General features: G+C 45.1%; 1 protein-coding gene across 2 annotated transcripts; it reads left to right on the forward strand.

Annotated features, from left to right (window-relative positions):
• The first annotated feature begins 18,227 nt into the window (after positions 1-18,227).
• Positions 18,228-81,252, forward strand: LOC141074358 (adhesion G-protein coupled receptor F1-like). Of its 2 annotated transcripts, XM_073562003.1 has the most exons (9): positions 18,228-18,338; positions 18,533-19,630; positions 43,088-43,131; positions 53,706-53,876; positions 55,654-57,006; positions 64,142-64,183; positions 66,146-66,199; positions 77,633-77,676; positions 80,576-81,252. In XM_073562003.1, the coding sequence occupies exons 1-8, from the start codon at positions 18,290-18,292 to the stop codon at positions 77,654-77,656; spliced, it is 2,835 nt and encodes a 944-aa protein (XP_073418104.1). In that variant the 5' UTR covers positions 18,228-18,289; the 3' UTR covers positions 77,657-77,676; positions 80,576-81,252. The 2 variants fall into 2 exon arrangements, with proteins under 2 accessions (XP_073418104.1, XP_073418103.1); XM_073562002.1 differs by lacking the exons at positions 77,633-77,676; positions 80,576-81,252 and having other exon boundaries at positions 66,146-66,633.
• The last annotated feature ends 30,901 nt before the right edge of the window (positions 81,253-112,153 follow it).

Here is a 112,153-nt window from a genome sequence, read left to right on the forward strand (position 1 = left end):
GTGATTAGATTATTGAATTAAATTTAATATGAAATTCACCTTCGATTTCGGATCACCCTTAATTCTGCATCATATTAATTTCATCACTTTATATATAGCAGTGGCTTATGTGATTAAGTTTACATGAGCGTATAAAAAAAATTGTTAATTTCATCCGGAAAAAGACGAGTTTCCGTCTGTATTTTCATCTGTATGGCCTCCATTTTTATACATTGTTAGTAACAGAGGTGCAGCACGGTGGCTCAGTGGTTAACGCTGCAGCCTTGCAGCGCTGGAGTCCTGGGTTCAAATCCCACCAAGGACAACATCTGCACGGAGTTTGTATGTTCTCCCCGTGTTTGCGTGGGTTCTCTGGTTTCCTCCCACATTCCAGACATACTGATAGGGAATGTAGATTGTGAGCCCCATTGGGGACAGTGATGATAATGTGAGCAAACTGTAAAGCGCTGCGGAATATGTTAGCGCTATATAAAGATTATTATGTATTAAAAATCGGATGATTCATATGGGATCCATTTTTTTTTATTTTTGCACACCCATAGACTTCAACAAGCGAGTCTGATCTGAAGAAACAGAAGAGACCGATGGGTGCTGTCATCTTTCTCACACAGACATTTTCTGGATAAGGTGTGAAACCGCTGCGGAAAACGCACAAACAATTGATGTGCTGTTCCATGCATGTTTCTAGTTAAAGAAATGTATTTATGTTTTTTCGCTTGTCTCTGCTGCCATCTACTGGCCAGACCATTTAGTTCCTCGGTCTTTCCTTGTTCAGCCTATGGGGAGGGGCTTCTCTTCAGCCTCTTCTCTTCCTGTTTGCTCAGTCATCGGCAGACATCTTACCTGAGAGAACTGTTCTCCCTCATGAGCTGAGGAAGCAAAGTCTTTTGACCCGCAAGTAGCGACTCCAGAGACAAGCTCCATGCAAGAGACTCAGTGTAATGTTTGGATCGTTATCTACGGAATAAACCAACATTGTTCTTCATCACAACGCGTGTATGCTTATCTGAGAAGCTGCTAAGGGTCATGTCTGCCTCGCTTATTGGATACACAAAGGTAGGAACTTCTCTCACTTACATGTCTGCATACCTTTAATCGCCATTAAGTGGGGACAGAACAGTCAAAAGACTAGCTTGCCGGCCCATACAAGTCAAAAGACTAGCTTGCCGGCCCATACAAGTCAGAAGACTACTTTTAAAGCTCATAAGCAGCTAGAAAACCTCCTTATAGCCCAGCACCCCAGCTACAGATCTCCATCTGCCCCGTCTCCCTATGTGTAATCTGCCCAGCAACAAGCCTCGCACACCAGTCTGCCTGCAGCAGTGCACGTCTGGACAAGCCTAGAAGTAGCTCCACCACCTGCCACATCTTGCAATAACTCTGCCCGTACTGTTAATGAGGACTGTCTATGCACCTGCTGTTTCCTTCTGGCCACATCGCTCCTAAAGGCCTGCAGTACGCCATACCTCATTACCGCGCATCAGCGATCCGCGAACCCCCAAGTTCGCCAAAGCCACTCTGGGAATCTCATCCGGGACCTCCCGCAGAGCCGCACAGCGATTTTCGGACCCCGATTCAAAAGTTGAATTTTTTAAAGAGACAGTACACCTTTATTCAAAATGGCCGAAAAAGACCTCGGACAGGTCCCTACTGATGAAACAGTGCAAATACAACCTGATACCGTCCACGATGAAGCCCAGGAGGCAGACCCCACATCTCAAGCAGACCAAGTCACCCGACCAAAACGTTCTGCCAAACCAACTATAAAGGTGCTTGAAAACTATCACAATATGAAAGATGAGCTATGTGATCACCTGGAAGAACAGTGGGAATGCGTCACCTCTTATATGTCAAGACTCGAATCCTCATCAGGCAACGCCGCAAGCTTGCAATCCGTCATGGAGCTGCTGAACACCGCCCGTGAAAGGTACAAGAGACTATCAGCAAAGTACATCGCTCTTCTAAAAGATTTTAATTCTGATGAAGCTCTTCCAGACCTCAGTGAGGCGCTAGAGACGGACAAGGAGAGAGACGCCAAGGTCCAACATGCCATAAACAAGGCTGAACACCGTATCTCTCACCTGCAAGAAACCAGGTCACACCGATCGACCTCATCTAAACGTTCCTCTCGGTCATCCAGGGCATCGTCCTCAAGAAGTTCAACCATGAGCGACAGGATACTAGAGGCCCGCATAAAGGCAGAGGAATCCAGAGTGAGACGTTCTTTCACTGAGAGAGAAGCTAAGGCAGAGGCAAAAAGGGCAGAAGCAGACATGGAAGCAAAAAGGGCAGAAGTGGAAGCAAAAAGGGCAGAAGTGGAAGCAAAAAGGGCAGAAGTGGAAGCCAAGAGAGCAGAAGCAGAAGCGGAGGCTCAGCTGAAGATTCTTCGGTCACAGATGGAAGAGGAGGTCGCACTAGCTAAAGTGAGACTACTTGAGCAGGCGTTGATCCAAGGTCCTGATGCAGCTAACTTGCCACCACTGGAATCAGACGATCCAGTCAATCGCACGAAAGACTATGTACTAAACCACCTACCTGTAGCAACCCCGGTCTACAGTACCGTCCAAGTCGACGACACCAAAACCTCCAACGTACTCCCAGAGATACCTTCTCAAACACAGTCACCACAAGATGGCAACCAAGTGTTTCCTGACCCACCTTTACAGCTCAAGCGGTATTCGTCAGATTCTTCAAGGGCTAAACCACAGCTCAACCCTGCAGCAACATCATTCTATCCGGGAACAGCTCATCCATTCACACCAGGCGGCCCATACGCCCCAGGGGCATCACGAGTCGTCGTGGCAACGAGTGGTGAGAAGTCGGATATGTCCGAGTTCGCCAGGTTCATGGTGAGCAGAGAGCTAATCAACACCAGTCTTACGAAGTTTGATGATCGTGCAGAGAGCTACAGGGCCTGGAAAGCAACCTTTAAGGCAGCCATCGCCAATCTCAACCTAACTGAAGAACAGGAACTTGACCTCCTGATAAAGTGGTTAGGTCCAAGCTCTTCAACCCGCGTCAGGAGCCTCAGAGCGGTCCACGTGGGACAAGCAGAAGCAGGTCTCGCTGCCGCATGGCAAAGGCTGGAACGCACCTTTGGCAGCGCAGAGGCAATAGAGAAAGCCCTATTCAAGAGACTGCAGGATTTCCAAAAGATCAACCTTAAAGACGTCCACAAGCTGCAAGACCTAAGTGACCTGCTAATGGAGCTGGAGCTCGCCAAAAGAGACCCTCGTCTGTCTGGGCTGTGCTATCTGGATTCAGCCCATGGAGTAAACCCGATCGTGGTGAAGCTGCCATACAGCCTGCAGGAAAGGTGGGCAATGTCAGTATCAAGATACAAAAGAGTGAACGACGTTACCTTCCCTCCATTCATCCACTTCTGCAGGTTCATCGATGAACAGGCCCAGATGAGGAATGACCCCAGCCTCGACTTCCTAGAGTCCAACGCTTCGACAGCCGCACCAACTCCTGCGCCAAGGTATGAAAACACCACATACAAACGCAGAGACACTAAGAGAGCTGTGAGCATTAGGAAGACCGAGCTACCGTCACCTGCAACGCCCACAGACGAACAGAACATCGTCTCAACACGAGATAAATCCTTTAATCGTGAATGTCCCATCCACAAGAAGCCACACTCGTTGACCAAGTGCAAAGGGTTTAGATCCAAAACCCTACAGGAGCGCAAGGAGATCCTCACAGAGCTCGGGGTTTGCTTCAAATGCTGCGCATCACTTGAGCACATGGCCAAGGACTGCAAATCCACAGTCAAGTGTGGGGAGTGCCACAGCGAAAAGCACGTTTCAGCCATGCACTCAACCCGAATAGCTAGAGACACACCGGCTGCAGTCACCACCGCTCCCGCTCCAAGTCATGGCGGGGAGCCACAGAATCAGACCGACACCGCCACAACTGTCTCCTGCTCATGCTCAGAAGTATGTGGAGAGGGCCGCATGGAGAAATGTTGCGCCCGAATATGCCTCATCAAGGTTTACCCCGAAGGACATCCAGAAAAGGCAATGAAGGTGTATGCCATCATAGACGACCAAAGCAACCGGTCCCTGGCAGGAGCCAAATTCTTTGAAGCCTTCGGAATTAGTGGACCATCAGAGCCCTACACCTTGAACACCTGCTCAGGCCGCATAGAGACTAGCGGCAGAAGAGCCCAGGGATTCATCGCTTCTCCTATCAACGGGAAGACTGAAATACCTCTGCCAACGCTAGTTGAATGTAACCAAATACCCAGCCATAGGAGTGAAATTCCTACCCCAGAAGCTGTACTTCATCAGCCGCACCTGAAGCACCTCGCAAGCGTCATCCCACCTATGGACAACAACGCGGAGATTCTACTCCTGCTCGGCAGAGACAACCTGAGGGTACACAAGGTGCGACAACAGTGCAACGGACCTGACTACGCACCATACGCCCAGAGACTGGACCTCGGATGGGTAGTCATAGGAAACGTGTGCGTTGATCGATCAGAAATCGACTCCTTCAGGACCTATGTCCATGGAGACGGACGCACAACCTGCCTAAGGCCATGTCCTCATCACTATGAAGTGAAAGAGAAGCCCCCAGACTCAATACAGCTGCCTGACATCGCTTCTTCTCTGCGTACCGACAACTTGGGAAGATCAGTCTTTCACATCACCAAGGACGACGATAAAGTAGCCTTGTCAGTGGAGGACAGAGAATTCATCGACATAATGGACCGTGAGTTCTCTAAGGACAAAACCGACCACTGGGTCTCTCCATTACCCTTCCGATCCACCAGGGTAAGACTGCCAAACAACCGAGACCAAGCTCAGAACAGATTCAACTCTCTTCAACGTTCAATGAACCACAAACCTGAAATGAGGGAGCACATTGTCGCCTTTATGGACAGAATATTTCGCAACAACCACGCGGAACCCGCTCCTCCCGTGAAGAAGAACGAAGAGTGCTGGTATCTGCCTTCATTTGGTGTCTACCACCCACGGAAACCGAACCAAATCAGGGTTGTCTTTGACTCCAGCGCCAAACATGGAGGCGTATCACTCAACGATGTCCTCCTCACAGGTCCCAACCTGACGAACAACTTAGTAGGAGTGTTGCTGAGGTTCAGGAAAGAACTCGTCGCCATCACTGCCGATATCGAACAGATGTTCCACTGTTTCCTAGTCAGGGAGGACCACCGGAACTTCCTCAGATTCCTGTGGTTCAAGGACAACGACACCAACAAAGAGAAAAAATGGGAAACTTGGAAACAGTCGTTGTGCGGATTGAACAATATTCACATCCCGAGATGCTACACCAAAATCTCCCTTGCCTCTAGCGGAAGGAAAGAACTCCACGTCTTTTCAGACGCCTCCACAGAAGCCATAGCGGCGGTTGCATACCTGAAGGTGATGGACGCCAGCGGGCAAAGCTACGTCGGATTGGTGTTCGGCAAGGCGAAGCTAGCCCCGAAGCCCGACCACACCATCCCCAGACTCGAACTCTGTGGAGCCGTCTTGGCAGTGGAAATTGCTGACTTCATACTACAAGAACTGTGTATCGAAATAGATGAGGTCCAATTCTACACCGACAGCAAGGTCGTTTTGGGTTACATCTACAATACATCGAGACGATTCTACGTGTATGTCAGTAACCGCATCGAAAGGATCAGGAGATCCTCCAAACCGGAACAATGGCGTTACGTACCATCGGAGCTGAATCCAGCAGATCTTGCAACCAGACCCATGTCTATATCTTCTTTCGTTAACTCTTCTTGGCTTACAGGTCCAGAGTTCCTGCTGAGACGGTCAGAAGAAGGTGTCCAGGAAGACTTCAGCATCCTAGATCCAGACAACGATCCAGATGTCCGAACTGAGGTCCATACCCTGACCACCAGTGCTGAGAAAACATCCTACCTCGGCTGCCAACGTTTTGAACGTTTCTCCAGCTGGTTAAGACTCGTCAGGACTGTTGCCAGGTTAGTGCACATCGCCAGATGTTATCGTGCAGACTTTAAAGACAAGGACTGTCATCGCTGGCATGTATGCCACAGACCTCTTTCTGCTGAGGACATCTCCCGTAGTGAGTCCCTCATTATACGCCACCTCCAACAGAGCGAATTCGCCACCGAATGGAAGCGCTTAAATAACAAACAGCAGATTCCATTAAGAAGCCCCCTCGCCAATTTAAACCCAGTAATGGACAGCTTCGGCTTACTGAGGGTTGGCGATCGTTTAAGCCAGGCTCGTTTCGGTGTCGCAGAGCAAAATCCTCTCCTCATTCCCAACAAACACCACGTTACAGTCTTACTGATCCGTCATCATCATGAAAGGGCTGAACACCAAGGCAGGCAAATTACAGAGGGCACTCTACGGTCTGCAGGCCTCTGGATTGTCGGGATGAAGAGACGTGTAGCACAAATACTTCACGATTGTGTGCACTGTCGCAAAGTGAGAGGAAAGCAACTGTGCCAACAAATGGCCGACCTACCTACAGATAGACTTTCCATGGAACCACCTTTCACCTATGTGGGCCTAGACGTTTTCGGACCATGGATGGTATCCACACGCAGAACTCGTAGCAGCCGTGCAGACAGTAAGCGGTGGGCTGTGCTATTCACCTGCTTGAGCATCCGAGCCGTTCACATCGAGGTGTTAGAGTCCATGGATACCTCCTGCCTGATTAACGCCTTGAGAAGATTCCTCGCCATCAGAGGACCAGTAAAGCAGCTGAGGTCCGACCGCGGCAGCAACTTCGTCGGTGCATGTAGAGAGCTGAACATCGACACCAAGCCAATCCAAGACCAGCTGGCAGACAAGGGTTGCACCTGGATCTTCAATTCTCCTCACAGTTCTCACATGGGAGGCTCCTGGGAGAGGATGATCGGAATCTCACGCAACATCCTGAACTCCATGCTAAAGGACGTCAACTCCTCGAGACTCACGCACGAGACTCTAGTGACTCTTTTAGCCGAAGTCTCAGCCATCATCAACTCGAGACCCCTTGTGCCGGTGTCAATGGATCCAGAGGTACCAACCATGTTGACTCCCAACATCCTTCTTACTCAGAAGATCGACAACGCGGTAATTCCCAGCGGAGATTTCACTCATGCCAACACCTACCAAAGACACTGGAAACGAGTCCAATATTTGGCCGACTACTTCTGGAACCGATGGAGGAAGGAATACCTTACCATTCTTCAAGGGAGAAGGAAGTGGCGACATCCCAAGCCGAATATCAAGGAAGGAGATCTGGTCCTCATGAAAGACCAGACCACTGAAAGGACTGACTGGCCTCTGGGACTTGTTACCAGGACACTGCCTAGCCAGGACGGCAACGTGCGGAAGGTGGAGCTGAGGGTCTTTAGGAAGGGTGAGACGAAGATCTTTGCGAGGCCAATCCATGAACTCGTCCTCTTACTGCCTATCGAGAGCGCCACTACGGGATGAGCGTTCTGCACCCGAAGTTTGGCCGTTTTTCTGATTTTTTGAACTTTAATTGTTGCATTTAACATGCCTTTTCTTTTAGGTTTATTATTATTATGGACAATAGTGGAATCCCCATAGTGAATTCCAGACGGGGAGTGTGCTGTTCCATGCATGTTTCTAGTTAAAGAAATGTATTTATGTTTTTTCGCTTGTCTCTGCTGCCATCTACTGGCCAGACCATTTAGTTCCTCGGTCTTTCCTTGTTCAGCCTATGGGGAGGGGCTTCTCTTCAGCCTCTTCTCTTCCTGTTTGCTCAGTCATCGGCAGACATCTTACCTGAGAGAACTGTTCTCCCTCATGAGCTGAGGAAGCAAAGTCTTTTGACCCGCAAGTAGCGACTCCAGAGACAAGCTCCATGCAAGAGATTCAATGTAATGTTTGGATCGTTATCTACGGAATAAACCAACATTGTTCTTCATCACAACGCGTGTATGCTTATCTGAGAAGCTGCTAAGGGTCATGTCTGCCTCGCTTATTGGATACACAAAGGTAGGAACTTCTCTCACTTACATGTCTGCATACCTTTAATCGCCATTAAGTGGGGACAGAACAATTGACATGCTGCGGATTGTAACCCGCAGCAAAACCGCGAGGAAAAATCCGCAGCATGTGCACAGCATTTTCCAGTTTACCATTGAAAACAATGGTACTGTACAACGCACCAAAATCTGCTGCGGACCCGCAGGTCCAGAACCGCTGCGCATCCGCAGCAGAATCCGCACCGTGTGCACACAGCCTAATGCTCTCGAGAAGCTCGGTGTCACAGGACCATAAGTATGAAAGTCGCATATGAGTGAAGTGTCCATGTGATGACTACTGGAACCTGCAGAGCTGAATCCTGACATTGCAGCTTCTGAATTCTCACAACTAATGCACTGCACACATTTAGAATTCTCCCATACTGGTGGCAAGAGTACACGGTCATGTCAGCACTAGTATGTGATTTATATACTTCTGGCCACATTCCGACTAGACGTGCCCGGCCTCGCTCCGTTCATTTTCATTGAGTGAGGCCACATATGTCTAGTCGGCATGTGACCGCATGTATGTAAATTACCGGCACGAGAGAATCCTGACAGCGTTCAGTGAGCACTGTGAGAATTCAGAAGTCTGCAGTCACATAGAATGACTGCAGACTCAGCACAAACATGGACAACCCCTGTAATGCTCCTACCATAAATAAAAACATGAGAATTAGTCAATATCTTAGATAACACTTCCAGGTACCGTATAGATGACGTCGTCTCTGGAGTCGTTCTCCTGCTTTTCTTCTTCTTGTCCAGACCCCATGATGAGTTTTCTCACCCACATCTTGTCTCTGCAGACTTCCATCTGCTCCGATCTTCTGCAGCAAATCTCCACACGACGCCCTTAAAGATAGAAGTGTCATTATAATGCTCCGAAATACAAATATCAGCAATACAGTGTATACTGTCTCCTCACACTATTCCCCTCCCTCCTCATACTGTCTCCTCTAACATCCCACCTGTTCACCATACTGTCTCCTCATATATTTACCCCCTCACTCTCTATACTGTCTGCTCACACATACCCCTGACTCCCCATACTGTGTCTGCTGTCTGCACACATCCCATCACCCTCACTCCCCATACTGTGTCCACATGCATTAACCCATTCGCTCCCCATACTGTCTGCACCCATCCCCCATACTGTTTCCTCATACATACTCTTCATTTTGTGTCCTCAAATCTCCCAACACATTAAATCCCCCCCATCTCCACTCCAAAAGCCCCCACACATTAAATAACCCCCTATCTCCACTCCAAAAGCCCCCACACATTAAATAATCCCCCCATCCCCACTCCATGTGCCCCCACACATTAAATAACCCCCATCCCCACTCAAATAACCCCCCACCCCCACTCAAAATCCCCACACACACATAAAGTGCCCCATCCATTAAATAACCCCCCATTTCCCACTCTAAATCCCCCCACCCATTAAATAACCCCCATCCCCACTCAAAATCATCCTCCCCACATAAAGTGCCCCATCCATTAAATAACCCCCCACATATTAAATAATCCCCAATCCCCACTCCAAGTTCCCCCCACACATTAAATAACCCCCATCCCCACTCAAAATCCCCCCCACACACATAAAGTGTCCCCCATCCATTAAATAACCCCCCATACATAAAGTGCCCCCCTTAATCTTTGGTGGTTCTTCAGCTCCACAGTGGAGCACTCTTACCACCAGTGTCCTGGGCGCCGGCGAGTGACATCAGCAGCGTGATCACATGATCTAATCACGCTGCTGACGTCGCTCTGACTCGGCGGCCAGAGTTTCAATTGTACTGGCGTCTGTATAGCCGCCAGTACAATTGCTCCCTGGGAGCCCGCGTGTGCAGCTTCTGTGTGCCGGCTGTCAGCTGTGACAGCTGAAGCAGAGAACCGCCGGTTCCCAGGACGGTGGGCAACAGAATGCAGCCGCTGTCGGGGTAGCTATTTAGGGAGGGCTAAATTAACCCTTCACGGTTGAGCCAGTGATGTCCAAATTATTCCAGTGTTGCTAGCAACTCAAATGACCACACGGAGACGGGGGTCTCTGTACGGGAGGATCGAGACAGATCACTAAGCCCCTTTATTTTAGTCACTTCTTTTATAACATTTTGCTTAATTATGCAAAGTTCTTAACTACCAATAAAATCATTTCACTTTGTAAGCCAATAATATTGCAAGAAAACCGGAAACTACATATATGTCCGTATCCAAATAGAAAGTAGTATAATGGCATATTCTTCAGAGTTTTTCACCCCGCCTCCCTTATCTTGCACCTGATGGGAACAGTCTGGTTTCATGACAGTTTGAACTTTTACCTAATTACAAAATTTATCTTACATCAACAAAAACGGAGAAACGAAACCTTCATAAAATGGACAAAACGAAACTTCAGCTCTGATTTTAGTATTAACCCTTCACATTCCCCCCTAGATAAATTTTGTTAACACATATGCAGCATCAGAGGTGCTATCCCAAGCTAACAGCTTGAGGGGTACTGGTCTTCACATGACTGATGCCGTGTTATCAGTCATGGCTGTCGCGGCGCACCCATCCCCCCTGTATACTGCAGTTCATGAATAACAATTTTTGATGATGGTGGTGGAGATCTTTTGTAGGTAGCCATGTGCTTGGCTTCAACATCTTCATCAGATAGCCTTTTGAGATCGGTGCAGAGAAGAGCAGGGGCAACGACACCTTTGGTATCATCATTAGCTGGCTTAGTGCAGACTTTCCTAATACATACAGGAATACACCAAAGAACAAGTTTTAGTATCACACATACAATAAGGATACAAGCAGCAATGTGTAACAAGCTTTGTAAGGTAAGATTCCAGCTATCCAGCCCCCAATTCCCTTAAACCAATTGGCTGGATTGAGAAAGGAGAAGGTGTCTGACCACCAACTGTCCTTATTACGATCATTATCTTTATCATATTGATCTCTGAGTCATTGAATATCTTCTAACTTTAACTTTTAACTTCTACCAATAATAATATGGAAAATGCGAAAAACCAAAACATTATGCCCCTTCATTTGCTATTGGCTTGTTGGGTGATGAGGAGAACTTGATAGGGACCGTCATACAAGGGTTCTAGTCCGTGCTTCCTGACATGCTTCTTCACGACTACCAAATCACCAGGCTTCAGGTTATGACAGGTATCGGTTTCTGCTGAATCTGGAAAAGAAGAGGAAACTAGAGCATAGGTGTTAGCAAGATTTTTACTAAGATGAATAACATATTGAACAACACGGTCAGTCTCTTCTGATAACTGCTGGGTCTGGAAATTTGCAACTGGGGGTCTAGTACCAAACAATATCTCATATGGGGACAGGCCATGCTTTCCAATAGGGGTAGTACGGATAGGGTATAGTACAATGGGTAGGAGCTCTGGCCATGGAGCCGTAGTCTCCTGCATCATTTTGGTCAATTGTCCCTTCAGTGTGGCATTCATCCTCAACTTTCCCACTGGATTGTGGGTGGTACGAAGTATGGAGGGCTAAAGTGGATCCAAGCATTGTCAGAACTTCTTGGTACACATGAGAAGAAAAGGCCGAACCTTGATCACTTTCAACAACTTCTGGAACCCCATATCTGCATATAACTTCCATCACCAGTTTCTTCGCTGTGGTTTTTGCAGTCATGTTGGTAACAGGGAATGCTTCCGGCCAACTGGAGAACCGGGGCCCAGTAGAATTTTTGCACCAGTGCGAGGGCCTGATTCTTTCTTTGATATATAGGTCCATGTGCCCATATGGCAATAGCAGGGTACATCCGCTTAGGGAGACACACGAGTCAGTCCTTTTTCCAGAGACCATTATCCATTCGTGTCCCATCAGTCTTCCATTGCTTCACCTCTTCCTTTGGAGACATGCTCTGCGTTGTCATTAAGTGGTCTCGCGGGGTCCGACAGAAAACTTCAGTCTGTTGTAGATCCTCAGGTTCTTGTAGGGTCAGTGCTTCTTGTAACTGTTTACGCTGAGATCGTGTGGTCACCATAGTTGGCGTGGCTGGTTCAACGGGTAAGAGAGCGGTGGCTTTTGCTTGCATATCCACAAATGTGTTGCCAACAGTCTGTGGACTGGTCCTAGGACCGTGCGCCTTAACTTTGACCTGAGTAGGTAATTTGATCGAGTCCATGAGGGTTTTAACAGCTTCAGCATTTTTCACTGGGGTTCCGGCAGTAGTAATAAACCCTCGATTGGCCCATAGAGCCCCAAAATCGTGAGCAATTCCAAATGCATACCGTGAGTCCGTGTATATATTAGCCCGTCTGTTCTTGGCCAAAGTACATGCAGTAGACAGAGCCTGGAGTTCTGCTTCTTGTGCTGACTGTGAGGGCGGGAGTGCAGCTGCGTGCACTACAGTGTCCTCTGTGGTAACAGCATATCCAGTGTGGAATCTACCAAACTCATCAGCATATCTTGAACCATCTGTGTATAACACCAGATCAGGATTTGGGAGTGGATTCTCACTGACATTTGGTGGAGTAGCTGTTTCTTCAGTCAGAAGTTGGGAACAATCATGTTGGAGGTAATCCTCATCACTGCCATCTTTCCTTATAGTTCATTATACCGTCTTTCAAGGCGTTGTAAAGGGGTTGCGTTATGCGGGATGCATCCGGTATCCACTGACGACAATAAGTGCCTAAGAAAATGCTGGAGTTCAGTTTCATCTTTTGGGAAAGGAAGGGAGCTGACAGCTATTATTCTTCTGCGAGGTGTCTGGCACCCTGAAGGAGACAGTGACCCAAGAATATCTCTTGACCAAGGCAGAACTGAAGTCTCGAGGCCGAAACCCGACAGTTCAGTGCTGCTAGATACTTAAGGAGGCTAACAGTGGCAGCAATGGCAAAAGACACCTGCTCATATTTTTTTGCAAACTGGTTGGGACTGTTTTGGGCCCCTTGTGACATAACTGTCCATATTAACTATCGTTCCTGCTAAGTGAATGCAAATAGAAACTGGCAGTCTGGGTGTAACGGAATGCTAAAGAAGGCGTTGGTAAGATCAATAACTGTAAGCCAAGCAGCATCCTGGGGTATTTGGGACAAAAGAGTATGTGGATTAGGCACCAGGTTTGAGAAACACTTTTACTGGTTCTACAGGCATTTTCCCTATATCATTTGGCCCTTTTGACCAGAGTTTAGATGGTATCTCTGAGAGGTATGGGGTGAGGCGTTGATCCTCAGGCAATATTGGGGGTGGATCTGGGCCTATCAGGGCCATCATAACCGTGGGAAGGGCATGCAAAATACAGATTTATCTTCTCTGTCTTCATCTACATAGGGATTATATAACGTAAGAACCATCTGACCATCATCTTGGAATTGTATTCTGGAGCGGTACTGTGATAATAAATCTGCCCCTAGTAAATTTACTGGACATGTGGGGGAGATTACAAACTGAATAGTAACCTCGGGGAAGGGTTTTATGGGGTTTATAAAAGTATATTAATTGGGTCTACCATCTACTCCGATTAAAACAAGCTCTTGATCTGAGAATTGAATAGGGATATCCGTAGGTACATCTGATGACTTCATTATAGAATTGGCCGCCCCAGTGTCTACCATGAACTTAACAAGGGTGTCCCCTACAGGGAACGTGACGGATGAGCATGCCCCAGGTTTGGTGGAGGACATTGTGATGGCAGACTCTGGTTGGCCACCCCTTCAGTATGGACAATTATCAGGATTTTGGGGCTGTCCGTAACCGGGGTATCCTCTAGGGTTCCCAGTATTTAGATTACGATTGGAAGAGAGAACTTGAGGGTAGCATCTATCAGTGGGAGTGTGACAGTCTCTCTGAAAGTGACCAAGTCGCCTGCAGCGCCAGCATTAGCAGGGAGGGGCTGAGGAGCAGGGTTCCCAGTAGCTGAAGTCTGAGGGGGGGCCAGAGTTTGCTGTGTGCTCCAGTGATACGGATAAGAGACTGGCTGTGTACTCGCAGCTGCGGTGGGGGCGAAGGGGGATATGGTGTGGGCTAAGATGGGAGGGGGTACTGAAGCAGCTGCAGCTGCTAGCTTGCTAGTTTGCTTTTTTTTTTTCTCTCTCTGCTGAACAGAGTGGGTTAAAGTCTTCTGAAAACTTTTTATTACTTTCAATGCATTGTCTGGAGTGGAATTCTCAACGTCAGGTCTAACTGAAATTATTGCCTCTTGCAATTCGGGTCAGAGGCCGGACATCAAAGCTGCCACAAAAAGATGTGTATGGGCTTCATTATACAGTGAGAATCCCAGATCTCTAAATACTACCATAAGACACCCATAGAACTTCTCGGCAGTCTCTCCTTTGGCCTGTGTGACATCTGTGAGAGAGAGAGCTTGGTCCCCTAATTTATCTTGTGCCCAAACCTTTAAAGCATTGCAAAAATCAACACCACTCTCATAGGTTTCCCCATCCAGATCCACATTATACAGTCATATGTAAAAGTTTGGGCACCCCTATTAATGTTAACCTTTTTTCTTTATAACAATTTTGGTTTTTGCAACAGCTATTTCAGTTTCATATATCTAATAACTGATGGACTCAGTTATATTTCTGGATTCAAATGAGGTTTATTGTACTAACAGAAAATGTGCAATCTGCATTTAAACAAAATTTGACCGGTGCAAAAGTATGGGCACCCTTATCATTTTCTTGATTTGAACACTCCTAACTACTTTTTACTGACTTCCTGAAGCACTAAATTGGTTTTGTAACCTCATTGAGCTTTGAACTTCATAGCCAGGTGTATCAAATCATGAGAAAAGGTATTTCAGGTGGCCACTTGCAAGTAGTTCTCCTATTTGATTCTCCTATGAAGAGTGGCATCATGGGCTCCTCAAATCAACTCTCAAATGATCTGAAAACAAAGATTATTCAACATAGCTTTTCAGGGGAAGGATACAAAAAGTTGTCTCAGAGATTTAACCTGTCAGTTTCCACTGTGAGGAACATAGTAAGGAAATGAAAGAACACAGGTACAGTTCTTGTTAAGCCCAGAAGTGGCAGGCCAAGAAAAATATCAGAAAGGCAGAGAAGAAGAATGGTGAGAACAGTCAAGGACAATCCACAGACCACCTCCAAAGACCTGCAGCATCATCTTGCTGCAGATGGTGTCACTGTGCATCGGTCAACAATACAGCGCATGCATAACGCCTTTTTGTATGACCAAACAACTCAATCTTTGTCTCATCAGTCCACAGGACCTTCTTCCAAAATGTAACTGGCTTGTCCACATGTGCTTTTGCAGACCTCAGGCGACTCTGTTTGTGGCGTGCTTGCAGAAACGGCTTCTTTCGCATCACTCTCCCATACAGCTTCTCCTTGTGCAAAGTGCGCTGTATTGTTGACCGATGCACAGTGACACCATCTGCAGCAAGAAGATGCTGCAGGTCTTTGGAGGTGGTCTGTGGATTGTCCTTGACTGTTCTCACCATTCTTCTTCTCTGCCTTTCTGATATGTTTCTTGGCCTGCCACTTCTGGGCTTAACAAGAACTGTATCTGTGTTCTTCCATTTCCTTACTATGTTCCTCACAGTGGAAACTGACAGGTTAAATCTCTGAGACAACTTTTTGTATCCTTCCCCTGAAAAGCTATGTTGAATAATCTTTGTTTTCAGATCATTTGAGAGTTGTTTTGAGGAGCCCATGATGCCACTCTTCACAGGAGAATCAAATAGGAGAACTACTTGCAAGTGGCCACTTTAAATACCTTTTCTCATGATTTGATACACCTGGCTATGAAGTTCAAAGCTCAATGAGGTTACAAAACCAATTTAGTGCTTCAGGAAGTCAGTAAAAAGTAGTTAGGAGTGTTCAAATCAAGAAAATGATAAGGGTGCCCATACTTTTGCACCGGTCAAATTTTGTTTAAATGCAGATTGCACATTTTCTGTTAGTACAATAAACCTCATTTGAATCCAGAAATATAACTGAGTCCATCAGTTATTAGATATATGAAACTGAAATAGCTGTTGCAAAAACCAAAATTGTTATAAAGAAAAAAGGTTAACATTAATAGGGGGCCCAAACTTTTACATATGACTGTACATTATGCCACCCTCAATAATTGGAAAATACCCCTCCCCAACTTTTACTCGAAGTATGTGTAATAGATCTCTTCGGGGAGTGGAATAAATCTCTCGATTTGCTGCCATTTGCCTGTAGAAAGCAATGGGGGAAGTCTCTGGATCGGGTAATTGATTGCAAACAGTGTCTATTTGGGATGGGGTGAAGGGAGTGTACTCATAACCACTAGCAATATTAGACATAGCGGGGACTGAGGCTAGCGGTGGATGATAATAGGTACCGTCAGCAAAGGTGGGGGCTGCTACTCCCGGTCTCCTTGTACAATTGTCATCTAGCAGGGAGACCTTTTCTTTCAAATCATCACTTTTAACTATTCGTCTGCCTAACACATTAGTATCAATCTTAGTGTCTTCTTTAATCACATTCTTAATTCTTTCCTGTACCACAACACTTTCAGTCTTTTTCACAGTGTTAGACAATTTTCCTTTTTCCACATAGCAATAAAAACAGAATTCACTTGCTGTTCAATTTCCACATAACCTTCATTATACAATTCATGTGCCAAGCCACGGAATTCCTCAGCGCCTTTTAGTAATCCATCATCAGTCAACCTCCCTTTATTTTATTTTTAACTCCTTCATCCCATAGCGTAGGCTGCAACCTCCCGCCCTTAGGAAATCCCAAAATCGAAAATATTTTTCCTGCATTCCTGACAGATTTCTTTCCTCGTCTTTGAATCATAAGACTAACAGTATCTGATCCTTCACACAATTCCAAACTTTTCTTTTTCTTCCACAGAAACATAATTCTCTCCATTAGAGCTAAATATCCTGACAAATTGTGCACAATACTGGAGCAGCCGTCTCCGTTTGTTCCACAGGGTCAATAATCCCCCTCTGGGATTGCCCAAAATTCACGGTACTCAGTGAAAGGAGGAGGGCGTCTCAGACTATCCCTCCGGACACCTCTGGTTATATATATCTATCTATATATACCTGAGTTACGTATCCTACCCATCTTCGATCACATCACCACGCCCAATACTAATAATGATCGGGAATTTCAGGATATTTTGACTATAAAGAGAGCCACAATCACTGGTCAATCCGGGGTGTCCGTCCCTTATGAGGTACGGTTCGAGCACTGGGCCCCCAACGGGACTACACCTCTATATGATTCCACCCATGAATCACCCCACCAGGGGACAAACCTCAGATCCTCTTTGCAGCAACAAGCACAGGAAAACCACACCAACGGCCAGTCTGAACAGTATAACTGCCAACTTACAGTGGTTGCCGTGGGAGGTGATCAGTCCCAATTTTCCAACACCCGTGTCCGCTTCGAGGGTCCTTTGTCTTGTTGTCCTCCGGGGGCAGAGGCGTCCCTATTCGGGGGCCCCACGTTGGGCGCCAAGCTGTCGGGGTAGCTATTTAGGGAGGGCTAAATTAACCCTTCACGGTTGAGCCAGTGATGTCCAAATTATTCCAGTGTTGCTAGAAACTCAAATGACCACATGGAGTCCCCTTTATTTTAGTGACTTCTTTTATAACATTTTGCTTAATTATGCAAAGTTCTCAACTACCAATAAAATCATTTCACTGTGTAAGCCAATAATATTGCAAGAAAACCAGAAACTACATATATGTCCATATCCAAATAGAAAGTAGTATAATGGCATATTCTTCAGAGTTTTACACCCCCGCCTCCCTTATCTTGCACCTGATGGGAACAGTCTGGTTTCATGACAGTTTGAACTTTTACCTAATTACAAAATGTATCTTACGTCAACAAAAACGGAGAAACGAAACCTTCAGAGAATGGACAAAATGAAACTTCTGCTCTGATTTTAGTATTAACCCTTCACACCGCCAGGGGGAGACAATGCGGACCACCGCATTAGGCGGCCCGACTGCACCCGAGGCAAATGCCCCGGCTGACCCCCCCGGATACGCCTCTGTCGTCCAGAGAGGTTCTCTGGCAATCTCCTGCCCCGAGGTTCTAGACTCCTGTTATCCCTAGCAGCCCCTGACCTGAGCCTGCTGCTTGTCGCTGCTCTTTGGCGTTTGGTGTTGGCATGCACAGACGACACTTGTCCACAAGAGCTCATGTTTTGTATTGTGCAATACATTCCTGAAAATTTTGCTATTTTAACTTTTTTTTTTACTATTTTCTAGGAATATTTGGAATTTCTAACTGCATCTCAACCAATACGACCATCCGCACCCTGGATATATGTGAATTACTCTATCCCGACACCGCGAGTCAATATGTGGCCAACAACTCCTGCGTCATGAGCAGCTCGACATCTGAATACACCACACTGTACTGCTATGGGCCGTGTAAGTTACTTGCTGATTTCACTCCGATGTGCACTATGTGAGGTTACTCCTCGCACAGCTCTGCTGCAGTAGGATTCCTGCAGGACACCATGAACCAGCAGGCTCAGGATGAACAGAGGAGTAGAATATTGTCAGTTCCTTCAACTGGTGCTTTGTTTTGTTGATAACATATCTCTCTCTTTTATTTTATGCAGTATTGCCACTATCGACAGCCACCGTCTCGACCACAAACCCAACAAGTAGCTCCATGGCACCGGCCACAACCGTAGTAACATCCGTTCCATCATCTACTACTTCATCCACCACATTTCCAACAAGCACTAATACTTCATCATCAACCACAAATCCAACAAGCACTACTAATTCATCATCAACAACAATAGCAACAGCTCCACTAACTACTACTTCATCAACGACCACAGCTCTAACAACCACTACTACATCATCATCAACCACTCCACTAACTATTACTTCATCATCAACTCCCACAGCTCTAACAAGCATTACTAGCTCATCAACAGCTCCGCTAACTACTTCATCATCAACCACCACAGCTCTAACAAGCAATACTAGTTCATCAACCACCACTCCACTAACTACTAATAGTTCATCATCAACTACAGCTCCAGCAACTACTTCATTATCCACCACAGATCCACCAAATACTACTCCATCATCACCAACCACAGCTCCACCAACTACAACTTCATCAACCATAGATCAAACAACTTCATCATCATCTGAAAATGTAAAGCCTTTGCCCTTAACCACATCTTCACCATCAACTATATCTTCAGTGCCCACATTGCTGTCTGCGACAACCATCCCCAGCACACTCCACAGCACCGTCACCAGCACCACTGATAGCACCAGCGCGCTCCACAGCACCGTCACCAGCAGCACCGTCCCCAGCACGCTCCACAACACCATCACCAGCAGCACCGTCCCCAGCACCATCACCAGCACCACTGAAAGCACCAGCACGCTCCACAGCACCGTCACCAGCACCACTGAAAGCACCAGCACGCTCCACAGCACCGTCACCAGCACCACTGAAAGCACCAGCACGCTCCACAGCACCGTCACCAGCAGCACTGAAAGCACCAGCACGCTCCACAGCACCGTCACCAGCAGCACTGTCCCCAGCACGCTCCACAGCACCGTCACCAGCACCACTGAAAGCACCAGCACGCTCCACAGCACCGTCACCAGCAGCACTGAAAGCACCAGCACGCTCCACAGCACCGTCACCAGCAGCACTGTCCCCAGCACGCTCCTCAGCACCATCACCAGTAAGAAAAGATTTATTCTATATATTTATTACATCTATGTTGCTACATTTGAAGAGAGAGAATTGTTTACATGGGAACTGTTGGTTTAATTTTTGCTTCCTAAATCAATCACACACTGAGAAATAAGAAACCTTATAAAGCTGATCTGATAAATCTGCTGCTTTCTCCTCCTGATCCTTCATTCTGAAATGTCTGAATTCTGTGTTCAGTGAAGAGCGGATGTGACGTCCCCGAGAGCCTCCTCTGCGCCCTCCGTCTTCACTGTGTACGGGGGCGGTACGGTACCTCTTCTTCTCCTGCTACTCATCCCCACAGGAGTGTCCTAATATACTGCGAATGTGTCGTGCATGTGAGTGAATGTTGTGACAGGACGGTCACTAGGTGGCAGCAGAAGAAAGGCACTAGAAGGGGAGCAGTGGTAGACCACAAGCAGCCATGGGTTAACTTGGAAGCAGGAGCAAGGAGATAAGTTAAGTCAGGGAGCAGAGCCTGGGCAGCCATGCCCAGGGCAGGACGTGAATAGAGTGCAGGGCCTGGGTGGCCATGCCCAGGGCAGGACGTGAATAGAGTGCAGGGCCTGGGTGGCAATGCCCAGGGCAGGACGTGAATAGAGTGCAGGGCCTGGGTGGCCATGCCCAGGGCAGGACGTGAATAGAGTGCAGGGCCTGGGTGGCCATGCCCAGGGCAGGACGTGAATAGACTGCAGGGCCTGGGTGGCCATGCCCAGGGCAGGACGTGAATAGAGTGCAGGGCCTGGGTGGCCATGCCCAGGGCAAGGAGTAAATAGAACCTGAGTTGCAGAGACAGGGCAAGAGTAGGAAGATTCCAGACCTCTGGGACCAGAGTCAGTGGTTGGGAGTATCTTCCTGAGGACGCCCCGTAGAGGCAAAGCAACACTACAGAACAGTGTGGACCAGTGATGGTGTAAGCGCGCTGAGACAAGAGGCCAGTACACATTAATTCAAGGGTCACGTGAGTACAAGTATCCGGCAGCCTGAGGCCAAGACAGGATCAAGACATTGCACAGACTGGTGCACAAGAAGAGAGTCAGCAGCTGAGGCCTGAATAGAGGCTGTGGAGAAGGCATAGAATTCATATCCGAGTAGCACAGCGTCCTAGGACAAGACTGGAGGTTCAGCAACCGGGACAGAGTGTGTGCTGAATGTGAAGGACTGCCTGCTGCTTATAACCTGTGCCTGAAGACATCTATTCTGCAAGTAAATGTTTTCGTTAGAAAAAGCATTGGACGTGTCATTGTCTCTTCGCCGCCCTGGGAAGGAGAAGTGAACATGGAATAGAGATAACCAACTGTACAGCAGTACCAGGACTTTATCTTTTCATGTACAAGGTGCCGGGGTGCTCACTGACTGTTGCTTAGTGAACTTGCCCACGACTACCACCCCGTGCCACCTTGTTACAACTGAATCCAGATTTTATCCCGGAATTGAGACTTTTCAGAATGAAGGATTAGGAGAAAACAGCAGATTTATGAGATTTCTTACGTTTCTTATTTCTCAGTGTGTGATTGATCCATGAATCAAAAATGATTCCTGATTAAGTCATCTTCTGTCTTGTGATATTTTCCCCACCAATGATCGGGCTCCTCCGGTGTATAGTGATGTCACACACACGTAACGTACAGTGGGGACATAAGTATTTGATATTCTGCTTATTTTGAAAGTTTTCTCACCTACAAAGAATGGAGAGATCTCTAATTTTTATCGTAGTTACACCTCACCTGTGAGAGACAGAATGTAAAAATAAAATCCAGAAAATCATATTGTATGATTTTTCCATAATTAATTTGCATTTTATTGCATGAAATAAGTATTTGCTCCCCGAGCAACCAGCAAGAACTTTGCTCTCACAGACCTTAGTTTTTCTTTAAGAAACCTCCTACTCTGTACTCATTACTGGTATTAAATTAATTGCACCTGTTTGATCTAATTACCTGTATAAAAGACACCTGTCCACACACTCAATCACACTCCAACCTCTCCATCATGGCCAAGACCAAAGAGCTGTCTAAGGACACCAGGGACAAAATTATAGACCTGCACAAGGCTGGGATGGGCTACAGGGCAATAAGCAGCAGCTTGGTGAGAAGGCAGCAACTGTTGGCACAATTATTAGAAGATGGAAGAAACACAGGATGGCTGTCAGCATTCTTCAGTCTGGTGCTCCATGACTCGTGGGGTAAGGATAATTCAGAGAAAGCTCAGGAATCAGCCCAAAACTACAAGGGAGAACCGGGTCAATGACCTGAAGAGAGCTGGGACCACAGTCTCAAACATTACCATTAGTAACACACTACGCTGTTGTAGAGGAGAAGACCGGGCTGTGGATGCTGACCAGGCACCGGATCCGAAACTGATAGGGCCGCACCTACTGTTGCAGGGGGAAGGAGATTGGAGAAGGAGCAGATCCTTAACCTGTGTAGAGGGAGCGTGGCAAGCCAGAGAGGTATAAAGGGTCTGCGCGGGAAAAGAGAGGGGCTTCATGCCAGAGAGAGGAGTCAGTGAGGACCAGCACCAGGCTGCATGGAAACATAGGCCACATAGTGGAGATCCCAGCCAGGTAAGGCGATGACTCCCAGACTTCAGCAGGCGTGCGAGGGAACGCATGCCGAGTGGAGGAGTGCGGTGGACTCCACTCTGCTGCCCTGCAGCACAACAGACTAGGGGCTCAGTGGGTAAAACCGGTGACCGCCCACTGCTGCCAGAAGTGAGACCGACTTGTTAGGCGGGGAAGCTGGAAGAATCCAGCCTCACATACCTCCCAACTTTTGAAGGAGGGAAAGAGGTACAAAGGCTGCAAATTTTAGGCTACGCCCCGACCACACCCATTTCGCGACTAGTCACAGCCATTTCCACGCCCAGTTGCACCCATTTAGCAATGCTGATCACACTGACTGCTATTAGGGGCATAGTGGCTGGCATTATGGGCACAGTGGCTGGTACTGTGGGCACACTGACTGGTACTAAGGAAAAGAAAGAAAGAAAACAGAGAGAGAGAAAAACAAAAATAGAGAGAGAAAGAAAGAAGAACGAGAGAGAGAAAGAAGAACGAGAGAGAGAAAGAACAGAGAGAGAGAAAGAAGAAAGAACAGAGTAAGAAAGAGGGGAAAGAAAGAAAGGGGAAAGAAAGAACAGAGAACGAAAGAAGGAACAGAGAGAAAGAAAGAGGGGAAAGAAAGAACAGAGAGAGAAAGAAGGGAAAGAAAGAAAGAACAGAGAAAATAAAGAGGGGGAAATAAAGAAAGAACAGAGAAAAAGAAAGAACAGAGAGAAAAAAGCGGGGACAGAAAAAAAGAACAGAGTGAGAAAGAAAGAACAGAGAGAGAAAGAAAGAGGGGAAATAAAAAAGAAATAACAGAGAGAGAACAGAGAAAGAAAGAGGGGAAAGAAAACAGAGAAAAAGAGGGGACAGAAAAAAAGAACATAGGGAGACTTAAAGAAAGAAAGAATAGTGAGAGAGAAAGAAAGAAATAAAGAGACAGAGAGAAAGAAAGAGGGGAAGAAAGAACAGAGAGAGAAAGAAAGAGAAAAAAAATGAAAGAAAGAACAGAGAGAAAGAAAGAGGGGAAAGAAAGAAAGAACAGAGAGAGAGAAAGAAAGGGGAAATAAAGAATAGAGAGGGACAGAGAAAACAGGGATAGAGAAAGAAGTAAAGAAAGAACATAAAGAAAGAGAGGAAAGAAAGAACAGAGAGATAAAGAAAGAACAGAGAAAGAGAAAGAAAAAAAAGAAAGATTACAGCTAGAAAGACAGAACAGAGAATGAGAAAGAAACAGAGAGAAAGAAAGAACAGAGAAAGAAATAAACAGAGAGAAAGATTCTATAAAGATACTATAGCAGCCCGGCTCCCATTTTAGTGCCCACCTGAGCCTCCCAGTGCAGGACATATTAAGATCCGCTCACATGGCCGGCATCCCTGATTCCAAGGCGATCCTGCTGTCCGCGCTGTCGGAGGAGGACACGGTGATGGATCTGAAGCATTCCTAGTTCCGTCACATCACTTCTGGTGGAACGTCATGTGCCAGTTTTAAAATGCTCCTCGGGGCCCCGCCGTGTACTCCTGTGTCAATGGGAAAAGCCCGCTTTGTATGCCTCGTACACACTTGGCTCTGCTCCGTACATCCTGTACACATATGGCTCCACTCCGTACACACGCGGCTCCGCTCCGTACACCAAGTACATACACGACTCCGCACCGTACACCTTGTACACACGCGGCTTCGGTCCGTACACCAAGTACACGCGTGGCTCCGCTCTGTACATCTCGTACATGCGCGGCTCCACTCCGTACACCTCGTACACGCGCGGCTCCACTTCGTACACACGCGCTGCTCTGCTCCGTACACCTCGTACACACACGGCTCCTCTCCGTACACCTCGTACACACACGGCTCCGCTCCGTACACCTCGTACACACACGGCTCTGCTACATCCACCCTGTAAAACCCTCCTGACCCCACACATAAACTTTACCTCATCCAGCACCATGACAACCAGCACAGCAGAGTGCAGACAGATATGGATCTTCAGAGGACTCTCCATTCTAAATAATCTTCTGACAGACAAGGAGGACCCTGATCATGTGACCCCTGACTCCTCCCCTCTCACAGGTCCTCTGTGCACAGAACACACACAGCCCAGCCACATCATTGCAGGCTGCGGTGCGTCTATCTGGGACGGCGAGCTTGGCGTCGGTGGATGGGGGGCGTGGTGTAGCGGCTCAGTGCGATGCAGGAAAAATAGCGTCCCAGGCGGGATGCGGGAGGGGGGTGTCAAAAACGGGACTGTCCCGCGGGAATCGGGACGCTTGGGAGCTATGGCCTCAGCCGGCAACCCACCAACCATCTGACACAGGAAAAGAACAGGACAATCAAGGTCATGCTAAGTGGAATCAATATATTGACTGCAGTTGTGAATTACTCTTTCCCTGTTTACCCCTCAGCATTTAACTGTTTAATCCCTGTTGCTCCCTTCAAGAAGGTTACTCTTGTACTTCTAAAATGAATAATTGTTAACCCTTGTTCCGTGCTTCTGTGTAACGGCATCCTAGTACCTGTGTTACATTTGGCGTACTCGGCAGGATGCAGTCCTTGGACACAGACGCTGCAGATCAGTCCACCATGAGTACCCCAGGGTCCAGCTTGCCATTGGGGATCATGCTCAGCAATCGCCCAAAATTCACGGGGAGTAATATGATGCTGTGGGACTGGACTGAGAGGGTTAAGAGTATGTTGCGGATGCACCCCATGACCCTTGCAATGCAGGCTGAGATAGCTTTAATGGCCCTGGATGATGAGGCCCGGTAGTCTGTTATGTTCCCCTCCCCCATGGGCAGGATACGCTGGATAAGGTGGTGCAGATCCTAGAAGAAATGCATGGTGATCCTACTGATGTGGGGGAGTTACGGATGCAATTATTTCACCGTGTTCAACGAGAGGGGGAGACGGTGACGCAGTATATCAATGCATTGCAGGAGGTGCATGCGCACATTGCTAAGAGGGATGATGTGGGGACCATGGGAGTGGGGCCCCTGATAGGATTTTGAGAGATCAGTTTGTGTCGAGTCTCAGGGACGCACCGCTTAAGCAGGCTTTGTGAGAATGCCTGCGCACTAGCCCACATATGACCTTCTTAGAAGTGGGGGCGGAGGCGCGTGTGAAAGAGCAGGAACAGGGTGGCAGCCCTAGCTTGGATGGTCCAGAGCAATGAGGTTCCTAGCCCACCCGCGGCAGAATCGGAGTGGGCCCAAGAGATCTGGAGGGAAATGCAAGAAATGCGGAGTGAATGGTCTAGCTTCAGAAGAGCCCTTGCTCCAGCCCAAGATCCGGCAAGAGCGGCCCCTCACCAAGAGAAAGGAGTGATGTAGGGTCATGTCCTTCCGTTGGGTGCCTCCAGGGAGCGAGATAACGTTGTGTAGAAGGGGACCTGACTAGCTATAGATGTGGACACTACGCCCGAGGATGTGCGAGCCGAGGTTGGACCTTGCCACGACAGCTGTTAAACTAGTGGGCTCCATGGCTGAGGGACGCAGCCCGGAGCCTAAAAGACAAAAGAAAGGTGGGGGAAGTCCCGAAGGCATAGTTTCTGCAAGCCCCACAGTCTGGGCTGAAGTAAATGGCCAAGCTGTTCACTGCTTGATTGACACCGGGTCACAGGTCACCAACATGCCGGAAGCGGACTTCAGACAACATTTCTCAGAAGTATCACGGCCAGAGTGGAGGCCGGTAATTAGATTGACAGCAGCCAACCAATTGCCCATTCCGGTTGCTTGGATGGTCTGGATGGAGATCAGAGTGTGCATGAAGGATGTAGGCCGTAAAGGGGACATTTTGGTCGCTTGGAATGTCGTCTGCGGCCTGTAATGACACTCGGAATGAATGTACTGAAAGAGATGGGACAGTTGCTGATCAATGAGCCACAAGAGCCATTTTTGAACAAGTAGAGCTCCCAATCCTCTCAACGGAAGGTGTTTCAGCAACTGATCCAAGCTGTCCACGCTCAGGAGACGTCGGGGGAAGGAAGAGTCTTGGAGAAGGTGATGGTTCCTGCGGCTGCGAAACTTACCCTACTGCCCGGCCAGATAGTGCTCACGTTACCAGTATGAGCTTGTACAACCCTTGAGGGGGTGGAAGTGCAAATAGAGCCGACATGGATGAAGTACCCACTGGACTGTTTGTAGCCCAGACATTAGCCACAGTCCATAATGGCAACATTGTAGTAAGGTGTGTCCACCTGGAGAAAGACAGTCTCACCCTATTACCTAAGAGTGAAGTGGCCCAAATCCTGAGAATGCCAGAAAAGTTAATGCAACCTGAGGCAGTACAACTGGCTGTCGTGCGAGGAGATCCCTGGACTTTAGCAGTTACGATGATGCCACATCCTCCACCTGGCAGTATGAAGGAGGCTCGTAGGATCTTAGAACAGATGTGGGCTGAATTGACGGGGCTATCATCTCAACAGGTGTAGTAAGTGGAAGATCTGCTAGAGCATTATCAATAGGTCTTTGCCCGCCATGAAGATGACTTCGATTGCACTCAGACCATCGCTCATGAAATCCCTGCGGGTTTTGCTGCGCCAGTTCAGGAAAGATACCAACAGAAACCTCCTCAGATATACAAAGAAGTGAAGGAGATGATAGCCCACATGTTGCAGAGTGGAGTGATACGAGAAAGTCAGAGTACGTGGGTAGCACCCACTGTTCTGGGTCGGAAAAAATACGGGACCTTACGTTTGTGTTGATTACAGATGGCTGAATGCCTGTACGGTGCGGGACTCCTATCCGTTGCCAAGAATTGAGGAGTCCCTATCTGCCTTGGCACAGGCGAAGTACTTTTCTTCCCTTGATCTGGCCAGCGGGTACTGGCAGGTGCCCATGGCTGAACATGACCGGCCAAAGATGGCGTTTGTATTGTCCATGGGACTATTCGATTTCAACCGTATGTGCTTTGGCCTGACTAAAGCTCCCGGGACTTTCCAGCGCTTGATGGAGAGATGCTAAGGCTGGTTTCACACTTGCGTTTTTTTTCGCGGTATTTTAGCGCTAAATAGCGCATGCGTTTTTTTTCCCTATACTTTGCATGGGATGCGCTTATGTGCGCATACACATGCGTTTGTACGCGTTTTACCGCGCATGCGTTTTTTTGCGGTATGCGCTCGGGCGCACAAAATGCAACCTGTTGCATTTTTTGGGCGTCCGACTTGCCTCAAAAAAACGCATGCGCGCGCAATGCGTTTTTTTACAGCAAGACACCCATTATAAGTCTATGGTGAGCATATGTGCGCATTGGCATGCTTATGTATGCGTTTTTTTGCACATGCGTTTTTTTTTTACCATTAGTTTAGACAATGGAATTTAGGGATTTGGGTTAGAGTTAGGGTTAGTTAAGGGGGTTTAGGGTTAGGGTTAGGGTCAGGGTTAGGGTTAGGATCAGGGTATGGTTTGGTTAAGGGTTAGGGTCAGGGTCAGGGTTAGGGTTAGGGTCAGGGTTAGGGTCAGGGTTAGGGTCAGGGTCAGGGTTAGGGTTAGGATCAGGGTATGGTTTGGTTAAGGGTTAGGGTTAGGGTCAGGGTTAGGGTCAGGGTTAGGGTTAGGGTCAGGGTTAGGGTCAGGGTCAGGGTTAGGGTTAGGATCAGGGTATGGTTTGGTTAAGGGTTAGGGTTAGGGTTAGGGTTAGGGTTAGGGTTAGGGTCAGGGTTAGGGTTAGGGTCAGGGTTAGTAAAGTCATGGTTTGGGTTAGTGTGAGGGGCCACCTAATGTTGGAAAAAAACGCAAACGCGGTAAAAACGCACTAAAAACGCATACAAACGCATAAAAACGCTGCGTTTTTTTCATGCATGCTCATAAAAATGCTTGAAAAAAACGCAGCATCTGTATGCGTTTGTATGCGTTTTTCAATGCGTTTTTTTGCGGGAAAAACGCGCTGCAAAAAAAAGCAAGTGTGAAACTAGCCTTAGGAGACTTGAATTTTGAGGCCACATTGATCTATCTCGATGATATCATCGTCTACGCAGCTACCTTTGAAGAACAGCTCGAATGACTGGAACAAGTGCCAAGTCGGTTACAGAGCCACAGCCTGAAAGTGAAGCCACAAAAATGTCATATCTTTCACAAACAGATTGAATATTTGGGGCTTGTCGTGTCCGGTGAAGGAGTGAGATCTGCACGTGAGAAGGTGGCAGCTGTGTAATAGTGGCCCACCCCAACAACGGTGAAAGACGATCAGGTCTTCCTGGGGCTTACTGGATACTATCGAAGATTTGTGAAAAACTTCACCCACCTAGTCAACTCATTACTGGAGCTGCTAAAAGGAGTGCCGGCCAGCTCAAAGAACTACACTATTCAGTAGGGAAGCCGTCAAGAAAAAGCCCTTAGAGCTTTGAAAATAGCCCTGATGGAGGCCCCAGTACTTGGCTATGCAAATTTCTCAAAGCCCTTCATTCTCCATACAGATGAAAGTTTACATGGTCTAGGGGCAGTACTATCCCAAATGCAGAGGGAAAAACAATGAGTGATAGCCTACTCAAGCCGGTCTCTTCACAACTCGGAATGGAACCCAGACAATGATATCTCTTTCAAGCTGGAACTGCTGGTGCTGGTTTGGGCAATGTCTGAGAAGTTTGCAGAGTACTTGTCCGGATCGGAGGTCCTGGTGATGACGGACAATAATCCCCTGGCCCACCTGGAAAATGCGAAGTTGTTGGCCCTAGAACAACGATGAGAACACTCATGCTGACGCTCTCTCCAGGGTAACTCACAAGTGACCTGAATGTGATCTAGATGAAAAGCTTGAGGACTAAGAGATCCCTGGCTTCCAGGACTTTGCCAAATCATTGGTGGCAATGCAGGGACAGATCAGAGAGGAGTCTGAAGACTGGGTGCTGGGGCGGCGCCAGGAGGACTGGGTTCAACTTCAGCAGACAGATAGGGAGATTGCCCAGCTGCGATAGTGGGTGGCACTGAAACAATTCCCCAGCCAGAGGGAGAGGAATGCCCTGTCTCCAGTAACCTTGCTTCTTGATCCTGAGGCAATGGGAAAGGCTCTATTTGGAGGATGGATTGTTATACCGGAAGGTACAGGTGCTACGAGAAGAGGGAGTCACCTGGCAAGTAGTGCTCCTGGAGAAGTTGATCAGAGTAGTGGCTATGGAGGCTCATGAGCGAGGGGTTCACTTCGGTCCAGAGAAAATGTTCCGGTGGTTACAGAAGCTGGTGTATCACCCACAATTGAGGACTGCAGTGGAGAATGCTTGCCAGCAATGTCGGAGCTGTGAGCTGGCCAGACCCCCAGAGCAGCAGGCTCCGATACAGACCATCGAGACTTATGCCTCCTTGGAGGTTCTGATGATCGATTACTTGACTGTAGGCACGGCACATCTTGGATATGAATGTGGCGCCCCCCAGGAGTATGGTCGCCACAGTGGCTTTGCCTTCCTCCAGGGGAGGGTAATGCCAGGCTTGGAGGCAATGATGGCATAGGTCCCAACCCTCCCGATTCCCGCGGGACAGACCCGATTTCTGGTCCTTATCCCACCGTCCCGGCCGGGAAGCTTTCTATCCCGCGATCGCATGACCGCAAAATACAGCAAAGGCCAGCCAGCACAGTGCGGGGATCGCCGCGTCACATCCACAGGGAGCACAGAGCTCACCTCCAGCCCAGCCCCAGGAAGCAAGAACCCGGAACTACAGCTACCGTATATCACCAAGGAGACGCGCCCCCGTCCTGCAGCAAGTGCCCAGAGAGCGACTGGTGCTGTGAGGACGCGGTCAGGCGCTCAGGTACACGGAACACGCTGAGTCTGGGGGGCACAGTGGAGTCTCGGGGACAGAGAGGAGTCCGGAGGGGACAGAGAGGTCTGGAGGGGACAGTGGAGTCTGAGGGAGATAGGAGTCCAGAGGGAGGGGACAGAAGGGACAGAGGACTAGAGGCGTCAGAGGAGTCCAGAGGGGACTGAGGAGTCTGAGGGAGAGAAAGGAGTCCAGAGAGGACTAGAGGGTACAGAGGAGTCTGGGGTGGACAGAAGGGACAGAGGCATCTGGGGTGGACAGAGGTGTACAGAGGGGACACACAAGTCTGGGGGAGAGAGAGAAGTCCAGAGGGGACAGAAGGGACAGAGGACTAGAGGGGTCAGATGAGTCTAGAGGGGACTGAGGAGTCTGAGGGAGAGAAAGGAGTCCAGAGAGGACTAGAGGGGACAGAGGAGTCTGGGGTAGACAGAAGGGACAGAGGCATCTGGGGTGGACAGAGGAGTACAGAGGGGACACAGGAGTCGGGTGGACAGAGGAGTACAGAGGGGACACAGAAGTCTGGGGTGGACAGAGGAGAACAGAGGAGTCTGGGGTAGACACAGGAGTTTGGGGTGGACAGAGGAGTACAGAGGGGACACAGGAGTCTGGGGTGGACAGAGGAGTATAGAGGGGACACAGAAGTCTGGGGTGGACAGAGGAGAACAGAGGAGTCTGGGGTAGACACAGGAGTTTGGGATGGACAGAGGAGTACAAAGGGGACAGAGGAGTCTGGGGTGGACAGAAGAGTACAGAGGGGACACAGGAGTAAATGGGTGTGGCTTAAAAATGGGTGTGGCTAGGGGCATGGCCTAAAATTTGCCACGGCGCGCCGCCGCCTTTGTCCCTCTTTACCTTCTTTAAAAGTTGGGAGGTATGATGATGGGTCTCTCTCGCAGTCAATCCATACATGCAACACAGTTCCACTCCAGGCCAGCAGGGGGAACTCTGAACCGGGATTAAGGGGAGGAATGCTCTCTGAGGGCCAAGAGGAAGGAGTGAGGAGTTAGTCTGCGGAGGGTGAAGTGTGCAGACGTGGAGTGAGAAGCTGGAGGTTGAGCTAGAAAAGGAGAGCTCTCTCGCAGTGAGAGTGCAAGAACTGGAGCCTGGTCTCCACAGCTGTACGGATACTAACGGTCCTACAGCAGATACCAGAGGAGTAGGAGGCTGTAAATGCCCTACTCCCGTCTAAGACTTGAGGCACAACAGCAGCTCGGATAGAGAGCCAGGACTCAGGAGAGGAGTCCCCGAGAGAGGCTACAGCTGTCTGCCGTGCAAGTAAGGTTCTTGGGAACACCTGACAGGAGGAACTTCAGAGTAACTCAGTACTTGGAGTACTTCATTCAAATAAGCGCTAGGAAGGAGACTGCACAGCCCATCTGCTGAGAGAGAATCCTGAGCTGCTTCCAGGCTAGCCTGCTCCGGTACCATCTGTAATCAGGACCCTGGACTGCAGTTATCAAGTAAAGGTACAGAAATTGCACCCCGCTGTGACTTGTCTGCTTCCTACCCTTACAGCACTGCTACATCCCGTGCCGACCACCTCTACACTGCCCTGGGACTATAGCTTCACCTGTGGGGAGCTTTTACATCCTTGCTGCACCCTACCATCAGTCCCACCGGATCTGTCTGCAGCGTCGGCTTAATACCTCCCTTTTCAAACACCACAGGTGGCGTCACGAACTATTCCATTTCATTAACTACATTCCCCCATTACTTGGGCGCCCAGGGCCACGGACCGGGTAACCGCTGCTGTGACACATTCCCATGACATCGGCCCGATACCGAGTACCCCACAGCCCTGGGATGGCGACCCATGAACATAGCCTGGTAATGACCGATCATTTCAGAAAGTTTGCTGTGGTGACCTCGACCAGAGACCAGACCACTGAGTCAGCTGCGCAGGTCATCTGTCGGGATTTCATCCGTGTGCACAGCTGCCCAAAGAGGATTCATTCTGACCAAGGCACCTGCTTCCAGGGGTGAGTGATAGAAGAATTACACCGTTTATACCGGATTGAGAAATCCAGAACTACTCCACACCACCGTAGCATGCTGTGGCTCTGCCTGTCCACAGGACCCGAGAGTGGAGAGGAGTCGCCGAAAACCACTGAGGTACCCACTTTGATGAAACCACTGAGGTACCCACTTTGATGAAACCACTGAGGTACCCACTTTGATGGTTCCAGTGAAACCACTGAGGTACCCACTTTGATGAAACCACTGAGGTACCCACTTTGATGGTTCCAGTGAAACCACTGAGGTACCCACTTTGATGGTTCCAGACTTTGACGGAGAGGAATGGGTGTCAGCCCTTCCCCCAGATCCCAATGCTTCACTGCCTGCCACTCCCAAGGAGAGCGCCGAGTTACCAATACTGGAAGCCGTGGAAGTTGTGAGCCCGCTGGACCAGAGTAGCTCCCCGCCTGCCATTAGTCAACCGGATTACGACGAGCAGAGCGAACCACAGCTGGAGTGCCTCCCATCCACTATCAGCAAGATCAATTCATCTGGCAGCGTATCATCCAAGAAGTTGAGAATTGTGAACGCCTGGTGAGAGAGCTCTCGCCCGTTAAATGGCGAGTTTAAGGAGAACAGGGGTGTAGAGGAGGAGACCGGGCTGTGGATTCTGACTGGGCACCGGGTCCAGAACTTCTAGGGCCGCATCTACTGTTGCAGGGGGAAAGAGACTGGAGACTGAGCAGACAGACCCTTAACCTACATAGAAGGGGCGTGGTGACCAGAGAGGGATAAAAGGGTTTCCGCGGGAAAAGAGAGGGGCTTCCCACCAGAGAGAGGAGTCAGTGAGGACCAGCGCCGGGCTGCAGGGAAAAATAGGCCGCGTAGTGGAGATCCCGGCCAGGTGCGGCAAGGACTCCCAGACTTCAGCGGGCGTTCGAGGGAACGCACGCTGAGTGGAGGAGTGTGGGGGACTCCACTCTGCTGCGCTGCAGCACCACGGACTAGAGAAGAGAAAAGCACTACTGAAGGATATGCACACAGCCAATCATATAGCAATAACAAAATGACTTTATTAGCATACAGTAAAACCATGTGGGTCCCATCTCTCCATCCCATAGATAACATGTAAACAACGCCATTGTAGATGGAGCATATAAATATGAATATCATAAACCATCCAAGTGTCTATCTAAATACTAGCGAGTAAACAGTTATCCGCTGAATCAGCACGCTCCCCAAAAGTCCGTACCACAGGGAACCGGGAGGTCAGGCTTTACTTGTTTTTTGTGCTTTTTCTTCTCTACTTTGTATAGGGTTTTACTACTGGATGTGGCACCTATTTAGAGCACTATTAGATTGTAGTGCGCCCTATCCCTCACTTTGTTATTCCAGCATGAGAATGACCTGAAACACACAGAGTGGCTCCCTAAGAAGCATTTCAGGGTCTTTGAGTGGCCGAGCCATTCTGCAGCCCCGAATCCTGAAGGATCTGGAGAAGATCTGTATGGAGGAGGGGGCCAATATCCCTGCTGCAGTGTGTGCAAACCTGGTCAAGAACTACAGGAAACGTCCGACCTCTGTAACTGCAAACAAAGGTTTCTGGACCAAATATTAAGTTCTCTTTTTCTATTGTATCGCATACTCATTTCATGCAGAAAATGCAAATTAATTATGTAACAATTCTACAATGTGATTTTCTGGTTTTCATTTTTACATTCTGTCTCTCACTGGTGAAGTGTACCTATGCTAAAAATTACAGACCTCTCTATTCTTTGTAGGCGGGAAAACTTTCAAAAATCGGCAGAGTATCAAATACTTATTTTCCTCCCTGTACAGTGTCACCACAGCACGGAGATCAGAGACCGTGCGGCACTCTGACAGTCATCTTCTTCCCTGAACTTCAGAAGCGGCAACTGGACACGGAGAAATAATAAATCAGGATCAGGAGGTGCAAAGTGAGAAAGGACGAGGAGAGGGCGGAGAGGCAGGGAAATTAGGGAGATGTGCGATATCATTCCGGGCTAAATGTGTGTAAGGGACTGTGTATAATGTAGACATCTACAATGGGTGCACACGAAAATCAGCCGTTCTATCTTAATTTTCTTACTAACCTTCTTTATTTGGGTTATTATTTTTTTCCAATTTACTGTATGATTTTTATGCATACAAAGCTAGTATATACAGAGCCTTGAAAATGTCTTCATACCCCGAGAACGTTACACCCACAAACATAAAATGTATTTTATTGTGATTTTCTGTGATACAAACACAAAGTAACAAGTATTTGTGATGCGTAAAGGAAATGATATGGGGTTTTCTAATCATTCTAAAGATATAAATCTGAAAATTGTGACTAACATTAGTATTCAGCCCCCGTTATCTGATCCCCCTATATAAAATCCTGAGTGACTAATCGCCCCCAGAAGTCACATAATTCGTACATTGTGTCCTCCTGGGTGTGAGCTCTCCTCAGTATAACTACAGCTGTTCTGTGAAGGCCTCAGAGGTTTGTGTGAGAACATCAGGGATCAAACAGCATCAAGAAAACCTAAGAGCCCACCAGACAGGTCAGGGATAAAGTTGTGGAGAAGAGGAAAGCAGGGTTAGGTTATAAATAATTGCCCAAGCTCTGAACATCTCACGGAGCAATGTGCAATCCATCATCCAAAATGGAAGGAGTATGGCACAACTGTAAACCTACTGAGACATGGCCATCCTCCAACCCGACATCCCAAGCAAGGAGAGCACTGATTAGAGAAGCAGCCAAAAGGCACAGGGTCACTATGGAGAGGCTTCAGAGATCCACAGCTCTGATTGGAGAATCTATCCACAGAACAACTATTAGTCATATCCTCTGCAAATCTGGCCTTTATGGAAGAGCGGTAAGAGGAAGACATTTTTGAAAGCCATAAAAAGTCCCGTTTGCAGTTAGCAAAAATCCATTTAGGAGACACAGCGAGCATGTGGAGGAAGGAGCTGTTCTGGTCAGAGAGTCAAAGGAGAATATTTGTGTAAATGCAAAACGCTATGTGTGGTGGAAAACTAACACTGCATATCACCCTGAAAACACCATCCCCACCATCACATATGGTGGTAGCAGCATCATTCTGTGGGGAGGCTTTTCTTCAGCAGGGGCGGGGAAGCTGGACAGAGAGGTGATGGGAAGATGGATGGAGCCAAATACAGGGAAATCCTGGAGGAAAACCTGTTAGAGGCAGCAAAAGACTTGAAACTGGGGTGTAGGTTCACATCCCAGCAGGACAACGACCCTCAACATCCTGCCAGCACTACAATGGAGGGTTTAGATGAAAGCATATTCACCTGTGTGAACGGCGAAGCACCATCCAGACACAAATCCCAGAGAATTTGTGACCAGACGTGAAATTTCCTGATCAGACGTTTCCATCCAATCTCACTGAGCGAGAGCGAGTGTGCAAAAAAGAAGGGGCAAAATGTCACCTTTAGATGTGCAAAGCTGGAGAGACAGACCCCAAAACACTGTAGTAGAGAAAGGTGGTCCTACATAGTACTGACTCAGGGGTTGAAAAAAAAAAGCCTTGCAGAATTATGAGATTTATATCTTTAACATAATTATAAATCCACTTATCATTTTCTTTACATGTCACAAATACTTGTTACTTTGCGTTGGTGTCACATAAAATCCCAATAAAATTGTCACACTGTGATGGTATGAATGCAAGGGAAGAGTGACCCTGTACTGTTCCCAATACAGGGAGGTCCGAGTCTATTCCTAACCCCCGGGTTACTCCTGAAGGTGGAAATGTCAGGTTCTCGTACATTGCTACCACACTCCCCCCCCAGAGAGAAAAGGGGTAGGAGTAAAATGGGTAACAAAGGCTGGACAGATGGGAAAACCAAGGCACAGTCAAACGACAGGCACACAGGATAAAATACAAAAGGAAAATGGGTGCACAGTAAAGAGACAAAAAAGCAACACGAAGAAACATCATAAAGGGGAAGGAAGAAGTATTCACTACAAACCTCATGCAACATGACGACGAAAGCGACACTCCAGAACACCTCCAATGCAGCGAAGGACAAAATGAAGATTCTACTGCTGGCAAGGAGGGAAGCCAGGCACAGGTTTATATAATGAAAGAGTGTGGATCCTCTAAGCAGCACAGCCAATGTGTCATGATCCAGGACGGGGTTTCGCTTTGATCCGTCCTGATCAGACTGGGGATTAATTGTTTCTGCCTCTCTCTGGCAGAGGGCGGCTATTTAATGCTCACTGGACCTAGGTCCGGTGTCAGTTAGACTCCTGCCCTCGGCTGAGTTAGTTGACCTCTTGTGTATGTGTGCCTTGTGCCTGATATCTTGCTTGCTTGTTTGGTTGTGATCCGGTTCTGTCCCTGTTACGAGTTCTGCCTGTCCCTCTTGTACTGCGCTACCTCTCGTGTATGACTCTCGGCTTGTGACCCGACTTCTCTCTGCTCGTCCCCTTGGTACCACGTCGCCCTCTTGTGTATGACCTTTGGCTTTGTCTGACTACCCATCTGTTCGTCCCTCCTGTGCCTCGTTCGCCCGTACGGTGTGTGACCTCCGTTTTGCCTGACTCTGAGTTGTTGTATGGTGTCCTGTCATATCTGAAAGCAGGACACTAAGCCCCGCCCCCTTGCAGTCACCTGACCATAGGTCCTGTGCCAGCTTGCTAATTTCAGTGTCCGCAGGTTCTGTGCCGCTTTACTTTCCGGCGCTGACTGGACCCTGACACCGATAGTTTTAAGCACGCATTGTCACCTCTGCTGCCCTGCTCCACAGGTATCTTTTAGCACTGCTTCTGTACTCAGGATATGCGCACTGGCTCAGTGAGCGAGTGTAGTGTGGTGTCTCTGACATTATAACTGACCCATACCATTTTTTTTTTCTCTGCTCCCATTCACCTGTGTGTGTGATGGATCCTGTGCACACTCTTTCTGAGCAGGTGAGGCACCTGATGCAGATGTCTCAGAAACTCCTTGGAGAACAAGGAGTCCTGGCTCAGTCTCAGCAGCTGATCGCTGACACTGTGCAGGGGGTATTCTCATCGGGGGCTCGGGATGTTACATTAGTTTCCCCTGAGTCTCCGGTTAAGTTACCAGATACCTTTTCTGGAGATAAAAGGGAATTCAGCGTTTTCAAGGAGGGCTGTAAGCTTTTTTTTTTTCATTGAGACCACACTCTTCTGGGGATGAAGGTCAGAGAGTGGGGGTCATTATGTCTCTGTTAAGGGGAAACCCCCCAGCTTGGGCTTTCTCCCTTCCGACCACGGCCCCTGAGCGTATGAACGTGGATGCATTTTTTGAAGTCCTGGGGCATATTTATGAGGAGCCTGATCGAGTGCGTATGGCTGATGACATGGTGATGAGTGTGTGCCAGGGGAAGCACTCAGCCGAGTGGTTTTTCTCAGAGTTCAGACGCTGGGCTGCTGAGGTCTGCTGGAATGACGCCGCCCTCCGGGGTTTGTTCCGTAGAGACCTGTCTGAACATCTGAAAGATGCCTTGGCTCTCCACCCTCCGCCTGATTCCCTGGAAGAGGCTATGACACAGGCCGTCCGAATGGATTGCAGGCTACGGGCGAGGGGAGTGGTGCAAATTGAGAGACTGTTATTCTCCCAAGGAAGGGGAGCCAGTCCTACATTGGAAGTCACGGAGATGGGAACCATCGACCTCAAAGAAAATGAAAGGAGACAACGGCGCATGGGAAAATTCTGTTTTCACTGTGGCGATTCTGGACATTGGAAAAAGGATTGCCCCTCCGGTCCACTGACCAACAAGCGACTGAGCCCGTGTGATTGTCATGGAGGTCACCCAGGCTCTCATGTACCCTTTTCTGCCTTCTCTAAAATGTTGTTACAAGTGGAACTTTGTTGTGGGAGTGTCTCTACATCCACTTCTGCCTTCGTGGATTGCGGTTCATCATTGAACTTTATTGACTCGGACTTGGTGGTCAGGTGTAAGTTAGGGACAGTTAGGTTGGAGACTCCTATTCACATAGTTTCCATTGACAAAACACCACTGGTTAAGAATTAAATATGTTTCGCACTGAAGAGTTTCTCCTTAAAGTGAGTTCCTTACACCAGGAACACATTTCATGTTTTGTTATAGACAACTTGCCTGCGGGACTGGTGTTAGGGTTCCCCTGGTTACAATTGCATAATCCTGTAATTAATTGGGAATATCGGGAGATTGTTAAATGGGGTCCCTATTGTTCTGAAAAATGTCTTGTTACGACGTCTGTGTCGTCCGTGGGTCTGGAAGGTATTCCGGAGTGCCTGAAAGACTATACGGACGTTTTCTCTGAAAAAGAGGCTGAGGTTTTACCACCACACCGCCCATTTGATTGTGCCATTGACCTGGTTCCAGGTGCTAAATTGCCCAAAGCCCGCTTGTATAACCTTTCGGGTCCAGAACGGGCCGCGATGAAAGAATATATTTCCGAGAGTCTCCGTAAGGGACACATTCGTCCTTCTGTTTCTCCCATAGCGGCGGGGTTCTATTTTGTAAAGAAAAAAGACGGTGGTTTACGCCCATGTCTCGATTTTCGTGAGTTAAATAAGATAACTGTGAGGAATACGTATCCCCTTCCACTTATTCCTGATTTATACAATCAGTTGTCCGGAGCTAAGTGGTTTTCAAAGTTAGATCTACCGGGAGCGTATAACCTTATCCGAGTCTGGAAAGGAGATGAGTGGAAAACCGCTTTTCTCACTACTGAAGGGTTGTTTGAAAACTTGGTCATGCCTTTCAGTCTGACCAATGCTCCAGCGGTTTTCCAAAATTTCATTAATCATGTGTTCTCTGATTTCATTGCACGTTTTATGGTGGTATATTTGGATGACATATTGATCTACTCTCCTGATAAACAGGCTCACATTGGTCATGTTCGGGCAATTCTCCAAAGGCTCCGGGAGAACTGTCTCTTTGCTAAATTAGAAAAATGCTTATTTTTTGTCCAGGAACTGTCTTTTCTGGGGTTCATTGTTTCTGCTGAGGGGTATCGCATGGATCCTAAGAAGATGCAGGCCATTGTCGAGTGGGTTCAGCCTTGTGATTTGAAGGCTCTGAAGCGTTTCCTAGGATTTGCCAATTACTACTGTAAATTTATAAGGGGGTTCTCACAGGTGGTTAAACCCCTCACAGACATGACTCAAAAGGGGGCCGATATCAAGAATTGGTCAACCGCAGCGGTAGCGGCGTTTCAGTTTTAAAAAAAATGTTTCATGTCTGCCTCGGTTCTTATTCAACCGGACCCGTCGGAACCATTTATTGTTGAGGTAGACGCCTCAGAGGTGGGGGCGGTATTGTCCCAGGGACCCGCCACTTTGACCAATTTGAGACCTTGCGCCTTTTTCTCAAAGAAGTTCTCCCCTGCGGAGAGAAACTATGATGTGGGGAATCGAGAACTTCTGGCCGTAAAGTTGGCCTTTGAAGAATGGAGGCATTTTTTGGAGGGGGCTGTCCATCCTATAACAGTAATTACGGATCACAAAAACCTAGCTTACATTGAGTCAGCTAAAAGGTTGACTCCCAGACAGGCTAGATGGTCACTTTTTTTTCCCGGATCAATTTCTCGATCACTTTTCGGCCAGGATCTAAAAATGTCAGAGCGGATGCCTTGTCACGCAGTCTAGATCCGGTGTCCTCCCCGGAACCTCCATCCTCCATTCTTCAGCCTGGGGTGGTGGTGGCAGATATTTATAATATGTTGGAACGGGAGATTTGGGAGGCTCAGTCTCTGGCACCTCCGACTAAGCCGGTGGATAAGCTTTTCGTGCCAGCTCAGTTTCGCCTCAAGGTCCTCCGGGAGTTCCATGACTCAGTTCTGGGTGGACATCCAGGGATCTCAGCTACCTGGAAGGCCATTGTTAGAGTATTCTGGTGGTCTGTTTTAGCCTCTGATGTTGGGGAATATGTGTCTGCTTGTGATGTTTGTGCCCGTGCAAAAACCCCCCATAACCGGCTGTCCGGGGAATTGGTACCACTGCCAATTCCTGAGAGACCATGGACTCATTTGTCCATGGATTTCATCACCAACCTTCCCCCCTCCAAGGGTAATACCATCGTTTGGGTCGTGGTGGACCGGTTTAGTAAGCAGGCACATTTTGTACCTTTGGCAGCTCTACCTAATGCGGAAACGTTGTCCAGATTGTTCATTGAGCATGTGGTGCAGTTGCATGGGGTACCCTTGAATGTGGTGTCTGATAGAGGAGTGCAATTTGTTTCCAGATTTTGGAGGGCTTTTTGCAAGAGGTTGGGTATTGGTCTGTCTTTTTCATCTGCTTATCATCCTGATACTAATGGGCAGACCAAGCGGACCAATCAGTCTCTGGAGCAAATTCTGCGTTGCTTGACCTCAGCCCGACAGGATGATTGGTGTTCTGTGTTACCGTTGGCCGAGTTTGCATTTAACAACCGCATTAACCAGTCTACGGGTACATCTCCCTTTTTCTGTAATTATGGGTTTCATCCTCATTTTGGAGAATTTTCCCATTTGAATTCTGGGTGTCCTGGGGTGGATGAGACGATCCAGCGGTTGGGGGAGGTATGGCGGGAGGTCCAGAGTAACATTATGAAGGCCCAGGACAAATTTAAGTTTTTTGCGGACAAAAAACGATCTGCGAGACCGGTGTTTCAGATTGGGGATACGGTATGGTTGTCCACCAAGAATATAAGGCTCAAGGTCCCCTCTGCGAAGCTTGGACCCAAGTTTATAGGTCCCTATGTAATTACCGAAGCAGTTAACCCGGTGGCTTTTTGATGGCGGGTCCCGCCATCTCTGCGGATCCCAAATGTTTTCCATAAGGCCGCTTTGAAAACTGTGAGGTCCGGTGGGGAGGGATCATCAGCTTCCCCACCACCGGTTTTGGTAGACGGGCAGTCGGAGTACGAGGTGAAACGAATCGTCGACTCTAGGTTGGTCCGTCGTGCCCTTCAATATCTGGTACATTGGAAAGGCTACGGTCCTGAAGAACGGTCGTGGGTTCCTGCTCGATCGGTCCATGCGGATCGGTTGGTCCGGGCCTTTCACGCCAAGTACCCTGAGAGACCTGGGGGTCCGGTGGCCCCCCATTAAGAGGAGGGTACTGTCATGATCCAGGACGGGGTTTCGCTTTGGCCCGTCCTGATCAGACTGGGGGTTAATTGTTCCACCTCTCTCTGGCAGAGGGCGGCTAGTTAATGCTCACTGGACCTAGGTCCGGTGTCAGTTATAGAATCATAGAATCATAGAATCGTAGAGTTGGAAGGTACCTCCTGGGCCATCTGGTCCAACCCCCTGCTCAAAGCAGGATTCGCTAAATCATCCCAGTCAGATGTCTGTCCAGCCTCTGTTTGAAGACTTCCATTGATGGAGAACTCACCACTTCTCGTGGCAGCTTGTTCCACTCATTGATCACTCTAACTGTCAAAAAGTTTTTTCTAATATCTAATCTGTGTCTCCTCCCATTCAGTTTCATCCCATTGCTTCTAGTCTTTCCTTGTGCAAATGAGAATAATACTCCTGCCCTCGGCTGAGTTAGTTGATCTTGTGCGTATGTGTGCCTTGTGCCTGATATCTTGCTTGCTTGTTTGGTTTTGATCCGGTTCTGTCCCTGTTACGAGTTCTGTCTGCCCCTCTTGTACTGTGCTACCTCTCGTGTATGACTCTCGGCTTGTGACCCGACTTCTCTCTGCTCGTCCCCTTGGTACCACGTCGCCCTCTTGTGTATGACCATTGGCTTTGTCTGACCACCCGTCTGTTTGTCCCTCCTGTACCTCCGTTGCCCGTACTATGTGTGACCTCCGTTTTGCCTGACTCTGAGTTGTTGTATGGTGTCCTGTCATATCTGAAAGCAGGACGCTAAGCCCCACCCCCTTGCAGTCATCTGACCATAGGTCCTGTGCCAGCTTGCTAACTTCAGTGTCTGCAGGTCCTGTGCATCTTTACTTTCCGGCGCTGACTGGACCCTGACACTAATAGTTTGAAGCACGCATTGTCACCTCTGTTTCCCTGCTCCACAGGTATCTTTTAGCACTGTTTCCGTACTCAGGACACGCGCACTGGCTCTGTGAGCGAGTGTAGTGCGGTGTCTCTGACACAATGGACCACAAGGAAATCTAAACCCTTTGCATGCCTCAAGAAACCAGTCAACTCATGAATGACCATGGGGATATAAAGAAGACCTGTGTTCAGCTAAACGATGCAATTTTCTGATCTCAGATGTACCACAGGTCCCAGGAGCATGTGGCACATTCATGACAAAAATACATTTGTTTGTGTGTGTGATGTGAAAAATGTGGAAAAGTTCACGGGGTTTGAAGACTTTTTCAAGGCACTGTATATATCTTACTGCAGACTGGTGAACAATCAATGCTGGATGTCAAATAAATAAAGTCTCAATCGCACCATCCAATGGCCAACATCCACTATAGTGCATGTTTGGGGAACTACTTGATTTAATATAATGGATTAAAAACACATGAGACATGCACAAAAATGAACAGGTCAGTAAGAAACTGTTCACACCACCCAAAGACTAAGACACAGAAGAAACACACAGTATGACAAACGTGCATGAATACTCTGTTTTTAAGATATATGTAACAGTAAGCAGCAAGTGCTACTAAAAGATGATAATAAAAACAGGGTATTTAGTTGATACGTTTTTTGCAAAAAATGTATACAAAGCCACTCCACCACGTCACGGTAACCCTTCTCGGAGCAAAAGATGATAATAAAAACAGGGTATTTAGTTGATACATTTAGTTGATTAATTTCTTGCTTATGCAAGCTTTGGGAGATCCCCACCTCTCTCTTGAGGGACATGCACAAGAGCCATTTTGCCCTGCGTGCCCATACCGTGAAGCGCCTTTCTGAATCCTGCTCATGTAGGTATTGCTCACATAATCAGGTTTAAATACATAAGATAGAACGGCTCCAAGAAGGGTTACCGTGACGTGGTGGAGTGGCTTCGTATAATTTTTTAGCAAAAAATGTATCAACTAGATACCCTGTTTCTATTATCATCTTTTACTAGCACTTGCTGCTTACTGTTACATATACGGTATCTTACAACAGAGTATTCATGCACGATTGTCATACTGTGCGTTTTTTCTGTGTCTCACTCTTAATTTAATATAATATAGTTTAGTTCTCCACAATGTTTATTGAATATTAATTTCAAGTTCTCTCTGTCTCTGATTCCAAAACGCAAGTGAACATCTTCAATCTGCAGCTGTGGGCAGAGCAAGCGTCTAAGGTAAGAAACAATACAGAATTCCTGTTATATAACATGTGGACACAAGATATTCTGAACATGATGTAAAAGCAGGCACATATAATCATCCATAAGAAGCGGTATTATAGTAGTTATATTCTTGTACATAGGGAGCAGGATTGTAGTAGTTATATTCTTGTACATAGGGAACAGTATTATAGTAGTTATATTCTTGTACATAGGAGCAGTATTATAGTCGTTATATTCTTGTACATAGGGGCAGTATTATAGTAGCTTTATTCTTGTACATAGTGGGCAGTATTATAGTAGTTATTTTCTCGTACATAGGAGCAGTATTATAGTAGTTAGATTCTTGTACATAGGGGCAGTATTATAGTAGTTATATTCTTATACATAGGGAGCAGTATTATAGTAGTTATATTCTTGTACATAGGGGCAGTATTATAGTAGTTATAATCTTGTACATAGGGAGCAGCATTATAGTAGTTATATTCTTGTACATAGGGAGCAGTATTATAGTAGTTATATTCTTGTACATAGGGAGCAGTATTATAGTAGTTATATTCTTGTATATAGGAACAGTATTATAGTAGTTATATTCTTGTACATAGGGGCAGTATTATAGTAGTTTTATTCTTGTACATAGGCGCAGTATTAGAGTAGTTATTTTCTTGTACATAGGGGCAGTATTATAGTAGTTATATTCTTGTACATAGGGGCAGTATTATAGTAGTTATATTCTTGTAAATAGGGAGCAGTATTATAGTAGTTACATTTTTGTACATAGGAGCAGTATTATAGTAGATATATTCTTGTACATGGGGCAGTATTATAGTAGTTATATTCTTGTACATAGGGAGCAGTATTATAGTAGTTATATTCTTGTACATAGGGGCAGTATTATAGTAGTTTTATTCTTGTACATAGGCGCAGTATTAGAGTAGTTATTTTCTTGTACATAGGAGCAGAGTTATAGTAGTTATATTCTTGTACATAGGGGCAGTATTATAGTAGTTATATCCTTGTAAATAGGGAGCAGTATTATAGTAGTTACATTTTTGTACATAGGAGCAGTATTATAGTAGATATATTCTTGTACATGGGGCAGTATTATAGTAGTTATATTCTTGTACATAGGGAGCAGTATTATAGTAGTTATATTCTTGTACATAGGGAGCAGTACTATAGTAGTTATATTCTTGTACATAGGAGCAGTATTATAGTAGTTATATTCTTGTACATGGGGCAGTATTATAGTAGTTATATTCTTGTACATAGGGAGCAGTATTATAGTAGTTATATTCTTGTACATAGGAGCAGTATTATAGTAGTTATATTCTTGTACATAGGAGCAGTATTATAGTAGTTATATTTTTGTACACAGGAGCAGTATTATAGTAGTTCTATTTTTGTACATAAGAGCAGTATTATAGTAGTGATATTCTTCTACTTTGGAGCAGTATTATAGTAGTTATATTTTTGTACATACAGGCAGTATTATAGTAGTTATATCCTTGTACATAGGGAGCAGTATAATAGTAGTTACATTTTTGTACATAGGAGCAGTATTATAGTAGATATATTCTTGTACATGGGGCAGTATTATAGTAGTTATATTCTTGTACATAGGGAGCAGTATTATAGTAGTTATATTCTTGTACATAGGGAGCAGTACTATAGTAGTTATATTCTTGTACATAGGAGCAGTATTATAGTAGTTATATTCTTGTACATAGGAGCAGTATTATAGTAGTTATATTTTTGTACACAGGAGCAGTATTATAGTAGTTATATTTTTGTACATAGGAGCAGTATTATAGTAGTTATATTTTTGTACATAAGAGCAGTATTATAGTAGTGATATTCTTCTACTTTGGAGCAGTATTATAGTAGTTATATTCTTGTACATACAGGCAGTATTATAGTAGTTATATTCTTGTATATAGGAGCAGTATTATAGTATTTATATTCTTGTACATAGGAGCAGTGTTATAGTAGTTATATTCTTGTACATAGGAGCAGTATTATAGTAGTTATATTCTTGTACATAGGGGCAGTATTATAGTAGTTATATTCTTGTACATAGGGGCAGTATTATAGTAATTATATCCTTGTACATAGGAGCAGCATTATAGTAGTTATATTCTTGCACATAGGAGCAGTATTATAGTAGTTATATTCTTGTACATACAGGCAGTATTGTAGTTATATTCTTGTATATAGGGACAGTATTATAGTAGTTATATTCTTGTACATAGTGGGCAGTATTTTAGTAGTTATATTCTTGTACATAGGGGGCAGTATTATAGTAGTTATATTCTTGTACATAGGAGCAGTATTATAGTAGTTATATTCTTGTACATAGGGGCAGTATTATAGTAGTTATATTCTTGTACATAGGGGCAGTATTATAGTAGTTATATTCTTGTACATAGGAGCAGTATTATAGTAGTTATATTCTTGTACATAGGGAGCAGTATTATAGTAGTTATATTCTTGTACAATGGGAGCAGTATTATAGTAGTTATATTCTTGCACATGGGGCAGTATTATAGTAGTTATATTCTTGTACATAGGGGCAGTATTATAGTAGTTATATTCTTGTACAACGGGAGCAGTATTATAGTAGTTATATTCTTGTACATGGGGGCAGTATTATAGTAGTTATATTCTTGTACATAGGGGCAGTATTATAGTAATATTCTTGTACATAGGGGCAGTATTATAGTAGTTATATTCTTGTACATAGGAGCAGTATTATAGTAGATATATTCTTGTACATAGGGGCAGTATTATAGCAGTTATATTCTTGTACATAGGGAGCAGTATTATAGTAGTTATATTCTTGTATATAGGGGCAGTATTATAGTATTATATTCTTGTACATAGTTGCAGTATTATAGTAGTTATATTCTTGTACATAGGGGCAGTATTATAGTAGTTATATTCTTGTACATAGGAGCAGTATTATAGTAGCTATATTCTTGTACATAGGAGCAGTATTATAGTAGTTATATTCTTGTACATAGGAGCAGTATTATAGTAGTTATATTCTTGTATATAGGGGCAGTATTATAGTAGTTATATTCTTGTACATAGGAGCAGTATTATAGTAGTTATATTCTTGTACATAGGGAGCAGTACTATAGTAGTTATATTCGTGTACATAGGAGCAGTATTATAGTAGTTATATTCTTGTACATAGGAGCAGTATTATAGTAGTTATATTCTTGTATATAGGGGCAGTATTATAGTAGTTATATTCTTGTACATAGGGAGCAGTATTATAGTAGTTATATTCTTGTACATAGGGAGCAGTACTATAGTAGTTATATTCTTGTACATAGGAGCAGTATTATAGTAGTTATATTCTTGTACATAGGAGCAGTATTATAGTAGTTATATTTTTGTACACAGGAGCAGTATTATAGTAGTTATATTTTTGTACATAGGAGCAGTATTATAGTAGTTATATTTTTGTACATAAGAGCAGTATTATAGTAGTGATATTCTTCTACTTTGGAGCAGTATTATAGTAGTTATATTCTTGTACATACAGGCAGTATTATAGTAGTTATATTCTTGTACATAGGAGCAGTATTATAGTAGCTATATTCTTGTACATAGGAGCAGTATTATAGTAGTTATATTCTTGTACATAGGAGCAGTATTATAGTAGTTATATTCTTGTATATAGGGGCAGTATTATAGTAGTTATATTCTTGTACATAGGAGCAGTATTATAGTAGTTATATTCTTGTACATAGGGAGCAGTACTATAGTAGTTATATTCTTGTACATAGGAGCAGTATTATAGTAGTTTTATTCTTGTACATAGGCGCAGTATTAGAGTAGTTATTTTCTTGTACATAGGAGCAGAGTTATAGTAGTTATATTCTTGTACATAGGGGCAGTATTATAGTAGTTATATCCTTGTAAATAGGGAGCAGTATTATAGTAGTTACATTTTTGTACATAGGAGCAGTATTATAGTAGATATATTCTTGTACATGGGGCAGTATTATAGTAGTTATATTCTTGTACATAGGGAGCAGTATTATAGTAGTTATATTCTTGTACATAGGGAGCAGTACTATAGTAGTTATATTCTTGTACATAGGAGCAGTATTATAGTAGTTATATTCTTGTACATGGGGCAGTATTATAGTAGTTATATTCTTGTACATAGGGAGCAGTATTATAGTAGTTATATTCTTGTACATAGGAGCAGTATTATAGTAGTTATATTCTTGTACATAGGAGCAGTATTATAGTAGTTATATTTTTGTACACAGGAGCAGTATTATAGTAGTTCTATTTTTGTACATAAGAGCAGTATTATAGTAGTGATATTCTTCTACTTTGGAGCAGTATTATAGTAGTTATATTTTTGTACATACAGGCAGTATTATAGTAGTTATATCCTTGTACATAGGGAGCAGTATAATAGTAGTTACATTTTTGTACATAGGAGCAGTATTATAGTAGATATATTCTTGTACATGGGGCAGTATTATAGTAGTTATATTCTTGTACATAGGGAGCAGTATTATAGTAGTTATATTCTTGTACATAGGGAGCAGTACTATAGTAGTTATATTCTTGTACATAGGAGCAGTATTATAGTAGTTATATTCTTGTACATAGGAGCAGTATTATAGTAGTTATATTTTTGTACACAGGAGCAGTATTATAGTAGTTATATTTTTGTACATAGGAGCAGTATTATAGTAGTTATATTTTTGTACATAAGAGCAGTATTATAGTAGTGATATTCTTCTACTTTGGAGCAGTATTATAGTAGTTATATTCTTGTACATACAGGCAGTATTATAGTAGTTATATTCTTGTATATAGGAGCAGTATTATAGTATTTATATTCTTGTACATAGGAGCAGTGTTATAGTAGTTATATTCTTGTACATAGGAGCAGTATTATAGTAGTTATATTCTTGTACATAGGGGCAGTATTATAGTAGTTATATTCTTGTACATAGGGGCAGTATTATAGTAATTATATCCTTGTACATAGGAGCAGCATTATAGTAGTTATATTCTTGCACATAGGAGCAGTATTATAGTAGTTATATTCTTGTACATACAGGCAGTATTGTAGTTATATTCTTGTATATAGGGACAGTATTATAGTAGTTATATTCTTGTACATAGTGGGCAGTATTTTAGTAGTTATATTCTTGTACATAGGGGGCAGTATTATAGTAGTTATATTCTTGTACATAGGAGCAGTATTATAGTAGTTATATTCTTGTACATAGGGGCAGTATTATAGTAGTTATATTCTTGTACATAGGGGCAGTATTATAGTAGTTATATTCTTGTACATAGGATCAGTATTATAGTAGTTATATTCTTGTACATAGGGAGCAGTATTATAGTAGTTATATTCTTGTACAATGGGAGCAGTATTATAGTAGTTATATTCTTGCACATGGGGCAGTATTATAGTAGTTATATTCTTGTACATAGGGGCAGTATTATAGTAGTTATATTCTTGTACAACGGGAGCAGTATTATAGTAGTTATATTCTTGTACATGGGGGCAGTATTATAGTAGTTATATTCTTGTACATAGGGGCAGTATTATAGTAATATTCTTGTACATAGGGGCAGTATTATAGTAGTTATATTCTTGTACATAGGAGCAGTATTATAGTAGATATATTCTTGTACATAGGGGCAGTATTATAGCAGTTATATTCTTGTACATAGGGAGCAGTATTATAGTAGTTATATTCTTGTATATAGGGGCAGTATTATAGTATTATATTCTTGTACATAGTTGCAGTATTATAGTAGTTATATTCTTGTACATAGGGGCAGTATTATAGTAGTTATATTCTTGTACATAGGAGCAGTATTATAGTAGCTATATTCTTGTACATAGGAGCAGTATTATAGTAGTTATATTCTTGTACATAGGAGCAGTATTATAGTAGTTATATTCTTGTATATAGGGGCAGTATTATAGTAGTTATATTCTTGTACATAGGAGCAGTATTATAGTAGTTATATTCTTGTACATAGGGAGCAGTATTATAGTAGTTATATTCTTGTACATAGGGAGCAGTACTATAGTAGTTATATTCTTGTACATAGGAGCAGTATTATAGTAGTTATATTCTTGTACATAGGAGCAGTATTATAGTAGTTATATTTTTGTATATAGGGGCAGTATTATAGTAGTTATATTCTTGTACATAGGGAGCAGTATTATAGTAGTTATATTCTTGTACATAGGGAGCAGTACTATAGTAGTTATATTCTTGTACATAGGAGCAGTATTATAGTAGTTATATTCTTGTACATAGGAGCAGTATTATAGTAGTTATATTCTTGTATATAGGGGCAGTATTATAGTAGTTATATTCTTGTACATAGGGAGCAGTATTATAGTAGTTATATTCTTGTACATAGGGAGCAGTACTATAGTAGTTATATTCTTGTACATAGGAGCAGTATTATAGTAGTTATATTCTTGTACATAGGAGCAGTATTATAGTAGTTATATTTTTGTACACAGGAGCAGTATTATAGTAGTTATATTTTTGTACATAGGAGCAGTATTATAGTAGTTATATTTTTGTACATAAGAGCAGTATTATAGTAGTGATATTCTTCTACTTTGGAGCAGTATTATAGTAGTTATATTCTTGTACATACAGGCAGTATTATAGTAGTTATATTCTTGTACATAGGAGCAGTATTATAGTAGCTATATTCTTGTACATAGGAGCAGTATTATAGTAGTTATATTCTTGTACATAGGAGCAGTATTATAGTAGTTATATTCTTGTATATAGGGGCAGTATTATAGTAGTTATATTCTTGTACATAGGAGCAGTATTATAGTAGTTATATTCTTGTACATAGGGAGCAGTACTATAGTAGTTATATTCTTGTACATAGGAGCAGTATTATAGTAGTTATATTCTTGTACATAGGAGCAGTATTATAGTAGTTATATTCTTGTATATAGGGGCAGTATTATAGTAGTTATATTCTTGTACATAGGGAGCAGTATTATAGTAGTTATATTCTTGTACATAGGGAGCAGTACTATAGTAGTTATATTCTTGTACATAGGAGCAGTATTATAGTAGTTATATTCTTGTACATAGGAGCAGTATTATAGTAGTTATATTTTTGTACACAGGAGCAGTATTATAGTAGTTATATTTTTGTACATAGGAGCAGTATTATAGTAGTTATATTTTTGTACATAAGAGCAGTATTATAGTAGTGATATTCTTCTACTTTGGAGCAGTATTATAGTAGTTATATTCTTGTACATACAGGCAGTATTATAGTAGTTATATTCTTGTATATAGGAGCAGTATTATAGTATTTATATTCTTGTACATAGGAGCAGTGTTATAGTAGTTATATTCTTGTACATAGGAGCAGTATTATAGTAGTTATATTCTTGTACAAAGGGGCAGTATTATAGTAGTTATATTCTTGTACATAGGGGCAGTATTATAGTAATTATATCCTTGTACATAGGAGCAGCATTATAGTAGTTATATTCTTGCACATAGGAGCAGTATTATAGTAGTTATATTCTTGTACATACAGGCAGTATTGTAGTTATATTCTTGTATATAGGGACAGTATTATAGTAGTTATATTCTTGTACATAGTGGGCAGTATTTTAGTAGTTATATTCTTGTACATAGGGGGCAGTATTATAGTAGTTATATTCTTGTACATAGGAGCAGTATTATAGTAGTTATATTCTTGTACATAGGGGCAGTATTATAGTAGTTATATTCTTGTACATAGGAGCAGTATTATAGTAGTTATATTCTTGTACATAGGGAGCAGTATTATAGTAGTTATATTCTTGTACAATGGGAGCAGTATTATAGTAGTTATATTCTTGCACATGGGGCAGTATTATAGTAGTTATATTCTTGTACATAGGGGCAGTATTATAGTAGTTATATTCTTGTACAACGGGAGCAGTATTATAGTAGTTATATTCTTGTACATGGGGGCAGTATTATAGTAGTTATATTCTTGTACATAGGGGCAGTATTATAGTAATATTCTTGTACATAGGGGCAGTATTATAGTAGTTATATTCTTGTACATAGGAGCAGTATTATAGTAGCTATATTCTTGTACATAGGAGCAGTATTATAGTAGTTATATTCTTGTACATAGGAGCAGTATTATAGTAGTTATATTCTTGTACATAGGGGCAGTATTATAGTAGTTATATTCTTGTACATAGGAGCAGTATTATAGTAGTTATATTCTTGTATATAGGGGCAGTATTATAGTAGTTATATTCTTGTACATAGGACCAGTATTATAGTAGTTATATTCTTGCACATAGGAGCAGTATTATAGTAGTTATATTCTTGTACTTAGGAGCAGTACTATAGTAGTTATACTCTTGTATATAGGAGCAGTAGTTATAGTAGTTATGGTCTTGTACATAGGGGGCAGTATTATAGTAGTTATATTCTTGTACATAGTGGGCAGTATTTTAGTAGTTATATTTTTGTACATAGGGGCAGTATTATAGTAGTTATATTCTTGCACATAGGGGCAGTATTATAGTAGATATATTCTTGTACATAGAGGCAGTATTATAGTAGTTATATTCTTGTACTACATAGGGGCAGTATTATAGTAGTTTCATTTTTGTACATAGGAGCAGTATTATAGTAGATATATTCTTGTACATAGGGGCAGTATTATAGTAGTCATATTCTTGTACATAGGGAGCAGTATTATAGTAGTTATATTCTTGCACATAGGGGCAGTATTATAGTAGTTATATTCTTGTACATAGGGGCAGTATTATAGTAGTTATATTCTTGTACATAGAGGGCAGTATTATAGTAGTTATATTTTTGTACATAGGGGCAGTATTATAGTAGTTATATTCTTGTATATAGGGGGCAGTATTATAGTAGTTATATTCTTGTACATAGGAGCAGTATTATAGTAGTTATATTCTTGCACATAGGGGCAGTATTATAGTAGTTATATTCTTGTACATAGGAGCAGTATTATAGTAGTTATATTCTTGCATTCAGGGGCAGTATTATAGTAGTTATATTCTTGTACATAGGGGCAGTATTATAGTAGTTATATTCTTGTACATAGGGGGCAGTATTATAGTAGTTATATTCTTGTATATAGGGGGCAGTATTATAGTAGTTATATTCTTGTACATAGGAGCAGTATTATAGTAGTTATATTCTTGTACATAGGGGCAGTATTATAGTAGTTATATTCTTGTACATAGGGGCAGTATTATAGTAGTTATATTCTTGTACATAGGAGCAGTATTATAATAGTTATATTCTTGTACATAGGGGCAGTATTATAGTAGTTATATTCTTGTACATAGGGGCAGTATTATAGTAGTTATATTCTTGTACATAGGGGGCAGTATTATAGTAGTTATATTCTTGGACATAGGAGCAGTATTATAGTAGTTATATTCTTGTACATAGGAGCAGTATTATAGTAGTTATATTCTTGTATATAGGAGCAGTATTATAGTAGTTATATTCTTGTACATAGGGGCAGTATTATAGTAGTTATATTCTTGTACATAGGAGCAGTATTATAGTAGTTATATTCTTGTATATAGGGTGCAGTATTATAGTAGTTATATTCTTTTATATAGGGGCAGTATTATAGTAGTTATAGTCCTGTACATAGGGGCAGTATTATAGTAGTTATATTCTTGTACATAGGAGCAGTATTATAGTAGTTATATTCTTGTACATAGGGGCAGTATTATAGTAGTTATATTCTTGTACATAGGGAGCAGTATTATAGTAGTTATATTCTTGTATATAGGGGGCAGTATTATAGTAGTTATATTTTTGTATATAGGGGCAGTATTATAGTAGTTGTATTCTTGTACATAGGAGCAGTATTATAGTAGTTATATTCTTGTACATAGGGGCAGTATTATAGTAGTTATATTCTTGAACATAGGGAGCAGTATTATAGTAGTTATATTCTTGTACATAGGGGGCAGTATTATAGTAGTTATATTCTTGTACATAGGGGGCAGTGTTATAGATACATTCTTTTATATAGGGGGCAGTATTATAGTAGTTATATTCTTGTACATAGGGGAAGTATTATAGTAGATATATTCTTGTATATAGGGCAGTATTATAGTAGGTATATTCTTGTACATAGGGGAAGTATTATAGTAGTTATGTTCTTGTACATAGGAGCAGTATTATAGTAGTTATATTCTTGTATATAGGGGGCAGTATTATAGTAGTTATATTCTTGTATATAGGGGCAGTATTATAGTAGTTATATTCTTGTATATAGGGGGCAGTATTATAGTAGTTATATTCTTGTGCATAGGGGCAGTATTATAGTAGTTGTATTCTTGTACATAGGAGCAGTATTATAGTAGTTATATTCTTGTACATAGGGGGCAGTATTATAGTAGTTATATTCTTGTACATAGGGGGCAGTGTTATAGTAGATACATTATTTTATATAGGGACAGTATTATAGTAGTTGTGTTTTTGTACATACTGTAGGCGGCAGTATTTTAGCAGTTCTCTTTTTCTTCCATGTAGAATCAGCTGGAAGCTGCAGGACTTGGAGTATTACAGTCCCTCTGGATTTATGTCACCACTAGCACTGCTGGATTTTCGGGGAGTGAGCTGCCTCTGGTTCTGTATATATTGGGGAACATCACCAGTAATGTAATGCAGGCTAATCTCCAGCTCAGTGTAGATACAGTAAATGTGAGTATGATGCTTCTCCGCTATGATGTGTGATAGACAACATACACTGTGTGCAGAATTATTAGGCAAATGAGTGTTTTCATCACATCATCCTTTTTCTACATGTTGTCCTACTCCAAGCTGTATAGGCTTGAAAGCCAACTGCCAATTATGTAAATCAGGTGATTTGCATCTCTGTAATGAGGAGGGGTGTGGTCTAATGACATCAACACCCTATATAAGGTGTGCTTAATTATTAGGTAACTTCCTTTCCTTTGGCAAAATGGGTCAGAAGAGAGATTTGACGGACTCCGAAAAGTCATAAATTGTGCGATGTCTTGCAGAGGGATGCAGCAGTCTTGAAATTGCCAAACTTTTGGAGCGTGATCACCGAACAATCAAGCGTTTCATGGCAAATATCCAACAGGGTCGCAAGAAGTGTGCTGATAAAAAAGGCGCAAAATAACTGCCCATGAATTGAGGAAAATCAAGCGTGAAGCTGCCAAGATGCCATTTGCCACCAGTTTTGCCATATTTCAGAGCTACAACGTTACTGGAGTATCAAAAAGCACAAGGTGTGCCATACCCAGGGACATGGCCAAGGTAAGGAAGACTGAAAAACGACCACCTCTGAACAAGAAACATAAGATAAAACGTCAAGACTGGGCCAAGAAATATCTTAAGACTGATTTTTCTAAGGTTTTATGGACTGATGAAATGAGAGTGACTCTTGATGGGCCAGATGGATGGGCCCGAGGCTGGATCAGTAAAGGCCAGAGAGCTCCACTCCGACTCAGACGCCAGCAAGGTGGAGGTGGGGTACTGGTATGGGCTGGTATCATCAAAGATGAACTTGTGGGACCTTTTCGGGTTGAGGATGGAGTAAAGCTCAACTCCCAGACCTACTGGCAGTTTCTGGAAGACACCTTCTTCAAGCAGTGGTCCAGGAAGAAGTTGGTATCGTTCAAGAAAAACATGATTTTCATGCAGGACAATACTCCATCACATGCATCCAAATACTCCACAGCGTGGCTGGCCAGTAAAGGTCTAAAAGAAGGAAAAAGAATGACATGGCCCCCTTGTTCACCTGATCTGAACCCCATAGAGAACCTGTGGTCCCTCATAAAATGTGAGATCTACAGGGAGGGAAAACAGTACACCTCTCGGAACAGTGTCTGGGAGGCTGTGGTGGCTGCGGCACATTGCAATGTTTATCATAAACAGTTCAAGCAACTGACAGAATCTATGGATGGAAGGAAGGTGAGTGTCATCGTAATGAAAGGTGGCTATATTGGTCACTGATTTGTTTTTTTGGTTTTGAATGTCAGAAATGTTTATTTCTAAATTTTGTGTTGTTCTATTGGTTTACCTGGTGAAAATAAACAAGTGAGATGGGTATATATTTGGTTTTTATTAAGTTGCCTAATAATTCTGCACAGTAATAGTTACCTGCACAAACAGATATCCTCCTAAGATAGCCAAATCTAAAAAAACCCACTCCAACTTCCAAAAATATTAAGCTTTGATATTTATGAGTCTTTTGGGTTGACTGAGAACATAGTTGTTGTTCAATAATAAAAAGAATCCTCTCAAATACAACTTGCCTAATATTTCTGCACACGGTGTATGTTTTCAGTACTTAGCGGCACAGTGCAGTATGGTTGCACTGTTTTATGGGCATGGTTCTTATCTCCTGCTTATGGTGCCACGTTATGGGCCACTACAATCTATTCATCATCATGCTGATTGTATCTTCCAGACTGAAGCTGACATATGTTTTGTATTTTTTCTCTGGTAGAAAGTTCTCCGCATTGACGACCAGCTGATGAGTGACATGTCCTTGTATCCTTTGCTGAGCTTGGAGGAACGCCTTGGTCCTCGTCTTCTTTGGTGTCTTGAGATGCTTCTCCCGGTCATATCCTTCACCTCTGAGCCTTTAAGCTTCTTTTACAAGCACTTAGACCTCCAGTACGCCTCCACGTCTTGTGATTCTCTGGATGATAACAGCATAGTGCACCTTGATGCCACCACCACCTCCATCTCCTTACCTGGAGACTACTTCTTCGACTGTGGAGTGAGCTTAGCCTCCATGACCCTCAGATCTGACAACAGAACATTCCCCAGTCAGTACGTCAATGGTGGGACAGCGAGTCTCTTGTATTACTTGGCCAGTGACATAAGGACAAACGTTGTGATGCTGAATAATTGGAATTATCACGTGGTTAATGTGAATATGAGCTTCACGTGTAGGCCCAGAACCTGTGATCAGACCGCTGTTTGTGTGTTCTGGGATTTCACTCTGGAAATGTGGTCATCGAAGGGTTGTGTAACCCAAGTCACCGATGGCATCACCCAATGTATCTCTGATCATCTGACTTCTTTTGCCGTCTTGATGATGGAGTCTCAATCTGACGATAGCTACAATGACGCCATATTGAGCAGCATCACACACGTCGGACTTTGTCTCTCCTGTCTGTCTCTTCTTCTTTGCATCACAATACAAATCATCCTCCTGAGAAAATCCAAGAACTCGGCGGTGTACAGACATGTGTCCATCCTTCACATTTCCAGTTTTCTCCTGATTTTCAATATCTCCTTTTTAGCATCTGACCTCATAAAACCGGACATCCAAGAGCAGCTCTGTATAGCCTTCACCTTCAGCTCCCACTTCTCCCTGTTGGGTTTCTTCTGCTGGACCTTGGTGCAGGGTATATTCTTGGTGTGTCGATTAGTTTTTGTATTTCACCATGTTACAAAGACAGAATTCCTGGTCCTCTCCATCGTTCTGGGATATGTCTGCCCTTTGGTCATCTCCTTGGGAACCTTCCTGGTGTATTTCCCGCATCATTACACGATGAATGAGACCTGCTGGCTAGATAAAAGCTCTGGAGCTTCCATGGCCTTCAGTGTCCCGACCGTAATCATTATTGTTGTAAATTTCCTCATTCTCATCCTCGTGATTCATAAACTTCTCCGACCATCAATCTCTGAAGGAAATAAGGAAGAAGAAGAGGTGGTGAAGAAGTTGGCAAAAGCTGTGATCTTCTGTACACCCCAATTTGGATTGACCTGGGCAATTGGGATTCCCATGTTTGCTGGCCAAAAAGACCTATATTTACAGTACCTGTTTGTGCTGCTCAACCCTCTCCAGGTAACATGTCTACATCCTTGCCATGTAATATGTCTAGATCTTCTCCTAGTAACATGTCAAGACCCTGTCCAGATAAAGTGTATAGATCCTCGCCATGTAACATGTCTAGATCCTCTCCAGGTAACATATCAAGATCTCCTCCATGCAGCATGCTAAGATCCTCTCCAGGTAACATGTATAGATCCTTTCCAGGTAACATGTGTACATTGTCTCCTAGTAACATGTCAAGATCCTCTCCAGATAATGTTTCTAGATCTTCTCCATGTAATGTACTTAGACCCTCTCCAGGTAACATGTCTAGATCATCTTCTAGTTATGTGTCTAGATCATTTCCAAGTCAGATGTATAGATCCTATCGAGGTAACAGGTAGTTCCTCTCCAAGTCACATGCTTCGATTGTGTGCATATAACATGTCTACGTCATCTTCTAGTAACATATCAATATTCTGTCCAGATAATGTTTCTAGCTCAGCTCCAGGTAACATGACTAAATCTTCTTCTAATAACAAGTAAAGATCCCCTCGAGGTAACATGTCTGGATCCTCTCCTAGTAACCTACTTAGACTATTTCCAGATAATGTTTCTAAATCCTCTTCAGGTAACCAGTCTAGATCCTCTACAGATAATGTTTCCTCTCCAGGTACTGTAGTGTGTCTAGAGCCTCTCCAGATTATTTGTCTAGCTCTTATCCTGGGAGCATCTATACAGTAGATCCTCTCCAGGTAGCCTGTCTAGATCCTCTCCAGATAATAATCTAGATCCTAACCAGGTAACGTCTCTAGGTCTTCTACAGGTAACATGTAGAAGCTCTAGATCCTTTCCAGGTAACATGTGTAGATCCTCTCCAGGTAACTACTCTAGATTCTCTCCTGATAACCAGTCTAGATCATCTTCAGGTAACCAGTCTAGATCCTCTACAGATAATGTTTCCTCTCCAGTTACAGTAGCGTTTCTACATCCTCTCCAGATAACGTGTCTAGATATTCTCCCACTAAAATGTATACAGTAGATCCTCTCTAAGTAACCTTCCAGATCCTTACCAGATAATGATACTGTAGCATGTCGAGATCCTCTCCAGGTAACGTATTCAGTAGATCCTTTTCAGGTAACATGTATAGATCCTTTGCAGGTTTCCTCTCCAAGTACTGCAGTGTCTAGGTCCTCTGCAGGTAATGTGTCTAAAATTAGTCCTTTATTGCAGTCATTTCTACCATCATGAAGGGCCGGCGTTAGGGGCAGGCAGACCAGGCAGCTGCTTAGGGCCCCTGCTCCTCCAGGGGACCCCAGCTGCGCCAGTGGCATGCCGTTAATAGCGGCACACCACTCGTCCATTATGGTTCCCAGTACCGCCCCCCATCGCTGATTCCACTTATCAGCATCATAGACGCCAATACAGTTGAAAGCAGTGATGGAGGAGAGTCATGTGACACTCCCTCTCCCATCACTCGCCCTCTGCTTGTGAATCAGCAGTTGCGCGATGACGTCACTTCATTGCGTGACATGCTGCGCCAGCAGTGGAGCCGTTGAGACCGGTGCAGAGCATGCAGCAGCATGAGGAACAAGGAGGAGAGGTGAGTATTGTGTTTGTATGTGTTAGAGTGTGGAGGCTGCAATATTGTGTGTGTGTGTGTGTGTGTGTGTGTGCGCGCACTATACTGTGTGTTGGGGGAGCTGCTCTATAGTATACAATGTATTGGGGGGAGCTGCACTGTACTGTGTGTTGGGGGGAGCTGCTCTATAGTATACAATGTATTGGGGGGAGCTGTACTGTACTGTGTGTTGGGGGGAGCTGCTCTATAGTATACTATGTATTGGGGGAGCTGCACTGTACTGTGTGTTGGGGGGAGCTGCTCTATAGTATACTATGTATTGGGGAGCTGCACTGTACTGTGTGTTGGGGGAGCTCCTCTATAGTATACTATGTATTGGGGGAGCTGCACTGTACTGTGTGTTGGGGGGAGCTGCACTGTACTATGTATTGGGGGAGCTGCACTGTACTGTGTGTTGGGTGGAGCTGCACTGTACTTTGTGTGAGGGAGATGCACTGTACTGTGTGGGGGGGGAGCTGCACTGTACTGTGTGTGTGGAGGGGAGCTACACTGTACTGTGTGTGGAGGGGACTGCATTATACTGGATGTGGAGAGAAGCTGCATTATAATGTTTGTGGTTGGGGTCTGCATTATACTGGGTATGGGGGGGCTGCACTATACTGTGTGTGTTGGGGGAGCAGCACTGTACTGTGTGTGTGTGTTGGGGGAGCTGCACTATACTGTGTGTGGAGGGGGGCTGCACTGTACTGTGTGTTGGGGGGAGCTGCTCTATAGTATACTATGTGTTGGGGGGCTGCACTGTACTGTGTGTGTGTTGGGGGAGCTGCACTGTACTGTGTGTGTGTTGGGGGAACTGCACTGTACTGTGTGTGTGTGTTGGGGGAGCTGCACTATACTGTGTGTGGGGGGGCTGCACTGCACTGTGTGTGGAGGTGAGCTGTATTATTATTATTATTATTATTTATTTATTGTTATAGCGCCATTTATTCCATGGCGCTTTACATGTGAGGGGGGTATACATAAAAACAAGTACAATAATCTTAAACAATACAAGTCATAACTGGTACAGGAGGAGAGAGGACCCTGCCCGCGAGGGCTCACAATCTTCAAGGGATGGGTGATAATACAGTAGGCGAGGGTAGAGCTGGTCGTGCAGCGGTTTGGTCGATCGGTGGTTACTGCAGGTTATAGGCTTGTCGGAAGAGGTGGGTCTTCAGGCTCTTTTTGAAGGTTTCGATGGTAGGTGAGAGTCTGATATGTTGTGGTAGAGAGTTCCAGAGTAGGGGTGATGCGCGAGAGAAATCTTGTATGCGATTGTGGGAAGAGGAGATAAGAGGGGAGTAGAGAAGGAGATCTTGTGAGGATCGGAGGTTGCGTGCAGGAAAGTACCGGGAGACGAGGTCACAGATGTATGGAGGAGACAAGTTGTGGATGGCTTTGTATGTCATGGTTAGGGTTTTGTAATGGAGTCTCTGGGCAATTGGGAGCCAGTGAAGGGATTGACAGAGGGGAGAAGCTGGGGAATAGCGGGGGGACAGGTGGATTAGTCGGGCAGCAGAGTTTAGAATAGATTGGAGGGGTGCGAGAGTGTTTGAGGGGAGGCCGCAGAGCATGAGGTTGCAGTAGTCAAGGCGAGAGATGATGAGGGCATGGACTAGGGTTTTTGCAGATTCTTGGGTGAGGAATGAACGGATGCGTGAAATATTTTTGAGTTGAAGTCGGCAGGAAGTGGAAAGGGTTTGAATATGTGGTTTGAAGGAGAGATCAGCATCAAGGATTACTCCGAGGCAGCGAGCTTGTGGGACTGGGGAGAGTGGGCAGTCATTTCCTGTAATTGATAGGTTCGTAGGGGGGGTCACGTGAGATGGGGGAAAGATGATGAATTCTGTTTTGTCCATGTTGAGTTTCAGATATCTAGTGGAGAAGAAGGATGAAATAGTGGACAGACATTGAGGGATTCTGGTTAGTAGGGAGGTGATATCTGGTCCAGAGATGTAGATCTGTGTGTCATCAGCATAAAGATGATACTGAAAGCCATGAGATTCTATGAGCTGTCCCAGGCCAAAGGTGTAAATAGAGAACAGCAGGGGCCCTAGGACTGAACCTTGTGGGACTCCGACAGATAGGGGGTGAGGTGAGGAGGTGGTGTGTGAGTGGGAGACGCTGAATGTCCGGTCTGTTAGGTATGATGAGATCCAGGAGAGGGCCAAGTCTGTGATGCCGAGGGATGAGAGGGTCTGTAATAATAGGGAATGGTCCACTGTGTCAAAGGCAGCCGACAGGTCCAGGAGGAGGAGGACAGAGTAGTGTCGCTTGCTCTTGGCAGTTAAGAGGTCATTGGTGACCTTAGTAAGGGCAGTTTCAGTGGAGTGGTGTGACCGGAAGCCAGATTGTAAGCGGTCGAAGAGGGAGCAAGAAGAGAGATGGGAGGACAGTTCAAGGTAGACGTGTTGTTCCAGTAGCTTGGAGGCGTATGGGAGAAGTGATATAGGGCGATAGCTAGATACAGAGGATGGGTCAAGAGAGGGCTTTTTGAGGATAGGTGTGATGGAGGCATGTTTAAAGCTTGAGGGGAAAACACCAGTTGTTAGTGATAGGTTGAAGAGATGGGTTAGGGTTGGGATGAAGACTGTGGTGAGGTTTGGGATGAAGTGGGATGGGATCGGGTCGAGTGCACAGGTGGTGAGATGTGATCTTGAGAGTAGAGTGGAGAGTCGATCTTCTGTAATGGTGGAGAAGTTGGTTTTGAAGGTGGAGGGCTGGGAAGTCGGGAGGAAGGGCTCTGGGGGTTGTTGACCAAAACTGTCCCTGATGTTATCAATTTTCTGCTTGAAAAATGAGGCAAAGTCTTCAGCTGAGATGAGTGGGGAGGGAGGAGGTGCTGGGGGGCGGAGGAGAGAATTGAAGGTGTTGAATAACTGTTTAGGGTTGTGAGACAGGGAGGATATGAGAGATGAGAAGTAGGTTTGTTTAGCTGTGGCGAGTGTGGTCTTGAAAGTAGTGAGGGACTGTTTGAATGCGATGAAATGCTCGTTGGAGTGGGATCTTTTCCATCTGCGCTCAGCAGCCCTGGAAGCTCGCCTCAGCTCTTTGGTCAGGCTGGTGTGCCAGGGCTGTCTGTTGATTTTGCGAGTTTTGGTATGTGTAAGTGGGGCAGCGGATTCCAAAGCTACAGCTATTGTGGTGTTATATAGAGCGGCAGCGTCATCCGCATTGTGTAAGGAACTTATATCTGTAAGAGGGAGGAGGGATTCGGAGAATGAGTGTAGGTCAAGGTGTTTAAGATTCCTGCGAGGGTGTGAAAGTTTGTGGGGTGGGGATTGTAGACATGGAGTGAAGAGGGAAGAGAATGTGAGCAGGTTGTGGTCAGAGAGAGGAAGAGGTGAGTTAGAGAGGTTAGATAGGGAGCAGAGGCGGGTGAAGATGAGGTCCAGTGTGTGGCCATCTTTGTGGGTGGCTGTAGAAGACCATTGAGTGAGGCCGAAGGAGGAAGTGAGAGATAGAAGTTTAGTGGCAGCTGAGAGGGAAGTGTCAATGGGGATGTTGAAGTCGCCCATGATGATAGTAGGGATGTCCGCGGAAAGGAAATGAAGTAACCAGGTGGTGAAGTGGTCAAAGAAGGTGGTGGCTGGCCCTGGGGGGCGGTAGATGACAGCCAGTTGGAGGTTGGAGGGGGAGTAGATGCGCACAGAGTGCACCTCAAAGGAAGGGAGGGTAACAGAGGGTGGCAGTGGGATTGGGGTGAAGGAGCAGGTATCTGACAGGAGAAAACCAACTCCTCCACCATGTTTGCTGCTGGGGCGGGGGGTGTGAGAAAGGTGGAAGCCGCCATACGAAAGTGCAGCAGGAGAGGCTGTGTCAGAAGGGGTGAGCCAGGTTTCGGTGATGGCGAGGAAGGAGAGTTTGGTAGTAACAAAAAGATCATGGATGTAGGAAAGCTTGTTGCAGACAGAGCGAGCGTTCCACAGAGCTCCTGTTAGTGGGACTGGGGAAGCGGGGGCTGGGTGAATGGGTATAAGGTTGGAGAGGTTACGGAAGGTTGTGATAGAGCGTGGATGGGAGGTAGAAATGACTGTGGGAATGTGGTGAGGAGGACCAGGATTTGGAGAGATATCACCAGCAGTGAGAAGGAGCAGAGAAAGTGTTAGCAGGTGGGAGCAGGAGAGGGCATGAGGGGGCTGTCTGTGTTTGGAGACAGAGGATTGTATGTTAAGGAACAGTTTTGAGGCGGAGGTGAGGTGGATGGGGAGGATTGAAGAAGAGATGAAGAGTTCCTTACTAGGAGTAGGGATTAGGGGAATTAGCAGAAAGTGAAGGATTATTGGGGTGAAAGTGAAAACAAACAGAAACATTGTTTACAGTGACTGTGTCCAGTTACCTTCAGTTCCCTTCTGGTTCAATTCTGGTTTTAATTCTTAAATTAATCTTCACACTTCTAGAACACACTTATAGCAATCACAATGCAGACTGAAGTCTATGCAGACTTGTACTCTGCAATATATGTACAACTAAGTGCAGTCAGGTGTGAAGCAGAGAGGAGTGGTCTCTGCTCATCTTGGCCAGACAATTAAGAGTGGACCAGATGTATATGATCAAGCCAGAGTAAACAAGGTCATAAATAACACTGGGGTAAGCTGGGGTTAGCTGAAAGGCATACCATGTGAATGCTAGGTGCAGAGGCAAGTCTATGTGCAAAGCTGGGTGACGCACTGTGTGTCCTTCATAGACAGACAGCAGGAGAGCTGGGTGGATGGACATACCATGTGAATGCTAGGTGCAGAGGCAAGTCTATGTGCAAAGCTGGGTGACGCACTGTGTGTCCTTCATAGACAGACAGCAGGAGAGCAGGAGAGCTGGGTGGATGGACATACCATGTGAATGCTAGGTGCAGAGGCAAGTCTATGTGCAAAGCTGGGTGACGCACTGTGTGTCCTTCATAGACAGACAGCAGGAGAGCAGGAGAGCTGGGTGGATGGACATACCATGTGAATGCTAGGTGCAGAGGCAAGTCTATGTGCAAAGCTGGGTGACGCACAGTATTATAGTGTGTGTGTGTGGCTGCAGTATACTCTATCAAGGACCATGGGGCGTGCATTATACTGTATGTACATTATGGGACCTGCACTATACTGTATCGAGGACATTCTGTACCAATCATTCTTCCTCAGCTGGTGTAAAGAAACTCGGGAACAAGCGTTGAACAACTTGAATGCCGTCGATCACGCTCATTTAACAGCCTGAACTCTGCACCTGTAAATACAACCGAAATGTTTGTGTGATGTGGAATATGGGAGCATTTGGGGCCCCACTTTAAACTTTTCCCAGGGCTCCACTTTCTCTAAAACCGGCCCTACCATCATGATGGGGTAAATTAGCAGCTGGATTATTCTTATCTGAAGACCATATTAGAAGTGACATAGTGTAAAATAGAAGACCACCCTTGTAATGGGGTGGGGGTCTCCCGCTGCATTAGTAGAGCTGTACAAGTATTTGTACTTAGTACTGATAAAGAATAATATCTAAGCCTAGGTTATAGCAGCCATACTCTGCACATTTCCTGACCATATCGTGATTTCATCCCTCAGGGCTTCTTCATTCTGCTGTTTGCATGTCTCCTGGATAAAAAGGTGAGAAAAGAAACCTCAGTAATCTGCAAACAATCGTAATCACCTCACACTGGATACAAATTATTTCTAATATTGATAAAAGTAAACATTGTTAATGGGCAGTGATGTATTCAGCACAGGGTCCCTGGTGGGCAGTGATGTATTCAGCACAGGGTCCCTGGTGGCCAGTGGTACATCCTGCAAATGATTCCTGGTGGCCAGTGGTACATCCTGCACATCATCCCTGGTGGCCATTGGTACATCCTGGATATGATCCCTGGTGGCTACATCCTGCACATGATCCCTGGTGGCCAGTGGTACATCCTGCACATGATACATGGTGGCCAGTGATGTACTCAGCACATGGTCCCGGGTGGCCAGTGATGCATTCAGCTTATGGTCCCTGGTGGGCAGTGATGTATTCAGCACATGGTCCCTGGTGGGCAGTGATGTATTCAGCACATGCTCCCTGGTGGCCAGTAATGTATTCAGCACATGGTCCCTGGTGGGCAGTGATGTATTCAGCACATGGTTCCTGGTGGGCAGTGATGTATTCAGCACATGGTCCCTGGTGGGCAGTGGTACGTTCAAAACATGATCTGTTGTGAGTTCATTTTCTGGTCTACCAGTTGTGAGTTCTTCTTCCGGGCTCCCTCTGGTGGTAACAGGAGGTAGTGAGGCTGATTTAATCAGTAGAGATCTGCCACCTGATAATGAGGATGACGATTGGACCTCAGGAATCTCAGATTGGATTTAAGACAGCCGACGCCCTACTCTGGTGCTGGTGATTCCTTCTGCTTGTCAGGTCTTGGTTCTCAGCTCTGTTCCAGTCAGCTCAAGCTAAGTTTCTCTGCTAATGTTCACACTTGATTTTGTTGTTCTATTCAGTTTTTTGTGTGGTCAGCCAGCCCCGGCTGGGGCTGTGCTGAATTTCCACACTTATTTATCTGTATTTGCCAATTTGCTTTTTGTCCCTTATTAGATTGGCCTCTTTTTGCTCTGTCTCAGAATATTTCAGAGTGCTGATATAGTGGGAGAAGTCTAGTGACTTCAGGGTTAATTTTGTTATCAGAAGTGTTGGACATTATTTTGTAGGGTTTGGGGCAGATTGCAGACAGTGTCTTTCCTTTCCTATCCTTTCTAGTTAGTTTGGGCCCCATCGTTTGCTCAGCCTATTTTCCTGCCTGTGTTTGTATTTTCATCTTGTTTCACCGTCAATACATGTGTGGGGGCTGTCTATTCCTTTGGGGTCTGCTCTGGGGCAGTTAGTTTCCCCTTTTCTTGCTTTAGGCTTATTTAGTCCTCCGGCTGTGACGAGGCGTCTAGGTTCATCGTAGGTACGCTCCACGACTGGTGCTAGTTGTGTGGTTAGGATCAGGGATCTGCAATCTGCATAGTTACCAATCTCTCTGGTTTTTCTGGGCTTAGCATGTTTAGGTTTTTCCACCTCGGTGACCCATTCATAACAATGATCCCTGATACACACTCTTACATCCATCACATGATCCTTGGTGGGCAGTGTTACATTCTACACATGATCCCTTTTTGGCAGTGGTACATCCTGCATGTGATCCCTGGTGGGCAGTGGTACATCCTGCACATGATCCCTAGCGTGCCGTGGTAGATCCTGCATATGATCCCTGGTGGGCAGTGGTATATCCTTCACATGATTCCTGGTGGACAGTTGTACATCCCTTACATAATCCATGGTGGACGGTGATGAATTTGTCCCTTGTTATAATTTATCACTTAGTGATTAGCAGATCATTCACTACATAGATCCCTGGTGTTCCTGAGGTGGACAGGGAGATATTACACTGGACACAGGTGCAAAGCAAAAGAGGCGTATACTAATCCTGACTGTAGGGGGTGAATTGTTTTGCACTCAGTATTGTCTGTGTGGGCTCAGAATAAGGTCTCCTTACCAGATGTCCAGGGCTTAGGACATGTTTGTGACTGGATCTCCTGTGCTTTGTGTTGCAGGTGATGGATCTTCTGAAGAAGCATTTCCTGAGGAGTCCGGTCACTGGCAGCTCAGTAAGAAATAATGAGAGAAAAGATATCCAAACTATGGAACTAAATCTGTGCATCCTGGGAGAGCTGCAGATCCCAGAAGAGGAGAGCTGCAGATACCGGGAGAACTGTAGATACCATACCGGGATGGGAGAGCTGTAGATACCTGGAGGGGAGAGCTGTAGATACTGGGAGAGGAGAGATGCAGATACCAGGAGAGGTGCAGGTACTGGGAGACGAGAGCTTCAGGTACCGGGAGGGGAGAGCTGCAGATACCGGGAGAGGAGCGCTGCAGATACCGGGAGAGGAGCGCTGCAGGTACCGGGAGAGGAGAGCTTCAGATACCGGGAGAGGAGAGCTGCAGATACCGGGAGAGGAGAGCTACAGATACCGGGAGAGGAGAGCTGCAGATACCGGGAGAGGAGAGCTGCAGATACCGGGAGAGGAGAGCTGCAGATACCGGGAGAGGAGAGCTACAGATACCGGGAGAGGAGAGCTGCAGATACCGGGAGAGGAGAGCTTCAGATACCGGGAGAGGAGAGCTTCAGATACCGGGAGAGGAGAGCGTCAGATACCGGGAGAGGAGAGCGTCAGATACCGGGAGAGAAGAGCTTCAGATACCGGGAGAGGAGAGCTGCAGATACCGGGAGAGGAGAGCGTCAGATACCGGGAGAGGAGAGCTTCAGATACCGGGAGAGGAGAGCTTCAGATACCGGGAGAGGAGAGCGTCAGATACCGGGAGAGGAGAGCGTCAGATACCGGGAGAGGAGAGCTTCAGATACCGGGAGAGGAGAGCTTCAGATACCGGGAGAGGAGAGCTTCAGATACCGGGAGAGGAGAGCTTCAGATACCGGGAGAGGAGAGCTGCAGATACCGGGAGAGGAGAGCGTCAGATACCGGGAGAGGAGAGCTTCAGATACCGGGAGAGGAGAGCTTCAGATACCGGGAGAGGAGAGCGTCAGATACCGGGAGAGGAGAGCGTCAGATACCGGGAGAGGAGAGCTTCAGATACCGAGAGAGGAGAGCTGCAGATACCGGGAGAGGAGAGCGTCAGATACCGGGAGAGGAGAGCTTCAGATACCGGGAGAGGAGAGCTTCAGATACCGGGAGAGGAGAGCTTCAGATACCGGGAGAGGAGAGCGTCAGATACCGGGAGAGGAGAGCGTCAGATACCGGGAGAGGAGAGCGTCAGATACCGGGAGAGGAGAGCGTCAGATACCGGAAGAGGAGAGCTGCAGATATCGGAAGAGGAGAGCTGCAGATACCGGGAGAGGAGAGCTGCAGATACCGCGAGAGGAGAGCTACAGATACCGGGAGAGGAGAGCTGCAGATACCGGGAGAGCAGAGCTGCAGATACCGGGAGAGGAGAGCTTCAGATACCGGAAGAGGAGAGCTGCAGATACCGGGAGAGGAGAGCTTCAGATACCGGGAGAGGAGAGCGTCAGATACCGGGAGAGAAGAGCTTCAGATACCGGGAGAGGAGAGCTTCAGATACCGGGAGAGGAGAGCTTCAGATACCGGGAGAGGAGAGCGTCAGATACCGGGAGAGGAGAGCGTCAGATACTGGGAGAGGAGAGCGTCAGATACCGGGAGAGGAGAGCTTCAGATACCGGGAGAGGAGAGCGTCAGATACCGGGAGAGGAGAGCGTCAGATACCGGGAGAGGAGAGCGTCAGATACCGGGAGAGGAGAGCTTCAGATACCGGGAGAGGAGAGCTTCAGATACCGGGAGAGGAGAGCTGCAGATACCGGGAGAGGAGAGCTGCAGATACCGGGAGAGGAGAGCGTCAGATACCGGGAGAGGAGAGCGTCAGATACCGGGAGAGAAGAGCTTCAGATACCGGGAGAGGAGAGCGTCAGATACCGGGAGAGGAGAGCTGCAGATACCGGGAGAGGAGAGCTGCAGATACCGGGAGAGGAGAGCTGCAGATACCGGGAGAGGAGAGCGTCAGATACCGGGAGAGGAGAGCGTCAGATACCGGGAGAGGAGAGCAGCAGGTGCTGGGAGAGTTGCAGAGTTGGAAGTGGCACAATGCGGCAATCATGGGTCCAGCTCTAACATTTCCCAAAAACACAAACCTTAGATAACACAAGAGTGGTACATTTAATGAGGAGTGTTCAGGGGGCTGAGATGCATGCTGCTGTTGGTAGGCTGCAGGCTGCTTACAGTCAGTGTAGTGCCTCATGAGTGGGACAATCTGGGACTGGTTCTGCTCCCTCTAGGCAAGGTGATCCACACAGCAGAGGATAGACCTCACTCTAGAAAATTAGCCCTAATTACCCAGGGTAGTTACTGGGTTTGTGGCAACAACCCTGGTGGACTAGAGATGATGAGGAGTTAGTATACCTGGGAGTCTGATGATTCAGAGGTTAATTTTAGTATCCCTGGTGGGAAGTGGTTTTTCCTCTTTCACCGATCTTCTTCCCAGAGGCACAGTTTTGTTGTAAAGAAACAAACTGAGCTTTATTCATTGTCCCCAGGTCCAGCAATGTGTCTCTGTCATCCCCCATCTCCGTTGGTTATGTGCAGTGGTGGTATCTCATGAACAGCACACATCAGTGTGTATATCATATAGGTGAAAGAGGAAAATCCCCTTAATATCAGGATCCTTGGGGGTAAAGAGCAAAAAAGGGGTTAATGACAGGATCCCTTATGCTCTAGGACAGACTTAATGCCTGTATCTCTTCAAGTCTAGAACTAAAAGCGGCTAGTGTCTTTATACCTGATGGCCTAGGACAGTGAGGTTCTATGTAATTATTTCTAGTATTCTAGGGCAAAAAGGGTTCATGCCATTATCCCTGGAGTCTAGGTTAGTGAGAAGTTGATATCCTTAGCCCTCGGGATCTGAAGCAGAAACATGTTCAAGTCAGTATCCCTGGTGGTCTAGAGAAGTGAGGAGTACAAAGTATTCCTGTCGATCAAGGGCAATAAAGGGCTCATATCATTATCAATCGTGGTCTAGAGGATGCAATTCATTGTTCCTGGCAATCTAGGGCAGCAAAGGACTCATATCATTATTGCCGGTGGTATAGAGGATTGACAGGTTCAAAAAATGAAGGCAGTACTCCAGTTAAAGGTGAAAAAAGGTGCTATTTAATAATACAAAATGTTGATGTTTCGGCTCAAAATGTGAGCATTTCTAATGGATATGTGTACACAGTGATGGCCGAAAGAGTTGGCACCCTTGAAATTGTATCAGAAAATGAAGCATTTCTCCCAGAAAATATGTACAAGGCCAGCTGTACTGATGTAGGATCTATAAAACTCCTGCACATGGCCGGCTGTAATGATGTAGGATCTATAAAAGTCCTGCACATTGCTGGCTGTACTGATGTAGAATCTATAAAAGTCCTGCACATTGCCGGCTGTACTGATGTAGGATCTACAAAACTCCTGCACATGGCCGGCTGTACTGATGTAGGATCAACAAAACTCCTGCACATGGCCGGCTGTACTGATGTAGGATCTATAAAAGTCCTGCACATTGCCGACTGTACTGATGTAGGATCTATAAAACTCCTGCACATGGCCGGCTGTACTGATGTAGGATCTATAAAACTCCTGCACATGGCAGGCTGTACTGATGTAGGATCTATAAAACTCCTGCACATTGCCGGCTGTACTGATGTAGGATCTATAAAACTCCTGCACATGGCCGGCTGTACTGATGTAGGATCTATAAAACTCCTGCACATTGCCGGCTGTACTGATGTAGGATCTATAAAACTCCTGCACATGGCCGGCTGTACTGATGTAGGATCTATAAAACTCCTGCACATGGCCGGCTGTACTGATGTAGGATCTATAAGAGTCCTGCAAATGGCCAGCTGTACAGATGTAGGATCTATAAAAGTCCTGCACATTGTCGGCTGTACTGATGTAGGATCTATAAAACTACTGCACATTGCCGGCTGTACTGATGTAGGATCTATAAAACTTCTCACATTGTCGGCTGTACTGATGTAGGATCTATAAAACTCCTGCACATTGCCGGCTGTACTGATGTAGGATCTATAAAACTTCTCACATTGCCGGCTGTACTGATGTAGGATCTATAAAACTCCTGCACATGGCCGGCTGTACTGATGTAGGATCTATAAAACTCCTGCACATTGCCGGCTGTACTGATGTAGGATCTATAAACCTCCTGCACATGGCCGGCTGTACTGACGTAGGATCTATAAGAGTCCTGCACATTGCCAGCTGTACTGATGTAGGATCTATAAAACTCCTGCACATTGCCGGCTGTACAGATGTAGGATCTATAAAACTCCTGCACATGGCCGGCTGTACTGATGTAGGATCTATAAAACTCCTGCACATGGCCAGCTGTACTGATGAAGGATCTATAAAACTCCTGCACATGGCTGGCTGTACTGATGTAGAATCTATAAAACTCCTGCACATGGCTGGCTGTACTGATGTAGGATCTGTACAAGTCCTGCACATGGCCAGCTGTACTGATGTAGGATTTATAAAACTCCTGCACATTGCCGGCTGTACTGATGTAGGATCTATAAAACTCCTGCACATGGCTGGCTGTACTGATGTAGGATCTATAAAACTCCAGCACATTGCCGGCTGTACTGATGTAGGATCTATAAAACTCCTGCACATGGCCGGCTGTACTGATGAAGGATCTATAAAACTCATGCACATTGCCGGCTGTACTGATGTAGAACCTATAAAACTCCTGCACATGGCTGGCTGTACTGATGTAGGATCTATAAAACTCCTGCACATGGCTGGCTGTACTGATGTAGGATCTATAAAACTCCTGCACATTGCCAGCTGTACTGATGTAGGATCTATAAAACTCCTGCACATGGCTGGCTGTACTGATGTAGGATCTGTACAAGTCCTGCACATTGCCGGCTGTACTGATGTAGGATCTATAAAACTCCTGCACATGGCCAGCTGTACTGATGTAGGATCTATAAAACTCCTGCACATGGCTGGCTGTACTGATGTACAACCCCTGGCAAAAATTATGGAATCACCATGTTAGTCAGTAATGTTTACTTTTTTAAACCAAGTATAGGGGAAAAATTATGGAATCACTCAATTCTGAGGAAAAAATTATGGAATCTTCCTGTAAATTTTCATTCCCAAAACTAACACCTGCATCAAATTAGATCTGCTCGTTAGTCTGTATCTACAAAGGAGTGAGCACATATTGGAGAGCTGTTGCACCAAGTGGACTGACACTATACCAGGAAAGATCTTTGAACAAATTATTAAACAACATGTATGTCAATACCTGGATAAGAATGAAGTGATTAAACAGAGTCAGCATGGGTTTGTAACTAATAAGTCATGTCAGACTAACTTAATTTCCTTCTATGACGGTATCACTGATTGGGTGGATCAAGGAAATGCTGTAGATATAGTATATCTTGACTTCAGCAAAGCATTTGACAAAGTCTCTCATACAATCCTTATTGAAAAAATGACTAAGTATGGAATGGACAAGGCAACTGTTAGGTGGATTCATAACTGGCTTAGTGATCGGACCCAAAGAGTGGTCGTAAATGGCTGCACATCCAGTTGGAAGAATGTCTCAAGTGGTGTACCACAGGGCTCTGTCCTGGGCCCGGTATTGTTCAACATCTTTATCAACGATTTAGATGAAGGAATTGAGGGTAAACTGATTAAATTTGCTGATGACACAAAGCTAGGAGGGATAGCTAATACTAGAGAAGAGAGAGAGAGGATTCAAAAAGATTTAAATAAACTGGAGAAGTGGGCAGCAACTAACAGAATGGTTTTTAACAGGGAGAAATGCAAAGTACTACATCTGGGCAATAAAAATGGAAAAAGCATATATAGAATGGGAGGAATAGGGCTAAGTGACAGCACATGTGAAAAAGACTTGGGTATACTAATAGATCACAGACTGAATATGAGTCAACAGTGTGATGCAGCAGCAAAAAAGGCAAATGCAATTCTAGGATGTATTAACAGAAGCATACAGTCTAGATCACGTGAAGTCATTATTTCCCTCTACTCCTCTTTGGTCAGACCTCATCTGGAATATTGTGTCCAGTTTTGGGCACCACATTTTAAAAAAGACATCAACAAACTGGAGCAAGTTCAGAAAAGAGCGACCAGATTGGTGACCGGTCTGCAAACCCTGTCTTATGAGGAAAGGTTGCAGGATTTGGGAATGTTTAGTTTGCAAAAGAGAAGACTGAGAGGAGACTTAATAGCTGTCTACAAATATCTAAAGGGCTGTCACATTGTAGAAGGATCAACTTTATTCTCATTTGCACAAGGAAAGACTAGAAGCAATGGGATGAAACTGAATGGGAGGAGACACAGATTAGATATTAGAAAAAACTTTTTGACAGTTAGAGTGATCAATGAGTGGAACAGGCTGCCACGAGAAGTGGTGAGTTCTCCTTCAATGGAAGTCTTCAAACAGAGGCTGGACAGACATCTGACTGGGATGATTTAGTGAATCCTGCTTTGAGCAGGGGGTTGGACCAGATGGCCCAGGAGGTCCCTTCCAACTCTACGATTCTATGATTCTATGATTCTATGATTCTATGACATGAATCATGGCTCCAACATGAGAGCTATCAATTGAGACAAAGGAGAGGATTATCAAACTCTTAAAAGAGGGTTAATCATCACGCAATGCTGCAAAAGATGTTGGTTGTTCACAGTCAGCTGTGTCTAAAATCTGAACCAAATACAAACAACATGGGAAGGTTGTTAAAGGCAAACATACTGGTAGACCAAGGAAGACATCAAAACGTCAAGACCGGAAACTTAAAGCAACATGTCTCCAAAGCAGGAAATGCACAACAAAACAAATGAGGAACAAATGGGAGGAAACTGGAGTCAACATCTGTGACCGAACTGAAAGAAACCGCCTAAAGGAAATGGGATTTACATACAGAAAAGCTAAACGAAAGCCATCATTAACACCTAAACAAAAAAAAACAAGGTTACAATGGGCTAAGGAAAAGCAATCGTGGACTGTGGATGACTGGATGAAAGTCATATTCAGTGATGAATCGCGAATCTGCATTGGGCAAGGTGATGATGCTGGAACTTTTGTTTGGTGCCGTTCCAATGAGATTTATAAAGATGACTGCCTGAAGGGAACATGCAAATTTCCACAGTCATTGCTATGGGGCTGCATGTCAGGTAAAGGCACTGGGGAGATGGCTGTCATTACATCTTCAATAAATGTACAAGTTTAAGTTGATATTTTGGACACTTTTCTTATCCCATCAATTGAAAGGATGTTTGGGGATGATGAAATCATTTTTCAAGATGATAATGCATCCTGCCATAGAGCAAAAACTGTGAAAACATTCCTTGAAAAAAGACACGAGGTCAATGTCATGGCCTGCAAATAGTCTGGATCTCAATCCAATTGAAAATCGTTGGTGGAAGTTGAAGAAAATGGTCCATGACAAGGCTCCAACCTGCAAAGCGGATCTGGCAACAGCAATCAGAGAAAGGTGGAGCCAGACTGATGAAGAGTCCTGTGTGACACTCATTAAGTCCATGCCTCAGAAACTGCAAGCTGTTAGAAAAGTCAGAGGTGGAGCAACAAAATACTAGTGATGTGTTGGAGGGATTTTTGTTGGTTTTTCATGATTCCATAATTTTTTTCCCTCAGAATTGAGTGATTCCATAATTTTTCCCCTATGCCTGGTTATAAAAAATAACCATTACTGACTACCACATTATTTGTTCTTGATTTCTTTTAGTGTTTCTTAAAGCCAGAAAGTTGCCCTTTGAATTGACTTTAGTTTTGTGCCATGTCTGTGATCGGCTTTTTTTCTACAAAATTAAACAACTGAATGAACATCCTCCAAGGCCGGTGATTCCATAATTTTTGCCAGGGGTTGTAGGATTTGTACAACTCCTGCACATGTTCTGCTGTAATGATGAAAGATCTGTACAACTCCTGCACATGGCCGGCTGTTCAGCTGTAGAGTATACAGTCATGGCCGGTGTGACGAACGGACGGCCTGTGCCACCAATATGTCACAATCCCACCACTGACACCGGTATGTCAGCGGACAGAGGGACGCGACGCACTGCCGGCACACGGCTTTCACAGGCACAGTGGGGCTTATCTTAGTTATCCCACTGCTGCCACGATGTGACCAAAAATACACAGCAAGCTAATCTCGCTCTAGCAATTTAACGCAGGGGGTTATTTTGGATGCCCCACCACTGCTAACAACCTTCCAAGAACTGCGGGGATTTATGTATATCCCACTTTCTCCGTTCCACTTTGGAACTCGCAGCTCTCCGGTGCCCCCCTTACCCTCAGGTCAGTCAGGGAACTGCACCTAGGATAATTAGTCGCCGGATGGGCTGCTTGTTGTGCACGGGCAATTAGACTACTGCAGTAAGGGAATTATCAATGCTGTGGCCGCAGCACCTCATTCAGCAATATAAGACCCTTCCGGACTACCAACTAGCCTAACCAACCGCAAACACCACGCTGCCACCAGCTCCTGGTTTCTTCACTTAAGTTATAGACTTAATGGAGGGGTTCGAAGCCAACCCGAACAGTAGTGTAATCATCTAAAAAGGCGCATAGTTCATTTCTTAGAGCACGAAGGCAGACTGATAGATTTTATTATTTATTCCCAAAATGTGGACAGTGATTACACAGATAAAAATTGTTATAAATTGAGACATTAAATATGTACAGTACAAGTATAAAACAACAAAGGAAAAAAAAGGCAGAGTAACACTTACATGTGCGTAGTTGGTATTAGGCAGACCATGTGGCTGAGGGATGGGCCGCAACCAGACATCCCAAGACATCGGCAGATCTTTCTAGCAGGGCATCTGCTGCTCAAACTCGCCTGAATTTTGGGAGGGAATGCCTTATCTCTTTGGGTCTGTGACATCACGAAATGGGCGGTCTGGTGACGTCCAACCCCCCCCCTACTCTCTGCAATTTATCTAAAAACTTATAATAACAATGTCTTAGCGACAGAAGCTCGAATAAACTCACAAAGGGTATCATTGTTTGTGGTTTATCGAACCTAACAAGACAACATCAGACATGCCATACTTAAGACACTCCATTTGGGAGCAATCCATATCTCAGCTTCTGGAGGTCTGAAAACTTTGCAAGAGCCACCGTAGCAAAGCCGGGTCCACTCAGATCACAGAAATGTAATTATTATATCTCTGGCACGAGGGAGGGGCACACTAGGGTTTCTTTTAATATTTCCTATACCTGTAGCCAGCTTCTTGGCCAAGACAGAGAAATGCTTTCACTCAGCTTAATTAACCTTCCTTTCTACCACAGGAAATAGACGGTGTCCTGTTACGAAATGCAAGCACAGAGCTGCTAAGGAGGGGGAAGGAGGATGCTGCAAGCTCGTGACAGGCTACAATGTCCTCAGTAGGGTGAAATGGGAGATTTATAGCATGTTACAGAAAACATCATACTTTACAGACATTTTACATTACAGCCGGAAGTTTTGACACCCTTGAACTTGATCCAGAAAAAGAAGTATTTCTCCCAGAACATTATTGCTATTGTGCAATTACTTAAAGTTATTCGGCCCATTTTTAGGGTTTTGTGCGACATTTTGCTCAAATAGCATTTTTTCTTCTGTTTTCTTGTGCTGTTCCAATACACACAAAGGAAATAAACCTGTGTATAACAAAACATGTGGAATTGTGATAATTATCTGGGAGAAATACATCATTTTCTGGAACAATATCAAGGGTGCCAACACTTTCGGCCATGACTGTATATACAGTGGGGCAAAAAAGTATTTAGTCAGTCAGCAATAGTGCAAGTTCCACCACTTAAAAAGATGAGAGGCGTCTGTAATTTACATCATAGGTAGACCTCAACTATGGGAGACAAACTGAGAAAAAAAAATCCAGAAAATCACATTGTCTGTTTTTTTTTCCTTTTATTTGCATATTATGGTGGAAAATAAGTATTTGGTCAGAAACAAGCAATCAAGATTTCTGGCTCTCACAGACCTGTAACTTCTTCTTTAAGAGTCTCCTCTTTCCTCCACTCATTACCTGTAGTAATGGCACCTGTTTAAACTTGTTATCAGTATAAAAAGACACCTGTGCACACCCTCAAACAGTCTGACTCCAAACTCCACTATGGTGAAGACCAAAGAGCTGTCAAAGGACACCAGAAACAAAATTGTAGCCCTGCACCAGGCTGGGAAGACTGAATCTGCAATAGCCAACCAGCTTGGAGTGAAGAAATCAACTGTGGGAGCAATAATTAGAAAATGGAAGACATACAAGACCACTGATAATCTCCCTCGATCTGGTGCTCCACGCAAAATCCCACCCCGTGGGGTCAGAATGATCACAAGAACGGTGAGCAAAAATCCCAGAACCACGTGGGGGGACCTAGTGAATGAACTGCAGAGAGCTGGGACCAATGTAACAAGGCCTACCATAGGTAACACACTACGCCACCATGGACTCAGATCCTGCAGTGCCAGACGTGTCCCACTGCTTAAGCCTGTACATGTCCGGGCCCGTCTGAAGTTTGCTAGAGAGCATTTGGATGATCCAGAGGAGTTTTGGGAGAATGTCCTATGGTCTGATGAAACCAAACTGGAACTGTTTGGTAGAAACACAACTTGTCGTGTTTGGAGGAAAAAGAATACTGAGTTGCATCCATCAGACACCATACCTGCTGTAAAGCATGGTGGTGGAAACATCATGCTTTGGGGCTGTTTCTCTGCAAAGGGGCCAGGACGACTGATCCGGGTACATGAAAGAATAAATGGGGCCATGTATCGTGAGATTTTGAGTGCAAACCTCCTTCCATCAGCAAGGGCATTGATGATGAAACGTGGCTGGGTCTTTCAACATGACAATGATCCAAAGCACACCGCCAGGGCAACGAAGGAGTGGCTTCGTAAGAAGCATTTCAAGGTCCTGGAGTGGCCTAGCCAGTCTCCAGATCTCAACCCTACAGAAAACCTTTGGAGGGAGTTGAAAGTCCGTGTTGCCAAGCGAAAAGCCAAAAACATCACTGCTCTAGAGGAGATCTGCATGGAGGAATGGGCCAACATACCAACAACAGTGTGTGGCAACCTTGTGAAGACTTACAGAAAACGTTTGACCTCTGTCATTGCCAACAAAGGATATATCACAAAGTATTGAGATGAAATTTTGTTTCTGACCAAATACTTATTTTCCACCATAATATGCAAATAAAATGAAAAAAAAACAGACAATGTGATTTTCTGGATTTTTTTTTCTCAGTTTGTCTCCCATAGTTGAGGTCTACCTATGATGTAAATTACAGACGCCTCTCATCTTTTTAAGTGGTGGAACTTGCACTATTGCTGACTGACTAAATACTTTTTTGCCCCACTGTAACATAACTTCATAGGTCTGTGGTCTATGCCCCTTGTTATCTATAAGCGCGTATTTTGTGTCACTCGCTGTATACAGCATCTGTTCATTATCTTGTAGATGACAACAACGAGCAGCGTCTGATTCTTGTGCCCTCATAAGTGGTAAGTAAAGAGACGTCACACACTACTGTGTTATTGTTTGGCATCGGGCTCCTGCAGCAGCTCAGCAGGGATCCAGAGCCTCACATTCTGCGGTCTCCCATTATCCATGGACCGCAGAGGAGCTTGCTCAGCGTCCCAGACGCTCTGCCCAGACCTGCTCTGTGGGTCTGGCTGTTGCTGCCACCTTTGGGTCAGCAATAGCAATGCAGGCTGTTCTGCAGCAAATCGCTGCAGAGGCTAAGTCCCTCCGTCGCTCTACTGGGCATGCTCACGAGACGATCTCCCATTGGAGATCGGGAGTCACATGCCCAGGTCCTTCTCGTGATCTGATTGGTCCATCTCAGGGATCTGGAAGCTTCCGGAAGGTCCTGGCTATTAAAGGTTCGTATGGCCGCTCGGCCATGCGCTAGTATAGCCTCTAGTTGCTACTGTGCGAATGATGATGGATGTATGAACCTGCGAATGACTCCCCTCCCTTTGATATTACGAGTGTGTACAGGGACTTAGGCTTAGAGTCAGTGCCAGTCTGTGGCGCGCTACAGGTCACACTAGCATCCTCCACAGTGCTAGCGTCCGACAGTACTCCTGCAGTCTGCAGTTCCCCTTGGCGTCCGCAGTTGCGACGCCGCATGCACGGTAGGTCTAGACGGACGCTGACCCTCTGCCTAGGGCCCAGCTCCTGTGACCAGATACCGTACGTGCACTTCTCTGAGACCCGTGAGTCCAACAGGCTCAGCATTTATGTTTATACCTTAGGCATCTCTGTGAAGCTAACAGAGTACGCCCAGCGCACACCGGTTGACGTCCAACCTGCGTGCAATAATACCGCCATATTTAGTGTGCGCCATTATCTAGCAGCAGTGTTAACACCTTCTGCACGGTGGACCCCGGGCGGCGAACGCACTTTCCGTTATTTAATATTTAGTGCGTTCCGCCGTCCTTAACAATTATATTTACTGCACGCTTATGGGATTGAAAAATAAAAACATTTTTAGATATATTTTTATATGAATATACAGTGGGTACGGAAAGTATTCAGACCCCTTTAAATTTTTCACTCTTTGCTTCATTGCAGCCATTTGGTAAATTCTATAAAGTTCATTTTTCCTCATTAATGTACACTCTGCACCGCATCTTGACTGAAAAAAAAAAATCTAGAAATTTTTGCAAATTTATTAAGAAAGAAAAACTGAAATCTCACATGGTCATAAGTATTCAGACCCTTTGCTCAGTATTGAGTAGAAGTACCCTTTGAGCTAGTACAACCATGAGTCTTCTTGGGAATGATGCCACAAGTTTTTCATCCCTCGATTTGGGGATCCTCGGCCATTCTTCCTTGCAGATCCTCTCCAGTTCCGTCAGGTTGGATGGTGAATGTTGGTGGACAGCCATTTTCAGGTCTCTCCAGAGATGCTCAGTTGGGTTTAGGTCAGGGCTCTGGCTGGGTCAGTCAGGAATGGTCACAGAGTTGTTCTGAAGCCACTCCTTTGTTATTTTAGGTGTGTGCTTAGGGTCATTGTCTTGTTGGAAGGTGAACCTTTGGCCAAGTCTGAGGTCCTGAGCATTCTGGAAGAGGTTTTCATTCAGGATATCTCTGTACTTGGCCGCATTCATGTTTCCTTCAGTTACAACCAGTCATCCTAGTCCCTGCAGCTGAAAAACACCCCCATAGCATAATGCTGCCTCCACCATGTTTCACTGTAGGGATTGTATTGGGCAGGTGATGAGCAGTGCCTGGTTTTCTCCACACATACCACTTAGAATTAGCACCAAAAAGTTCTTCGTCTCATCAGACCAGAAAATCTTATTCCTCATAGTCTGGGAGTCCTTCATGTGGTTTTTAGCAAACTCTATGCGGGTTTTCATTTGTCTGGCACTGAGGAGAGGCTTCTGTCAGGCCACTCTGCCATAAAGGCCCGACTGGTGGAGGGCTGCAGTGATAGGTGACTTTGTGGAACTTTCTCCCATCTCCCTACTGCATCTGTGGAGCTCAGCCACAGTGATCTTGGGGTTCTTCTTTACCTCTCTCACCAAGGCTCTTCTCCCACGATTGCTCAGTCTGGCTGGACGGCCAGGTCTAGGAAAGACTTCTGGTGGTACCAAACTTCTTCCATGTAAGGGATTGTGGAGGCCACTGTGCTCTTAGGAACCTTGAGTACTGCAGAAATTCTTCTGTAACCTTGGCCAGATCTGTGCCTTGCCACCATTCTGTCTCTGAGCTCCTTGGCCAGTTCCTTTGGCCTCATGATTCTCATTTGGTGTGACATGCACTGTGAGCTGTGAGGTCTTATATAGACAGGTGTGCGCCTCTACAAATCAAGTCCTATCAGTTTAATGACACACAGCTGGACTCCAATGAAGGAGTAGAACCATCTCAAGGAGGATCACAAGGAAATGGACAGCATGGGACTTACATATGAGTGTCCGAGCAAAGGGGCTGAAGACTTATGACCATGAGATATTTCAGTTTTTCTTTAATAAATTGCAAAACTTTCTACATTTGTTTTTTTCAGTCAAGATGGGGTGCAGAGTGCACATTAATAAGAAAAATAAATGAACTTTTTTGAATTCACCAAATGGCTGCAATGAAATAAAGTGGTGACTTCTGAAAACAGCGCCCACCTGCCCACAGGTTGTCTGCAGTATTGCAGCTCAGACTTGCTCACTTTACAGGAGAGGTATGAGGCTGGGATGAGCTCCTCAAGGAACACCAACAAGCCGCTCTCTCTTGAAATTGATGTCTAGATACAGATTTGTAAAACCCCTGGAACTCCATACAATCATGTCACAATGTAACACCACAATCTCTGTTCTTAAAGCTGTAATCCAGTGTCCTCAAGGAAAAAGGTGGAAGATCTCACAATATAAGAGACTTATACTGGTTTTTCCCTTCCTGCAGGGTCGCATTGCTTGGTCAGAAGATATGATCCCTGGTTGTCTGGAGGACGTCACCAACATCTCAGATTCTTCACTGAAATAATAACTTGAAGATGGGAAATTAATACGTTACATACAGACATTAGGACGATTTTTCCAGACTATGGCGCACCTTTATCTCACAACATCAATGTCTTAGGCTAAGTGCACACATAGATTTTCGTCCTAAGGATTTTTCCGCGCAGATTTTACGAAATCCGCAGGTCTAATGACCTGCAATTTTCCTACGGATTTCTTTTTTATTGCGGTTTTTGTGCTGTTTTCCCCCTGCGGATTTGGAGAATGGAGCAGGTGGAAAACCGCACAAAAGAAGTGACATGCTGCTTTTTTTGGACCGCACAAAAACCGCGCGGAAAAAACCGCAGTGTGTGCACAGCGGGTTTTTTTTTCCATTGATTTACATTGTACTGTAAATCACAGTGCGGATCTGCAGCGTTTCTGCGCGGAAAAATCCGCTGCGGATCCGCAGGAAATCTGCATCGTGTGCACATAGCCTTATTGGTTGGCATTCCACAAACGAAACTCCAAAATTACTTTTATTTTTTTCTTTCATTTTTATTAAATAACATTTTTTAATGATTTCCACCTATTTAATTTGATGTGAAATATCAGAAAAATAAAGAAAATCAGTTGTATGAATCTGACTTTACAGGCTTACAATCTTTTAATTTGGGTATTTAAAGATTACATTATATGGATAGATAGCATTTACAGGAAACAAAGTAGCACTACAACACCAATCCTGTCCTGCAAGAAAATATCCTAGTAATATAATACCGCTCCTACGTACATGAATATAATTACTATAATACTGCCCCTATGTACAACAATATAACTACTATAATACTGCCCCTATATACAAGAATATAACTACTATAATACTGCCCCTATGTACAAGAATATAACTACTATAATACTGCACCTATGTACAAGAATATAACTACTATAATACTGTCCCTATGTACAAGAATATAACTACTATAATACTGTCCCTATGTACAAGAATATAACTACTATAATACTGCTCCTATGTACAAGAATATAACTACTATAATACTGCTCCTATGTACAAGAATATAACTACTATAATACTGTCCCTATGTACAAGAATATAACTACTATAATACTGCCCCTATGTACAAGAATATAGTGTAACTACTATAATACTGCCCCCTATGTACAAGAATATAACTACTATAATACTGCCCCTATGTACAAGAATATAACTACTATAATACTGCCCCTATGTACAAGAATATAACTACTATAATACTGCCCCTATGTACAAGAATATAACTACTATAATACTGCCCCCTATATACAAGAATATAACTACTATAATACTGCTCCTATGTACAAGAATATAACTACTATAATACTGCCCCTATGTACAAGAATATAACTACTATAATACTGCCCCTATGTACAAGAATATAACTACTATAATACTGCCCCTATGTACAAGAATATAACTACTATAATACTGCCCCTATGTACAAGAATATAACTACTATAATACTGCCCCCTATATACAAGAATATAACTACTATAATACTGCTCCTATGTACAAGAATATAACTACTATAATACTGCACCTATGTACAAGAATATAACTACTATAATACTGTCCCTATGTACAAGAATATAACTACTATAATACTGCCCCTATGTACAAGAATATAGTGTAACTACTATAATACTGCCCCCTATGTACAAGAATATAACTACTATAATACTGCCCCTATGTACAAGAATATAACTACTATAATACTGCCCCTATGTACAAGAATATAACTACTATAATACTGCCCCTATGTACAAGAATATAACTACTATAATACTGCCCCCTATATACAAGAATATAACTACTATAATACTGCCCCTATGTACAAGAATATAACTACTATAATACTGCCCCCTATATACAAGAATATAACTACTATAATACTGCCCCTATGTACAAGAATATAACTACTATAATACTGCCTCCTATGTACAAGAATATAACTACTATAATACTGCCCCCTATGTACAAGAATATAACTACTATAATACTGCCCCCCTATGTACAAGAATATATCTACTATAATACTGCTCCTATGTACAAGAATATAACTACTATAATACTGCTCCTATGTACAAGAATATAACTACTATAATACTGCTCCTATGTACAAGAATATAACTACTATAATACTGCCCCTATGTACAAGAATATAACTATTATAATACTGCACCTATGTACAAGAATATAACTACAATAATACTGCACCTATGTACAAGAACATAACTACTATAATACTGCCCCTCTGTACAAGAATATAACTACTATAATACTGCTCCTATGTACAAGAATATAACTACTATAATACTGCCCCTATGTACAAGAATATAACTATTATAATACTGCACCTATGTACAAGAATATAACTACAATAATACTGCACCTATGTACAAGAACATAACTACTATAATACTGCCCCTCTGTACAAGAATATAACTACTATAATACTGCCCCTATGTACAAGAATATAACTACTATAATACTGCCCCTATGTACAAGAATATAACTACTATAATACTGCTCCTATGTACAAAAATATAACTACTATAATACTGCTCCTATGTACAAGAATATAACTACTATAATACTGCCCCTATGTACAAGAATATAACTGCTATAATACTGCCCCCTATGTACAAGAATATAACTACTATAATACTGCTCCTATGTACAGGAATATAACTACTGTAATACTGCTCCTATGTACAAGATTATAACTACTATAATACTGCTCCTATATACAAGAATATAACTACTATAATACTGCCCCTATGTATAAGAATATAACCACTATAATACTGCCTCCTATGTACAAGAATATAACTACTATAATACTGCCCCTATGTACAAGAATATAACTACTATAATACTGCTCCTATGTACAAGAATATAACTACTATAATACTGCTCCTATGTACAAGAATATAACTACTATAATACTGCTCCTATGTACAAGAATATAACTACTATAATACAGCCCCTATGTACAAGAATATAACTACTATAATACTGCTCCTATGTACAAGAATATAACTACTATAATACTGCCCCCTATGTACACGAATATAACTACTATAATACTGCCCCTATGTATAAGAATATAACTACTATAATACTGCCCCTATGTATAAGAATATAACTACTATAATACTGCCTCCTATGTGCAAGAATATAACTACTATAATACTGCCCCTATGCACAAGAATATAACTACTATAATACTGCTCCTATGTACAAGAATATAACTATTATAATACTGCCCCTATGTACAAGAATATAACTACTATAATACTGCCCCTATGTATAAGAATATAACTACTATAATTCTGCCTCCTATGTACAAGAATATAACTACTATAATACAGCCCCTATGTACAAGAATATAACTACTATAATACTGCCTCCTATGTACAAGAATATAACTACTATCATACTGCCCCTATGTATAAGAATATAACTACTATAATACTGCTCCTATGTACAAGAATATAACTACTATAATACTGCCCCCTATGCACAAGAATATAACTTCTATAATACTGCCCCTTATGTACAAGAATATAACTACTATAATACTGCCTCCTATGTACAAGAATATAACTACTATAATACTGCCCCTATGTATAAGAATATAACTACTATAATACTGCTCCTATGTACACGAATATAACTACTATAATACTGCTCCTATATACAAGAATATAACTACTATAATACTGCTCCTATGTACAAGAATATAACTACTATAATACTACTCCTATGTACAAGAATATAACTACTATAATACTGCTCCTTTGTACAAGAATATAACTACTATAATACTGCTCCTATGTACAAGAATATAACTACTATAATACTGCTCCTATGTACAGGAATATAACTACTATAATACTGCTCCTATGTACAAGATTATAACTACTATAATACTGCTCCTATATACAAGAATATAACTACTATAATACTGCCCCCTATGTACACGAATATAACTACTATAATACTGCCCCTATGTATAAGAATATAACTACTATAATACTGCCCCTATGTATAAGAAGATAACTACTATAATACTGCTCCTATGTACAAGAATATAACTACTATAATACTGCTCCTATGTACAAGAATATAACTACTATAATACTGCTCCTATGTACAAGAATATAACTACTATAATACAGCCCCTATGTACAAGAATATAACTACTATAATACTGCTCCTATGTACAAGAATATAACTACTATAATACTGCTCCTATGTACAAGAATATAACTACTATAATACTGCCCCCTATGTACACGAATATAACTACTATAATACTGCCCCCTATGTACACGAATATAACTACTATAATACTGCCCCTATGTATAAGAATATAACTACTATAATACTGCCCCTATGTATAAGAATATAACTACTATAATACTGCCTCCTATGTACAAGAATATAACTACTATAATACTGCCCCTATGTACAAGAATATAACTACTATAATACTGCTCCTATGTACCATAATATAACTATTATAATACTGCCCCTATGTACAAGAATATAACTACTATAATACTGCCCCTATGTATAAGAATATAACTACTATAATACTGCCTCCTATGTATAAGAATATAACTACTATAATACTGCCTCCTATGTACAAGAATATAACTACTATAATACAGCCCCTATGTATAAGAATATAACTACTATAATACTGCCTCCTATGTATAAGAATATAACTACTATAATACTGCCTCCTATGTACAAGAATATAACTACTATAATACTGCTCCTATGTACAAGAATATAACTACTATAATACTGCCCCTATGTACAAGAATATAACTACTATAATACAGCCCCTATGTACAAGAATATAACTACTATAATACTGCTCCTATGTACAAGAATATAACTACTATAATACTGCCTCCTATGTACAAGAATATAACTACTATCATACTGCCCCTATGTATAAGAATATAACTACTATAATACTGCTCCTATGTACAAGAATATAACTACTATAATACTGCCCCCTATGTACAAGAATATAACTACTATAATACTGCCTCCTATGTACAAGAATATAACTACTATAATACTGCCCCTATGTATAAGAATATAACTACTATAATATTACTCCTATGTACACGAATATAACTACTATAATACTGCTCCTATATACAAGAATATAACTACTATAATACTGCTCCTATGTACAAGAATATAACTACTATAATACTACTCCTATGTACAAGAATATAACTACTATAATACTGCTCCTATGTACAAGAATATAACTACTATAATACTGCTCCTATGTACAAGAATATAACTACTATAATACTGCTCCTATGTACAGGAATATAACTACTATAATACTGCTCCTATGTACAAGATTATAACTACTATAATACTGCTCCTATATACAAGAATATAACTACTATAATACTGCTCCTATGTACAAGAATATAACTACTATAATACTGCCCCTATGTACAAGAATATAACTACTATAATACTGTGCCTATGTACAGGAATATAACTACTATAATACTGCTCCTATGTACAAGAATATAACTACTATAATACTGCTCCTATGTACAAGAATATAACTACTATAATACTGCCCCCTATGTACAGGAATATAACTACTATAATACTGCTCCTATGTACAAGAATATAACTACTATAATACTGCTCCTATGTACAGGAATATAACTACTATAATACTGCTCCCTATGTACAAGAATATAACTACTATAATACTGCTCCTATATACAAGAATATAACTACTATAATACTGCACCTATGTACACGAATATAATGTCATGTCGGACACTGTTCGCACCAGGGTGTCCGGCAGGCAGCGGTAATACCCCATCCTACCACATGGTTCTCAGCGGCGCTGGTTGGTCTTCTGATCCGGCTTGGATTGGGTTAACCAGGTTGTCATTCTGGCTGGGGTCTTAGCCACGCCCTCTGTTTTTAAATTGCCCTGTGTGACTATGGGAGTCGCTGACTATAGCTCTTGCCTTGTGCTAAGCGTTACCGGTCTGGAGTGGTGGTCTAAGGAGCATACGGTTGCTGGTGTAGTATATTCCGTTGTTGCCATTTTGCCTCCCTGTGTTGTATTTTTTGGTTGCCCTTGCACATTACTGTATTCCCCTGTGTGTACGCGGTGTGGTGCATTTCCGTTACCCCTGTCCATACGTATTTGTGGGGTCTTGTGTCTGGTCCCCTCACTGGGTGGAGGGTGGTGGGTTCAGCTTAGGGCTGGACAGGAGACAAGGACAGGGTGGAGGCCCAGGCAGGCACACCTTCAGTGTAAACCCTGGGTAGAGGGACAGACAGGGTTTTCCCTAGTCTGAGGGACATCGCAGGGGCCCCGGGGTTTCAGCCTAAAGTTACCTAGGCTTCCCATGACATTATAGTCGGCCCAAAAAAAAAAAAAAAAGTAATTATTTTCCATGGATCCTATAGTCTCCATAACCAAGCAGCTGGAGGCTCTGTCCATACAGGTCACTGAACTGAGGGGGGCGCTCCAGCAACAAGGCCTGTCAGCTCCTGCTGTGCAAACTGAGGCAGCAGTCAGGGCAGCTGAACCTAAGTTACCTCTCCCTGAACGATTTTCTGGTGATCGCTGTAAGTTCATTGTATTTTGTGAATCCTGCAAATTGTATTTTCATATGCGTCCATATGAGGCTCAGCGTGTGGGCTTGGTAGTTTCCTTGCTGGGTGGTGACCCACAAGCATGGGCCTTTTCACTACCTTCTGATTCACCTGCATTTGAGTCCGTAGACTTTTTTTTTTCTGCTCTGGGTTTAATCTATGACGATCCTGACAGACTGGCGTTAGCAGAGTCTAAAATCCGCTCTCTACTCCAGGGTGAGCGACTGGCGGAGGATTATTGTACGGAATTCCGTCGCTGGGCGGTGGACACGCAATGGAATGACCCTGCACTAAGGAGTCAATTTTTGCATGGGGTTTCTGAAAGGGTTAAACAAGCTCTGCTAATGTATGAGACTCCCGCCTCTCTGGAGGATGCTATGGTGCTTGTAGTACGCATTGATCGCCACTTTCGTCAGAGGTCGCAGGAGACATTGCCTGTGGGGGGGGCAGTCTCTGGTGAGGTCGCCTCAGGTGAATCCGTGGAACCTATGCAGATCGCTGGTATATCACATACACATAATGACAAGCATAAAGGTCCCTTGCCCAGAAAGCAAGGGGTCTGTTTTTTTGTGGCATAAAAGGACATTTTATTAATGCTTGCCCCCTGGTACCTAAGAAAGACGCGCCGGCGGAAAACTGCTAGGCTCAGAGGGTTTGGAGGTGTCTAGTCTGAGCCTTTGCATATCCTCCGTGGTGGTCTCCCAGTGTATGCTCCCTGCCAAGGTAGTAGTCGGGGACCAAGAGCTGTCGATTACTGTATTTGTAGATAGTGGTTCAGCCGCTAATCTCATTGATGAAAAGTTTGCGCGTACAGCGGGATTTAAGGTGGAGACGCTGCCTAATCCTATCCGGGTGGTTACCATCAATGCCTCCCCTCTCTCACAAGGGGAGATTAAAGAGTTTGTGGCTGATGTAAAACTCCACATTGGGGTCCTACACTCTGAGCGGGTAAGACTATGTGCACACGTTGCGGATTCCGCTGCGTTTTTTTCCGCGCGGAAACGCAGGTAAAGTGACCTGCGGTTTGGTCTGTGGTTTTGCCCTGCGGTTTCACACCTCTACTATGTTAAAGGTGTGAAACTGCAGCGGAATCCGCAGAAACAATTGACATGCTGCGGAAAAAAAACCGCAGCAAAACCGCGCGGAAAAATCCGCACCGTCAGCACAGCGTTTTTGAAACCCCATAGGGTTTCATTGTACTGTACTTGGTCTGCGGAATTGCTGCGTTTCCGCAACGGCAAAAACGCTGCGGAAACGCAGCAGAATCCGCAACGTGTGCACATAGCCTAACATGTAAGGTGCTCAGTAATTTACCTGCTCAGATAGTTCTGGGGTTTCCATGGTTGTCTATGCACAATCCGGTGATTGATTGGAAAACCCAGGACATAATCCAGTGGAGCAGATACTGCCAGGAGAGTTGTCTGGCCACGTCTATCTCCGCGGTGACTCCCAGCATCCCGGAGCCACTGCTGGACTTTGCTGATGTATTTTCTGAAAGAGGTTGGTCAGAGCTGCCACTGCACCGACCCTATGACTGTGCTATTAGGTTAAAACCGGGGGCCAAGTTACCGAAAGCCTGGATGTTTAATATCTCAGGTCCTGAGAGGCAAGCTCTCAAAGAATACATTGCAGAAAGTCTAAGCAAAGGGCACATCAGGCCTTCATCATCTCCATTGGCGGCGGGGTTCTTCTTTGTCAAGAAGAAAGATGGCGGATTACGTCCATGTCTGGATTTCAGGGAACTCAACCAGATCACGGTTCGTGACCCATACCCGATGCCACTGATACCCGATTTGTTCAACCAGGTGTCTGGTGCCAAATGGTTTTCCAAGCTTGACCTCAGGGGGGCGTACAATCTCATAAGAGTAGGGGATGAATGGAAGACGGCATTTAATACCCCTGAGGGTCATTTTGAGAATTTGGTGATGCCATTTGGGTTGACGAGCGCGCCAGCAGTATTTCAACATTTCATAAATGATGTCTTTTCTCATCTCTTGGGGAAATTTGTTATTATATACCTTGATGACATTCTTATTTACTCACGCGACCGTGATGCCCACATAGAGCATGTTAGGCAGGTGTTGCAGTTGCTCAGGGAGAACAAGCTCTATGCCAAGCTTGAGAAATGTGTATTTGTCGTCCAAGAATTACCTTTTTTGGGTTATGTAATTTCCGCCTCAGGGTTTAAAATGGACACCGCTAAGGTGCAAGCGGTGCTGCAGTGGGATCGGCCTGATAATCTCAAGGCGTTTCAGCGGTTCCTGGGCTTCTCCAACTATTATAGGAAATTTATTAAGAATTTTTCGATAATTGCTAAACCGCTCACCGACATGACTAAAAAAGGTACCAACTTTTCTGACTGGTCTGAGGCTGCTGTGCGCGCGTTTGAATTCCTCAAAAACAGTTTTGCTTCAGCTCCCATCCTGGTTCAGCCTGATGTCTCCCTACCATTTACCGTGGAGGTGGATGCATCTGAGGTTGGAGTGGGGGCGGTACTGTCTCAGGGTCCATCCTTGGGCGAATTGCATCCGTGTGCCTACTTCTCCAAGAAACTGTCGCCGGCCGAGCGTAATTACGATATTGGTAACAGGGAATTGTTGGCCATCAAGTTGGCATTTGAGGAATGGCGACACTTCTTGGAGGGGGCTGTCCATCAGATTACTGTTATAACAGACCATAAGAATCTGCTTTATTTAGAGTCTGCTAAACGCCTGTCCCCCAGACAGGCTCGCTGGGCGTTATTCTTCACCCGGTTCAATTTATTTGTGACATACCGACCAGGTTCTAAGAATACTAAGGCGGACGCCTTGTCCAGATGTTTTCCAGGTGGAGAGCCACGTGAGGATCCGGTGCCTATCCTCCAAAAGGGAGTTGTGGTCTCGGCTCTCACGACAGAGGTTGAGGCAGAGATTGCTGATGCTCAGGAGGAGGTACCGCCGGATCTGCCTCCTAATAAATCATTTGTGCCACTACACCTATGCTTAAAAGTGTTAGGGGAACATCACGATACTGTCCTGGCGGGTCACCCAGGAGTTAAGGGCACTCTGGAACTTGTATCACGTCGTTTTTGGTGGCCCAAAATCCGGCAGGACGTGGCCTCATATGTGTCAGCCTGTACCACGTGCGCACGGGCCAAGACACCACGCTCCCGTCCTGCTGGCACATTGCATCCTCTCGGTGTGCCCAGTAAGCCATGGACTGAGATTTCCATGGATTTCATTACGGATTTGCCCTCCTCGGCTGGGAACACGGTCATTCTGGTAATAGTTGATCGGTTCTCTAAAATGTCGCATTTCATTGCTTTGCCATCTTTGCCCAATGCGAAGACCCTTGCTCAGGTATTTATTCGTGAGGTGGTCAGACTTCATGGTGTCCCGTCTGACATTGTATCTGATAGAGGTACACAATTTGTGGCAAAATTTTGGAAAGCTTTTTGTTCACGCCTAGGGATTAAATTGTCTCATTCATCGGCTTTCCATCCTCAGTCGAATGGGCAGACTGAGCGTATGAACCAAAACCTGGAACAATACTTACGCTGTTTTGTGTCTGACAATCAGAAAGAGTGGTCAGCGTTTCTTCCTCTGGCTGAATTCGCGATAAACAATCATTATCAGGAATCGTCTGGGGAATCTCCTTTCTTTTGTGTTTATGGTCAACATCCCCAATTCTGTACCTTGCACCAAGGGAGCTCTGCGGGTTTCCCTGAGGAGGACCAGTTGGGAGCACAATTGTCATCCGTTTGGAGGAGAGTAAAGCAGCGCTTGCTGAATGTAGGTTCTAGGTATAAACGTGTGGCTGACGGTAGACGTGTGCCTGGTCCAGACCTGTGTGTGGGTGATTGGGTGTGGTTGTCTACAAGGAACATCAAACTCAAAATACCATCTCTTAAGTTGGGGCCCAGGTTCATTGGTCCATTTAGGATCTCCGCAATTATCAACCCTGTGGCATTTCGTTTAGAGTTACCTGCCGTATACAAGATACATAATGTGTTTCACAGGGCGTTACTTAAGAAAGTCGTGGGTGCTGTTGATGTTTCTCCCGTGCCACCACCTCCCGTCTTGGTGGATGGCACGTTGGAGTTTGAGGTGTCCAAGGTGGTTGACTCTCGGGTAGTGCGTCACACTCTACAGTACCTAGTCCACTGGCGTGGCTATGGTCCTGAGGAGAGGACTTGGGTGCCGGCCTTGGACATACATGCGGACCGACTGATTACAGTGTTTCATCGCCGCCATCCAGACAAGCCGGGTCCTCGACATTGTGAGGTTCCTGGGGTCCCTCGTAGAAGGCGGGGTACTGTCATGTCGGACACTGTTCGCACCAGGGTGTCCGGCAGGCAGCGGTAATACCCCATCCTACCACATGGTTCTCAGCGGCGCTGGTTGGTCTTCTGATCCAGCTTGGATTGGGTTAACCAGGCTGTCATTCTGGCTGAGGGCTTAGCCATGCCCTCTATCTTTAAATTGCCCTTTGTGACTATGGGAGTCGCTGACTATAGCTCTTGCCTTGTGCTAAGCGTTACCGGTCTGGAGTGGTGGTCTAAGGAGCATACGGTTGCTGGTGTAGTATATTCCATTGTTGTCATTTTGCCCCCCTGTGTTGTATTATTTGGTTGCCCTTGCACATTACTGTATTCCCCTGTGTGTACGCGCTGTGGTGCATTTCCGTTACCCCTGTCCTTACTTATTTGTGGGGTCTGGTGCTTGGTCTCCTCACTGGGTGAAGGGTGGTGGGTTCAGCTTAGGGCTGGACAGGAGACAAGGACAGGGTGGAGGCCCAGGCAGGCACACCTTCAGTGTAAACCCTGGGATGAGGGACAGACAGGGTTTCCCCTAGTCTGAGGGACATCGCAGGGGCCCCGGGGTTTCAGCCTAAAGTTACCTAGGCTTCCCATGACATATAACTACTATAATACATCCCCTATGTACAAAAATATAACTACTATAATACTGCCCCTATGTACAAGAATATAACTACTATAATACTGCCCCCTATGTACAAGAATATAACTACTATAATACTGCCCCTATGTACAAGAATATAACTACTATAATACTGCTCCCTATGTACAAGAATATAACTACTATAATACTGCCCCTATGTACAAGAATGTAACTACTATAATACTGCCCCCCTATGTACAAGAATGTAACTACTATAATACTGCCCCTATGTACAAGAATATAACTACTATAATACTGCCCCTATGTACAAGAATATAGCTACTATAATACTGCCCCCTATATACAAGAATATAACTACTATAATACTGCCCCCTATATACAAGAATATAACTACTATAATACTGCTCCTATATACAAGAATATAACTACTATAATACTGCTCCTATGTACAAGAATATAACTACTATAATACTGCCCCCTATGTACAAGAATATAACTATTATAATACTGCCCTATGTATAAGAATATAACTATTATAATACTGCCTGTATGTACAAGAATATAACTATTATAATACTGCCTTCTATGTACAAGAATATAACTATTATAATACTGCTCCTATGTACAAGACTATAACTACTATAATACTGCCCCTATGTACAAGAATATAACTATTATAATACTGCTACTATGTACAAGAATATAACTACTATAACACTGCCCCTATGTACAAGAATATAACTATTATAATACTGCCCCTATGTACAAGAATATAACTATTATAATACTGCCCCTATGTACAAGAATATAACTACTATAATACTGCTCCCTATGTACAAGAATATAACTACTATAATACTGCCCCTATGTACAAGAATGTAACTACTATAATACTGCCCCCCTATGTACAAGAATGTAACTACTATAATACTGCCCCTATGTACAAGAATATAACTACTATAATACTGCTCCCTATGTACAAGAATATAACTACTATAATACTGCCCCTATGTACAAGAATATAACTACTATAATACTGCCCCCTATGTACAAGAATATAACTACTATAATACTGCCCCTATGTACAAGAATATAACTACTATAATACTGCTCCCTATGTACAAGAATATAACTACTATAATACTGCCCCTATGTACAAGAATGTAACTACTATAATACTGCCCCCCTATGTACAAGAATGTAACTACTATAATACTGCCCCTATGTACAAGAATATAACTACTATAATACTGCCCCTATGTACAAGAATATAGCTACTATAATACTGCCCCCTATATACAAGAATATAACTACTATAATACTGCCCCCTATATACAAGAATATAACTACTATAATACTGCTCCTATATACAAGAATATAACTACTATAATACTGCTCCTATGTACAAGAATATAACTACTATAATACTGCCCCCTATGTACAAGAATATAACTATTATAATACTGCCCTATGTATAAGAATATAACTATTATAATACTGCCTGTATGTACAAGAATATAACTATTATAATACTGCCTTCTATGTACAAGAATATAACTATTATAATACTGCTCCTATGTACAAGACTATAACTACTATAATACTGCCCCTATGTACAAGAATATAACTATTATAATACTGCTACTATGTACAAGAATATAACTACTATAACACTGCCCCTATGTACAAGAATATAACTATTATAATACTGCCCCTATGTACAAGAATATAACTATTATAATACTGCCTTCTATGTACAAGAATATAACTACTATAATACTGCCCCTATGTACAAGAATATAACTATTATAATACTGCCCCTATGTACAAGAATATAACTATTATAATACTGCCTTCTATGTACAAGAATATAACTACTATAATACTGCCCCTATGTACAAGAATATAACTATTATAATACTGCCCCTATGTACAAGAATATAACTATTATAATACTGCCTTCTATGTACAAGAATATAACTATTATAATACTGCTCCTATGTACAAGAATATAACTACTATAATACTGCCCCTATGTACAAGAATATAACTATTATAATACTGCCCCTATGTACAAGAATATAACTATTATAATACTGCCTTCTATGTACAAGAATATAACTACTATAATACTTCCCCTATGTACAAGAATATAACTACTATAATACTGCCCCTATGTACAAGAATATAACTACTATAATACTGCCCCTATGTACAAGAATATAGCTACTATAATACTGCCTCCTATGTACAAGAATATAACTACTATAATACTGCCTCCTATGTACAAGAATATAACTACTATAATACTGCCCCTATGTACAGGAATATAACTACTATAATACTGCCCCCTATATACAAGAATATAACTACTATAATACTGCTCCTATGTACAAGAATATAACTATTATAATACTGCTCCTATATACAAGAATATAACTACTATAATACTGCTCCTATGTAATAGATTATAACTACTATAATACTGCATATGTAAATAGATGCAATATACATATGCATGGTCTGTGTGCATTGATCTCATGTGTCTTCTGGAGTCTCCTCTGATGTCACTATGCCAATTGCCCGTGCCTCGTATGTGGTTATTTGCCAGACGCCGTAGGCATGCACTTTATGGATGACTAATGGGGGAGAACTCTGGCGCCTACGAACCCCAATGCGCACGTGCCACATATGGCACTGTAATAGGCTGAATTGCGATCAGTTGATGGGATCTGCGCATCATTTAAGGGATCATGTGGATATTAAAACAACGTCCTCTGAGGAAATGTGAAACTCACGTTGGGGATAGATGTCGGTGTATCACTTCAATCAGATATGGGTAACAATTGTTTTTGCTCAATATTTGCTCTTTTTAGGGTTATGTGGGGCCACTATACTGTTTGCAGTGCTGTGATGGGGACACAGTTGGGGCACCATACTTTGTAGGTGTTCAGTAAGGTCATCTTGCTGTGGTGTGGAGAAAATGGCTGTAGGGGTATCACTTTGAGATCACTTTGCGGGGCCATTGTAGTATTGGGGTCACTGTGGTGTATCATACTTGCAGAGGTAGTGTAAGGTCATCATACTGTGTACAGTGGCTATTGTGGAGTAATTCACTGAGGGGGTGTTATATTGCTTTTGGGAGGCATTTTTGTTGTATCATACTTTATGGGGGGCCATGAAAGGGCAATCTAGGGCTTCAATAGGAGGAAAGGAAGTTCTCTTGTGTGCAATTTAAGTATCACATGTCTGTCACTATATACACTTTACCTTTCCTGAAAGGCCACAGAGACTGCAACACCATCAACAAGAGGCACGACTCACCAAACACCATGAAGACCAAGGAGATCTCTAAACACCACCTCCATGAAGACCAAGGAGATTTCCAAACAACACCATGGATACCAAAGAGATCTCCAAACAACACCATGAAGATCAAGCAGTTCTCCAAATAGCATCATAAAGATCAAGGAGATCTCCAAACAATAACATCTAGAAGGAGATCTCTAAACACCACCATGAAGACCAATGAGATCTCCAAACACCAGCAATAAGACAAAGGAGATCTCCAAACACCACCATGAAGACCAAGGAGATCTCCAAACACCACCATGAAGACCAAGGAGATCTCCAAACAACACCATGAAGAATAAATAAAGAGATCTCGAAACAACACAATCATGAAGACCAAGGAGATATCCAAACGACACCATAAAGAGCAAGGATATCTCCAAACACCACAATGAAGACCAAGGAGATCTCCAAACAACACCATGAAGAATAAATAAATAAAGAGATCTTGAAACAACACCATCATGAAGACCAAGGATATCTCCGAACAGCACCAAGAACACCAGGACATCTCTGAACAACACCATGAAGACCAATGATATCTCCAAACAATCAGGGACAAAGTTGTTGAGAAGTACAAATCAGGATTGGGTTATAAAGATATATCCAAATCTCTGATGATCCCTTGGAGCACCATCAAATCCATTATCATCAAATGGAAGGAACATGGTACAACAACTAACCTGCCAAAAGAGGTCGCCCACCAATACTGTCAGTCTGGGCAAGGAGGGCATTGATCAGAAAAGCAGCACAGAGACCAAAGGTAACCCTGAAGGAGCTGCAGAGTTCCCAAGCAGAGATTGGAGTATCTGTTGATATAACCACAATAAGCCGTACACTTCATTGAGGTGGCCTTTATGGAAGAGTGGGCAGAAAAGAAAGATAGGGACGAGTGCTATGCACAAAAAAAAACGTATTGCACTCGTCCCATTGTTAATCTATGGAGCAGCTCCCATCAGCCAATTTTTTTCTCGGCCGTATTATACGTGCTGAGAAAATCGCAGCATTCTGTAATGCTGTAGATAAGCCCCCGATGTAACCTGAAAAAGAAGAAAAAATGGTTAGATTATAATCACCCGGGCGTCCGTTCCGGTCCGATGGGTGTCGCCATCCGGTCCGGCGCCTCCCATCTTCATACGATGCCTTCCTCTTCTTCCCTTCCTGTCGTGGCTCCGGCACAGGTGCACTGCTCTGCCCTGTTGAGGACAGAGCAGAATACTGCAGTGCGTAGGTGCCGGACCTCTCCTGGCGCCTGCGCACTGCAGGACTCTGCTCCACCCTTACTAGGGCAGAGCAGTGCGCCTGCGCCGGAGCCATGACAGGAAAGAAAGAGGACGGCATCGTATGAAGATGGGAGGCGCCGGACCGGACGGCGACACCCATCGGACCGGAACGGACGCCCGGGTGAGTATAATCTAACTCTTTTTTCTTCTCTTTCAGGTTACATCGGGGGCTTATCTACAGCATTACATAATGCATTACAGAATGCTGTAGATAAGCCCCTGATGGCGGTGCCGGCAGCTCATATTCGAAAAAGGGGTAATAATAATAATAAATAATAATAAATTTTATTTTTATAGTGCCGACATATTCCGCAGCACTTTACATTTCAGAGGGGATTTGTACAGACAATAGACATTACAGCATAACAATAATCACATACAGTAGATTATAACAAATACCAAGAGGAGTGAGGGCCCTGCTCACAAGCTTACAGTCTATGAGGAAAGAGGGAGACACGAAAGGTGGGTGGTAACAGTTGCCCTGATTGTATGGACCAGCCATAATGTTAAGTGTGTAACAGTACAGACACAGAGGGCTAATGGATGCATAAAGCATGTGGGAACATGATGCTGGGAACCTGGTTATGGTAAAACTTTTGGCTCTGCCACACAGGGATAGGTTAGGTTAATGTGTTGAGGCGATAGGCCAGTCTGAATAAATGCGTTTTCAGGACACGCTTAAAATTGTGGGGATTGGGGACTAATCGTATTGACCTGGGAAGTGCATTCCAAAGAATTGGCGTGGCACGTGTAAAGTCTTGGAGACGGGAGTGGGAGGTTCTGACTATTGAGGATACTAACCTCAGGTCATCAGCAGAACGGAGGGCGCGGGTAGGGTGGTATACTGAAACAAGGGAGGAGATGTAGGGTGGTGCTGAGCCATGGAGGGCTTTGTGGGTGAGGGTAATAAGTTTATACTGAATTCTGGAGTGGATAGGTAGCCAGTGTAATGACTGGCACAAGGTAGAGGCATCGGTGTAACGATTGGTGAGGAATATGATCCTGGCTGCAGCTGGGGTGACAGATTCCCTTTAAGCCGGGTTAATAATGGAGAGGTGTTAATAAATCACCTATCCATTATAAATCCTATAGTAGTAAAGGGTTAAAAAATAAACACACATTAATTAAAGTCTTTTAATGAAATAATCACACCAAGTTTTTGACAAAATTTATTATGCTGCCAATCCAACAAAAGCCCTTGTCCTGTAAAAAAATAAAATAAAAAAACAACAGTATCCATACCTCTCCGCAGATCAGTCAGGTCTCCCGCTGCAATCCATCACAAGGGGTTAACTAGTTTACAACTGGGACCAGTGCTAATGCTACCGGCCTGTCTGTAACCCACTGCAGAATGAATGTAATCATGTATGCGCAGGCGCCCTGACTGACCAGGGATGAACTGATTAGCTTGGGAAAGTTTCTGAACTTTTTCCCACGCTCCTGAGTTCACCTCAGGCCAGCCGAGGACTCCGCGCAGCCTCAGTGATGTCAGCGGTAGTCACTGAGGCTGCGCAGACTCCCCGCCTGACCCACAGTGATCTGACAGCATGGGAAAAAGTGGAAACAGTTCTCGGGCATGCGCAGTATGCGCCCGGCCGTGAACTGACATCAGGCGATCATGCCTGCGTGTTGTGGAGGCCCCAGATCCTGCCCCACAGTGTGTGTGTTATGATGTATTCACACTGCGGGGCAGGATCTGGGGCCTCCACAACACGCAGGCGTGATCGCCTGATGTCCGTTCACGAGCAGTGCGCACTGCGCATGCCCGAGAACTGTTTTCATAGCGCAGGCGCCGGCTGAAGGAGACAGAAGGAGGTGGGGCCCAGACGGCAGCACAGGGGCATGATGGATGTCTATGTGAGGCGGGGCACAGATGGCAGCACAGGGGCATGATGGACGGTTATGGGAGGCGGGGCACAGACGACAGCACAGAATGCAGCCTTAATGCTGCTGAAGGTGGCTCTTTTACTTAAAAACGCCCAGGGGGGGCGACAGGTTCCCTTTAACCTGTCATTTGACTCCATTATATGTCCATTTTGCAAGCTGGCGAGAAAATCTCGGCATACGGATGCAATACGGATGTCACACGGATGCTTACATGCGCAAACATCACATCCTAGCATTGCCAACGGATGACATACGGATCACTGTTCAGGGAACATTTCTGCGTTTTTTGATCGTAAAATACGGACCGTATTTTTATACGTTGTGTGTGACTCCAGCCTAAGGCTCATTTTTAGTTTGCCAAAAGACATGTGGGAAACTGCCCAAATGTATGGAAGAAGGTGCTGTGGTCAGAGGAGACCCAAATTGAGCTTTTTGGCCACCAAGGTAAGCGCTATGTCTGGCAACAAACTAACACAGCTCATCACCCCAAGAACACCATCCCCACAGTGAAACATCGTGGTGGCAGCATCATGCTGGCTGGTGCAAAATATAGGGATATTCTTGAGCAAAACCTGTTTCCGTCTGTCAGTGATTTGAGACTGGGAAGGAGGTTCACCTTCCAACAAGACAATGACCCAAAACATACTGCTAAAGTCACAGGCGAGTGGTGTAAGGGGAAATGTGTGACTGTTCTGGAGCGTCCAAGGCAAAGCCCAGACCTTAATGCAATGGAGAATCTGTGGTCAGACGAGAAGATCGCTATTCACCAGAGGAAACATCTTAAATGAATGAGACTTTAGGGGGTGAATAGTTATGCACACTGAAGTTTTCAGTTATTTTCTCCTATTTGATGTTTGCTTCACAATAAAAACAAAACCAAATGTTCACAAGTGTCGGCATGTTCTTTACATGAACTGATACAAACCCTGAAAAGACCAGTGAAATTCCAGGTTGTGAAGTAGCAGAACATAAATGTCAAGGGGGGGTGAATACTTTTACAAGCCACTGTACTGCAGGTTGTGGGCTCCCGATGCTGAAAATTAAAATCGATTTTTTTTTTTCACTTTGTTACAAAATAGAAACTAAATGGCGACATAAACAATAGAATCACGAGCTGTGAAATAATCTCTGCAGTCAGAGGAAGCATTTTCTGAGATCGGCTGATGGATGTGTATTTGCATGGACTGTCCTATATAAGGCTGTGAGGGTGACGCGGAGACGGCGGAGGATGGAGAGGCCGCGGACCGTGCTGCGATGCCTCATTACTCTCTCCATACTGGTGACCTCCTGGGTCCATCCGGAAGACGTCACAGAAGAACCGTCAGATGTGAGTACAAGAGTCCGCAGAATAGAAATGTACGGGAGAAGCAGAGATGCCGCTAGTCCTTACTATAGGAAGTATGTTTACCATTAGCCATATATACTGGGTGGTCTTTATCTACACCAAGGGTCTTCAACCTGTGTCTCTCTAGCTACAGAGGGCAGAAAAGTCTGTTGACCCCATAACTGCAGAGTCAAGACCTAATCTGGTATCAGCGCTAACACTGCGCCCCCCGCAGGGAGCTTCATGCAGCCGTACATCACCAAGCACAATGCCGAGCGTCGGATGGAGTGGTGTAAAGCTGCACCACTGTACAGTGACGGATCACACCTATCTGCCTCTGGTGAGGTGGCTGTTATGTCTGTAGAGAAGAGAGTTCATCTTAATGTATTAATGTCTATGGATTTAGAAAAGGAGGTTAGAAAAGCTCCAGGAGGAGAATGTGGGGGGCACATACTTTCCTCCACATGGTATATGTATGCTCGTAGCTATGTTTTCCTCTTTATGGCTCTTCTTCTACACGAGCAATACATATTCTCATGCTGATGGTTACACTTCATACACCGCAGTCTGGATTCTTCTCGGTATCCCTGTTTTATGCTCCAGGGTCTCCAGTCCTCACATTTCTGATCTGGATTTAGTACTAAAAGTTTACAATAAAATGCAAGACGAGTTCTGAAAAATGGAGAAGAGGAAATTGATGCAGAATTCACGACATACTGTGAACTTTTGGGGAAAATGTTGCAGACTCTCACCAAGATTTCACAATTTGAAAAAAAAGACAACTTTTTTGGCAGCTCGCAGAGCATTGTCTGCACTGATACACTGTAACAGACCAGTATAGAGATGTGTGCAGCTCACAGAGCATTCTCTACACTGATACACTGTAACAGACAAGCAGAAAGATGTGTGCAGCTCACAGAGCATTGTCTACACTGATATACTGTAACAGACCAGTAGACAGATGTGTGCAGCTCACAGAGCATTCTCTAAACTGATACACTGTAACAGACCAGCAGAGAGATGTGTGCAGCTCACAGAGCATTCTCTACACTGATACATTGTAACAGACCAGCAGAGAGATGTGTGCAGCTCACAGAGCATTGTCTACACTGATACACTGTAACAGACCAGCAGATAGATGTCTGCAGCTCACAGAGCATTGTCTACACTGATACACTGTAACAGACCAGCAGAGAGATGTGTACAGCTCACAGAGCATTGTCTACACTGATACACTGTAACAGACCAGCAGAGAGATGTGTGCAGCTCACAGAGCATTGTCTACACTGATACACCGTAACAGATCAGGAGAGAGATGTGTACAGCTCACAGACCATTGTCTACACTGATACAATGTAACAGACCAGCAGAGAGATGTCTGCAGCTCACAGAGCATTGTCTGCACTGATACACTGTAACAGACCAGCAGAGAGATGTGTGCAGCTCACAGAGCATTGTCTACACTGATACAATGTAACAGACCAGCAGAGAGATGTCTGCAGCTCGCAGAGCATTGTCTGCACTGATACACTGTAACAGACCAGAAGAGAGATGCGTGCAGCTCACAGAGCACTGATACATTGTAACAGACCAGCAGAGAGATGTGTGCAGCTCACAGAGCATTGTCTACACTGATACATTGTAACAGACCAGAAGAGAGATGCGTGCAGCTCACAGAGCATTGTCTACACTGATACATGGTAAAGGACCAGAAGAGAGATGTGTGCAGCTCACAGACCATTGGCTACACTGATACATTGTAACAGACCAGAAGAGAGATGTGTGCAGCTCACAGAGCATTGTCTGCACTTGATACAATTGTAACAGACCAGCAGAGAGATGTGTGCAGCTCACAGAGCATTGTCTACACTGATACATTGTAACAGACCAGCAGAGAGATGTGTGCAGCTCACAGAGCATTGTGTTGTGAGTTCATTCTCTGGTTCACCAGTTGTGAGCTCTCCTTCCAGACTCCCTCTGGTGGTAACAGGAGGTAGTGAGGTTGATTTGATCGGTGGAGATCTGCCACCTGAGAATGAGGATGACGATTGGATCTCAGGAGTCTCAGATTGGATTTAAGACAGCCGACGCCCTATTCAGTTGCTGGTGATTCCTTCTGGCTTGTCAGCTCTTGGTTTTCAGCTCTGTTCCAGTCATCTAAAGCTAAGTTTTTCTGCTAATGTTCACACTTGATTTTGTTGGTCTATTCAGTTTCTTGTGTGGTCAGCCAGCCCCGGCTGTTTGCCAATTAGCTTTTTGTCCCTTAGTAGTTTGGTCTCTTTTTGCTCTGTCTCAGAATATTTCAGAGTGCTGATATAGTGGGAGAAGTCTAGTGACTTCAGGGTTAATTTTGCTATCAGAAGTGTTGGACATTATTTTTGTAGGGTTTTTGCAGGTTGCAGACAGTGTCTTCTCTTTCCTTTCCTGTCTAGTTAGTTTGGGCCCCATCGTTTGCTCAGCCTATTTTCCTGCCTGTGTTTGTGCCTTCATCTTGTTTCACCGTCAATACATGTGTGGGGGCTATCTATTCCTTTGGGGTCTGCTCTGGGACAGTTAATTTCCCCTTTTCATGCTTCAAGCTTATTTAGTCCTCAGGCTGTGATGAAGCGTCTAGGATCATCGTAGGCACGCTCCACGGCTGCTGCTAGTTGTGTAGTAAGATCAGGGATCTGCAATCTGCATAGTTATCAACCTCTCTGGTTTTCTGTGACTTAGCTTGTTTTGCTTTTTTCTCCTCAGTGACCCATTCATAACAGAATCACTAGCCATACCGCAGATTCTAGGGTACTCAAAAGCAGGAAAAAGTTGTTAAAAAAAAAAAAGTGTCAGATTTTTTTTTTTTAAATATATTTTTTCCTCTTTTTTCTCTGGGGCCGTAGGATTTTTTTTTTTTTCCTAATGGAGATTAAGCAATTGTCTGATCATGTGGAGCAACTTGCTGCTGAAGTGCAGGGAATTTCCACCTACCTCATTCAGTCACATGCTGCTGAACCCAAGATCCCTACTCCTGATGTGTTTTCTGGGGATCGGTCTAAATTTGTGAATTTTAACAATAATAGTAAATTATTTCTTGCCTTGAAGCCTAACTCATCGGGGAGCTCTGTGCAGCAGGTTAAAATTGTCATCTCTTTGCTGCGTGGCGATCCCCAGGATTGGGCTTTTTCTCTGACACCTGAAAATCCTATTCTGACTAATGTGGATGCATTAAGCCTTGGGGTTGTTGTATGATGAGCCTAATGCTGTTGATCAAGCTGAGAGAACCCTGTTGGCATTAAACCAGAGTCAGGATTCTGCAGTTATACTGTCAAAAATTCCAAAAGTGGGCGGTCCTTACTACATGGAATGATAGTGCATTGGCAGCTCTCTTTCGGAAGGGTTTATCAGAGACCGTAAAAGATTTTATGGTGGGATTTCCTGTTCCCTCTGGTCTGGATGATTCTATGTCATTAGCCATTCAAGTTGATCGACATTTACGTGAACGTAAAACTACACGGGAGGCGCTGCCACCTTTTGAACAAGCGTCTGAACCTAAGCAATGTGATGGGGTTTTGTCTAGGGCGCAATGTCGGGAGTTTAGAAGGCGTAATAAGCTGTGTTTTTTCTGTGGAGACATCTCTCATACTATTTCTGTCTGCCCTAAACGAGAGAAATGATTTGCACACACATTTGCTGTGGGCAGTATACAACCTAAGTTCCTTTTGGCAATTACTCTGATCTGCTCCTTGTCCACATTTTCCACTAAGGCTTTTGTGGATTCAGGAGCAGCGTTGAATCTGATGGATTTGGACTTTGCTAAACGTTGTGGTTTGTCCATGACGCCTCTGCAGACGCCTATCCCTTTGAGGGGTATTGATGCCACTCCGTTGGCGGAGAATAAACCTCAGTTTTTGACCCAGGTGATAATGCGAGTTGCCCCAGACCACCAAGAAAATTGTAAATTTTTGGTGCTGCATAATTTGCATGATACTATTGTTCTGGGTTTTCCCTGGTTGCAAACTCATAACCCAGTTTTGGATTAGAAATCTGGGTCTGTGGTGAGTTGGGGTTGTCAGTGTGTTCTTAGGGACGCTCCTGTTTTCTCCACCTCTCTTCAGTCTCATGATATTCCTGATTATGTGGCCGATTTTTCTGATGTATTTATTGAGAGTAAGTCTGCGTCTTTGCCTCCTCATAGGAGTTATGACTGTGCAATTGAGTTGATGCCTGGGTGTAAATTTCCCAAGGGTCGGCTTTTCAACTTATCAGTACCCGAACATGATGCTATGCGATCCTATATTAAGGAGTCATTGGAGAAGGGTCATATTAGACCATCCTCGTCACCTTTAGGTGCTGTTTTTTTTGTGGCCAAGAAAGTTGGTTCATTAAGATCGTGTATTGATTATCGTTCCCTTAACAAGATGACGGTTAAATATCAGTACCCGTCTAATTTATTCTCCAGAGTTAAGAGTGCCTGCTGGTTTACTAAGCTTGACCTCAGGGGGGGCGTATAATTTTATTCGCATCAAGCACGGGGATGAATGGAAGACGGGGTTTAATACTCCGGAGGGACATTTTGAGTACCTGGTTGTCACGGGGTCCTTCTCTGGTATCACACAATCAACAGAGCAAGCGAAGAGTGAACAATTCCAAGACCTTTATTCAGGCAAAAATACGAAAAGGTCCATATTCAGTCCACCACACAAAGGATAAGATAGTCCAGAATAAGAATGCAGTCCAGTAACAGGATAAAATGTCCAGGGAAACGAGATTCCAAAACTCTAGCACCAGAGGATAAAATGGGTCCTTCTCTCTGAAATGCAGTCCTTACACGATCCTGTCCACACCGGAACTGACTTGCCCAGCTCCTGGTCTCTCTCCACCCCCTTCCTTGTCCACGGAAAGTCAAACAAGTTGGGGCGGTTTCCAGGCCCCCCAGAGGAGAACAAAGGGCCTTAGGGATTAATGCACTACAGGGGGGTCATCAAGAGACAGATACAGTGAGGCTGTAGACTTACAATGTAATAAGAAAAACACTGTGAAAATAACTGAAATAGAAAAATAGGAATATACAAAAAATGACATCCACATAGCATATCGCACCATCACAACCTCTCCCCCCCACCATAATAAGTGAGCACGCCATGAGGTCTACACAGACCTCTGGCCTGCTCACTTTAGTCCACATTGCTCAGTTATTTATAGATGATTGTACCGTGGCAGGGGTAGGTCGGCCTGGGGAGCCTATGGTTCTTCTTGTCGAGACAGTCCATCGGCGTTCTGGTGTTGGCTTCCTCGCTTGTATTGGATGGAGAAGCTGTAGGGTTGTAAGGACAAGCTCTACCGCAGCAAGCTTCCATTGTCCCCTGATACGCGATCCAGCCAAGTGAGGGGGTTGTGGTCTGTAACGATTGTAAAGTCTCTGCCATACAAGTAGGGCTGAAAGGCACTCCTTTTCAATAGTGGCATAGGCAACTTCCCGATCCAGTAGTTTCCGACTGGCAAAAGCAACAGGATGTTCCTCTCCGGCGGCGTTCACTTGGCTAAGTACTGCCCCAATCCCAAAGGTGGATGCATCTGTCTGCACGAGGAACAGTGGCGGATTATAATGAGGTCAATTTGGGCAGTTGCCCCGGGCCCAGTGGGGTTAAGGGGCCCACAGCCCAGGCCAGTAAATTGCCCCATTATAATCCGCCACCGCGCAGGGCCGGATTATAGGCAGGGCAGGCGGGGCTTCAGCCCCGGGGCCCCCACCACAAGAGCTTCTAAGGGGGCCCCCACCACATTCCTGCTGGCTGCTGCAATGGCACTCCATCTTCTCCCCACCTAAAAGTGAGTGACCGTGGGGGCGGCATTATGTGCTCTGCTACCAGCAGCATCTACAAGTAGCGTGAACGCTGATACTGCTGGTAGCATGCAAAGGCTTGTGATGAGATCACAGGAGGGAAGGTGTCAGGGCCCCGATCATGTGACCCCTGACTCCTCCCCTCCTGTGACCTCATCACAGGTCCTGTGCACACAGCACTGAGAGCAGCCATGTATGTGCAGTGCGGCTCTGCGGGTGGAGGTCGGTGCTGGAGGCTCCATTATTCTCTATGTGGAGTGTCGCTCTGCGGGTGGAGGTCGGTGCTGGAGGCTCCATTATTCTCTATGTGGAGTGTGGCTCTGCGGGTGGAGGTCGGTGCTGGAGGCTCCATTATTCTCTATGTGGAGTGTGGCTCTGCGGGTGGAGGTTGGTGCCGGAGGCTCCATTATTCTCTATGTGGAGTGCGGCTCTGCGGGTGGAGGTCAGTGCTGGAGGCCCCATTATTCTCTATGTGGAGTGGGGCTCTGCGGGTGGAGGTCGGTGCTGGAGGCTCCATTATTCTCTATGTGGAGTGGGGCTCTGCGGGTGGAGGTCGGTGCTGGAGGCCCCATTATTCTCTATGTGGAGTGTGGCTCTGCGGGTGGAGGTCGGTGCTGGAGGCCCCATTATTCTCTATGTGGAGTGTGGCTCTGCGGGTGGAGGTCGGTGCTGGAGGCTCCATTATTCTCTATGTGGAGTGCGGCTCTGCGGGTGGAGGTCGGTGCTGGAGGCCCCATTATTCTCTATGTGGAGTGCGGCTCTGCGGGTGGAGGTCGGTGCTGGAGGCTCCATTATTCTCTATGTGGAGTGTGGCTCTGCGGGTGGAGGTCAGTGCTGGAGGCTCCATTATTCTCTATGTGGAGTGTGGCTCTGCGGGTGGAGGTCGGTGCTGGAGGCCCCATTATTCTCTATGTGGAGTGCGGCTCTGCGGGTGGAGGTCGGTGCTGGAGGCCCCATTATTCTCTATGTGGAGTGGGGCTCTGCGGGTGGAGGTCGGTGCTGGAGGCTCCATTATTCTCTATGTGGAGTGGGGCTCTGCGGGTGGAGGTCGGTGCTGGAGGCTCCATTATTCTCTATGTGGAGTGGGGCTCTGCGGGTGGAGGTCGGTGCTGGAGGCCCCATTATTCTCTATGTGGAGTGTGGCTCTGCGGGTGGAGGTCGGTGCTGGAGGCCCCATTATTCTCTATGTGGAGTGTGGCTCTGCGGGTGGAGGTCGGTGCTGGAGGCTCCATTATTCTCTATGTGGAGTGCGGCTCTGCGGGTGGAGGTCGGTGCTGGAGGCCCCATTATTCTCTATGTGGAGTGCGGCTCTGCGGGTGGAGGTCGGTGCTGGAGGCTCCATTATTCTCTATGTGGAGTGTGGCTCTGCGGGTGGAGGTCAGTGCTGGAGGCTCCATTATTCTCTATGTGGAGTGTGGCTCTGCGGGTGGAGGTCGGTGCTGGAGGCCCCATTATTCTCTATGTGGAGTGCGGCTCTGCGGGTGGAGGTCGGTGCTGGAGGCTCCATTATTCTCTATGTGGAGTGCGGCTCTGCGGGTGGAGGTCGGTGCTGGAGGCCCCATTATTCTCTATGTGGAGTGCGGCTCTGCGGGTGGAGGTCGGTGCTGGAGGCTCCATTATTCTCTATGTGGAGTGCGGGTGGAGGTCGGTGCTGGAGGCTCCATTATTCTCTATGTGGAGTGTGGCTCTGCGGGTGGAGGTCGGTGCTGGAGGCCCCATTATTCTCTATGTGGAGTGTGGCTCTGCGGGTGGAGGTCGGTGCTGGAGGCTCCATTATTCTCTATGTGGAGTGTCGCTCTGCGGGTGGAGGTCGGTGCTGGAGGCTCCATTATTCTCTATGTGGAGTGTGGCTCTGCGGGTGGAGGTCGGTGCTGGAGGCTCCATTATTCTCTATGTGGAGTGTGGCTCTGCGGGTGGAGGTTGGTGCCGGAGGCTCCATTATTCTCTATGTGGAGTGCGGCTCTGCGGGTGGAGGTCAGTGCTGGAGGCCCCATTATTCTCTATGTGGAGTGGGGCTCTGCGGGTGGAGGTCGGTGCTGGAGGCTCCATTATTCTCTATGTGGAGTGGGGCTCTGCGGGTGGAGGTCGGTGCTGGAGGCTCCATTATTCTCTATGTGGAGTGGGGCTCTGCGGGTGGAGGTCGGTGCTGGAGGCCCCATTATTCTCTATGTGGAGTGTGGCTCTGCGGGTGGAGGTCGGTGCTGGAGGCCCCATTATTCTCTATGTGGAGTGTGGCTCTGCGGGTGGAGGTCGGTGCTGGAGGCTCCATTATTCTCTATGTGGAGTGCGGCTCTGCGGGTGGAGGTCGGTGCTGGAGGCCCCATTATTCTCTATGTGGAGTGCGGCTCTGCGGGTGGAGGTCGGTGCTGGAGGCTCCATTATTCTCTATGTGGAGTGTGGCTCTGCGGGTGGAGGTCAGTGCTGGAGGCTCCATTATTCTCTATGTGGAGTGTGGCTCTGCGGGTGGAGGTCGGTGCTGTAGGCCCCATTATTCTCTATGTGGAGTGCGGCTCTGCGGGTGGAGGTCGGTGCTGGAGGCTCCATTATTCTCTATGTGGAGTGCGGCTCTGCGGGTGGAGGTCGGTGCTGGAGGCCCCATTATTCTCTATGTGGAGTGCGGCTCTGCGGGTGGAGGTCGGTGCTGGAGGCTCCATTATTCTCTATGTGGAGTGCGGGTGGAGGTCGGTGCTGGAGGCTCCATTATTCTCTATGTGGAGTGTGGCTCTGCGGGTGGAGGTCGGTGCTGGAGGCCCCATTATTCTCTATGTGGAGTGTGGCTCTGCGGGTGGAGGTCGGTGCTGGAGGCCCCATTATTCTCTATGTGGAGTGCGGCTCTGCGGGTGGAGGTCGGTGCTGGAGGCTCCATTATTCTCTATGTGGAGTGTGGCTCTGCGGGTGGAGGTCGGTGCTGGAGGCTCCATTATCCTCTATGTAGAGTGTGGCTCTGCGGGTGGAGGTCGGTGCTGGAGGCCCCATTATTCTCTATGTGGAGTGCGGCTCTGCGGGTGGAGGTCGGTGCTGGAGGCTCCATTATTCTCTATGTGGAGTGCGGCTCTGCGGGTGGAGGTCAGTGCTGGAGGCTCCATTATTCTCTATGTGGAGTGCGGCTCTGCGGGTGGAGGTCGGTGCTGGAGGCCCCATTATTCTCTATGTGGAGTGCGGCTCTGCGGGTGGAGGTCGGTGCTGGAGGCTCCATTATTCTCTATGTGGAGTGCGGCTCTGCGGGTGGAGGTCGGTGCTGGAGGCTCCATTATTCTCTATGTGTAGTGTGGCTCTGCGGGTGGAGGTCGGTGCTGGAGGCTCCATTATTCTCTATGTGGAGTGTGGCTCTGCGGGTGGAGGTCGGTGCTGGAGGCTCCATTATTCTCTATGTGGAGTGTGGCTCTGCGGGTGGAGGTTGGTGCCGGAGGCTCCATTATTCTCTATGTGGAGTGCGGCTCTGCGGGTGGAGGTCAGTGCTGGAGGCCCCATTATTCTCTATGTGGAGTGGGGCTCTGCGGGTGGAGGTCGGTGCTGGAGGCTCCATTATTCTCTATGTGGAGTGGGGCTCTGCGGGTGGAGGTCGGTGCTGGAGGCTCCATTATTCTCTATGTGGAGTGGGGCTCTGCGGGTGGAGGTCGGTGCTGGAGGCTCCATTATTCTCTATGTGGAGTGTGGCTCTGCGGGTGGAGGTCGGTGCCGGAGGCTCCATTATTCTCTATGTGGAGTGCGGGTGGAGGTCGGTGCTGGAGGCTCCATTATTCTCTATGTGGAGTGCGGGTGGAGGTCAGTGCTGGAGGCTCCATTATTCTCTATGTGGAGTGGGGCTCTGCAGGTGGAGGTCGGTGCTGGAGGCTCCATTATTCTCTATGTGGAGTGCGGGTGGAGGTCGGTGCTGGAGGCTCCATTATTCTCTATGTGGAGTGCGGCTCTGCGGGTGGAGGTCGGTGCTGGAGGCCCCATTATTCTCTATGTGGAGTGTGGCTCTGCGGGTGGAGGTCGGTGCTGGAGGCTCCATTATTCTCTATGTGGAGTGTGGCTCTGCGGGTGGAGGTCGGTGCTGGAGGCTCCATTATTCTCTATGTGGAGTGTGGCTCTGCGGGTGGAGGTCGGTGCTGGAGGCTCCATTATTCTCTATGTGGAGTGCGGCTCTGCAGGTGGAGGTCGGTGCTGGAGGCTCCATTATTCTCTATGTGGAGTGCGGGTGGAGGTCGGTGCTGGAGGCTCCATTATTCTCTATGTGGAGTGTGGCTCTGCGGGTGGAGGTCGGTGCTGGAGGCCCCATTATTCTCTATGTGGAGTGTGGCTCTGCGGGTGGAGGCCGGTGCTGGAGGCTCCATTATTCTCTATGTGGAGTGCGGCTCTGCGGGTGGAGGTCGGTGCTGGAGGCTCCATTATTCTCTATGTGGAGTGTGGCTCTGCGGGTGGAGGTCGGTGCTGGAGGCTCCATTATTCTCTATGTGGAGTGTGGCTCTGCGGGTGGAGGTCGGTGCTGGAGGCTCCATTATTCTCTATGTGGAGTGTGGCTCTGCGGGTGGAGGTCGGTGCTGGAGGCCCCATTATTCTCTATGTGGAGTGCGGCTCTGCGGGTGGAGGTCGGTGCTGGAGGCTCCATTATTCTCTATGTGGAGTGTGGCTCTGCGGGTGGAGGTCGGTGCTGGAGGCCCCATTATTCTCTATGTGGAGTGTGGCTCTGCGGGTGGAGGTAGGTGCTGGAGGCTCCATTATTCTCTATGTGGAGTGTGGCTCTGCGGGTGGAGGTCGGTGCTGGAGGCCCCATTATTCTCTATGTGGAGTGCGGCTCTGCGGGTGGAGGTCGGTGCTGGAGGCCCCATTATTCTCTATGTGGAGTGTGGCTCTGCGGGTGGAGGTCGGTGCTGGAGGCCCCATTATTCTCTATGTAGAGTGTGGCTCTACGATTCGTGACCCCCGTCACGTGACGAGGGGGGCCCACAGAGTCTGAACTGCGCCGGGCTCTGGCTACCCTTAATCCACCCCTGACGAGGAACCTGCGCTTGTAATTTGGGGCAGCCAAGACAGGAGCAGTGACGAGGGCAGTCTTTAACACTGAAAAGGCATCCTCGCATGCCGTCGTCCACGTCACATTCCTAGGCATGTTCTTTCGGGTCAGGTCGGTTTGGGGCTTGGCCAAGGTGCTGAAGTTAGAAACAAATTTGCGATCGTAACCAGCAGTTCCTAAAAATGCAAGTACCTGCTTTTTAGTCTGGGGTCTACACCAGTTGCTAATGGCTTCCACCTTGGCAGGCTCAGGCCTTAGTGTCCCACCCCCTACTCTATGCCCAAGGTACTGCACCTCAGCCATCCCTATTTGGCACTTATCAGGGCGAATGGTCAGTCCTGCAGTAAGGATACAGTCCAGCACTATGCCCAAGTGTTTAAGATGTTCCTCCCAGGTTGTGCTAAAAATGACGATATCGTCTAAGTAAGCACAGGCAAAGTCCTGACATTGTTGTAACAGTCGATCCACCAGTCTCTGGAAAGTAGCGGGGGCAGTTTTCATCCCAAAGGGCATTCCCAGGAACTCATAAAGCCCAAATGGAGTAATGAAGGCTGAGCGCTCCCGAGCGTCCTCCGTTAGGGGTATCTGCCAGTACCCCTTGCTCAAGTCTAACGTGGTCACAAATTGGGCACTGGCCAGACGATCCAATAGCTCATCAATCCTGGGCATGGGATAAGCATCACTCTTGGTGGCATCATTTAGTCGTCTGTAATCAACGCAGAATCGTGTTGTACCATCCTTCTTGGGGACCAGGACGACAGGAGAGGCCCAAGAACTGTGAGATGGCTGAATAACTCCCAGCTGTTTCATCTCCTCCAGTTCATTCTTTATCATGCCTTGAACAGCCTCTGGAACCCGGTAGGCAGCCTGCTGGATGGGGCGTTGTCCGGGGGTTTCCACATGGTGGCTGGTGAGCGTAGTCTTCCCCGGCTTTGAGGAGAAAGCAGCAGCCCTCGGCCTTAGTACGGCGACAATATCGTCCTTTTGTATATCCGATAAATGGGATCCCAGGGGCACTTGTTCCAGTGATCTTCCCGCTTGGGCAACCTGGAGGAGATCTGGGAGATACTAGTCGGCGGCGGTATCACTAGGGGGGGTGGCAGACAGCTAGAACAGGCAGAGATCGGTCGTGGTAGTCTTTCAGCATGTTAATGTGGACGGTTTTCTGTCGTCGACCACTAGAGTCCAGGGCAATAACATAGTTAGTGTCATTAATTTTCTTGACAACCTGATAAGGGCCTTCCCAC

The sequence above is a fragment of the Dendrobates tinctorius genome, unplaced genomic scaffold, assembly GCF_039654945.1.
Source record: "Dendrobates tinctorius isolate UK_male_01 unplaced genomic scaffold, ASM3965494v1 ptg000332l, whole genome shotgun sequence".
NCBI classification, from domain to species: domain Eukaryota; kingdom Metazoa; phylum Chordata; class Amphibia; order Anura; family Dendrobatidae; genus Dendrobates; species Dendrobates tinctorius.

What these genes read in the sequence shown, in the direction of transcription:
- LOC141074358 (XM_073562002.1), top strand. Translation starts at nt 18,290, where the DNA reads ATGAGCAGCTCGACATCTGAATACACCACACTGTACTGCTATGGGCCG. An exon ending in GGGCAGAGCAAGCGTCTAAG is followed by an intron (nt 43,132 to 53,705) that starts GTAAGAAACAAT and finishes TCTTCCATGTAG; the next exon opens with AATCAGCTGGAAGCTGCAGG. An exon ending in TGCTGCTCAACCCTCTCCAG is followed by an intron (nt 57,007 to 64,141) that starts GTAACATGTCTA and finishes TTCATCCCTCAG; the next exon opens with GGCTTCTTCATTCTGCTGTT.